This window comes from Erigeron canadensis, chromosome 6, assembly GCF_010389155.1.
Source record: "Erigeron canadensis isolate Cc75 chromosome 6, C_canadensis_v1, whole genome shotgun sequence".
Taxonomy (NCBI): domain Eukaryota; kingdom Viridiplantae; phylum Streptophyta; class Magnoliopsida; order Asterales; family Asteraceae; genus Erigeron; species Erigeron canadensis.
The window spans coordinates 5,872,986-5,995,652 of NC_057766.1; the positions used below are offsets into that span (position 1 = coordinate 5,872,986).

The following is a 122,667-nucleotide window of genomic DNA, read 5'->3' on the forward strand; positions in this document are numbered from 1 at the left end:
AAATTTGACACGATATTTGACCAAATAGCTGGCGAAATATCTAAGTTCACCAAATCGAAGGTGAAACTCAATGATTTGGACAACTAGAAGCAAAGGAAATGCGATCAAGCGTAGCCCTACAGTTTTGTGAAAACTTAATTTAAGTTGACTAACGTGTAATTGAATCGGATTTTTCACTAAGTTTTTCTCAAACATAAACATGACCATTTATGTACATGGTATATATTATATAACTTTACCTTAAGGTTAACAATTTGATACTGAAATCTCTCGTCATTCGGAACATGATAAGGGTGGTAGTTTGCAGCAATCTAAAGGTAAACATTTTTATTTCAATTATATGTCAATTTTAGAGTGTCAAATATTTAATCCTAGAGACTCGTCTTTAATGATAACGTCTCTATTGAGTCTTGGATTCGCTGACAAGACTTGCTCGCTGACGTATGTCGTCAGCAAGTGTTCAGCGAGTCCAGTGACTCTCTTCAGCGGGTTGTATGCTACCCAAATGTTTGGTAGTGGCGGGAAGATTTCAAACCATATGAAGACAAGAGTCACATGGTGGTTCTTTCAACTGTAACATACCTCATATGGCAAAGGTACATGTTGGGACCAAAACTTGGGTCTTGTCTCTCATACCCATTTTGGTAAAGAAGACAAGGGCTCTTGCATGGAAGTACAAGGAGCCAATGGGACGTCGATAACCACCATCTATCACCATCAAAGGAAGGTTGTGTTGCCCTAATTCTTCCTCTATATAAAGCAACACAGCCGCATTGTATCAAGTGTGTTTGTCACCTTTAAAGTGTGTGTCACTTGTAATTGTTCAAGTTTATAGTGTGTCTAGACTTAGCAATTACCTTGTTCATTTGTATTCTTGTAAGTCAAGTTTGTAAGATCGACCATGTATTCATCGTTTAATCAATGATACATATGATTATACTTGTATTGATTTATTACAATTGAACTTGACATTGTTCTTATTGTTTATCTTATTTACTTTCTTGGCTAGCTTAACTATAACATAAGTTGTGCATTCGTGGACTGTCAAGTGGTATCAGAGCCACCGTTCCTAAATCATAGGAACAAGATCTGTTTGCCTCCTTTGTGTTTACATTAAAATTCTGTTCTTTTTACTTTTCTTGAAAATTTTATTTTCTTTTAAACAAGAACATGTCTTCTGTTCCCATCCTTGTGAACACACGTGACTTTGGTTATGTGTGGAACCCTATTTAATGACAATATTAACTGAGGGTCCATACGTGCCGATGTACGTCCAAAGAACTCCAGGAGCTACACCTGAAGCTCCTGAGATAGTCACTGACCTGGTAAAACCAGAGGTCCAATGGACAGATGAAGAAAGGAAGTTGGTAAATCTTGATGCTAGGCTCAAAAACATGATTGTTGTCACTCTTCCTACTGAAATCATGAAGCTAGTCATCAAGTATCCCTCTTCAAAAAAAGTATGGGATAGACTGGTCAGCACCTATGAAGGATCTGCTGACCTTATTAAAATCAAGAAAATTGATTTAAAACGTGCTTATGAAAACTTCTTCTCTCTTCCTGATGAAAGTCTTGAGGGCACCTATACTCGCTTTAAAGGGTTGCTCAATGATATGACTAATGTTGGCATTACTCATGATAATTTTGAAGTATGCCACAAATTCATCGACTCTTTTCCTCTTAAGTGGCAAAACTTAAGACAAACTCTTCGTACAACGAAGAAAATTCAAGATTTTGATCTTGAAGAACTCTTTGGTACTTTTCAATTTGAAGAGAGAGCATTGGCTCAAAACATTCGAGCCTCTGGTGACGCCAGAAGACATGCTGGCACTTCTTCTCCTTCTGTCAGCATGTCCTCCCATCCTATTTCTGACCCTCTGGCTCTTGTTTCTATTGAGTCCATCGCTCTCTATGATGGTACCCGTATTTCAAATCTTCCAGCACCCATTCAAACTCTCGTGGATGAGCTGGATGACGAAGAGAAACAAGATATGTTTACTGATTTTATGGGCTTTGCCCTAGTTGCTGGTAGAAAATACTCCAGAAGGTGGAACAACCGCAAAACGGTTGCTCCCTTCAAACCTCTTGTTGATAAATCACAGGAAGAATGCTGGAGGTGTGGTAGAAAAGGCCACTACCAAAAAGAGTGCAGGGTTTCTATTACCACTCCAGCAACTCCTAAACCTAATTCTTCTAAATCTGCTGATGAATACAGTAATAAATACTATCAGTTAAAGGCAAAGGTGGCTGAAACAGAAGAGGCCAAAATTCCAGCAAAAGGACTAGTTGCTGAAGAACATGATTGGGCTGACTCAGATGAGTCATATGATGATGATTATGTTGATACCATGTGCCTTATGGCACTTGCTGACGGTGATGCTCTGACAAAGGATCAAGTCTCCTCTAGTTAGTGGGTAAACATCACTGTTAAAAAGGTACACTCTCTTCTTTCCTCTTCTTCTAATCTGGGGAAGATTGTGACCTCCTGGTCAAAGGCTTCCAAGTTTCATCATCAACGCTTGAGTGAGCAAGTTCCTGCTCAAGTACAAGTAGTGATTGGTGGCAATTTTGATGTTGCTGACTCATTTAAAGATGATGTAAAGCCTGAAATCTCTATTCCTCCACCTTCTTCAGCTTCCATCTCTCTTGAGGAGATGAAAAAGTGGTACTTTGTCAAGGGACAAAATGACTACCATGCTAAGATGGATGCTGGTGCTACTACTTCCACCAGTGTGCCCTCTTCCTCTACTGATGTTAAAAGTACTAGTCCTTTAACTAGTACTTATAACATGTTTTCTCATCTTCCCATTGTTGGCATGATGCCACATGAAGGGAGAATTCCATATTCTCCACCTAGAAATTTTAAAGGGGATATTTCAAGTGATGGATATGTACCCATTGCTCCTTAGCAACTATCTGTAAAAGGTCCCTACGACTATGGTACTCCTCAGCAAGTTAAACATCTCGTTCAGCAACATTCTAGTGCTCAATCTTCTTCTTCTCAGCAGGAACCTACTCATGCTAATCCCATGAACGATCAACATGATCGTCTAATGAATAGATGGGTTAGGTTCGCTGATGCAATACATCAGCAAGTACTTCCCACAAAGGCTGTACCTGCTGATGTTCAATCTCATATGGCATCCCAACCTATGCCTGTAAGATCCAATCTAAGGCATAACACTCAATAAAAGGGGAAGATTGCCCTCACAAAATAGGTCTACCACTCCTCAGAGAGGACACTTACCACATCAGCAAGTGAGGCCTATTACTCCTCAACGAGGAAAGTTGCCATATCAGCAAGTAAGACCTGTCACTCCACAAATAGGACAAATGCTAAATCAGCATGGTCAATCCTCTGTCTCTAACAGGGAGTACTTACCTCATTGGCAAATGAGGTCAGTTACTCTAAATTGTCAATCAAGACCCATCACTCCTAATAGAGTGAATCATTCTCAGCAGGGTCCCTCTTCTTCTTACCCTGTTGGAAGACAAGCATGGACCATGATTAGGGGACCTCAAAATCATCATGGTGAGTCCATCCTTGGTCCTGTTCCTCAGCTGCCCCCTCCTAGACTTAGACAAAGGTATAAATCCAAGTCTAAGCAAAAGAGCAAGGCTTCTTCATCCTCTTCTCCTCAAATTAATGAGCTTACTCAGCGGGTGAATGATCTTTCTTCTCAGCTGAGGGACTTTCTCATTCAAAATCAAAAAGGCAACCCCTCTGACAAAAAATGCTATCTTTGTAGCAGCAAAGGACATGTTGCCTTTGAATGTGATTCCGTTAGCTCAAGAGACGCTCCAGAGGTTGTAGTTCAACCAAACATTTCTATGTCTGCTGAAGCATCTTCTTCTTCTTCCACTAGGATTAGTGAGAATCCTACTCCTGAACCTATCATCAGTGACACCCCTTCTGTCACTGAAGCAAATGTTGCTGAGTATATCTCCTCTCAGCACATTGAATTCCTCACTCTCAAAGGGTCCTACCTGACACTTGGGGGCAACCAGCAATGCTTGTTGAATATAGTGCTCCTAATGTTGTCAGCAACTATGTATATCTCCAAAGTAATGGGACATACATAATGTCCAATGATGAGGATGATATATCCCATGAGGATGTTAATAGGGGTGACTTTCCCACTCTTGCAGATGCTCTCTCTGTAGAGCCAAATGTTATCTCTGATGAACTCTCCTCTAACCCTACTGAAAGGGTTATTGGTGAATTTGAAAGTGAAGCCTAAATCCTTCTTACATCCATGTAGGGCTTGCTGGGAAAAGAAGTGTGGTATTTGGACAACGGCTGTTCAAAACACATGACTGGCTCTAAGTCCCTGCTGGATAACTATACAGAGGCACCTGGTCCTACTGTAGTATTTGGTGATAATTCCACTGGACAAACTGAAGGATATGGTGTTCTTTCAAATGGCCTCATCAAATTTACCAAAGTTGCTTATGTAAATGGATTAAAAGATAATCTCATCAGCATAAGTCAACTTTGTGATGCTGACTACAAGGTGATCCTTGATAAGCATCAAGGCAATGTTGTGAATATTAACAAGGAAGTTGTCTTGGTAGCACCAAGAAAAAGAGATGTATATCTTGTTGGCTTCACTCCTATCAAGACTGATAGTGAGACTTGTTTCTTTGCCAAGTCAGCATTCGAGTTAAACTGGTTATGGCACAAGCGTATGTCGCATGTGAATTTCAAAACCATTAACTGACTAGCCAAAAAGAACCTTGTTCGTGGCCTTCTTCCTCTCTCTTTTAAAAAATATAGACTCTGTGGTGCTTGTTCGTGGCCTTCTACCTTTAAAACAAAACAAGCAAATTCTGTTAAAGGCTGCTTTCATCTTCTTCACATGGACCTTTTTGGTCCAGTGAATGTCCAGAGTCTAAAGGGCAGCAGATACACTTTGGTAATCGTGGATGAATACTCACGATATACTTGGACCATTTTTCTTCATTCTAAGAGTGATGTTGCTGATGAAATTATCAAATTCATTAAGAAAATGGAAAATCTGAACAACATAAGGGTTAAAGAACTCAGAAGTGAGCATTGCATTGAGTTTAGAAACCACACTCTTGAATCCTTTTGTGCTGATCAAGGGATCTCACAAAACTTCTCTTCTACTAGAACTCCTGAGCAGAATGGCATTGCTGAAAGAAGAAATAGAACTCTCATAGAGGCAGCATGTACTATGCTCAGTGAGTCCTCTCTACCCAGCAGGTTTTGGACAGAAGCAGTCAGCACTGCATGTCATACTCAAAATCGCTGTCTCATTTTCAAGAGGCATGACAAGACAGCATATGAAGTATTAAGAGGCAAGAAACCTCAAATCAAATACTTTCATGTCTTTGGCTGCCCAGTTTTCATTCTTAATAACAAGGATCATCTTGGAAAGTTTGATCTTAAAGCTAATGATGGTTATTTTGTTGGATATTCTGCCATCAGCAAGGCTTTTAGAGTATTTAATACTCGTCTTCAAAAATTTGATGAATCCATTCATGTCACTTTTGATGAAAGCTCTTCTGCTCTTAAGAATATTCAATCTTCATCTACTGAAGAAATCTTCAATGAGTTCACTAATCCTCCCAAGGAGGAGGTTGACTCATTTTTTGATGCTTCTTGCCCACTGCCTCTTGTCACTCAGCAACTCACTGAGGACAGTTTAGCAGAACCTGAACTAGAGCAAGTTGTTGCTCATATCTATACGATTGAAACCAGTTGAGCCGATTTTAAGATCAATCCATGCTGCATCAGCCAAACCTAGATCACTGGCTGGTGATGTGCAAGTTGATGACTTCACTGATGAAGAGTTTCATGATGCTTCAGCTAATGCTGAAGATATGGAGTCTGCTGATAACCCCATCATTGATGATAACTTAAATCAGTCAAATGGCTCCGGTGATCAAACCCCAATTGAACCTTCAATAACCATTGATCTCTCCTCTTATAATTCTCCTGTTGATCCCATACCAATGTCTTCCGCTGCCACTCTTCTTGGTTCATCAAGTGTCCCAGCACTTAAATGGACTTCAAGTCATCCTGCTCACCAAGTAATTGGTGATCCTCAGCAGGGCATTATGACCTGATCAGCGACTAGAAATACATGTCTTTATGTAAATTTCTTGTCAATGATCACTCCTAAGAATATTGTAGAGGCCATGGTTGACCCATCATGGGTTGCTGCTATGCAAGAAGAACTAACATAATTCCAAAGACTGCATGTCTGGTTCTTAGTTCTTCTTCCTCCTGGAAAAGAACCCATTGAAACAAAATGGGTTTATAGAAATAAAATGGATGAAGATGGTGTTATTATACGTAACAAGGCTAGGTTAATTGCTCAAGGTTATGTTCAAGAAGAAGGTGTCGACTATGATGAAACCTTTGCTCCGGTAGCCAGACTTGAAGCAATACACTTATTCTTGGCACATGTTGTTTATCGAAACTTCACTGTATATCAAATGGATGTCAAGAGTGCTTTCTTAAATGGAAAACTCGAAGAAGAAGTTTATGTGGAGCAGCCACCTGGTTTTGAAGATCTAACCAAGACAAACCATGTTTATCGTCTTTATAAGGCATTATATGGTCTTAAACAAGCTCCCAGAGCTTGGTACGACACTCTTTCTGAATTTCTTCTTTCTCATGAGTTTCAGCGAGGGTCTATAGACAGCACCCTTTTTTTTATAAAAAGGGTGCTCATGTCCTATATGTACAAATATATGTCGATGACATCTTATTTGGATCCTCAAGCAAGACTTTGTAAAAATTTTAGCTCACTAATGTCTTCTCACTTTGAAATGAGTATGATGGGTAAGCTGACTTTCTTCCTTGGTCTACAAATTCGCCAACTTCCTGATGGCATTTTTCTAAACCAAGAAAAATACATACGGGACATGCTGGCTAAGTTTGATATGACGAATACACTCCTAAGCCCACACCTATGTCTCCTCCAAATAATCTCCATGCTGAGCCAGATGGAAAGCATGTGAACCCCACTCACTATCGTGGGATGATTTGCTCGCTGATGTATCTCACAACGAGTCATCCTGACATTATGTTTGCTACTTGCCTTTGTGCAAGATATCAAACGTCCTCAAGGGAGTCTCACTTACTTGCTATCAAGAGAATTTTTAAATATCTCAAAGGGACTTCCTCACTAGGTCTTTGGTATCCCAAGGATTCTAACTTTGACTTTGTTGCATACTCTGATTCTGACTATGCTGGATGCATGTTAGACAGGAAAAGTACCAGTGGTGGATGTCAATTGTTGGGGGGAAGGCTGACTAGTTGGTCTAGTAAGAAACAGCATACAGTTTCCATCTCCACTGCGGAGGCAGAGTATGTATCAGCAACGAGTTGTTGCGCTCAAGTCCTCTGGATGAAAAATCAACTCATGGACTATGACTTAGATTTCTCTAAGATCCCCATAATGTGTGACAATACAAGCGCTATTGCCATTACACATAATTCGGTTCAGCATTCAAAAACAAAACACATAGATATTAGGTATCACTTCATTCGTGACCATGTCATGAAGGGGGATGTTGAAATCTACTTCATCCCTACTGATGATCAACTTGCTGACATTTTCACTAAAACTTTAGATGAAAAAAGATTCAAGGATCTAGTAAGCAGGTTGGGAATGTTGAATGGTGACTCTGCTACTTAGCTTACATATCTCTTGTAAGTTGACTCTTGACCCTTGTCAAGATAACCTCAGCGAGTTCAAGTGTGTCTTACTTGCTGAACAGAAATAAAATAGAGAGCTAAAAGTCCCTATCTAGTAATAGGGTGCTGAAAGTCCCTATCTAGTCCAGCAGCAAACGGCTGCTGTAAAGACATCTAAAATCCGTTGATCCCTGATGCTTTGGGAAAAAGCATAACAAAAGTAATAAGGTGCTGAAAGTCCCTATCTAGTCCAGCAGCAAACGGCTGTTGGTAAAGACATATAAAATCCATTGATGGCTGACAATTTGCCACAAATTGTATAAAGTTAGTCAGCGACCACCTCTCCATTGTGTTGTTAATTAAAAACTGGGTAACCATTTTTTAAAATAAAATAGTAACTCTTCAGTGGATACCTCTATGTATCTGAGTGTATTCCACTATGTATTCTTAATATTTTATAATATATATCTCAAATGGTTACCTCGATTTTCTCCCAAATGGGCAACTTGTACACTGTACGTGCCGTATGAACTCGAGTACAGTTGAAATCGTGGGTCATATAGTCACATCATACAACCCACATACGTACATATATACAGTGTCCCATAATTTAATATTTCATATGCCACGTATGAAAGAAAGTACATGTGACGACTCACTTTTTGCAGTTATGGGACCCATATCTATGCCATATATATACAAATCTTTTCCACTTCTCCTTCTTTTACGTTCATTTCTTTCTCTCAAACCTTCAAAATCTCTCAAACTCTCTCAAATTTTCTCTATACTCTCAAAATATTCATCTCAAATTCTCAGTCATATCATATTCTAATCTTTTCTCATCTAAAATGGCTTCTTCATCTAAGAACGTTCCTGAACAACAAAATCTCTCATATCTCAACTCCAAAGTGTATGATAATGAAGGCATTTGTTCTTCTAATCAAGTGTCCTTCCAAGCTTCTAAACAGGTCATCAAGGCCAACAATTATCTGGGATCTGAAGAGATCCCATCTAAAACCAAAGGATACTTCTCAATGCTTGATTTCATCATGGGATGTCCTGCCAGAAAGGCTATCTATAGTGATCCCAAGGAGATGTGTGTCCACCTCCTAAGGGAGTTTTGGTGGACATGTGATTATAAAGTTGCCAGTAGCACCATCACGGGCACTGTAATGAAAGGAGAACACACTATCTCCATCTAAGTAAACTCACTGAGAGATGCTCTTCGTCTTCCCAAACAATCAGAAGAGCATCCATATGTTGAGTTGGTCCCCATTGGAGTATGGAAGGAATGGTTGTTAACCATTGGGTATGGGACCAACATGGAACCAGCACAACCTGTGCACAACAATCCTCAGAAGAAGTATCTGTCAGGGGTGTGGAGGCTGTTGTTAACTTATGTGATCCAATGTCTTGGTGGCAACAGTGGCTCTTTTGATCAAGCCATTGCTGCCCAAATGCAAATGATATATGCGCTGGCAAATGGTCGCAATATTGACTTTACCAGCGTAATTTTTGAAGACCTGAAGGGGAAGGTCACAATCAAGAACAAATCAAGCTCAGTGTCCTTTGCACGTTTTCTCTCATTGATCTTCAAAAGGGAGCTAAATGATAAGTACCTCCCTGAAGGTGCTCAATTCATCCTCTCTCCAAGGGTTGCAAGCTCTGTTTATAAGATTCCTGCTTGCGACCCAGAGCTTTTTGATCCGAAGTATGTTGTGCTCACTCCAGCAATGAAACAGGTACTATACTCTGTGTACCCTGAAATTTACAAACCAAACCCTGCTGGAGCTGGTATGCTGATAATCCCCCCAGCAACCTCCAAAGCTCCCAAGAAAACCAAGAAAACACTCGTCTCAACTTCTTCCACTTCACCTCCTGCTGCTGTCCCAAAACAGCAGCAGTGAGTACCAAAGGGCCAAACTTCTAAGGTTAGGAAGTCATCACTGCCCAAGGACAATAGAGACCCAGCCAGCCCATCAGCAGTCTCAAAAAAGGCTACTGACAAGAAAAAGGGTAACCGAAAGCAGCCACCTCAATCTTCTGTAGGCGAGGTTGGTGAAGATCAAGGGCCACCCCCACTAGAGTTGAGTCAACCGAACAAATAATTCCCTCTTCTTCTCAACCCTCTGAGTCGTTGTGAGCAGCCATATCACATGTGATGCTAGAGACAACAAAATCTACGGCCGATGATGCTTTGGTGGCACAACACACTGAAGCTGAGGCACCCGGTTCCCTTACCCCTCTAAATTTCTCTGTTAAAGGATGGGTGCTGATTTTGATAATGCTGGGGATGTCTGTGGTGAAATAAGTTTGGTTGAAGGTGCTGAGGTTGTCGCACAAGAAAAGTAAATTTCAAATATTGATGTTGCTGAGGAGAGTGACCTGGAATTGGGAGATTTTATGGTTGATGACTTCCAGCTGGACTCCTTCGCCCAGGTTGATGAACAAGAAGCAAGTGACATGGAGGAGGATGCTGATGAGGAGACTGTTTCTGATGTTACTGCTGTAGTCATTGAAATTCCTGAAGAGGCTGCTGCTGATAATAATGCAACAGTCCTTACTGAAAATCTTGAAGACGCTGCTAATAATAATGCAGCAGCTACTGTGGTTGTTGAACCTGCTAGTGAAGTTGTACCAGTAGTGTGTGTTGAACAAGCAGATGTGCAAGCACTGGGCATGCCCTCCTTTGGCATGCCTTCCTCCTTTTCATGTGCTTTTGGATGCTCATCTACTGTCAAGCCTGCTAATGTCCCACTGAATGCCAAAGAGTTAGGAATCTCATTCTCTACTAACTCTGCTGACAGGCTTGCCATAATTGAAGAAAAGTTGAATGATCTCACCAAAGCTGCCACACTCGCTGTTCAAATCAAAAGTCATGAAGATGACAGTTTGGTGAAGATCTTAGAAAGCTGGTACAGCAAGCAAAATGAAAACACTACCAGCATCGAGACACTCAAAGAAAAATCTGTTTCTATGGCTGTTCATCAAGAGAAGTTGCGCACTTATACTAATGTCATCAAAAGAGATCAGCAAGCCATTCAAGGTTTCTCGCGATCGCTGCGCAAAATTAGGACTGCTGTACGGTTTTCAGCAAAGAAGACATCCAGCAGCAGTGAATCTGCTGCTGCTGAAGCAAAAAGGTTGCTGACCTAGTCTCTCCTCTCATCTCCCAGGTTGAATGCAACACCAAGGCCATAGATGCCTTGGAAACTCAAGTGGCCAGTCTTCCTCCTCATGTCTCATTCACTGAGGAAGATCGTAAGCGCCAAAAGAACTTAGTGAAAGAAGTTGGGGAAATAAAGACTATGATGTCCCAACGTCTTCAACAGCAGGCAGCCCCAACAGCAACGGTGGAGGTAGTTGTTAATGATACTACCTCCAAAGGGGAGAAAGTTGATGTTGTTGTAATGGCACTTGTCAATGAAGCTGTTAACAAAGCGGTGAGCGATATCTATGAAGCTTCTGCTGACAAGGTTGCAAATGAAGATAACGCTGTTGCGGCCACTGAAAAACAAGATGAACTGGCAAAAGTGGCTGTCAGTGAGAAAAATGTGAACACTCCCCCTGCTGGTGTTGAGGGGGAGATAAAAATGGATGTTGGAGACTGAAGATGTTAATGCTGAAGGGGAGCAGCAGATTGTTGCCAAATCTCCCCAACCAGAAAATTCTAAAGCTGAGCAGATGGAACCAGAAACCATGAAAGCTGTATAAGAAGCTAGGTTCGCTCAGGAAATGGCTGTAGACAGATCTCATGAAATGTTGCCAATCTTTCACATACGATATCTAGCAAATGCTGAGATCACTCCAATGACTGATAGTTAAAGGAGACAGCTCACGGGGTCTGGATTTTTCAAGAAACCTCTAGCTGCTGCAACCTCGCTCTCTGCTGAATCTCTGACCATCCAATCCTCAGCAGGTCATCAACATCAAATGATTGACATTCTGGCCTTGACTGCTGAGGGCAAATATCAAGAAAAAGCCATCAAGGAGCTGGACAGAATCAAAGAGAACCAAGAAAATGAAAAGAAAAACTTGGAATTCATAAGACAGCTGCCACTCCTTGAAAAAGACCAATTGGATGCTGAGCAGAAGATGATTCTACAAACAGGTGGTGTTGAAGCTCTCTACAAACATAAACATGATGAAGTAGAGAAACAGCTGAGTGAAAAGAGAGCCAAGTTTGATGTTGAAAAGGCTAAATGGTTGAAGTACATGAATGACAGGAGGAGGCCTCAAAGAATAGTGGTTGCTGAAGCCTTTCGTGCTGACATGGGCCTAAAGACTAATTTGAAGGTTTTAAGAGAAGGTGCTGACAAGCCAATCAGATATGAAGGTGTCAAGGCAACTACTCTGAGTGCATCTGAATGGGCTGAAGTGTATATGCTGATCAAAGACAAAAAGGCTCCCAGCTACGATCAATTGAAGAACATGCTGAGGGAGTACTTTGAGAAGGCAGGAGGTTTTGAAATGAAGTTCAAGTGTGATCTGCCTAAGCTGAGGCTAGTGTTCGGAGCTCCAGCAACTATCTCAATGTCTGCTGGCAAGAAAGTACAAAGAAAAAGAAAAGAAATGCATCAATCCTTGCCATCAACTCTTTCTCCTCTAGCCGGTGATGCTACTTTAAATCTTCGTTTGCCTTCCAGAAGTGTGTTTGAAGAAGGAGGAACATTGGAGTCCCCTGCTGGCATATTCTTCCAAAACTTCCAGAACGATCAACTCTTTTCAGATTGGCAGAAATAGAAAAAGCTTCCACTGGGTTTCTCATCAGCATTAGAAAGAGATTCTCCAAGTTAGCAAGTGCCACATGGTTCATCAGCAAGATTGATGAAGAGCTGTTGAAGCCTCATAGAAGAGATGATCTTTAGATGAAGAGTTGTTGCCAAGCAGGAGGACACTTGGTAAAAGCTTGATGAAGAGCTGTTGAAGCCTCAGCAAGATTGATGAAGAGTTGTTGCCAAGCAGGAGGACACTTGGGAGATTGAAGCTGCTAATCTTTAGATGTCTTACTTTGTAAAAGCTTTATGCTTCAGCTTGTAATATTCTTTGATGATATAAAAGACATCTTTCTTCCATACTTCATTCTTTTCTAAGACTTTTCTACTCAGCAAGTCTCCTCAGCGAATAGGGGGAGATTTTTGAGTCTTGGATTCGCTGACAAGACTTGCTCGCTGATGTTTGTCATCAGCAAGTGTTCAACGAGTCCAGTGACTTTCTTCAGCGGGTTGTATCTTGCCCAAATGTTTGGTAGTGGCGGGAAGATTTCAACCATATGAAGACAAGAGTCACATGGTGGTTCTTCCAACTGTAACATACCTCATATGGCAAAGGTACATGTTGGGACCAAAACTTGGGTCTTCTCTCTCATACCCATTTTGGTAAAGAAGACAAGGGCTCTTGCATGGAAGTACAAGGAGCCAATGGGACGTCGGCAACCACCATCTATCACCATCAAAGGAAGGTTGTGTTACCCTAATTCTTCCTCTATATAAAGCAACACAGCCGCATTGTATCAAGTGTGTTTGTCACCTTTAAAGTGTGTGTCACTTGTAATTGTTCAAGTTTATAGTGTGTATAGACTTAGCAATTACCTTGTTCATTTGTATTCTTGTAAGTCAAGTTTGTAAGATCGACCATGTATTCATCGTTTAATCAATGATACATATGATTATACTTGCATTGATTTATTACAATTGAACTTGACATTGTTCTTGTTGTTTATCTTATTTACTTTCTTGTCTAGCTTAACTATAACATAAGTTGTGCATTCGTGGACTGTCAATCTCAAATATGGATCTTGTTTATACATTTGGCCAAGGATGATGATTTCCTACGATGAATAGGTAAATGTAATGACTCGGATTATTATTTTGTTCTTTAACGGATAAAGTAGTTAAAATTCAAACATTCATTACATATTTACATGAAAATGCACAAAGGCTCAAAACGGGTCGAAAATTGTCCAAGTTTCAATTGAAATGCATAAAACCTCATAGAATATTCTATTATAAGTTGATGGTTATTGTAGGGATACAATTTGATAATAAAATAACAAAAAAAAAGTTGTATGCATGTCAGGCCAATCCAGTCAGTTTCTGATGATTCTAACTATTGGATTATATAACAAATTATCGTATTAAATCACAAAGCACGCAGCGGAAGATTAAAACTATGTAGTTAATTAATTAACCAAAAGAGATAGCATATACCTTTAATTGTAGATGATAAAGTAAGAAACTTTATCAAAAGGTTTAAAGTAAAACATCTTTACATTCGCACACACGACACTTGAATGTATGCGTACCAGCACTTGATCACAAACTGGCAACAATTGGCTTCTCCTTTGCTTGATTTGGTCGAACCACCAAGAACCCTAAGGGTTTATTATTTTCGGCCCTTAGAACCGAAGAGAGAGAGAGAGAGAGAGAGAGAGAGAGAGAAAGAGAGAGATTTAGGGTTTTGAAAACCTTTTTATTGTGTGTGTAAAAAACAATTAACATAGGTCTTTATTTATAGGAGTAGTAAACTTGATGACCAAGTTTAAGGTTTGGAAAACCCTTCCTCCTCCTCTTGTGGCCGTCCCCCTCTAGGAACATTCTAGAGGGTTTCTTAATTGTTTTCTTAATTACAATCTTCTCCTCCGTTAAGTCCATCAGTTAAGTACCGTTAACTATTAACATTTAACAGACGACCATTAGATTTCTGTGATCTTGATTAATCAATAAATTACATTAACTATATCAATTAGTTATAATTACATTTGTGTCGAGACGTGTGACCCCGTAGTCTTAAATACTTTCTGGACATAAAGCTCCCACTTGAGCATGTAATAATGAAGGTAATAACATTGGTTAGCATCTAGCAACACGCCAATGCTCCCGGAAAAATTTAAGTATAGTTTCTTAAAGTATATTTAAATGGTTTAAGACATTTAGTTATCCCTTTGTTTCAAATACCTTGTTAAATATGAATATGGATCAATGTCATTTCATAATTTAACGATTCTGTTTCTCATTCCATAACTAATTAATGATTACCAAATATAATCGAGAACCATCTGGATTTATTTGGGCACGGCCATGCAAACATCTTAATTAGTCCTAATGAGGGCGCCAATGGTATCATACTTCAACTTTTAAGTTGAAGGAACAAATCCTGTATTGACTACACGTGTCAGTCATCATATTTCACTACACTTTCTAAAAATAGCCCTTTATGTACTCCCTTATTCAGGAGAGTTAGAACTATATCAAGTAAGTGCAATTCATATATGCTGACCTGCTTGTATCTCAAGTCTAAGGATAGATAAAGTAACCATTTACGAATTTCACTTAATGACGCCGATCCATAAAGTGATAAACTCGTTAGTGGGGTAGTCCGATATGCATCAACTATGGATATCATGTGAGTTTGGTGGGACCATCCATTATATATTCCAAGAATAGATAAAGTAACCATTATCTAAGGATAGATAAAGTAACCAATCGCTCAGATTTGTCTTAGTTTAATTATATTCCCATATAATTAATTGACAATGGACAATTTAGAATATTTGATAATATATTCAAGGATTAAACATGCAAATATAGGATATAATTAATATTAAATGAAATCAAACATATCAAGTACTTTATTTCATTATGGAAAATATAAATTTTTTAACATCCCTTATCCAAATACCGAAACAACAGATTTACAAGAAATAACTATCTAATTTAAGTCCTATGCCCTTTGCATGCCTTTCAAGCTTGGGCCTAGAAAAATCTTTTGTGAAGGATTAGCTAAGTTAAAATCTGTGTGAACTTTGAGTAATTTGATCTCCCCTAGTTCAATCTACTCACGAACATAGTGATATCGTCTAGCATAATGTCTGGCACCTTTCTGAACTCCAGGTTCGTCGGCAATGATTAATGCACCAGTATTATCACAGTACATATCAGTTTAAGTCACTCGAGGGGATCACGTCAAGCCAGCTAATGAACTTTCTTATCCAGACTGCTTCCATTGCGGCTTCTAAGGCGGCAATGTACTCAGACTCTATTGCAGACATGGAAACTGTGGTTTGCTTCTTGCTTTTCCAGTCCACAGCACCTCCGTTAAGAACAAAGACGAATCCTGATTGAGACTTCGTGTCATCTTTATCAGTTTGAAATCCATCATCACAGTATCCAGTCACTTCGAGCTCTAAGTCTGGATTTCCACCATACACCAAAAACATATCTTTAGTAGCTCGTAGGTACTTCAGAATGTTTTTAACAGCATTCCGGTGGCTTTCACCTGGATTCTGTTGATATCGGCTAACGATGTTTTGCGCGAACGCCACATCGGGTCTAATGCATGTAACCGCATACATAATAGATCCCACAGCCGAAGCATAAGGGAATCTACGCATACGCTCCACCTCATTAGGTGTAGTAGCACCCTGTTTGACAGATAAACTAAGTCCTTCTTGCATAGGTGTAGAACGACACTTAGAATTCTCCATCTTGAGTCGCTTCAAGATCTTATCAATATAAGCACTTTGACTTAGTCCAATTAATCGCTTTGATCTATCTCGGTAGATCTTGATTCCAAGAATAAATGCCGCTTCTCCTAAATCTTTCATGGCAAAACACTTTCCAAGATGGGATTTAACATCTTGCAACATTGGAATGTGTTTTCCAATGATCAATATGTCATCATCATACAAGAGAAGGAAAGTAACATTACTCCCACTAGCTTTGCGATATACACATGGCTCATCGGGATTTTGAACGAAACCAAACTTTTTGATTTCTTCAGCAAACCGCTTGTTCCAACTTCTTGATGCTTGCTTTAGTCCATAAATGGACCTTTGAAGCTTGCATACTTTGTTGGGATGTTTTGGATCAATAAAACCTTCAGGTTGATCCATATAGACTTCTTCATCCAAATAACCATTTAAGAAGGCAGTCTTAACATCCATTTGCCATATCACAAAGTCATAGTATGTAGTTATTGCTAAGAGAATCCTAATAGCTCTAATGTCCGCAATTGGAGAAAAGGTATCATCATAGTCAACACTGAAATGTTGAGTATAACCTTTCACCACAAGACGAGCTTTATAGGTGTGTATATTTCCATCCATGTCCGTCTTCTTCTTGAAGATCCACTTATACCCAACAGTTTGAGCATTTTGTGGAAGATCAACTAAGCTCCAGACTTGATTGTCTTTCATGGATTTCATTTCCACCTTCGTAGCTTCAAGCCATTTGTCAGATTCCGGATCTGACAATGCAGCTTTGAAATTCGAAGGCTCATCGAGATCTCCTAAAACGTTTTCTTCTACCATCAGACATAATTTGTCAGTAGGACGTCTTGTCCTTTCGGACCTATGAATTAGAATCGCTTCATCATCATCGACTTGAGGTTCATCACTTTGAACATTCCCCCCCCCCCCCAAGTTGATGATTGCTAGGAGCTTCAGAAGGTGACACATCTTCATCTTCAATCTCATCAAGTTCTACAACCCTCCCACTATTCTCTTGAGCTAATTTCTTTTCAAAGAATTTAGCATATCGAGCAACGGGAACAGTGTTTTTGACAGGATCATAGAAGTCGTAACCCATCGTTTTCCTTAGGGTATCCGACAAAGATGCACTTAGTAGTTCTGGGTTCAAGTTTTCCAGGCGTATCACGCTTCACAAGTGCCTCACATCCCCAGACTCTTAAATCAGACAGATTAGGGACATCTCCATGCCGTAATTCATATGGCGTCTTGTCAACCTTCTTGGTTGGAACCATATTGAGAATGCGTACAGCAGTCTCTAGAGCATAATCCCAAAACGAAAATGGGAGAGTCGTAAGGGTCATCATAGATCTCACTATGTCTAGCAAGGTTCGATTTCTCCTTTCAGACACTCCATTATGTTGAGGAGTGTATGGAGGAGTAAGTTGTTGGACAATTCCACACGCTTTCAGATAATCCTTAAACTCTTGGCTTAAGTATTCACGACCTCGATACGAACGAAGAATTTTGATGGGTTTGCCGAGTTGATTTTCTACTTCATTTTTAAACTCTGAATGTTTCAAACACTTCATGTTTATGTTTAAGCAAGTAAACATAACCATAACGACTGAAATCATCCATAAAAGTTATGAAGTAGCTAGCTCCTTTCCTTGACACATGTCTAAATGGGCCGCAAACATCAGTATGAATGAGTCCAAGAAGATCTTTAGCCCTTTCCGGCGTATGCTTAAAAGGTTTTCTTGTCATCTTGCCGGAAACACATGACTCGCATTTATCAAATGATTCATCATTTAATTTTAAGATCCCTTCACGTTGAAGTCTTTCAATGCGATTTTTGTCAATGTGTGCAAGACGACAGTGCCAAAGATAGGTAGAGTCCAAGTCCGTCTTGGCTCTTTTGCTAACATTATACATTGAATTATTTGAATCACAACCACGCATATCAATTTCATAAATACCATCATGAGCAATAGCATCAAAATAATGAACATTGAACATTATGCACCTCTAGTAATAGATGGTGCATAATGACAATTGTCTAAAACAATAACTAAACTAGAAGGAAGAACTAAATGATATTCTCTAATAGCTTCAACAGGTGCCGGTAGACCATTGTCTACGACCCGCTGCAAAGCTCCGAGCTTCAGCTTCCTCCTTTTCCTAAGTGCCTATAATTCATTACAGATATGAGTTCCACAGCCAGTGTCATAAACCCATGATTTACGCTTAGTTAAGGAAAATAATTCAATAGTGAAGATACCTGAAGTACTAGAACCGCTAGCCTGCTTCTTCTTCACATTGAACTCGGCAATATACTTGGGACAGTTCCTTTTCCAGTGCCCGACTTCATTACAATGATGACAGGACTGGTCTTTAGCCGGATGCTCTTTTTTAGCCGGAAGGGTTTTCTTTGGTTTGGAGGGATTCGTAACTTGCTTACCCTTGCCCTTACCATCAAACTTGCCTTTAGCTAGGTGCGATTTCTTAGCTTTCTGGATCCGACCCCCTTTGATCATAAGAACATTTGGGTCATTGGCCTTATTTGGAATCGTTTTCTCATATTCAATGAGCATAGCATGGAGTTCAGTGACACTCTTTTTCATAGAGTGCATGGTATAGTTTTTCACAAACCCCTCAAATATGCCAACTTTTACATCCTTATGATAAGCATATTCCATCCAATCCATTTTGTCAAAAATGCTCTTCATCTTAAGCACATGACTACTCACCGACTTACCAGATTCAAGTTTCATCTCATGGAGTTCCACAACTAAGTCAAAAAGTTCCACTCCAGCTTGTTGTTCATACAAGGATTTAAGTTCTCTGATCATATCATATGGAGTGTAAAGTGGGTGAGCCGGTGTATCTTTTGATTTTAGGGCACCAATTTTATAAACAAAATCATTATTTCAATAGTTATTAGTCAAGTTTATTTTTCCAAAAACAATTTTGCACCCAATTTTCATAAAAAGGCAAAATTAAACTTACTAAATTTACAACTTAACAATTAAGGTAATCAACCTAATTTTGGTCACTATTGTATAATATTTGGCACCTTTTTCATATGGAAAAAGACCACATACATCAAGTTGTCTTGATTGCATAAGCCAAAAATTCTATAACAAATTATCTACCATAAATAACAAGGTGCTGATCTGGAAAATCCAGAAGCTTCACGACCAAATCTGGCCTTGAAGAAGGCCGAACTGGGCTTAGCACAAAACTTAAAAGTTGTAGCCCTATGAGTCAACCATTTACTGTAAAGATTTGAGCTTCTAACTCCTTACGGTTGATTAGTTATGATCGTTTTAGTGAACTGATGTCAAACAAGAATTTTCACAAAACATAATCACATTGTCACACAATTAGTTATTCAATTATCTAGTATAATCAACCCTAATGATCAAGATTTAATATCAATATATCTAAGTAATAATCATGAATGATTTGCATGAAAAATTCATGATTTTTACTTCTATTTAACCATTAAATAATTAAAAGTATACCATAAATACATGCAATTTATCAAATAAACATGTAATTGATCAAAACTTGGATTAAGAACTTTCAAAAAAAACAGTTTTTTTTATTTTTCTGGAATTTCGAACCATATATATAAATAATATAAATATTATTTATTTCCTTTTTAAATAATGTAATTAAATTACAAAATCAATTTAAATATATCTCTATAATAAATAAAAGACAATTGTCTTTCAAAAGTATTTTTAGAAAAAATGTGATGTGGAAAGTCTACATTTTTTCTTAAAAAATCTTTATTATAGTTATGATGTCATAAATAATTTACAATATTTTTAATTAAAGATAGCTCATTAAATGCTTATTTAAAGTTCCTAATTTTTTATTACAAACAAAGAAATCTTTTTTATGTAGTATAATATCTTTTTATATTTTGTTAATGCAATAGGTACTTTAACTTATAGAATACTGTGTTATTCAATTTACTATCTCCATATCGATTTATAATATATTTATAACAAAAATTACATGCATATTTTTTAATTTTAAAATTTTAATTAAAAGGCCCGGGTTGAACCCGGGTAAATTCGCTAGTATATATATATATATATGGAGTTTGTTCATTTGGATCCTCTTATTTGCTTAGAAACTAAAGGATAAATCCTAGCCCTTGATTTTATTTCATCCTAGCTCGTCATTTCTTCCCAGACACACACACACACATAACACACACTTTATCTCTGACCAGCGACGGGATCTTGAACCACCGCCATCTTCACCTTTATCTCTGACCGGCGACGGCGACCAACTTCTGATACAACCATCGGAAAATGCAACAACTTCGCCGGAAAACTTCAAACGCTGATAAAACCTTTGTTCCTTCGAATTAGAACATCACACTTACACCAAAACACTCACAATCACACCGCGAACAAACCCTGACTAGAAATTAATCCGATCTATACTCGCCGGAAAACTTGAAAAACTCACCGGAAAAACTAAAAACACTATAGCTTTATTGTTTCTTCGAATTAATGCATGAAACTTGTACCAATCACTTAGAAACACATTTCGCACAAACCCTAGCCAATATACATTGTTTTCGAGCTCGCCGGAAAAATCACATTCCACCATCTCTTGGATCGTCGCCCATTAAATCCATACCATTCCCATATGCGTCCCTTGACGGTCAGTTTAGAACGGATAAGGGCCTATGGCCTGTTCTGTATCCACCCGAAAACGAAATTGATTAGCCGGAGAAGTCACTGGAGAAGATTCGACGGCATTAGTGTCTTAGTGATTACCAATTAAGCTTGATTTGGCTTGACCAATCAAATATGATTAGAAAATGTTGCCGGAGTAATTCGCCAGAGTAACCAATCAAGCTTGATTGGCTTGACCAATCAAATATGATTGAACAATGTTGCCGGAGTAATTCACCGGAGTAACCAATCATGTTTGATTGGATTTTGATGATTGTTTAATGCAAGGGCTTATATTAGTCCCTTGGTTTCCACCATTTTTAAAGGATCCAAGTGAATACAACCCATATATATATATATATATTCGAAAATAAATAAAACTCAACAACCCATATATGTATATATACTAGCTATTTTACCCTGCGCGATGCGCGGCTAGTTAAAAAAGTTATTTTATGCATTAGTAAATAGTTAATCTACAGGTTTATCTTGTGGAAATCAATTATGTTATAGTTCATGCCTTCATGGTTAATTCCTGGAACATTCTGATTACTTTTTATTTTTTCTGAAATCACAATCGATATCACAGTCACTTAACCTTCTTTGGTGAACAATTAATAATTAATAACTCAATTAATCTTAAAATTACATGTTTTTGTTAAATCAATTTGAGAACTTACACAACAGTTAATTCAACCATGATAACAGTTAATAATTAATAAGTCAATTAATCTTAAAATTACATGTTTTTGTTAAATCAATATGAGAACTTACACAGCAGCTAATTTAACCATGATATACTTATAAAAAACAGTTTAAAAAAATAAATGAATGAATTAAAAACTTACAGATTTCGAGCAAAAAAGAGATACGGAAGGAGAAGATAATTTCAAAAACTCTTGATCGATATACATATAAGATGAACATTGATGTATTTTTTGCGTAAATGATATCATATTCCTAATTATGAAGATTTGAATTCCTATAATATAAGGGTTTATATAATTTGAAAGATTAGATCTTATGAAAAAAGAGGATATATATATGTGATGAATATATACGGGATATAGATCTATGAATATGTATCTATGCAATTAGAATTATATCTATTTTTTATTTTAATTTAATTTATGATTATTATTATTGGTACATTGAAAAAGAAAATAATTGCCAAAGAATATGATACAATGTATAAAAATGCTGAACTACTTTGTCGCCTATGATATACTACTTTTTCGTTGTTTTCTATTTGAACGGTTTGTTTGTCTTTTGTTTTTTTTTTAACCTTTTTTTAATATATAATCAAATTTATCACTTTTTTATCATGAAATAATGAGGAAAATGTATGAGAATCACCACATAAGTTTTAATCCTAGGTGGCATTTTATAGAATAGGTTTTATTTTTTAGACCCTTTAGAATCCTTAGGATTCCTACTGTTTTAATAATTATATAGATATATATAATTTCTTGATGATGATCCCCACCCATTACTTTTCCATCCCCCATCACTCACTGGTCAAGCAACTGGTTCCAACCTGACACTTGATCACACACCCGCTAACCCAATCCAACAGCCCGTACTACCTTCGGTGCCCCTAGTCCAGTTCCAACCAATGCTGTCTCACCCCATGACCACACGTGCAAAAGCTGGTATTACCAAACCTATTACCCGACTTAACCTTCGTACAACTACCTTCCCACCTGTTTCGCCTATTCCCAAATCATACACCAAAGCTATTGCAGATCCTAATTGGCTACGCGCCATGAACATGATATATAGTGCTTTAGAGGAAAATGATAGATGGGAACTTGTTCCACGCCCAACTGACAGTCCAGTGATTCGTTGTATGTGGCTATTTCGCCATAAATTTAAGTCGGATGGTTCGTTGGAACGTTACAAGGTGAGGTTAGTTGTTAATGGTAAGTCAAAAACTGTGGGTGTTGATTGTGATGACACATTCAGCCCCGTTGTTAAACCAAGCACCATTTGTACGGTTTTGTGTTTGTGTTTAGCAGTGTCTCGATCTTGGCCCATTCATCAACTAGATGTCAAAAACGCCTTCTTACATGGTGATTTAAAAGAGACAGTGTATATGCATCAACCGCCACATTTTGTTAACAAAGATTTTCCTCATCATGTTTGTCGGCTTAAGAAGTCCTTATATGGGTTGAAGCAGGCTCCCCGGGCTTGGTATCATAAGTTTGCTTCCTTTATCACATCACAGGGTTTTCGTAGTAGTGCTTGTGACACTTCACTCTTTATTTGTCAAGATGGATCGCAGGTTGCTTATTTACTTTTGTATGTAGATGATATTATATTAATTAACAGCTTCCAATAAGGATTTGTTACAGCAAATAATAAGGTCCTTATTATCCACTTTTGCAATGACCAATCTTGGACACTTGCATCATTTTCTGGGTATTACAGCAACTCGTGACACACATGGTCTTTTCTTGTCCCAATCTTAGTATATATGCTAAAGAAATCTTACAACGGGCTTCAATGTCTAAATGTAAGCCTTGCAGTACTCCGGTTGATACCTCAGCAAAATTAAGCGCCACTGTGGGGCTTTGCTATCGGATGGGACGTTATATAGACAGCTTGCTAGTGCCCTACAGTACCTCACATTCACTCGTCCGGATATAACCTATGTTGTTTAGCAAGTATGTTTATTTATGCATGCTCCACGAGAACTGCATTTTGCTTTTATGAAGCGGATTTTTCGTTGTATCAAAGGCACTATTGATTATGGTTTGCGCATCACGATTTCCTCATCTCAAGCTTTGACTGCTTATTGTGATGCTGATTGGGGTGGTTGTCCTGACACACGGCGCTCCACTTCTGGTTATTGTGTTTTTTTGGGAGATAATTTAATATCATGGTCATCTAAGCGACAACACGCAATCTCTCGTTCAAGTGCAGAGGCGGAATATCATGGGGTAGCTAATAGAGTGGCCGAAACAAGTTGGTTAAGAAATCTCTTACTTGAGTTACATGTCCCCATATGCAAAGCCACTGTTGTTTATTGTGATAATGTTTCGGCTGTGTATCTTTCTGAAAATCCGGTTCAACATCAACATACTAAGCATATACTAAGCATATGGAGATGGATATTCACTTTGTTCGTGAAAAGGTGCAAGTTGGCCATGTTCGTGTTCTACACGTACTGTCTTCTTCCCAGTATGCTGATATCTTTACTAAAGGGCTTCCACGCCAACTCTTTCAAAGCTTTAGGTCCAGTTTGAGTGTTCGTTCTACTACCGCTCCAACTGCGGGAGACTATTAAATAAAGATGTTGTATATCCTTTCTATAGTTGCTCAGGATCTTTGTATATTTTTTCCTAAGTATTTGTGATGTATATCGTTTCCTACATTGTAGGTCTTGTATAGCCCTATATATATAAAGGGTTATTGTATTCTACAAATATATAGAAAAACACATCAACATACATTACGTGTTTATTTTCAAGAAAGGCGAAACTTGAACGGATGAGAACTAATCAAAGGCATTAACCAAGGGGTAATGTGAGCTACATTTGGTTAATAACAAGTCAATTACGTATAACTAACAATTCAGATAAATTAAAACAGGTTAACCAGCTACAAAAGTTGCTCAGAGTATAGTATAAGCTAGAAAAGTTTCTACCCTTGAGAATTATTTTATTGAAGTTTGGATCACTGTTTATATCAATGGTTTATATATAATCAAATCTAAAATATTAATCATTTCAGTTTTAGTTAATTAAAACAAAACACCTTTGATACTGAACATGGCAGTGATCGTTAATCTTGTTCTGACAGATAGTAAAGCTCGATAGCTCTGCAAAACTTTAAGTTGAAAAAATTGAATAATTATTGAAATAATCTTATGCATGTTTATAAGACACACTAATTATTCATAATTTAAAAAAGCATTTTTGGACTAAAAGACTTTCGGGTCAAGCAAAGCAGAACTGACCCAATCCATTTCAACTCTTACAAAGAGTACCAGTTTTTATTTAAGTATAACTGGAAAAAAAAAATAGAAAGCACCTTTCGATTAATTCATGAAAATAGTAGTGACCTTTAAAAATTTTACTTTTTAGAAAGGAACTTTCATTTATTCTCAAAAATAGTAACATTTGACACGTGTACATGATGACATGGACATTTTTTGATAACGTAGCATTTTCTAATGACATGACATTGCTTTTTATTTATTTATTATGTAATTTATATCAGCCGTGTGATTTCCCTCGAAAAAATGGCATGGCTCCATTTCAATCTCGGTTTTTGCAAGTTATTTCTTTTCGTCATTTTCTCCTCAAGCTAATTTTAGCTTTATTTTATTAATTTCCTTAAAGTCTCTTCCTATTTCAAGCATTGTAAAGCTAAAAAGTTGTGTATGAAGATCTTAAAGGAGACATAAATCTAACTATTTTTCGTCTATCTCGAGATTAAAAATCTCAAAAATTAGAAACGTCGTCGTTTTAGCCGGAGGGAGATCCGGCCTGAGGATGTTTAAGGTGAGACGAGAGTTTCATAGGCCGGATTCGGACCGTTTAAGAATAGTTCATCGACATATGACATAAATCCAGATAGCGGAGGTCCAGAGCTTAACTCGAACTCGAACAGACCGTTGACGGTTTCTAAATTAATTGAAGAAATCGAAAAGAAACCATATCCACCTCGAACACCGCCTCCGTCGGTGTTGAAGTAATCCGACAATAAATGAGAGTTTATTGCTAGAAAGTAAAATCAATCGTAAATTGGTTGAAAGGTCCTTTCTATTTTCTGTAGTTATAAAGTATGCCACGTCACAAAAAGATGCCCCGTCATCAAAAATGTCCATGTTATCGTGTACACGTGTCAAATGTTACTATTTTCGGGAATAAATCAAAGTTCACTTCTAAAAATTAAAATTTTTAAAAGTCACTGCTATTTTTATGAATTGGTCAAAATGTACTTTCTATTTTCTGCGGTATCCCCTTTTATCCCCTTTTAAGTAAACCCTTTACACAAACCACCTGACTCGCCCATATGCCCCCTCATTAAATAGCATCAATCAAACATCTAGATACCAAAAGCCCATTAGCCCCAAGTGCAAAAAGGTAGAACCAAACGCCAAAAGCCCTCTCTGTGCCACTAAAGTGCAGATGGTAGACTGAAGGCCAAGGAATGGTGGATTGCAGAAACGGAGCAGGCTTTTATAATTGAAGGAACAATGGTGGTGAACTCTATAACAACATTATTATTATGATGATGACGATGAAGATGTTTTCATAAAGGAGTTCAAAGTGGCAGATCGATTAAATCTTTGACTTTTATTATTTTTTAATCTGAATGTGCAGCGGGTATGCTTTTATGAACTCTTGACCAGAATGTACATGTTTGTTAATAAAAATAAATCTAACAATCATTATAGGGTGTGAGTTTAAACGGAGAAATTTCTTAAACTGAGAAGAATTGTAAGTTATTTTAAACGCATCCATCACTAGACTCCGTGCGAACAGTAGAACGCTTCCCAACCTTTCGCCGGAATGTGGGCTGTCCATCTAAATTCATGGCCCTTTTTAATGATTTAATACGGCCACACGGGGTGTTAAGTTGTTAACTAAGGTGCATCACTATACAACTTGATAATTGAGAAAATAAAATAAAAAATTAATAAAAAAGTTATTTTAAATTAGGAAAATCTATCTATTCTATTAAAGGAGATTCAACCATGACCTAAGAATATGTTGTTGTCAAGAATTTAGATATGCCACGTTAATGACTTTAGCTTAAAGTTAATCTTTTGTGACATCACCTTTAGTTATGCATCTTAGTTAAAGACTTAGTTTGGTTCTAACTATGTTGTTAGCAACTACTTGCTTTCTTGCGGGAACAATTTGTAGGAGTTTTGGAGAGTAGAATGACAAAATTGCAGGAGGATTATACACGTTTCCCATGCAGAAAACTTGGTCAAGCCGAATTAGTCTTCCCAATAATTCAAAATTTAACTTATTTTCTTAAAGCAATACATAATTTAATCTTTGAATTGTACTAACCTTCAACTTTTGCAGGACCTTTATGTTAATTTGCAGGAGGTTTATACACCTTTCCCATGCACAAAAGTTGGGCAACCTGAATTAGTCTTCCCAATAATTCAAATATTAGCTTCTTTTCCTTAAACCAATACATAATTTAATCTTTTAGTTGTACTAACCTTCAAAAGATGGTCTATCAAATCATAAGGTCAAACAATGCACTGTAATTCTAGTGGTTTCCACTACAAATCTTGTGAAAGAAAGATTATCAGATACTCCATTGTTGTTTCCCTATAAATTGGGCCATAACCAAGAAGTTTAACAACACATCTTCTCTTCCTAATTTTTTGACAATCTTAATTTTCTCTTTAATAATGGCAAACGATGGTTTCAGTTTTGTGGAAGATCTTAGTGTGGCAAGCGACTTCTGGAACATGAAGGCCCGAATCGTACGTAAATGGGAACAAACCTTCAAGGTTGACATGGTGCTTCTCGATGAGAGGGTAAGGGGATATGTTGTTATTTTGTTTCTTTATAGCATGTATCGTTGTTAATCCCTTTTTTTGCTTAACAGCTAAACTAAAATTTATATATGATTTATTTTTTCAGGGTAACAAAATACAAGCTCAATGTAAGAACATGTTGTTTTAAGATTTTAGGCAGTATCTTAAAGAAGACTCCACCATTGTCATCCGAAGGTTCGGTGTCGCTGAGCAAAGAGATAAGTATCGTGTGCTACCTCTGAATCACAAGATAAACTTATTCAAGTGTTCCTCCATCCAAACAATAACTTCTTTCCAAGGCCATCCCTATGGCTTTGATTTTGTTCATTTTGATGAAATCAATGACAATAGGGCACGTGACAGATTTACTATTGGTTAGTAGTCTGTCGTTTATCTTGAAATTATACATCATTTTTTAAAAACATTTATGAACTGATACGTTTGCTACATAATCGGTGTTTATGTTCTGTTTTGTAGATGTAATGTAAAGGATTGCTTCGTGTGGTGACCTTGACATCTTCAAGAATAAGGAAAAGGAAAGCAAAAGGATGAACTTTGAGTTGCAAGACTTGAGGTACGTTTTCTTCTCCTAATATGTTGGTTTTCAAATGGCTGGAGCTAAAATTTTGATTAATCAATGATTAATATTGCATGTACAACACCATATGGATGGTTTATATAACATAAACTCCAAAGTGTAGACAATTTTGATTAATCAATGATTAATATTGCATGTACAACACCATATGGATGGTTTATATAACATAAACTCCAAATCACTTTTAGTGGCCAAATTATCAAGTGTACTCTATGGGGAAAGTATGCTGAACAATTGAACAAGTTCATTTGCAACAATAAGTCAACCAAGATGGTTATTGCTATCCTTCAACATGCTAAATTGAAGAGATTTAACAGTAAGTTCGGCTACTTTTTGACTTACACATACATATAACTGCAGCCTATATAGTCACCTCAATATTGTTGTATAATGTCCTTTTGTTTAGGAGAACTCACTGTCCAGTATGACATGTATGGAACTAGACTATTCCTTAATGAAGACATCCAAGAAACAAATGACTTGAGGAGGGGGTACGATCATTACTCCGTAGCTTATTTTTTAAAGGAAGTAAATGAAATGTATGAAACCACCTTTTGTTTTATAATAATTAGGTCATGTATTTATATTATTCATTGATTTTTTTTTCAGCCTCATATTGAGAGATGGTGTTGGTGCTGCCTCCTAAACCATCCTTGAGTCCCAGACTGTTTATCCTTTCCATAAAGAGTTTGTTGTAAACACTGTCAAGCTAAATGTGGATGAGATTGGGGAATGTCATGAGGTATATGTTAGTCTATTTGTGAATAAATAACCCTGATTGATTATTAAAAAATAATCCCTAAGAATAATTTAATATAATTGACTTAGGAGGCAAATTATGTTGTACTTGCTACAATAAGAATGATTGAAGAGGATGTTGGTTGGTTTTACGTTGCGTGTCGTCAACATAGTAAGAAGATATTGACTAAGGATGAATTTCTGGAACAAGCTACTGAAATCCCAAACCATTTTCTTGAAGCTCCAATACACAGTCTTTGGTGTCTTGCTTGCAACGACATTGCCACATCTTTTGTCCCAAAGTATATCTTTTTTTCACTCAAACCTTATTTAATTTTCACGCAAATATTATATGACTCTAATTATTTAATTACCAATCAATACTTTGTCTATTATATAAAGTTACAAGCTTCAATTTAGAGTCCAAGATCACATCGGTTCTGTTTCTTTGGTGATGTTCGACAAAGATGTTGCTAAACTGATTGGTTTGTCTGCAAATGATATTCGAGAGAGACAAATACGATCAGGTGAGGTTGACACTTTCCCTCATGAGCTAAATGTCTTGCTAAACAAGCTCTATGCTTTCAAGATGTAACACCCCACCGTTGGCGGAAACAAGAGGTGTCATGAAAAGTACATCACGACATGGAATTACATAGATACTGCTAAATGAAATAAAATATAATAAATATATTCCCAAAAGTATGAGTTCAAGTCATGACAGTGTTAAAATAGCTTATTACAACCAAGCTCAAAAGAAATAATTCAAGGCATGTAGCCTTAAAGTCTGACAATTAATAAGGAGCACTAATCTCCGAAGTCCAGCCTAGCATGGCAGTCTTTATCCCTGATTAGCCTGAGCACCTGAAAAGTATACTAAAACGTGTCAACATAAAGGTTAGTGAGTTCGTAGGTTTTATGTCAAAAGTCTAGTAAAAGAAATAAGTCTTTTGTCGATTCTTTTAAGTCTAAATAAGTAATAGTTCAATATATAACGAGCAGAGTTACGCCATAATAAGTCCAAATGCTTCAATGTCTCAAAGTCCGGCCTTACGGTACCTGCCTTAGTCTAAAGTCTCAAGTCTCAACTCATACAATAAGTACGTCCAAAGCACAACAAACAAACACATAATCACACACATACAAACAAGATCAAAGCACATCAAATGGCACAAGTAACTCCATACGCACAGGCTCAATATTGAACATAAAACAGAAATCGACAAAACTGTTTGAAAATAAGTATACTTTCCACCTCAAAACTTGTAAAAAGAGGTTCTACGAAACTCACCTGAAAGCAGCACAAGCACAATTATCCTAGATGAACAAACAAGGACACGAGTAGTCAAATACACCTGAAGCACGTACACTAACTGTCCAAAAGTCCTACACTGTCCACAAGTCACCCAGTAAGTACTTACTTAATTGCACACGCCCATGTCCTATACTAGTGTCTTAGGAAATGCCATTATGTCTCGTCAATGTCTTAATATATATAATAGTCTTGTTGTCCTAATAAATTGTCGAATAATTATGTCACGTCTCATGTTTATATCTCGTCAAGTATTCATTTGTAACATCACGATATAATTTGTCAAGTTCGGAAAGTCGTATGATTTGTATTGTCTTTATAAAGTCCTTGGATATATTTGTGTATAGTCATAAGTCCATATTAAATAAATCCTTGTATGTATATTATATGTCCATATCAATTTAATGCTATATATATATTTAATTAAAGTAGTTCATATATATATATATCCAATATAATTTCATTAATATAAAATTTTGGAATTCAATTTTAATTGTAGATCAATTAAATAGAATATAGTTTTATTTATTTAAAACTCAAATTTTGATTAAAATATCAACATAATATCCAAACCATAATCCTTAACAACAAGCCGTCGTTGACCAAGTTTGACCAAACCAAAAACTAAATCTAACCCCAAAATACAACCCAAATCCAATTTTTGAACCAAAACATTTTTCTGGCCAGTTTGACCGGCAAATTGACCAACTTTGACCGAACCATAAACCACAAACAAGCTTAGATCCGGTTACAATGAAGGATTACAACGCGATTTCAAGACCATCAACCTGATTTACAACTCGGATTTATACAATATCTACTCGAAATCATTCAAAAGTCATCTACTCGATTTTAATTGAATTCGTATATATTCATGAACTAATGAACCGAAATTACAAGAACACATCCAATCTTGACAAGGATGAAGATTTTGGATATAGACTTTTCGGACTAACTAGATTTCAAATACAAGTTTCCGGATTTTAAGGTATAAACACAACCACATATACGAAATATATATATAATCCATTACTTTTCGGATCTAATGAGATTTCGGGTCTATAGATCTCGGATCTATAGATTTCGGGTATGAACATGTATGTAGAACCGAAAACCATAAACTTTTACCAAAAGATTTATATTTCCATCAACATAACAACCGAAAAGTATATATATAAAGAAGAGATTTCGGATTTTTAGAGGAAAGAAGAAGAAGACCAATTTATGTATAATAATAGTAAGGATTTTTCGGATCTTCAAATATATGTACAAACATATAACGGAAAAAAAATATATATATATAAAATATGTAAAGATTTCGGTTTTGAGATGAGGAAGAAGGGCAAAAACCGATTTATATATATATATAAGCAAAGAATTTCGAATATATGTATATGTATCTAGTCATGGCCGAAAATGTATGTATATATGTAGAACATCGTGATTTACATGATGAACAAACACTTAGATGCATAAATCTTACCCAAAACTAAGAAAAGATGAATAAACAAGATGTTTGATGGTGGTTTGTAGTGGTTAGAGGTGGCTGCCGATCGGTTTTGAGAGGAAGAGGGGAAGGGGGGCGGCTGGAGTAATAGAGAGAAGAGGGAGAGTGAAAAATTTGTGTGTGAGGGAAATGAGAGGCTAGGTTTAGGATAGTTAGGGTTTTGTTATTTCCATCCCTTAGTTGACCGAAATTTGACCATCTTTGACTCCATTAAAGCTCATTTGACTCGACCATTCTAGAAGACTCGTGACCCAAAAATTCATGTTTTGTCGACATATTTGAATGTAATTTTTCAATAGCTTTCCAACGGTTATAAACATGTCTATATTTGTTTATTAAATCTTTAATTGATTTAATTTAAAGTATTTTACTTAATTTGGCATTTCCACAAGACAACTAGTATTCCTTCTATTCTCAAGTCCACGTACAACTTTTCTAAAGTCTAAATGCTCATAAAATCCGAAATAAACACAATTCCATTTATTTCATGATAAAGTCTTAACGTCCAAAGACGTACATAAACGAAACAAACTAAAAATGATCGGAAGGGTAATTCAGGAAAAACGCTCAGACGACAGTTGTCACAGCATTACCCCGTTAAAAGAATTTCGTCCCGAAATTCAACTCGAACTAGTCCCATTAAACAATTAGGGGTATTTTGTCTTGAAATGATCTTCCCATTCCCAAGTATACTCAGGCCCTCGCTTTGAATTCCATCGAACTTTGATAAGTGTATACTTGGTTTTCTTTAGTTTCCGCACCTTGCGGTCCACAATCTCTAAAGGCTCTTCAACAAAATTCAACTTATCGTCAATCCGAATTTCGTCCATAGGCACATGACGATCTTCTTCAGCTAGGCATTTTCGAAGATGAGACACACGAAATACGTTATGAACTCCCTTAAACTCTTCCGAAAGTCTCAATCGATAAGCTACTTCGCCAACTCTTTCTAGCTACTCAAAAGGTCCAATAAATCTAGGTCCAAGTTTTCCACTCTTGACAAATCTAACCACTCCTTTCCAAGGGGAAACCTTAAGAAGTACACGGTCTCCAACATTGAATTCTAAAGGTCTACGTCTGACGTCGGCATACTTCTTTTGTCGTTCACGTGCTAATCTAAGTCGCTCTTTAATCTGAATTATTTTCTTGGCAGTCTCTTCAATAAGCTTAGGCCCAACCAACTAGCTATCACCAAAGTCAGACCATGCGACAGGTGATCTACACTTCCGTCCATACAATGCCTTAAAAGGAGCCATATTAATACTCGCGTGATAACTATTGTTGTAAGAGAATTCTATCAAATGTAGATGGTCATCCCAGTTACCACCAAAATCTAAGACACAGGCTCTCAACATGTCTTCTAAAGTCTTAATAGTACGTTCGCTCTGACCATCAGTTTGTGGATGGTACGTCATACTCATGTCTATCCTAGTCCCAAAAGCCTTCTGAAACCCTCGCCAAAACTGAGAATTAAAGCGAGTATCTCTGTCTGAAATAATCGAAACTGGTACGCCATGTTTCGACACGACTTCCTTTACATATTTCCTCACCAATTTCTCTGTGGGGTCTTTTTCACGAATAGCTAGAAAATGAGCAGACTTTGTCAATCTATCGACGATCACCCATATCATATCATGACCCTCCTTCGTCCTAGGTAGTTTGGTAATGAAATCCATAGTTATGTTCTCCCACATCCATTCAGGAATTTCTGGTTGTCTGAGTAATCCCGCAGGCTTTTGATGTTCTGCTTTCACCTGTAGAGATGTTAAGCATCGACTTACAAACTCAGCAACATCTTTCTTCATGCCAGGCCACCAATATAATTCACGCAGATCATAGTATATCTTGTCGGTGCCCGGATGTACCGAATACCTTGTACTATGAGCTTCGTTCAATATCAATGTTCATAAATCACCAGTTGAAGGAACCCATAGTCTGTCCACGAAATACAAGCCATCATCGTCTCTTCTTTCCAAATGTTGTTCCATTCATCGTAGTTCCTTCTTAAGAAGATCTTTATCGCCAACAATCACCAATTGTGCTTCTATGATCTGATCACTAACACTCCTTTGCACTGTAATACTCATAACACGTACTCGTCTAGGCTTAACCCTTTCCTTACGACTTAAGGCATCAGCCACTACATTGGCTTTCCCCGGGTGATAACGAATGTCACAGTCATAATCGCTGAGTAACTCAAGCCATCTTCGTTGTCTCATATTCAAATCTTGTTGATTGAAAATATGTTGTAAACTCTTGTGATCCGTGTAGATTACACACTTGGTTCCATACAAATAATGCCTCCAACACTTTAATGCAAAAACCACTGCTCCTAATTCCAAGTCATGGGTTGTGTAATTCTTCTCATGGACCTTCAATTGTCGTGAGGCGTAAGCAATCACTTTGCCTTTTTGCATGAGCACACAACCTAATCCTTGACCCGATGCATCGCAATACACTACAAAGTCATCAGATCCTTCAGGCAGACTCAAAATCGGCGCATTACATAGCTTATCCTTCAAGATTTGAAACGCCGCCTCTTGTTTTTCACCCCAGACATACGGCCTATCCTTCTGAGTTAATTGAGTAAGCAGCAACGCAAACTTAGAGAAATTCTCGATGAACTTTCTATAGTAGCCAGCCAATCCAAGAAATTGTCTGACTTCAGTCGGTGTCTCTGGTGTTCTCCAGTTCTTGACTGAATCAATCTTGCTAGGATCCACGTGTATTCCATCCTTGCTCACGACATGTCCCAGAAAGTGTACCTCATCAAGCCAAAACTCACATTTAGAAAATTTTCCATACAGTTTTTCCTTTCTCAGTAATTCCAGTACTTTTCTCAGATGTTCAGCATGTTCTTCCTTTGTCTTTGAGTAAATTAGGATGTCGTCGATGAACACAATTACAAACTTATCCAAATACGGTCGACACACTCTATTCATCAAATCCATGAATACTGCTGGAGCGTTGGTCAATCAAAAAGGCATCACTATGAACTCAAAATGTCCATATCTTGTCCTAAAAGCAGTCATTGGTATATCGTCCTCGTGTACACGCAGTTGATGATACCCTGAACGTAAGTCAATTTTTGAGAAACACTTCACACCTTGAAGTTGATCGAACAAAGCATCAATCCTAGGAAGAGGATAACGATTCTTTAATATTAACTTATTCAACTCACGGTAGTCGATACACATGCGAAAAGAGCCATCCTTCTTTTTGACGAGTAAGACAGGTGCTCCCCACGGTGACTGGCTAGGTCTAATGAATCCTTTGTCCTGAAGTTCTTTTAATTGCGTGGCCAATTCCTGTAATTTAGTTGTTGCTAATCTATAGGGAGATTTTGCTACAGGAGCTGCATTAGGAACGAGACTAATGCGAAATCAAGTTGTCGAGACGGAGTTAAGCCAGGTAAATCATCAGGGAAAACATCCTGATAGTCCCGAACGACGGGGACATCAATCAAGCTAACCTCTTTAGCAGACACACTCATGTCACGACCCTCAAAAGAATCAGACACCTCGCCCTGAACTTCTAGTATCTCGCCATTTGGTAAGGGAATTCTAACAATTTTTGCACTACAAAGAATCGTTGCATCGACCAAGGACATCCAGTCCATACCAACAATAACGTCAAAACTTCCCATTTCAAAAGGTACTAAGTCAATAAAGAAAGCATGATTATTAAGAACTAATGTGCACGAACGGATGACTTGGTCTAATCTGACTAACCCCCCATTAGCCATTTCTACGTCAAAACATAAATACATAGGGCTCGACTTAGCACTCAATAATGGAACGAAACTAGTCGCGACAAAACTATAATCAACTCCAGAATCAAAGAGAACAGTAGCATAATGACTATTTAGAAGAAAAGTACCTGCAACAACGTTCGGGTCATTGCGAGCCTCGGCAGCATTTACAACAAAAGCACGCTCTAGCAGCTAGAGCCTGATTGCCCCTATTCTGATTGGGTCCAGTAATCTGTAGCTGGTTAGGATGAACTGCTACTTGAACATGTTGTCCAACCCACTTAGGACATGTGTTCCGATAGTGATCAGTGGCCCAACATTCATAACATCCTCCACGAACTCCGGTTGGTCTTCTTTGATTCAATGGTACAACATTTAATGATGCCCTATTCAATGGTGCCACCTGAGTCCTTGGTTCCCGGCAGTAATTTGCCAAATGCCCAGTCTTATTGCAGTTGTAGCATGTTAAGCAATTCTGATTTGCTGCATGGTGAAGATTGCACTTGGTACACTTAGGATGAGGACCCACATATTCCTTTTTGCCAGCATCAGTCACTACAAATACCTTGCCTCTGTTTTGTCTTTTCCCATCAAATCGCCAAACTTTCTTATTATTACTTGTCCCACTGCTTTCCTTCCTTTTTGTCCCAATAGCAGTAATAGTTCCACATTGAACCAACTTCTCTGTCATAGCTTCAGACCTCAATATAGCCTCCTCTAGGGTAAGTGGGTGAACAGCAGCCATAGTCGACCTAACCTGAGGAATTACCCACGAAGATACTTCTCTACACCTTTGTTCTCAGGTTCAACCAAATGCGGAACGAGCCTTGACAGTTCATTAAAACGGATAGTATATCCAGCATGATTAGCACCGACCATCTTATGTTAAAAAAACTCTCGTTCTAGCTTCACCCGTTCGGTTGCTGTGCAGAACTTTTTCATCATCAACTCTCTGAAGTTATACCAAGACATCGCCTCTGCCGCTAATCTACCTCTGATTCAGCACTGAGTGTTCCACCAAGACAAAGCATCTTTAGTGAAAGAGTTTGCCACATACTTGACCCTTTGTTCAGGAGTACATTCACTAATACCAATCACAGCTTCCATCTTCTCTAACCATTGAATAAACTTGACTGCTCCACCTCTACCATCATACTCTTGCACGACACAATCCTTAAAGTTTTTGTAAGTACAAGTCCTGACACCACTCCTAAGTCCCCTTGGCACATTCCCAATACGAATTCCTTGATCAACGTCTTCATAATATTCACCATCCTGATCATCCCCTGCGTCCTCATACTGATCATCATCACATCCTCATAATGAGCATCTTCATTCTCTGCGTTTTGCGCATTTTGAGCATTTTGTGCATTTTTTGCAAGTATAGTATTAACCACTTGGGTAATCATGGCAATCATGGATGGGTCTAGTTGCATGCCAGCTTGCTCATTAGTAGTTTCATTTTCAGCTCCACCACAACTGCGTCCACGACCACTACCCCGGCCGCCACCGCGGCCTGCACCACGACCAACACCACGACCAGTACCTCGACCTCCAACCTGTTCATTTCCATGACCAGTACCACGGCCAACACCTTGAACTACCTCAGGCCCAGTGCCACGACCAATACCACGACCTCCACATCGTCCAGTCCCTCGACCAATACCACGACCTTGACCAGAGTCTTCGTTTTCACCACGGCCTCTTCCACGACCGCCGCTAGTTCCAGCACTAGTTCTTGTTCTTGCCATTGCCCTATAACCACGCATCGTTAGTTAGGGAAGAATATACTCGACGATGTTAATATCACAAGATACTCTCAGTAAGCTCTATCGTCTTATGGTCTAAGGAATGCTATCTAGAACCTAAACTATTCATGCAATTCATGTCCATGCAATACATATATATATACTAATAATATATAACCCTAAATCCCAGCTAAAATGTGGTCTGAATCTAACACCTACATCCGTTGCACTAGTGGTGTATGTATACAGGGTGTACCAGCGGCTAACCCTCCACACCCCTAGTACATCTAATGCAAGATTCGGATCACGGTACTGGTATGCTCTCTAAGTATTGGTCGGGTATGTATACAGTGTGTACCAGCGGCTAACCCTCCACCTAACCAACACCCATTAAGCATCCCAGAATAGCTACCACACTCAAACTACAAGTGCAATCACTGATGTCAATAACCGTCGCAAGGCATGGCGATAATCATAGAACAGTTGATCAGGCTTTTCTATGATTATCGCTATGCGATACTAGTTAGCGCCATCACTTCATCTTGCTCTAATACACATAAGTAATCACAATAACACCAAAAGCACACAGTCACCAAATAATAGCCATAGTCAAAATAAACACAGGGTCAATAAGTCTAAACAAGATATGAACTCAAAATATAAATGACGTTAGCACGTCTAGAATGCATCTATGATTCCTATCGTAAATGCTATACGGGGTTCTTAGGTTATAGTCTAGGTTTTTCCACCTAATTCTCTACAACCTGGCTCTGATACCATTCTGTAACACCCCACCGTTGGCGGAAACATGAGGTGTCATGAAAAGTACATCACGACATGGAATTACATAGATACTGCTAAATGAAATAGAATATAATAAATATATTCCCAAAAGTATGAGTTCAAGTCATGACAGTGCTAAAATAGCTTATTACAACCAAGCTCAAAAGAAATAATCCAAGACATGTAGCCTTAAAGTCTGACAATTAATATGGAGCACTAATCTCCGAAGTCCAGCCTAGCATAACAGTCTTTATCCCTGATTAGCCTGAGCACCTGAAAAGTATACTAAAACGTGTCAACACAAAGGTTGGTGAGTTCGTAGGTTTTATGTCAAAAGTCTAGTAAAAGAAATAAGTCTTTTGTCGATTCTTTTAAGTCTAAACAAGTAATAGTTCAATATATAACGAGCAGAGTTACGCCATAATAAGTCCAAATGCTTCAATGTCTCAAAGTCCGGCCTTACAGTACCTGCCTTAGTCCAAAGTCTCAAGTCTCAACTCATACAATAAGTACGTCCAAAGCACAACAAACAAACACATAATCACACACATACAAACAAGATCAAAGCACGTCAAATGGCACAAGTAACTCCATACGCACAGGCTCAATATTGAACATAAAACAGAAATCGACAAAACTGTTTAAAAATAAGTATACTATCCACCCCAAAACTTGTAAAAAGAGGGGCTACGAAACTCACCTGAAAGCAGCACAAGCACAATTATCCTAGATGAACGAACAAGGACACGAGTAGTCAAATACACCTGAAGCACGTACACTAACTGTCCGAAAGTCCTACACTGTCCACAAGTCACCCAGTAAGTACTTACTTAATTGCACACGCCCATGTCCTATACTAGTGTCTTAGGTTATGCCATTATGTCTCGACAATGTCTTAATATATATAATAGTCTTGTTGTCCTAATAAATTGTCGAATAATAATGTCACGTCTCATGTTTATATCTCGTCAAGTATTCATTTGTAACATCACGATATAATTGTCAAGTTCGGAAAGTCGTATGATTTGTATTGTCTTTATAAAGTCCTTGGATATATTTGTGTATAGTCATAAGTTCATATTAAATAAATCCTTGTATGTATATTATATGTCCATATCAATTTAATGCTATATATATATTTAATTAAATTAGTTTATATATATATATATCCAATATAATTTCATTAATATAAAAGTTTGGAATTCAATTTTAATTGTAGATCAATTAAATAGAATATAGTTTTATTTATTTAAAACTCAAATTTTGATTAAAATACCAACATAATATCCAAACCATAATCCTTAACAACAAGCCGTCGTTGACCAAGTTTGACCAAACCAAAAACTAAATCTAACCCCAAAATACAACCCAAATCCAATTTTTGAACCAAAACATTTTTCCGGCCAGTTTGACCGGCGTTGACCGGCACTTTGACCGAACCATAAACCACAAACAAGCTTAGATCCGGTTACAATGAAGGATTACAACGCGATTTCAAGACCATCAACCTGATTTACAATTTGGATTTGTACAATATCTACCCGAAATCATTCAAAAGTCATCAATAAACTCGATTGTAATTGAATTCGTATATATTCATGAAGTAATGAACCGAAATTACAAGAACACATCCAATCTTGACAAGGATGAAGATTTCGGATATAGACTTTTCGGACTAACTAGATTTCAGATCCAAGTTTCCAGATTTTAAGGTATAAACACAACCACATATACGAAATATATATATATAATCCATTACTTTTCGGATCTAATGAGATTTCGGGTCTATAGATCTCGGATCTATAGATTTCGGGTATGAACATGTATGTAGAACCGAAAACCATAAACTTTTACCAAAAGATTTGTATTTCCATCAACATAACAACCGAAAAGTATATATATAAAGAAGAGATTTCGGATTTTTAGAGGAAAGAAGAAGAAAACCAATTTATGTATAATAATAGTAAGGATTTTTCGGATCTTCAAATATATGTACAAATATATAACCGAAAAAAATAAAATAAAGATATAAAATATGTAAAGATTTCGGTTTTGAGATGAGGAAGAAGGGCAAAAACCGATTTATATATATATAAGTAAAGAATTTCGGATATATGTATATATATCTAGTCATGGCCGAAAATGTATGTATATATGTAGAACATCGTGATTTACATGATGAACAAACACTTAGATGCATAAATCTTACCCAAAACTAAGAAAAGATGAAGAAACAAGATGTTTGATGGTGGTTTGTAGTGGTTATAGGTGGCTGCCGATCGGTTTTGAGAGGAAGAGGGGAAGGGGGCGGCTGGAGTAATAGAGGGAAGAGGGAGAGAGTGAAAAATTTGTGTGTGAGGGAAATGAGAGGCTAGGTTTAGGATAGTTAGGGTTTTGTTATTTCCATCCCTTAGTTGACCGAAATTTGACCATCTTTGACTCCACTAAAGCTCATTTGACTCGACCATTCTAGAAGACTTGTGACCCAAAAATTCATGTTTTGTCGACATATTTGAATGTAATTTTTCAATAGCTTTCCAACGGTTATAAACATGTCTATATTTTTTTATTAAATCTTTAATTGATTTAATTTAAAGTATTTTACTTAATTTGGCATTTCCACAAAACAACTAGTATTCATTCTATTCTCGAGTCTACGTGCAACTTTTCTAAAGTCTAAATGCTCATAAAGTCCGAAATAAACACAATTCCATTTATATCATGATAAAGTGTTAAAGTCCAAAGACGTACATAAACGAAACGAACTAAAAATGATCGAAAGGGTAATTCAGGAAAAACACTGAGACGACAGTTGTCACACAAGATCTCTGTTGCAAAGTACAATTTTGAAAAGGATTACTTGGTGTTCACTGTGGCCAAAGTTTGACGAGACCCTGAAATAATTGAGGAACTACAAAAAAAGGATGAAGATGATGAGGTACTTAACTTTTGTAAGAAAATTTTTATACCTTTAAAGTATTTTGTTTCTTTGCAAACATCTATCTATTTTCATAATCGTTTCATAGGGAAGCCGTGGTGAAGGTGCAATGATCATTGCTAAGCTTGGAGAGTCCTCCCAGTCTAAGCTTGGAGACTATTGCCAGTCTACGTTTGGAGATAGCTCACAGGGTGTTGTGGAGTCGGCTGAAGTTGTGGTCGATTCATCTCATGTTATGGTGAAATCTAAGGTTAATTGATAGTGAAAATTTGGTTTAAACAATGTATTGTTTATTCTGTTATTATCGCTTTGCATGAAATCTGAATGTAATGTATATTGCACTTACAGACTCTTTGTGATGTATGTGAAGGATGGTGTGTCCTCTTCCGCCGAATGTTTGGATACCCAGCCAGAAAATAAATCCCCCACAAGTCCTGGTGAGAAAAGGCATGTGCCACAGTTTCACGAAGGAAAAGTAGCTGATCAAGTCTCCACTTCTAAAAGGAGTAAGAAGAAGGTTGAAATTTAAATTTCTTTTGAGTACAAGCAGCAAACTTCAACAACTTTTGGTGAATCTTTTGGTTTCTTTTGGTGTTTTCCAACTTGTGTCATACAAGCATGGACATCTTAGATTGTGTTTAGTTGTTATGTATGGACATTATTAGCATGTATGCTTTACCTATGTTGCTTTGTAACTAACTTTAGAAGTTAAACTTTTAAATGCTATGGACATGTAGAAGTTAAACTTCTAATTGTACTATCTTTTGCTATGATGTATTTTAATGTAACTGCAGATGGGGATTAATTAGTTGCTCAACTACAAGTTGCAAATTATATTTTTTTAGTTTCAATCTTTAATTCAACTTTATATTTGGTAGGAGAAATTCAAATCACAACCATTATGTTGGGTACTAAATCAATAGATTGTTTCAACTTATTTTTATTTAAATGTGTAGGAGAAATTGAAATCACAACCATTATGTTGGGTACTAAATTGAAAATTACTTAAAGTTTAAAAAATTGAGACCAAATTTAACCAAAAGTGATTATTATTTCAAATATTTTAAAATGTCTTGGCTAAATTTAAGATTTGTAAAGGGACTTAAAAAAGTGAAACAACATTATGTTCAATGAAAATTTGCAAAAGTTACTTCTAAATTATTCAAAAATTTGTGTAAAATTTGAATTTATTTCCCAAGTTTAGATAGTCATTTCAATTGACCAAACATTATGTTGAATGAAAATTTTTAAACATACTTCTAAATTATTAAAAAGGCGGTGAACATTTAAAATTTAGCTCCAAAATTTAAAAAAGTGTTTTCAAATATTTTGAAATGATTTGTATAGGGACTTAAAAAATTGACCAAACATTATGTTCAATGAAAAATTTTAAAAATACTTCTAAATTATTAAAAATTTGGTGAAAATTTAAAATTTAGCTCCAAAATTTAGAAAGTGTTTTCAAATATTTTGAAATGATTTGTATAGGGACTTAAAAAATTGAACCAACATTATGTTCAATGAAAATTTCTAAATATTACTTCTAAGTTATTCAAAATTTGGTGAAAATTTTGAAGTTTACTCTCAAATTTAGATAGTGATTTGAATTGACCCAACATTATTTTCAATGAAAATTTTTAAGCTCAATTCTAAATTATTCAAAATTTGGTGAAACTTTGTAAACACACACCATATCATCAAGACTTAACACACCTCCACCCTTGACCTTTTACACCAAAATATTTGATGGATAAACAAAAACACCAATTCATGGAAGAAGATAGTGATGGTGAGCGTGTGTTATCACCGTCAACTTGTGCATCTAACCGTAAGAAGAGGAAAACTATTTTACAATGTCGTAAGCTTAGTTCAAATCGTAACTTGCGATCACAAAACAGCCCTTCAAGATCTCCACTTTCAAACATTACAAATTGTACCATAAACACTAATAATCTTACTTCTAGATCAACTCTTCTTACACCATTATCAATTAGATATACCACTTTTCAAAAAGTTCTGCGATTCTATGTACTCCTTGATCTTCAGTTATTCGAACACCTATAGCGACAAGACATGGCTCTAGAAGCACCAATATTCCAGACTGTACTCCTCCATCATCTTCCATACCATCATCCTGTGTTCTCAAAGGTAATTGTTTATCACTTTTGCTAATGTTAACCATTTATCGACAATTAATATTAACTATTGGTGGTCATGTTTCAGAATCTATATGTACAACTGATCGCAGTAGAAGTACAAGTATTCCGGCCTTTACTTCTCCATTATGTTCCATGCCATCGACCGCTCTTTTTAATGGTAATTTTGTATGACTTTTGTTAATGATAATTACTTATTACAATTAATTGTAAACATTTATCGACTTCTTTTACGCTGTAAAAAGGTTCCACAACGACAAAAATTGCATCCAGAATGGTGTAGTTAATGGTAAATTAATGTGATTAATTTAAATATGGAATGTATTTATGCAAAATATTATTTTCTTCAAATAGTTTTAACTTTTATATTTGTTTTATCCAAGACTCATCCAATCAGACACTATCAAATTCCATTCTTGGTGTTTCAAATAGCATAGAAACTCTGAATTATTTGCGCAAAGGAAAGCAAAAGGTAACTATTGGTAATCAAGAAAATAGTTTTCCATTTACAAGGCCTGGTTTAGTGTTCAATAAGCCTACTAGAAAGTCTAATTCTAGACGCAAATCCTCCAATTTGAACACGAATGACATACCTGCATTCAATTTAGAGATGTTTAATGATCCTTCAACGGAAGAACTTAGAAAGATGAAAGGCGTTTCTTCAGGTATTTTTTGTTGTAAAATTATTTGTCTATGATTTTGGTTAGATACATGTACTTAATAATTTAATTACATATCCTTTTTTAATGTTTAAAAGAATATATTGATCATGGCGATCATATACATGTTTGTGCCAATTGTCATGCCATGTTGTGGGAAGCTGAAATGCTTAGAGGGAATAAAAATGGTAAGAAGGGATCATTTTCCCTTTGTTGTAAGAATGGACAAGTTCAACTTCATGACGCAATAGAACCTCCACCTTTGTTACAGAATCTTTATAAAGGTTCCCATACAAGGAGCACCAATTTTATGAATAACATCCGTGCTTATAACACGATGTTCTCTTTCACATCGATGGGTGGTAAGGTTGACAAAAGTGTTCAAAGTGGTAGAGGTCAATATTGCTTTAGACTACAAGGTCAAAATTGCCATAGAATGGGTAGCCTATTGCCTTCTGCTGGAGAGCAACCAAAATTTTCCCAACTTTACATACACGATTCAGAGAATGAGGTTCAACATCGACTAAATACATTAAGGTTAGTGACACCGCTGTGTTTATGAAACTTTTATCAATCAGATTTGACTCTTTGTAAAATCATTATTTTTTTCTGTGGACATTCTAAATAACAGTGGGACTGGTGTAAAACGCGATGATCTTGATCCAAGCATAATCAACCTTCTTAAGAATATGTTGGACTCTTGCAATCCGCTTGTGAAGTCTTTTCGGATGGTAAGAGATTGTTTGGAAGAAAATGACTTACAAAACGTCATACTAAAACTCATTTCAACAAGAGAAAAAGATGATAGAACTTACAATTTGCCCACCGTCTCAGAAGTTGCAGCCTTAATAGTTGGTGATATTGACGGATTAGTTGATCAAAGGGACATTGTTGTTAGGACCCGGTCTGGATTTCTACAAAGAATTAGTGAGTTGCACCCTTCCTACCTTGCTTTACAGTATCCGCTTCTTTTTCCATTTGTTGAAGATGGTTTTAGGCTGGGCATTAAACACAGAGGGATTCCAGATAACTGTAATAAACTGAAAACCAACCTTACACTGAGAGAGTTTTTTTGCTACAGAATACTAGACCGAATAAAGCCTTTTTCACTGATAACATAAGCGAAAAAATTGTTTCACCAATTGTTGGTGGATGCATACACCATGGTGGAAGCTGATAGGTTGTCTTACGTCAATCTACAACAACCTAAAATAAGAATTGATACATTCATAAATTTGCGACAGAATGTGGAAAATGGTAACAATAATGGATCGAAAATAGGTAAACGTATATTGTTACCGTCATCGTTTACTGGTGGAGCCAGGTATATGATGCAAAAGCATTTGGACGCCATGGCTATATGCAAGACTGTAGGATATCCGGATCTTTTCATAACAATGACTTGCAATCCCAACTGGCCAGAGATCCATAGGTGTTTGTATAATAAAAATCTAAAGCCTGAGGACAGGCCTGATATTCTTACAAGAGTTTTCAAGATGAAGCTCGATCATCTGATAAACGAGGTTAAGAATGACCAAATTTTTGGTCCTCTAAAAGCAGGTCAGTTGCTTTCTTTATATTCCCCATTCAATTTATACATTTTATTGCTAATCATTATATAACAGAGCTTTTTATTAATTACTTGCCAATCTTCGTGAAACAGTTATTTATACAGTGGAATTTCAAAAACGTGGCCTACCTCATGCGCACCTCATGCGCATATTTGTTTGTTCTTGAGCCCTGACCACAAATTTCCAACAGCAGCACATGTAGATCAGGTAATTAGTGTTGAAATTCCCGACAAAGAAGAAGATCCTGTGTTGTATGAACTTGTGAGCCAATTTATGATTCATGGCCCTTGTGGTAAAGATAACCCTAGTTGTCCATGTATGGTTCAACAAGAATGCAGCAAAAAATTTCCAAAGAAGTATAAAGATGAAACCTCTATTCATGATGATGGATATCCCGTGTATAGGCATCGAAATACAGGCCGTACAGTGGAAAAGAATAGCGTCCCACTCGACAATAGATTTGTTGTTCCTTATAATGCTTCCCTACTTCGAAAGTACCAATGTCACATGAATGTAGAATGGTGCAACCAGTCAGGTTCAATCAAGTATTTATTTAAATATATAAACAAAGGACCTGATAGAGTGACGGCAGCAATATATGAAACCAGTCAGCAGAAAGATAAAGATTGTACGGAAAAAAAAGTTGATGAGGTCAAAAACTACCTGGACTGCAGGTAAAAACTTCTTTAAAAAAACTTTTTATGTTTACAAAACTATCAAGTAAACTCATAAAATAAACACTCCTTTATGGTGGCAGGTATGTTTCTGCTTGTGAGGCAGCTTGAAGGATTTATGGTTATGATATACACTATACATGGCCTCCTGTTGAAATACTATTGTATATGACGAGAACGCTAATCTTTGTGATGTTGTTACTAATCCCACTGTCAAACAGTCAATGTTTATTGAGTGGATGAAATTAAACAAAGTTGACCCGTTTGCCCGAACCTTGCTATATGTCGACTTTCCAAGGCATTATATTTGGATTCGTAAAGATAGGAAATGGGAAAGAAGAACGCATCCCGGTGGTAGTATTGGAAGAATTTCTTAGTATTGGAAGAATTTCTTATGTTCCACCCTCACTTGGAGATATTTACTATTTGAGGATGTTGTTGAATCATGTTAGAGGGCCTTATTCTTAGAAACAATTAAAAACTTTCAATGGGCAAACTTTTGAGACCTACAAAGAGGTTTGTGAAGCAATGGGTCTTTTGAGTGATGATAAAGAATACGTTGAAGCAATTGAAGAAGCAAGCAGTTGGGCCACTGGTGCTTTTTTGCGCCATTTCTTTGTGATGTTATTACTTTCTAATTCCATTACATCTCGAGTTCAATTATGGTCCAAAACTTGGAAGTTTTTAAGTGAAGACATTCAACACCGACAACGGTCCATTCTTAATTGTCCAGGTAACAGATTATATTTAAAAATATATATTTTATCTTTTTTATATAGAAAATAAATTCTTTAATGAAATATTAACAAGCATATACCTTTTTTATAGGTTTGGTTCTTTAAGAAGATGAATTAAAAAACCTATGTCTATCGGATATTGAAGGGTTGCTAAGAACTAACGGCAGTACACTCACAAACTTTCCCGATATGTGCCATGTCCTGACGAGGAATATGTAACATGCTTGAACAATCAATTGATACGAAGCGAACTTATGTATGATAAGGTTGCTTTACAAACTGAGCATGCGACTTATTTAAGTAACTTAACCCAAGAACAACATCATGTTTATGATACTGTTATACAAGCAGTTGACAAGAATGAGGGTGGTGTTTTTTTTGTATATGGATATGGCGGGACCGGCAAGACTTTCCTTTGGAAAACACTTACAGCTGCTATCATTCTAGAGGTAATATCGTACTAAATGTTGCATCAAGTGGCATCGCATCGCTCCTGCTAGAGGGGAGAAGAACGGCACACTCAAGATTTATTATTCCAATACATATAGTGGAAAATTCGGTATGTTCCATCGACCCCCAAAGTGATCTTGCTGGTTTAATTAAGAAAACAAAACTAATTATTTGGGATGAGGCACCCATGATACATAAACACTGTTTTGAGGCCCTTGATAGAACTATGAGAGACATCTTAGGTTCTGATACGCCAAATAGTGAAAATTTGGTGTTTGGAGGGAAGGTTGTTCTCTTTGGTGGCGACTTTAGACAAATATTACCCGTTATTCCCAAGGGCACCGGAAGCGACATCGTAAATGCATCATTGAATTCTTCTTATCTATGGAATCATTGTCGTGTACTCAAGTTAACCGTAAACATGAGGTTAAGAGTTGGGAGCCCCGATTCCGATTTAAACGAGATCAAAATGTTTGCGGAGTGGATTTTGAAGCTTGGAGATGGTCTTCTTGGCGAGGCAAATGATGGCGAAGTAGAGATTCCAATCCCTGCCGATTTACTTATTGATGACACCGATGATCCAGTGAAATCTCTAATTACGTTTACATATCCTAATATGGATTCTAACTTGCATGATCCGCTTTATTTTCAACAAAGAGCCATACTGGCTCCAACCCACAATTTAGTCAATTCTATCAATGAAAATTTGCTTGAATTGATTCCAGGTATTTTTATTTACCATTCTTTGTTCACTAAATACAGATTTTATGTTGTACTAATTTCAGTGGATACTCTCCTTTAATTGGATTGTTCCGTAGTGGTTTATATCCTTAATTGGTTATTAAATTTCATAAAATGGTTGCAAGTGAAAAAACAATTTATATTAGTTCAGATAGTATATGTGAATCTGAACAACCTACCGAGTTTGATAGTGCATTATTTTCTACTGAGATTTTAAATAGTTTGCAACTATCGGGATTACCTAACCATAGATCAATGTTGAAAGTTGGCACTCCAGTGATGTTACTTAGGAACATTAACCAATCAAATGGTTTATGCAATGGAACACGCCTGCAAGTCATGAAACTTGGGAAACATGTGATTGAAGCAAAAGTCATCACCGGGACGAACATTGGTCAATGTACTTTAATTTCAAGATTGAAGATGACACCATCAGACAAAAGAATTCCCGTTAGAATATGTCTAAGGCAGTTTCCTATTGATGTGTGCTTTGCAATGACGATAAACAAAAGCCAGGGCCAATCTCTTGATCGTGTGGGTTTGTATCTCCCTCGGCCGGTTTTCAGCCACGGTCAGTTGTATGTTGCCGTATCCCGAGTCAAAAGTAAGAAGGGACTGAAGATCTTGATTACTGATAAAGATGGCAACCTTGCGGGCACTACAACTAATGTTGTTTTTAAAGAAGTTTTGCAATATTTATGAAATGTAATTCTGTATCATAAAACTCAGATGTTGTTTTTGTTTGCTATCACTACTAATCGAAATGGTTCATCTAGCCTATTTTGTGCATTACATCTATGTTATAATGCAAGATAAAGAAAAATACACAACACACATACAAAAGAACCTACACATAATTACGATAACTAATTTAATACATACCCAACATTTGTGACATTAATACATCAAACCTCCTTAAAAGACATAATAGTAGCAAGTTTTGTTACCAAATCAACCTACAGAGAATAACCAACAAGTTCCAGCAAATAGAATGCCGATAGACAATACCACAGATAGTACCAAGTATCACACCAGATATACACTTTCATAAACCAAATATCATACATATTGAACATTACCATCAAAAGTTCTTCCACCCGCATGAAAATTCAGCAACCTCTCTTACCATATTAGGTCAAAATCAGCCACGTCTCCTTCACAACTCTCAATATTTAATTGAAGCCTAATTTCACACTCCACATCATCACGTACTATCATCCCAGTGTCCCAACGACTTTTTTCCAGTTGACTTGCAGCAAAACATGGGTGTCATCTCCTGGTCGCCTGCTGTCCCAACGGATAAAAACTTTTCCAGGATACCAAGCAGTGTGATGATGAACCTTAGCCCAAAGGTACTTCTGCATTCCATGCATTCAAACAAACTTTTTGGGAATAGTCTACAATATAAAATGGATCATATTATATTTGGGAATTGAATACAATACCACAATCTACTCTTCACCAGGTATATATATATATATATACACACATTTTTATTTCAATAATTACCAGACAACGTGTTCTTAGGTTGTGAGGACGAAGTTGAACAGTCATCCAGGTATCAACAGGTGGTGCAGCAACAGGTGGTGCAGAAGGCTGATGCATTGCATAATCGCTTCCATCACATATTGTTGCTTCATTCAATGGTTTTCCAAACTTTCTTAAGATGTGTTGTTTAACAAAATCTGCATAATCTTCATCCCAAACACTTTCACAATCTGATGAAGCACAAGAAGTCCCGACATCAATCTCCCCTATCGCACATGTATATTACACAGGTCAGTTACAACCTAATTTAAGTTACTTAATTTCACAAATATAAAGTAATTGATTTATTTTAAATAGACTTACTTTTTGCAGAAAAGTGAGCACAACGCCATTGGTCTTGAATACATCACAAACAAAGCTTCCATCTCTCAATGTTGAATTTGAAACTTTCAACGTCCTTCCTGGCCTAAAATCATTATCGATGCAGAAGTGTACCCAATCGGTCCCCTCAAATCTTGCTGCCATAGGTCCAGTTAACAATTCGTGATTAACTTTGAATTCACAATCATCATAGCACACTTCAACAGTTGCAACTTCCACAGGCCCGGTTACTTTGCAAATTTTTGCACCTTCCCTAACACCGTTACCATTCAAAGACAGCAGCAATTCATATGGTAACTTCTGCAACAACAATTTAATCAAAGATTACCACAAATTCATCAGCCATAATCTAAACTAATATTATTAATTTTTTAATAACCCGCCAATTTTGTGAAAGAGGCTACTGTCACATCCACCAAACACCTATTAAGGTATCTTTCCCCATCTGCTCCCAGCGTATACTCCAGACCGTCGACATCATAGAATTGTACTTCAAACAAATTTTCTGGTTGGATTTGTTTTAGACATATCTTAGGCCAAGGTGGGGGGACAGCAGCACAGCCAAGAAAATATTTCCAGTCCTTTCCACCAACTTTGATCAGACCATTCCCAAGGCGTTGTAGTTGAAGAGTGTATTTCCTGGTCTGGTAATGTACAAAAACAACATGGGTGGCAGTTCTTGGTATTGCATTACCAACGTTCCTTGGCAAGACCCATAGTGTATACAACAGTCATCACCTAATTCGTTGCACACTGATTAAAGTATACTAATAATGAAACTTACCATTCCTTCTGCTAACTCCGGTTTTAGAGAAAGCTCCATGAAAAATTGAAATGGTATCTCTTTTATATATCCGTTATTAAATAAATAGAAATATAAAATATATATGCTCCCAACAAATAAACAAACAATCAATTAATACCAAGATGGTGCTATTCCGAAAAAAGTAATAAATTTTACCAACATGGTCCCAACAACAAAGACATACCATATATGTATATATGATTACAAAAGGATTCTGACAACAAACTTCAAGTTATATTCTTTAACTCACTAAAAGGCTACATCGGTTGAAACACATGGGTTGAGTCCAAATTAAAGAAAAATCCATGGTCCCCTTATTAAATAAAAAATCCGATCAAGTACATCAAAATTGATTACCTTTATAAAAACACATGTTCCCATGAATTTCACCATTAATGCATATAGAAAATTTTGTAGATCTAACACAAGTCATAATCAACTTCAAATTTGAATTCTTATCATAGTTTAACACTTTACGTCCTCTTTTGCATGGGAAATATGTATAGGGTGCACAAATACCAAGCTAATTATATAGTTACAACCAAACTATGCTTCTAACTAAGCTCCTAACCAAGGCTGATGTCATCCCGAAGACACTTTATGCTAACGTGGCCTGTCTAGATGCTCGACAACACTATTTTCTTAGGTCATGCTCTAATCTCCTTTAATAGTATTAGGAGATTGAGCTTCACATATCTAAAAATTATATAATTCACATATCTCCTTTAATGTGCAACAGATTACACAACCCTTAAACTGAACTTCCTTTGAATTCTCAATGTTGTCCTGGTTCCACGATATTCTCGGTATCCAAAATGAAATCCCTGAAGAGTTCCGAAAAATAAAAATTAAGAGTAATTTAAAATAAAAATATCTGAAACAAAAATTACCCAATAATTAATCCTCTAATAGTAATTAATTAATTAGTTACCTCTAGTCTTTTGGTGATTATATAGGAGTTGATATTTTGCTCCTCTGCAAGATTAATAGAGCCTAAACTTGTTTCGATGACTTTTAACTCGGGAACAAACAAACCTCCTTTCGTAAAAATCGTTAGAGATTTGCATCCTGTAAATTCCATGCTATTCAGTGATGGCAACGAAAAATCGACATTCGCTAAGCAAAATCCCTTGAGACTTGCAAGATTTGTAAGTCTTAACTTCTTTAGACGAGGTAACATGATCATTTCATTCACTTTACCATCACCACCTTCTTCTTCCTCTTGGTCTTCCTTTACGATTACTTCCATATCCGGACACACACTTATACTTAACTCTTTTAGTTGCAATACACTACCAACCATCGAACATGTAAAAACATGTTCTAACTGTTTGCATTGATAGATAGACAGTTTTGTCAGGTTTGGAAACTCCAATATTGTCTGACCATTACTCCTCCAAATAGCCTTCAGACTATTTAGCCCCCATAAGTTCACATCTCTTAGCTTTGGAAGCTTTACAACAGTTTGTGATGAATTAGAACATCTTACTCTTGTTCCATTATCAAATACCTCGTTTACTGATTCACAATGACTTGCATCCAACTTTTGAAGATTTAGCAGTTGTGGCAGCTCATCATATGAGAAAATTACTTTGCGTTTCCAGTCATCGCTTGCATTCATTGAGATCAAACAGTGAGAACATAAAAGAAACTCTCCTGAAATATTACTCGATGAAATATTGTTTAAACTCTGGGATGGGTTCTGCATAGCCAAAGAGAAGAGAGAAACACAAGACATATGTATCAGAGGTACAATTTGTTATCTAATATGAGCAAATAAGGATATGGATATTTATGCACTTAGATGATGATGTTATTTATGCTCTTAGATCATGATGTTATCTCTTAATTAGATATTGGAATATAAAATTGAAAATGTACCTGAGGTAAAGTGGTTGTCCTCATAAAAGAACTAGAAGTATATTTTCCTCCATTTATGTGTATGTACTTAGCCTTCGGAGCTCTAAATGGAAGGGATGTGAACACCATCATTTCGGAACATCTTTCGATAATAACTTCATCCAATAACGGCAATTGGAACTCATTCATCCCAAAATAAAAACCTTTAAGGTTTGGTAGCTTGGTTAGAATTATTGATTTTAGAAAAGGAAAGATAACAACCTTTGATGTTGTTGTTTGCTCTGCATGTTCTTTCCTCACAATCACTTTTAGTTCCCTGCAATCTTGTATGCTCAACTTTTCAAGTTGCCTGAGATTTGCAAGTGTGGAAAATGTGAATATATCTACCAATCGGTGACATTTTTCGATATTCAATATCTTTAGGTTGGGCATTTTATGCATTGTAATACTTTTGAGTCTAGGAATTGCTGCAAGTGTTGTATCATCCCTACCAGTATTTCCTTGGCCATTAATAAGACCATTTTTCAACTCTTCAGTTTCAAATACCTCCATCATAGAGCTGCACTCATAAATTTCCAACACTTCAAACTTTTGCAGTTGTTCCGCTGCATAGGATGGAATCACAGTTGACAAAGCATGACAACTTCTTATCTGTATCTCTCTAGAGTATTGGCCTAAGGACCATGAAACAGAAAACTGCAACGAATTTCAAATTTACTCATAAATTATTGAATAACAAAGATATCAAATCAACAAACATTATTATGTTGAGGATAGATGCAAATGTTGCTTTCATATTAAGGGTCGGCATTGCCCACTGTATGAAGTCGTGGTATGAGTGTCTTCTGGACAATCACGGTTTCACAAGTTGTGTTTGATATGCCGCATGGATTGTGTATGTATGTATATATATACACATAGTGAGGGTTGAGTAAAGGAGTGTGGCTTGTAATGCCAGCAAAATGAGGGAATAAGGATTGAAAAACGTAAAAGTAAGGTCACATGAGAGAATTGGTTGAAAATGGGGATTGAGTGAAGTCCCAGGGTTTGCATTGCCTACACCCTTACCGATTTAATTCAGAGTTTGGTTTCATTGAATGACATGTGTTCTGTGCTGATTTCAATAGTATATCATAATAGTTATCCAGTATAACATAGTGGCAAGCCATCGGATTCAAACACATTCTAACTCCATGATTTACTAAATGTAGAATAAATGACTCATAACATGTAAATTATACATATTTTGTACATGTTATTTAGTTCATTTTACACTTATATCGGTTTTCACGATTTTTGGTACTTTCCTTAAACAGCTCAAGACTTTTTTGGTACTTAATTGTATTAAACTGTGCCTTGAGATTATTTGGGTGGATTGTGATGAAAAAAAAAAAATACGTGAAAAAGTTAAAACAAAGCAAAATATGAAAATTTGAGTTGACCGTCAAAAGTTAATACAATCTGCTGGACACTAATACGCAGCACAGTTTTTGAAAAAGACAAAGCTTGCTACGCGGGGTTCATATATCCGGTGCACGGATAAGCAAGTCAATGAAGGAATCAAAAGAAACATATACGTGACTCATGTCAAAGGCATGCGCCGTATGAAGTAAGTCGATCTAACATATCAATATACGGAAAGAAATTGCCCGACGCGAGATTATCATACGCGGCACATGTGATATATGGACTATGGTATGAGAGAAACACGCGATGCTCTTTTCATGTTCTTCCCTCACAATCACTTTTAGTTCCAACTGCCCAACTTATATTAAACTCCTCTTCAAGCTTGGAATAAACCTCACCTCTCAAAGTCCAAGTAATACTAGCTAAAGTTGTCAAATCAATATCTCTTATGTCCGTAACATCTAGTATATCATCATTCACTAGCTTAACTTTTCATACTTTAAGACTTTTCAACGTCTTACTATCCCAGATAGCATGAAACGAAGTACTTTACGACATTACGCAAGAATTTTACACTACTTTTCTATACCTACCGATCAAAGCTTGAAGGGTGTTCACTTCTATCTTTTCCATTTAGACATTGATTCCTAAATGACCAACCTCTTAACAATTCTTGCAAGTCACATCATTACGAGCCTTAGACTGGCTCCTTTTCTTGTTTCCGTTTCTACTACCTCTGTTATTACTCCTTCCTACTCTACCTACATTCAAGAAGTCACTTAATGATTCGATAAATTTTCTCGCCTGACGACTTTGCGTAGAATTAAATCTCGAATCCCTCAAAAGTGAGCTATTTGGATCCTGTTGAACTCGTAACAGTTATAGTTCCGGACCAACTGTCGATGAAGATAACAGTACCAAAGCCTTGACCTCATCCTCGTATCTTATCTGCAATAACTAAAGTCTGGACAAAAGCATGTTCATATTATTGATGTGCATTGTTACTGAACTTCCTTTCACCAAATCTCGAATCAAGAAATCTTTATTTGCTCCCGAAGGCTTCTTGTATATGTTAGACAACGCATCCATGAATTCTTTCGCTGCCTTTTCTTTCAAAATGTTGAACGAAACATCCATTGATAATGTCAGCCAAAATAACTGTCTTATCTTTCTTATCTAAAATTTTCCATTTGTCTGGTTTAATCGTCTTCAAGATTCACGCAACAATACAACTTCTAATTCCATTTGAACAACCAAATACTCTACATGCATCTTCCACCACTAAAACTTTCCCGTTAAACTTTTCAATCGTAATCTTTTCGTCTTCTGCCATTAAAATGACCATAACGAACAAACGGATCATGAAAAAAGAAAAAAAAAAGTCATCCAGAATAGAAAAGCAGCAAAGAACAGTGTTTTACGGCAAAACTATGGAAGCCTCCAAAACTGTTGCGTAACATAACCCTGGCATTCCGCTAGAGTTCAAAAAGAACCAACGGTGACTTGAAACTGGCCGCGGAGGGGGGGGTGACCTAGGCCGGAACCCTAATTTGGGCTGCTCGATGGCGGCTGTTGGGTGGTTATGTGTTCTGTATGAAACCTTAATCTTGATACCATTTTAAGAATTAAAGCTACATATATAAACACACACAAGAACAAGAAAATAACATGAATGAAAACACGAGAAGTTTACGTGGTAAAGAGGTTTTATAATTGGTTTTCCACACAATACATGTACAAAGAGACGATAATATATAGGCTACAATAAGGGTTCATTAAACTTGGTCTTTAAGTTACCTAAGCAAAACCGGGCCTAGGTGAATAGATCCATCAATTAAGGCTGGCTGCCTTAATGTCTATTTAAGGTGGTCTCCTTATAGAAGAATAAATCAATAATCTATATGTTGAGTCCTAGATTCGCTGAGGAGACTCAGCGTTGTATTGTCAGTGAACTCCTCAACGATAGTGAATATCTTAAGAGTTAAAGATACGTTTGATGACTCACCACCAAGTTATGGAACTCAAATATAGGCGGAAAAATGAAGATGTCAATTGACAGACACAAAACATGTGACTCTTGTACCAAAATGGTACCTTGGAGTTTCTCTCTCATACCCGGTTTGGAAACAAACAATAATGAAGGTAGAAAAGGCTCTATACCAGTCTTAAAAACTAATAGATGATCGACAACCTTCCTAGTGTCACCATTGTCAAAGGCAAACTTGAGATAAATAGAAGATTATTAAATGGTTGAGATTCACCTGGACACAAGCCTGACTGAGGAATTAGTGGGTATCAAATGGTACATAGGATCAAGGGGTTCCCATCCAGTTACCCTTTTTCTTAATCTATGGGTTGGCATGTGTTTCCGTCTCTCTATCATTATATAAGGCAACACATTGTCTGGCCATAAGCCGGTTGGTGTGTTCTATATTGTATTTCACTTAGTGTGTGTGTTTAGATTTACATTTGTTGTAAACAATTAAGTACTTAACAAGTAATTTTGTTTTATCTCTTGTGTGTTCAAGACAAACTTGATCATGTATTCACTATTTAATCAATGAATCGTATGATTAAACTTGTTTACAATATTGTTCTTTATCTTTAGTAATTTATATTATTTGGACAAATTACATAATATTGTAAACTTGGGACTTTCATTATAAGTATTTATGTGATTACAACTTGGTCGGTTCTAAATAAAACTAGCAATCCAAAATTTAGAATTGAATGGTTATGTAAGATTGCAACAAGGAGAGGGTGGTATCAATCATATAATTAAGCTAATCAATTAAGAGCATTAGTTAAGGTGGTTGCCCTGTATTATTTACATATAAGTGTTTTCAATTAAATAAACTTGATTTGAACTATATGTCTACATGCAAGCTAAACACTTAATGATCTAAATTAAGTCGATGAGCTTTTTAATATATTGTTGGGATTTGCTAACTAGTGCCCCTAGTACACTAGTTAAGAAGCATTTAATGAACTTGTTATTTCTTTATTAATCAAAAATTATATTTAATGTGTATTAATTTAACCTAACAATTTCTATTTATAAATGAATAATTAATACATATTTTCATATTTCTGGAAGGTTGGACTTCATTAAATGTTACTTAACTGGTGCACTAGGGGCATTAGTTAGCAAATCCCTATATTGTTTACAAGTCGAATCTAATCTACATAGGATTCTACGAAATCATAATTATTTTTTACTTAATTTAACTTTTTTTTTTTAAAAAAAATTTCTTTTACTTGCTTTTAATTAGATTAATTTAATATTTGTTTTTAAGTTGTGTAAATTTACTAGTTCATTGTGTTCAAACCTGGATTCTTACGTGCGTAAGATCGGTCGACTATACAAGTATACATGATAAGGTCTACTCATGAGGTCGACTACTTACGTGGGTAAGATCGGTTACAGATGCAATTCTTCTACAAACCTAAACTTCAAAAAAGGATAGCTAAAAAATGTTCTAAAAAAACACTTGAAAGCTAATTAAGCTGAGTAGCTTACCGTAAAATTATCTTTCCTAGCATGAGTTGTACTCTTGGGTATGCCTCCACCAATATGCTTGAGATTTTTCAGGTTATGAAGGGTGAGACAGTCAAGACGAGGGAACAAAGAGATGTTTGTGGAAGTAGATGTAGATGTGGTACCTTCTTCATCTTCATCATCTCTATTTGAGACAACTTCTTGAATTCTTTTGCATTTATGTATATCTACTTTCTTTAAGTTGGAAAGAAGTGCCGCCATGAGAGGAGAAAATAAGTACTCAATGGTTTTACAATTCTCCATGTATATGGTTGTGAGGTTCTGAAATGATGATTTTTGCTGGTAATTTTGCAACATTAAAAATTTACTCCAATTGCATTTCCACAAATGAGTCATACTATTCATATCAATCAACTTCATATTCGTAAGTCGGGGAAGTAGCAATGGTTGTTCCTCATCGTTCGGTGTTACAATGCCTACACTTGGAATCTGAATATCAAAGATTACCTCCATTTGTTTATACATACAAAACTTAATGTTAGATACGTGATGTAAAGTGTGGATGGAAAAGGATGGAACCGCAACTATAGGATGACTATCGTCCACTTCTAATATCTCATTCTGCATATATATCACAAATTTAAACAAATGTAGTTAGCAATTTTCATCCGCTAAATGTAATGAAATAAAATAGTATCCGTAAAATTAACAAATAATATTCATACATATATATATGTGTATGTGTGCATGCACTTAGGGTATCTATATTTAAAAATTGTTTTTTATTTGTTGGTGGAATATTTAATGATAATGACAAAAATAATTTGAATTTGTTACCGATGGTACGTAATATAGTAATAGCATAGTTTTTGAAAATTTCAAATATTAAGAGCCTACCTCAAATGCTTTACAACGTAGTTTATATGATCCAAGTACTCGCGCATTCACGTTCTTACCATTATCTCATTTCTTCATATAAGAATTAAAACATACCTCTTTGTCAACTGATCTATTGTATGTGCCCCATTTTTCTCCAAACATATCAACGGTGATGTCAATGATTGCTCCCATATCAAATTTGATGGTCTTAGGTGTGACTATATTTCTGAAGTTATTACACTGGTTGATTTGTATGAATTCCACGGCATGAAAATTACGAATGAGGATACCAGAGTTATCTTCATCTTTTATCCTCCACACCTCCCTTAGTTTTTGAAGTCCTGATGCCCGAATGCTTTTCAAGCTGCTATTAACTTGCCCAACACATTCCGAGTCTATGTAGAAAAACGCTTGAATAGAACCACAATTTTGAACTAGAAGCTTTTCTAAATGACTCAGTAATCGCATTGGATTGTTTGCAAAAAGATGATGGATATCATCACACTCGTCCACTTCAATCTCTTTCAATACTGGAGTTCTATCATATTCCTCCTCACACGCCCATATATCCTTCAACTTCTTCATCCCACGAATTTCCAGTTCCTCCAACTTTGGACTCACCACCTGTACAATAATTAATTATATTAACCGATCTAAACATTGAATATTAAGATCAAATAAACGTATTTAAATACCTCATTATTAAACAGTGGTCGTGTTGTTGCTGAAACATTATTGCATGAAGCAAAGATGCATGTAAAGTTGGGAAGGTAAGAAAGTCTGAGCTCCAACAGTTGTGGTAAAATCATTCCAATATTGATATTGTCACACAAACTCACAAACATTGGTAACCCTTCCAACACCAAACGCTTTAACTTATGAAATTTAATCACCTCGGCTCCGTTATTCTCATCATGTATCAAGGATCCCAGAACACGACAAGACGAAACTTTGAGTCTCTCAAGATTAGTCAAAGTACTTGCCACATCAACAGTGAAAAGGTACTTTAAGTTTGCGCAATTTTCAAAAGAAAGATGTTTTAAATTGCAAAAAGAATCTTCGGAAGGATGCATCAAAAAATCTTTAAGATGATTTATATCTTCCACTTGCAAATGAAGCTTCTCTGTTTTCCCAAACAACTCATTTATTTCAAATGCACGAACCTCTTCGCAGCTAGCAACTAGTCTCAATGTGTTTTCATATGAATACACATCATTGTCATATATAGTATCCAACTGACAACCTATAGATATTCTGAACCTTTCCAGTTTCTTAAGAGACACGTTATTCGGCCGAATCATATTCTCAAAGAATTCGATCTCTAATGCAATGAGTTCAAGCATCTCCAGTCCTTTACAGTTGTCTTCTGTGAAGCTGATAACTTTGTAGCTCAGATTTCTCATATAAAGCTCTTCAAGTTTGTCTAAGTTTTGAAAGACACCATCACCAATACAAAGCTCAACACATCCAGTCAAATCTAGTAACTTTAGCTTTCTCAAATTTCCCATAGCAGATGGTAAATTCTTGATGCGACAGTAAGCAAAGCTGAGTATTTCCAGATTACTAAGATTGCCAAGATAAGATAAATCACCCATCAATGAGCATGAACGGAGACATAGCACACGAAGGCTGGTTGAACATTGAAGTGGTATTGGAAGCTGTGGATATAGAATACTACGACATGAAATGACTTGAAGTTTTTTCATCCTAGTATAGAAATCTTCTGGAAACATGAGAGGTTCTTTCTCATTCATCATTAGCTTCAAAAGTTTAAGGTTGGGGTAATCAAAGCGTCGGGGAAATTCAGACATGCCTTTGCACTTCAATAAAATTCTTTCGCAAGACTCCCGTGTATCTTCTGTAGGCCATTCCGACAGGTCACTATGATTAACAACGGAAGCTTGCTTGAACTTTAAAATATTTGATAAGACGAAAGAACGTGCAAGATCATGCATTTTGACACATCCTATTCGATCAGTTTCAACCAACAAATTTGCACGTATGAGGTTGTGAACAGAAGTGTTAGTCCGTTGTCTTGCTTCAGCTAAAGTATACACTTTATTAAATAACTTCAATCCCCATCCATACCTCATCAAGTCTTCCAACGGAATATCAAAATCATCAGGATATAAGCCACTAAGAAGGAAAATTTCCTTATCATCATCTTTTTTGAGATAGTTGTAGCTTATCTCAAATATGTCATATACAACAGCGTAAAGGTCTTGAAGGTCATGCCGATGTAATCCTATGAGTGTAACTCTCCATGCATCCTTTACCTCACCTCTAAGAGCCAAGGCAATGGTTTTTATGGCCATCGGCAACCCACCACACCTCTTCACAATATCTTCTCCTAGCTTAATGAGCTGATGATCAACAGCACCAACTGGAAGTCCCGTGGTAACCCAGAATAATTGTTTTGCTTCTGGTTCTTCTAAACCAAGCATTCTCAATATTGAGCTAGTTTCAACACCCATCTGACTGCAAAGCCTTTCATCCCGTGATGTGAGAAATAACTTGAAGCCCTTTGGCAAAGGACTCGCTAGTCCAATATCATTGAGGTCAACAATGTTCCAAAGATCGTCCAATATGATCAAAATCTTTTTCTTGCCATCTTGGGACATCCTCAAAAATCTTTCCTTGAGACGATCAGCCCTTGCTTCTTTAGTTGATTCTAAAAGATTTCCACCAGTATACTGTGCAATAGCTTCTTGAAATGTAATTGGATCAGTGCTTTTCCCCATAACCACCCTTTGAACCCGATCAAATAGTTTCATATTCTCTACAACCTTCTTCAATTCTTCCATCATTGTAGTTTTGCCTATACCACCCATACCACATAGAGCCACCATCTGGTTCGGATTATCTGGTTCAAGCAATTGCAATGCCCTTTGAAATATCACTTGTCTAGACTTAAAAATGTTTTGGGTAACATCCTGCGGTACTTGAGGGGTGGCAGAACAAACCATACCAAGAGGCATTTGCTCATTAGTCCATTCCATGTTTGATTTTTCTCTCATAAGGCCGTCAATAACCTTGATGACATTGCGGCACTGTTTGCCAGCTTTGTATCTTCTCTTAACATGCAAATATCCATTTCCACGCGATGAAATACTATCGACTTCCCTAACTATCGCTTCAGCTTGTTCCAACCAAATTGGAACATGATGAGGTACCATTAAATTTTTCACATGATTTTCTTCCATTCTTTTCTTCATATCAATTGCGGTGGAATTCAATTCCCTTATTTTGGTACGCATGTCCCTATCATACTTTGTGGAGGAAAATATGAAACCCAAGTGTCTTTTAACGGGAATCAACAACCATTCAACAACAGGAGTGATAAATGGAGATGCAAACTCCATTCCAAAAGTTGTGGTTTTTTTTCCTTTTCTCTGCAGCCTAATTTATTTAGAAGAAATCAAATGATGTTATCATACAATAGCCAAATTAGAATTTACAAGGCTGTTGGTTGAGCAGTGTATGATAATTAGTTAACGTCATTTACTATACTAATTGACACACGACTACGTAGATCTATTTAAGCTTCCGTAAGATACACACAAGATATCTACTGTCTGACATAAACTCATGTTTTTAAGTAAGGTTTAATCACTGGAATGACAACATCCTTTTTTTATTGCACAAAATTGCAACATAAACATTTTATTCATATAAGTATATGTTCTATACCAATTGACACAAATGTAACCTAATGACCGGTTATCTCAGACTAAACGTCTTCTGTCTTCCTTTTTAATACAATTAAATGTGTTTCTCTCTCATATATCATCATCAGATTTGGATGAGAACCAGATTTATTAAAAAAATCACTTTATTCATCCATTCATTTCTTTCATATTCTCATTACACTACTTTCTTTTACTTACAAATTCAAAACTTCAAAATCTCAATAAAAAAAGAAGGCCCAGAATTCAAAACTTCAAAATTGGATCAAATGTCAAATAAAAAGACAAACTAACCGGGCCGTATACGGGTTACACCCGGGTTACAACAAGATCCGAAAAAAACACTGTTCTTCATCACCAACAACGTCATCATCATCCAAGATTTATATATTTATTATAAATTTAAACGTGGAATTGTCGACTCATTTAGTTATGATAATTCCACGGCGAGAGGTCATGGCGGAAAAGAATGAGATTCCGGCGCCACAGAGATTAAAACCCGCGGCGGCAAAGGCTTAAGGAGAAATTGAACCGGGCGGCTCAGGGTCAGGCTCCCGTTCCCTGCCGCTAAAATTTTTGTATGATCCATCTCATATCTTTTTTTTAGGTGGGTTTTTGTTTTTTGGTTAAAAACTAAAAATATAATTAAGTTTATAGCTTTGTATGATAATATTGATTAATTTATTATATTGATTATACCAATAGTCCAATACCATTTTTGATGTGGGTTGGTAGATTTGTTGTTTTGTGGATTACTGGATTAGCACTGCACCGATATTATACGGGTCATGGGTAAATGAGAAAAAAAAAAACAATATTATAAATCGAATGGATATGATTTCTGAAAAATAATTAATCTTTCTAATTATTATTATTATTATTATTATTATTATTATTATTATTATTATTATTATTATTATTATTACCTATTATATCCTAATATTGTAATCTCATTAAAGGCGACGTCAATGAACAGTGTCAAAGGTGACGCCAATGAACAGTGTCACGTGCCACGTGGCGCTGTTTTATTGGTCCACATGTACCCCACGTTTTTTCCCAGATATCGGATCCCGTTAAGGTTACTTTTTATTCGGTTTTTCTTGGTTTCCTACATAGTTTTTTTTGCTTTTGTGTTTTCTTTCTATTGGTCCACCTATAAGGCTATAACATGCGTTTTTTCAGATTTTGCTATATCGGATCCCGTTAAGGTTATTTTTCTTTCGTTTTTTGTTGGTTTATTACATAGTTTTTTTGCTTTTGTGTTTTCTTTCTATTGGTTCATCGTATACCCCCATCACTATTTAGATTTTTCCATTTTGGATTCCGTTTGGGGTTTTTTCTTGGTGTTCATCATAGTTTTTTGGCTTTTGTGTTCTGAATTAATATATTGGAAACTTTTACACAATATTTTATTTTTTCTTTGTTATTTCTATTTTCGTTAAGGTTATTTATCTTTTGGTTTTTCTTGGTTTTTTGATACCTTTTTTTTGCTTATATGATCTCTTTTATTGATTCATCATATATCCCGCATCACTATTTAGATTCTGACATTACGGATCTCATTTGGAGTTTTTTCTTTCGTTTTTTTATAGTAACCATGCTTATTAAAACTTCACATGTGGCATCAGTTATAAAGTGACACATCGCACGTTTCTTATAGTTTGGATTTTGCCACATTGCATCCTGTTCGGATTTTGTCACGTCTTTTTCTTTTTTAGCTTTGTTTTTCCTTTTCGGATTTTTTATTACGGGTTGCTTCTTTTGTTTTTTTCACACTTTTTATTACGGGCGGACTCCGTATGGCTAGGGGCGGAGCCCGTCAGGTAGATCACCCCACACCGATTACCCGTATGACCTATCACCCTTATCATTTCACCGTCGTACCACGCGGACATTTGGCTAGTAATCTTTTAATTTATTTAATCTCTTAATATTTAATACTGTATATATCTATAGCTAATTTATTTAATCTTTTTATCTTTAATATGGATAATTCGTGACTAACGTGGCTTAAAGTGTTATGTTGTTGTTTTTTTTACTCTTTTTAGTATTTTGAGATATTATTTAAAGGAGATATTTATATATAAATGATTTTTGTGTAAAGCATATATCTATATCTACATGGCATACGACGTGGTTTTCTTTTTTTAAATTAAAGGTGAAACCGGCTAATAATAGCCCACGTCATCGTTTTTTGGTCACGGCCCCTGAATAGTTAATTTAGCTGTTTTCTTTGATTCAAATTGAACTTTTTTTTGTTTGAGCCCCAGAAAAAGTATAGGTGACAAGTTGAGGGACTTTCTAGGTAATTAGCCCTATTATTTAATGATTATATGATGAATAAGAACTTTCAAATTTAAACTTATTCGTATACTTATTTAAGTTAGTATCTAGAGTAATAAATACATATTGAGTATATTGAATTACTTTTAACATTTAATTTCTTTTTGTTTTTTGAATTTTAAAAGATGTTATTTTACTTTTTAGTTATAAATAAAAAATCAATCTTTTACTCAAATTCAATAAATTATTTATTTGTCAAAATTAACTCTTTCAAATTTTACTTTATACATTGAAATTTAACATTAAAAATTTAATGTGGCAAATAATTAAAAATGTCACTTAGAGTAAAACATAAAATCTTAAAGTTCTATAAAGAATTAGAAAAATATAAATTAGCTAATAAATACACATTAAGTCGTTAAAAAAAGTTGAAAAAAAATATACATTAAATTTAGTTTAATAGTTTAAAAGATAGCAACCTTACGTTTATATCCAAAAAAAATTGTCATAGATTGAAAGATTACAAATATAATACAATCTACTACGTGAATAATTTAAGAGATTAAGATTCCACCTTTTTACTTTTTAATCTTTTTATTATTGGTTAATGATGATTAGAATAAAGAAATTTTTAAAAAAATATTTAAAATTAAGAAATTAATGTAAATATAACAAATACTGAAAAATCCTATAACATTCCCTTATAATTTCCAATTAATAAAAAATGATTCTCTCCTAGTCAAATAAAGAGAAGAACTGTATTAGAAAATTTGTATAGATGAAATTAGGAAAAGAATTGTATGTCTAAGAATTTTCAAATTTCATAGCAAGATTTATATGTTTTATTAATTTGAATAACTTAATAGTTTATATAGAGAGAAAAGATCTCATATTATTCAAACTACATTTATTATTGTTATCCGTGTTTGTCCATTCTTCTACTGCTGCTTAATTTCAATTACTGATATTATTAGTATTAGCTAATTAACTCAGGTTCAACCCGAATATACTAAACAAGTTTCGTAGATACATATCTATTATCATAATGAAGCGTAAAAAAAGACAATAAGATAAACATGTTTATAAATTTAGTGACAAGTTATTAACGTTAACAACCTTTACTACATCATAAAAATATGTTATTATACATTAAGCTTGATAGTATTAAAACTTTCAAATGAAAGGAGTAAAAATAAATTAAAAAGATGATATCATAAATCTATTAGATAAAAAATAAATAATTAATAAGAAAAAGTCTCATAATGCCAAATAAGATTTTTCTAGAAATGTAGATGTTTATATATAAGAGAAGAGATTAGTATTGCATATCTACTAATATATAAAATCAAGGTTGTGAATTATACTATATTTATTGTCATCATAATTACCTATTTTCTCATATGTTTTATATATGCTATATATTATGTTATTGATAAAGTATTAGAACGAACTCGCACAATGTGACGGTGGTGGGAGCATGTGGGTTATTGATGTAATGTGGTTTTGATGCATTATACATCACACATTATACATCACACATTATAATATGTAACATTAATAAAACCTAAAATAAATATTAAAATGTAAGTTAAATGTTGAAAATCAAAAAGAGATTTATTTTATAATATAGTATAGATAAAATAATATTTATTTATTCTAATCCATGAAACATGTTAAATTAATTAATAAATAATAACAATATATCTATGTATTATCTATTAACATAAAAAAACATGGTTTGAAATTTAAAACGACATGAATGTTTATCATCATGATATTTGATTAATCATTACCAATATGAGATGTAATGTTAAATCTTAATCATATTTTTATTAAAAATGTGTTTCGCTTTTAGTTTACTATTAGAAAACCGAAATGTATCATGATTAAATATTATTTTCTTCTATATAAAACTAATCGTATGATATATAGATAAACACAAGTCGTATATTGTATGTGTATTAGTACTAGTAGTATCATTATAAAAAAAATAAATTTAAAAGCACTTACTATCAATATCAATATTTTGTATATATATTTAACTACAAGACTAACATCTAATTATAGAATAAATGCATAGAACTAGAATACCTGTATATGTGTTTTTCTTCGGATCTACTTTCTTTGAGTATGCATATTCAAAGTATAAAATTATTGTGGATTTTGAGAGAACATAAGCTGAAATTATATCTTGCAATACAAACTTCTGTCAAGTTAAAGGGATTATAAGGGTCGATTGACGTTGCATATGGATCCATTTTTTTTAATATATGAACGGAACCAGACATGTAATTTACAAGACTTGTTTTTATCAAAGTCAGCTTAATTATCATTGTAATTTTAGTATATAGTAATATATACGTGTAACCTTTGTTTTCATCGAAAATGGTCTTTTGTATCCTTCTTAATGTAACGTAGTATCCATCACCATCATTATTTTCTTGAATTGTTCATCGTGAACAAAGCTCACCGTACTACATTAGTATATAGTAAGGGAGGTAAGGGATGTGATATTAGTACCACTTAAGTTGATTGATTTATCACACTTATGCATTAACTGTTTGTACAGTGTGTTGTAATACTTGTACAGAATGGTAAGTTAATCAAGTTTGGTGGTACGAATATCACTTCCCATATAGTAATATATACGTGTAACCTTTGTTTTCATCGAAAATGGTCTTTTGTATCCTTCTTATTGTAACGTAGTATCCATCACCATCATTATTTTCTTGAATTGTTCATCGTAAACAAAGCTCACCGTACCCTTCCTCACTCCTATTTAGATATTTACAAACTAGTGTTTAAACTTATTTACAAATATTTTAACAATTAATAATGTTCAGAAATTACAAGACATTGTATTAATTATTGTTCATAAGCAAACCCAAGAAGCCCCTCACATTTGGTTTTTTATAATCATAAAAATCATTGGGGGGTGGTGGTTTAGTGGTGTCGGTGACGGGTGGTAATCGATGACATCGACAATTGGTGCCGAGTGGTCTAACCTTGTAAGTTAATACAATGGTGATAGTGATATTTTAGAAGATAATAGTTTAAAGTGTAAATTAATTCATTAAGGGTAATTTTGGTCATATCTAATAACCTTTTCCTTAAGGGTTGTTTATGAAGGGCAATCTAATAATTTCTTATCTAATTATTTTTTAACCTTTTCCTAAAATAGGGGGTGAATAATCATTATAAAGTATCAGTAGATAATTGTAATGTACAATTTCACAAGCACGCCCATTAATCTACTTTATCAACTTCATTACTTTTTAGAGGGTCAAATTTTAAGCCTAGAGACTTATCTTTATTGATAAAATAACTTTTTTGGACTAAAAGAGTTTTGGCTTAAGCGAAACAGAGCGGACCCAACCCATTTCACACCATACAAAACAAAGAGCACTTGTTTTTATTTAACCTCTTAACGTAAACCACCTGACTCGTCCATTTGCCTCTTCAATAAATAGCATCGACCTTCAATCAAGCATCTTATCTCTCTTCATTAGCCTAAGTTGGCCACGAGGTGGAGAATTCTCAAATTGCTAATGGCACACCAAAACGCCAAAAATCCGTCTTTGTTCCACTAAACACTACTTTTTTTCCCCCCTCTAATATCGAAAGAAACATTAGTTAGTAGCTAAACCCATAACTCTTTTCCAATCCCCTTTTTCATATTCTTCTGAAAACTTTCTACATTAACCAATGACCATGTTCAGCATAGATGATACTCAACACCGTATGGTTAGCCAGCATTACCAGGTTCAAATTCTATAAACCAACGTAACAAAGTTTCGGCCATATCTAACTTTCCAAGAAACTGTAAAGTTTAGGATTAGGTTTCATAGGCATATTTCTCAATACTTCCTTAGGTAAATCAATCTTCCCCGACCTTCCAAGAAGATCAATATATCAAGCATAGCGTTCCAAGTTAACAAATATCTGACCATCTTTTACAACTTCAGAAAATAACTCACGCCCTTCTTCCCTTAGCCCGTAATGGTACATGCTGATAAAACAGAGAAAATTTTCTTTCATCTCTCTCTAAAGAGTTATAACTATTTTTCACCACACCACCCATGCCATGTGAGTTAATAAATACTCCAAGAAATACAATCTGGTAGAGATTTTAATGGAATAACTAGATGTGAATCTTCAAGAGAACCACATTTTGAATACAGTGACATTGACTAGTCTGCACTTTGTTTGTGATTCGAGCAGGCCGCGATTATAGTTATCCAAGCATAATGTCTCTCTGTGTTGACTCTTTAAATATTAGTTCTGCACGACATATTTACATGCTTTGAATATAGGTGAACTAGATATAACGATACATGTATTTAACAATTGACGGAAAGCATAGCTACTAATTTCTTCCACAAGACTAACGATGAATAATTCCACACGTGCAGGTAAAACACTAATTAATGCCTGATTCCACACGTGTTAGGCTTAATCCCCATAACCTGTATGTGTCGAAAACATTCAAGCGCCATAAGGTAATTACTGTTTCTAACATATACCACAATCATTGACATCCAAGAAACCTCATTTTTGTATCTCATTTCATCAAAATCATGAAAAGACATAACCGGATCCCCCACTGCCGGATCCACTAATGCAGTCGATAGAAGCACAGGCTCCTTATACCTCTCATCGACAATAGAAAAAAGCATGAATCATTTTCCCTGCCTGATTATCAAGAAAAAATGCTAGCAACCAACCTGGTTTTGGCCACAAACCCACATCCATACATATCTTTAAACATCTCCAACGCTTCCACACAAGACCCATTTCAAGAAAAACAATTTATTCTGGAGTTCTATGATATAGAATCTCTTTGAGGTATTTCATCGAACACCTTAGGTACAAAATGGTGGTGATATCAATAACAATATTATCGAAAGAAGTTGAACGCCAAGGTAGGTTTCACAATAGGAACAGGCTTTAATTTTTAGTAATGAAAGATCGATATATATTTAAAGGGCTCCCTATGTATATTCGGTTCCCTTTTAGGTTTTGTGAAGAAAAGGCACCATAGCCGCCCCTCATCGATTTAGCAAAAACTATAAAAACAGTAACTTTTAGTAATGAAAGATCGATCGCTAACCTATAAAAAAACACACACGTTTATATCTTTTAACTCAAAACTTTTATGAACTCAAATGAGCAGCCAATACCTGTATAATTTAGAGACTAAATTAAACAGCAAACACACACTCAAATCCCAAAATCTATATACACCAAAAAATACGCTTCAAAATAAGACACGGAACAAATATATATGTTTCAGTCTTCACTCAACTCACTCACGTGCGCACACAAAATGAAGTTCAAGTATATATATCACTCAGTTCAATCAAAGTTTGATGATATTACATAAAACATATAGATCACACACACCGTGAGGCTCCAAATTGTTAAGGAAATTTGAGATAACAAACAGATAACCTGATACAAATCAATCTTTGAAGGCACGTGATCGCTTTCGGATTGAATCAATTTGGCGGTTCACCCAAACTATTCAATCGGATACAATCAAAGATTAAGAATTTTCTGTGTGGATGTGTTTGAGAGAAAAGGAATCAGAGAAAAAGAAAAGAATGATCAGACCTTTTACATACGGGACATATTTTGATATATATATCTGTTGGCCCATAAAACTGCATAAACGGCAGTTAACAATATGGGTTTTTCGAGTTGCCACATTTGGTCCCTCAAGTTCCGAAAATTAAATTTTCGGAGGGCTTCTGCCCCTTGGACCCTGCCAGGGGCTGCCGCCCCTGGACCCCGCTCTCAGGGGCGCTGCCCCCGAACCCCCGTGCCTTAGGGGCTTCGTCCCTAAGGTCATAACAAATTCAAATAGGCGTGCACTCCGCACCACCAATCCTATATGATGTATTATTATGACGTTATTGATCAAACAAGTTAACTCAATTACACTAAAATATCCAACACAAATGGCGGTCAAGTCCTACGATTGGCAATGGTGGCTGGGCCGGGGCTTCACCCAAACCATGGTCCAAAGCCGTTGAACGCTAACATCCTTAAATTGAACTCCCAGCCAGAATTCTCAATGCTGTCCTGGTTCCACGCCTAATCTAAGCAAAATGTATTCGCATATGCAAAAAAATGATTAAGCCGCAAATGAAAATAAATTGATAGGAATTACCTTACATCATATTTATAAAAAACTGCATTAACTTACCTTTGATTTTTATTTATTTCACATTCGAATAATAATGACGTCAAAAACGAAATCCCTGGAAGTTGAAAGAAATTAAGAAAATTAGAGAATGGCTAGGGGGTTGGAGCTTTTATTTTAAAAAAGGAAACACAAAATAATTAGGATATTGTCCAGCTGATGTGTATTTTAAACTAAATAAAAGTCTGAATAGAAACAACACTTAATAATTAATAATAATAATAGTAGTAGTAGTGATTAGTTAGTTACCTCTTGTCTTTTGGTGATTATAAAGGAGTTGATGTCTTCTTTCTCTGCAACGTTAATATCGCCTAAACTTGTCCATACGACTTTCAACTCAGGAACATACAAACCTCCGTTTGTGAACATCGTTAGAGATCTGCAATTTTTGATTTCCATGCTGACTAGTGATGGAAATGAATAACCCACATTCCCCAAGCAAAATCCCTCGAGACTACCAAGACTTATCAGTATTAATTTCTTTAGACATGGTAACCTGATAACCTCATTATTATTCACTTTGCCGTCACTACCACCTTCTTCTTCTTTTTCTTCTTCCCCTTGGTCTTCCTTGACGATTACCTCCATACTCGGGCACAAACTTATATGTAGCTCTTTGAGTTGCATTAGACTTCCAACCATGGAACATGTAAAAGCATGTTCTAACTTTTCGCAATTGTAAATATAGAGTTTTGTTAGGTTTGGAAACTCCAATATTGTCGGACCATTACTGTTCCAAATATACTTCAGCCTCCTCAGAGCCCATAGGTTCACATCTCTTAGCTTTGGAAGCTTTACAACAGTTACTCCTCCTGTTCCAATATCAAATACCTCCACGACTGATTCACAAGATTTTGCGTTCAACTTTTCAAGATTTTGTAGTTGTAACAACTCATCGTATGTGAAAATTACTCGACATTTTTCCCGGTCACCATCCAGGTTCCTTTCTATCAAATTGTGAAATTTATTGTCTAAGCTTTGGGATGGGGTCTGCATATCTAAAAAGAAGGGAGAAAACACAAGACATATATATATATATATCAGAGCTGTGACATTTTGAGCATATATGGATATATATGTTGATAATGATGATTTCCTCTACTCTTAATTGAATATTGGGAAATAGATAGAAAATGAAAATGTACCTGAAGGTAAAGTGTAGCTAGGAATATATCTATCATCATTTATTTCCATGTACTTGAGGTTCGGAGCTGTAAATGGAAGGGATGTCAATTCCATCACTTGGGGACAATTCTTGATAACAACTTCATCCAATAACCGCAAATGGAGCTCATTCTTCCCACAGAAGAAACCTTTAAGGTTTGGTAGCTCGGCTAGGATTATTGATTTTAGACTATGAAATGTCACAACCTGGATTAAGTTATACAGTAGTTAGTTAATAAGAATAACTAAAATTATTAATTTCGATCAATTCCTGGATTCTAGAGAATCATAATTAGTTTATAGTCAATCTAAATTAAAAGCCACTTGTACAGTAGACGATAAGATCCACTGCCTGTATGTATGTAACAATCGGAAGATCGGTAACACACACTATTCTTCTACAAACGGAAACTTCAAATACGATAAAAGTTCAAAACGTAACCCTTGTTGTGCAAGCTTACCGTAAGTTTGTTATTTGGTGTACCCATGGGAATGTCATCTTCATCATCTCTGTTAGACACAACTTCTTGAATTCTTTCACAATTCTTTATATCTACTTTCTTTAGGTTGGAAAGAAGTGTAGCCATAAGAGGGGAAAATAAGTACTCAATGGTATCACAATTCATCATGTATATGTTTGTGAGGTTCTGAAACGATGACTTTTGCTGGGAGTTTTGTAACATTAAAAACTTCCTCCAATTGCATCTCCATAAATGAGTCATATTCTTCATATTACTTAACTTTATATCCGTAAGGCATGGAAGTAGCAATGGTTGTTCATCATCGTTGTGTGTAGGGGCTGACCCAGGATACGGCTTATTGGACTTGTTGGACGAGATTCTACTATATAAACCTCTGAAGATCTTGGATCTGGCTATCGAAAGCTCGTTGCATCTGGGTCTATTGGGGGAGGTCCCGCAACTCCCAGCCCCCACTTGTTTCTCCCCTTGGTTCGGTGCCACAATGCCTGCACTTGGAATATGTATATCAAAGATCACCTTCACTTGTTCTAACATACACAACTTCATGTTGGATACGTGATGTAATGTGTGGATGAAAGAGGACGGAACTGCAACCATACTATCGTCCAATATCTCAGTCTGCAACAAATGTATCCCAAATATAAACAGTAATTATATCACATAACTTCTATATCTATCCTCCCTTATAAAGAGTATTGAATTTCTTAAAAGTAGACATTTTTTTTCTTTACAAAATACCCTTACTTATACATAAAACCCTTATATACCCTTTTCTCACATTCTCTAATCATTACACACTCTCATCGACCTTCAATCACCCTTCGCCGCCGCCCTCCTTCTCCACCGCCTCCCTCGATCTCCACCACCGCCTCCCTCTTATATTTTCTATCACCTCATAGCCGCTGCAACGTGCGGAAACTATGCTCGTTTTTTTATATTATTCCCTCATCCCACAAGTATATATATTTTTTTTATCTATATCAATAACATATTCATAATTCACATAAATATCTAATAAATATAAAAGAAAATTACTTAAATGGTAAAGAAATACTTTGGCAACAATTCATTTTTATCCACTTATTAGTAGAAGGCGAAAATATTTTAAACCAACTTTAAGACAAAGAGTCACATGGAAACTGTAAATCTTATCTTTCTATATGCCAAAGGTTCATGTGGGAAAAGGTAGACATTCTCTTTCATGCCGGAAATGGTAGAGAAGAGAAAGGCATAGTTGCAGATTGTCGAAACAAATGGAAAATCGACAACCACCGTCATGTCAGTATTGATTGCGTTGCCCTACTTCCCCTATAAAAGGCAACACAATGCAACCCATTTATGTGTGAATGTCCACCGAAAATACTAGCGTGTTTTTTTCCATAAGTTGTAATATTGTTAATTTTTATGTGCATGAGTCAAAAACTTGACAAGTCTTTTATTTTTATGTACTTGTTTGTCAAGTGTAATTCGATTATGTATTTATTTCGATTATGTATTTATTGTTTAATCTGCTTAAAATCTTTTCTTTTATCTTAGTTATTAATTCACTTTATGTTTTAGGTTAAGCAAACCCATGTACTGTCAGAACTCATAACAGCAAAAGCACCTCCATGAACTATTATTTACCACTACTGTTAAATTCATTCAAGATTTTTGATTATGATTATTCAATTTTAATGTGGAAACAACTCAAGTACATTTAATGTTATGATTAGTCATACTTGCGAAGTTGCGAATGCTATTTCATGTGAGGATTAGTCCTTGTTCTTGTAACGTATATAATTTCAATTCTTACACAAACTCTTATGAGAATAAGTTTAAAACTACAACCTTTCAAGATATATATAATCACTTTTATGTGACAAAAAACTAAGCTTAAAATTACATTGGATCAGAATGTTGACAAATTGTTATGAATGCTATATAATCATAAGCAACAATGGAGAGCATCGACATTCCAACCAATAGTCCAAGCAATATTTAGGAAGTCCTAAAGTTGCGGAACCGTATATAAGTCGTAGAGCTTTGCTAAAAAATAAAATAATAATAATAAATAAAAAAGATAAAATATTAACAGGGGTGTTACATGTCATGATCTATGGGATAACTTTCTTTTTTTACCAAACAAGTAGTAAGAGGTGTTTGTCTAAATAGGAAAAAAATGTAGTTATCAAAATCTAAATATATACTTTTATTTTTGATCATTTTATGGATATATATATGTATATAGCTTTTAGATAAAATAAAATAAATATTAAAGTAAAATTGATAAAACAATATATCTCTCTTCACTGAAAATCATCGTGCATTATGAAAATCACCGTGTATCAATTGATTTATGATCTAAGGGTCAACATTTTGTCTTATTTGTTTTACTTTAATACTTGTTTTATAATACCCAACCCATATATATATATATATATACAATTAATACATACGCAAACAAACATCATCTCTCTCCATCATTGCCATAAACACCTTATAAAGATGAATAACTTTCATCTCATCACCCACACAAATACCTTATCCACAAACATCTTTCACCTCATCATAAATCTAATACAAACATCCACATTGTAGGTAGTCTTATTGACATCTAGTATGGAAATGACCAACAGTCTAGCTAAACCAAGAAACGGGACTAAATCGGGTTAGACACCAAAACGAATTGACCTTTGGGGATCCCTAGGTCGGTCATGAAAAAGAGAGAGAATGGGGTGATCGAAGTGAAACTTTACTCAACCCCATATTAAAACTTTCTATTATTATAAATAGAGAGCCAATAACTTTTTTTTCTAAATTGGTTGAATATTCATAATCGATTCAAGTTGTGGATAACACTTAAATCGTATTGGTGATTTGTTTGTGTGTGTGGCAAGGGACTTTTTATGTAGGCACAAGTATTGAAAATCTCTTTCGTATTTAAAAGATCAAGACATGGTTAAAAAGTAACATTCATTAAAATAGACATAATTTTTGCTACAAAGCTCTGATTTCTACGTGCGACCAATCGAAATGACAGTTGAAAAAAGGAGCATTATTAAGCTGCAAAACGACCATTTTGGGTCCGTCTTCGGGCTCAAAAACGTCATTTTTCATGAGTTATGGGCCTTTATTTAAGTTCTTCAGGTTTTTTCGGATTTTGTTTTTGTAATAACCTTCGACCTAATTATGTTTTAGGGTTCATTGGAAATTTTTTTTTTTTTTATATTATTGTAAGCATGGGAAAATTATCATACTCTAATAAATAAAAAAAATTCATTTTTTCCTTATATATATGTTTGTGTTTTAGTGTGAAAATCCGTAAGTTTCGGTATCTTTTTAGAATCAACAAACTTTAAAAGAATTGTTGGTTTAATTATCTATCCAAAAGTTCTTTGCGTCAATTTTGGAGTAGGGTTATTCTCCACGAGAATAGCTTCTTTTGGTGTTCTACTAAAGTGGTCAGCGTTTAATTTCTCCCCTTTATTTATCTATTAATCAGCTTACTATATTTGTATAAATGTAGTCTTATTTTAAGAAATTAAAGCTAATTAGATGTTTTATTAATTATCTTTTGCGTTTATAATAGACAAGAGTCGTTATAGAGCATAGAGCGAGGCTATTTTTAACAGCAAAAACATTGGTGGTTTACTGTGAGAAATCGCTTTCTTCGTCACCGGGAATTGAGTTGGACCTCCCCCGTCATTGGCGGTGGAAGATGTTCACGGTGGTGAGAAAGTACTTGTAAATGTGCAGATGTTCATTTGCAGTTGATATTTGAGTATTCACAAATAATGTAATAAAAAAAGAGTAAAAATGTAATTTTATACTCGTACTTCCTTAGCTACCTAGGAGACCCCCTCCTAGCTAACACAAGTTTTGTGCTTTGTTGTTTTATAATAATAATTAATTATATTAAGAGTAAATCACATTTTTCATTCATGAATTTGACACATTTTTTACTTTGATCTTTTAAGTGATAAATTTATCAATTTTTACCTTTAACTTAACAAAAATGTTGAATTGAAGTCCTTTTGTAAGAAGGTATTAAGCTTCGGTCGCTAATGTTAGCACGTGCAAGACATGTGAAAGCATTAATGTCTTTTCCCCTTTACACTCGAGAGACTGAAAATGCAAAATGTGACATTTTCCTCTTTACGAGTTCGCCTGAAAATCTCTCTCGGGAAACATCTCATCATGAAAAACAGCCCCTTGTTTAGTGTCGTCGCCACCAGCCACCGCAAAAAAATCCACCCGCCTTTTCCTTGTCAGTTTTTATATATGTATATATATAAACACACACATCTCAAATACAAACACATATGCAAACATACATACATCACAACCACCACCATAACATCTGCAGCTGCTCGCCACCATCAACAAAACCGTCATTGCAACGAGCCACCACGTTCATAACCACCACCACCACTACCCTAATTGCAAGGTTTTTCTAACCATTGTGTAATATTGAATATACTTTTAGTTTATATTTTATATAATTTTTTTTATTGTTTAATTTGTATATTTTCATAAGTGATTATTATTTGTAGTTAATGTAATACTGGTTTGAAAGTTTGTTTGTAAACATTTTGTATATAAATATGTAGATACATATACAAAGTATATAATTGATTATAATTTAAATATATTATTGTCGGAAATTTAACCAGAGAAGCTGACCGGAATAACAGTTCCGGTTGGATTTAGTTCAAATGAATATGATGATAAAAAAACAAAGTAAATTACAATTTTTGTCTCTGAACATGTCATTTTTTGCATTTTCAGTCCCTCGAGTGTATAGGGGAAAATATATTAATACCCTCACGTGTTTGCACGTGCGAACATTAACAACTGAAACTTAACACCGTCTGGCAAATGGACTTCGATTGTAAATTTTTGTCAAGTTTAAGGTAAAACTTGATATTTTTTACTTCTTGAATCAAAAGTAAAAAACGTGTCAACTTTAAGTACGAAAAAAAAAATTTACTCCTATATTAATTATTACTTTAACAAATTGTTGCAAAATTTTATTAAGACTAATTAAGATTAATTAAAATATTTAGAATTTTAATTAATAAGTTTAATTAAATATGTGATAAAATGTTTTTGATTATTTACATTATAACCCTTTATGTTCGAAGTGGTTATTTTAAAGAGAGATCAACATTCATTAAACTAGTTGTAAGTTTAACAAAATCCCAACATTTGTCACGTGTTTTTGAGTAAAAAATATACTTTTTCGTAAGATAAAATTTATCAATAAATCTTTTATGTACAATAATTACTTGCTCTTGTACATTTGATTGTTCGTAACTTTGTATGATAGCCATTATTGAGATCGTGCTTTAAACCGTTAGTATGTTTACCCGGTATTCGTTTTAGCTAATCAGGGACTAGGTTTTTGCTTGGTACCAAGTTGTCCTGTTATTGGGATCGTGCTTAGTACCCTTGGGATGTGTACCCGGTATTTGTCTCGATCAGTGCTTATGTGCTTATGTTGTGCTTGTTTTGTAGTTATGGTACTTGTATAAGTAATTGTATTTGCTCCCTTATATTAGTATGTGGAGAAATTATCACAAATTGTCCCTGTGGTTTGCTCGTATTGCATTTTCGTCCCTCGACCTTTTTTTATCATTAATTGTCCCTAGTCTTTTCCATTTCATTACCAGACGTTCCTGGCACTAACAGTCGTCAAAAAAAGCCCCGTTAAATCCCTCACGTGCCATATACGCGAGGGTATAATCGTCCAACCTCTTTAAAACAGAACCACATGGACAAATCTTATTTTTTGCTCATAATAAACCAGGGATTATATCAGCAGCTCTTTGACACATAAGTGGATCGACTCATCGGAAATACCCATAACCATTTACCTTGCGAGAACAACCATAGAACTTTCGACCTGGGTTACGAGGTGTCCATGATGTTCGAATTGTTGCTGGGTTACCACAAGAACAATAAACCATTGATGGTTGTTGGGTTAGAAAGAAAGAAGAGAGATGAGTTAGAAAGGAAGAAGATGGAGATTTAATTTAGTTAGGTTTTTGGAATAAAATGTTATGGGGTAAAACAATTTTTTTTGGGGGGGGGGTAAATAAGATGAGATTCGTCCTTGTGGTTCTGTTTTAAAGAGGCTGGACAATTATACCATCACGTGTATGGCACGTGAGGGATTTAACGGGGAATTTTTGACGTTTGTTAGTGTCAGGGACGTTTGGTAATGAAATGGAAAAGCCCAAGGACAATTAGTGATAAAAAAAAAGTCGAGGGACGAAAATGCGAATCGAGCAAGCCACAGGGACGATTTGTGATAATTTCTTTAGCATGTGAGATGTTTTGCATCTAGACTTATATGAAAGACAACCCCATATCACTTTCCCCAATATATGCCAATACTATTCATGTTTATGTTGAATTGATCATATAATTAAAAAATAAGTTAAAACGAACTAAGTTAACAAAAATTATACCTCATCATTTTTTTTTTGGTCATCATCAAGATCATCATCATTTTCTTCATCAATTTTGCGGTCTTTATCACCATCATCATTATCGTTATAATTTTTTACTTGTGTATTGTCATCATTTTCATCATCCAAAAAAGGTACATCATCGCCGTCGTCGTCATCATCATCATCCATATTTATATGATTTTTATCATCATCATCCACTATTTGTACTGGTAGATTAGCTTTGTTGGCAGTCTTAAGAAACTACACATCATCAACACGGGAAATGTTAAACAGTATTAAGAGTGGAAAACAATAAAACATTAACAAATTGAGTTTTCTATTCTCTGTTTTTAATAATAAAAAAGATAAAGTTGAATGAGAGAAAATAGGGTTTAATATTTTAAAGTTACATTAATTAAGTGATTTTTAAATATTTGAAGTGCAAAAATCATTTATGTAGTTAGTCAGTTTTACAACTTTTATTACTCGTGCTAATTTTTTTTTTTGCTAAAATCATCTATGTAGTTTAAAAAAAATATGTTTCCGATACATTTTTTGAATTTAAAACAAAGCGAACCAACCTTTTTAAATGAGACTTGTTGTTTGTATATATCATACCATTAGCAACTATATACCTCTATTTTTACAAGAAGGGTGAGAACTCTTAAAATATATATTGGATTACATGTTTTTCAAGTTTATTTATATGTGAAACATTAAAAAAAGTTATGTTTTACAATAAAAAAATTTCAAACTTTATATCAAGCCATTTGTTCACATGTGAACATAAACGTTAACAAATTTATTCACAAGTTCACAAAATACTTTTGAAGGTTTTGAAAAACATTTATTCTACAATATACATTTTTATCACGTTTTACATATTAATAAACTTTATAAAAACATATGAAGCAATACATAGTTTAGGACTTCTCACGGTTTATGGAAAAAAAAAATCAAAATAAGAAATGTCTATATTTATGCATATATATATATATATATATATATATATTTTAGAATTGCAGAAAGAATATAGCTTAAGAAGAAAAGAAAGAAAAGATTATTTTTGAATTTTTTTTTAGGTTGTTTTATTTGTTGTTTAATTTTTTAACATAAACTCATTAAAAAAAATCAAAATTACTTTTAAAAAATAAAAAAAGTAAAAAAAATAAAAATTACAGATGTGTAGGTATCTACACATTTGTAGACATGTGTAATGTACAAAAAGTTATACATGTGTATGGAATTTTTTTATTATTGAATTTGGTTTTCACAAAAAAAGTTAAAAAATGAAATATATAGAAAAAACATTTACCTTATTTTCTTAAACAACCTTCTCATTTGATCTCACTCCTATATATATATAGTCAATCCTTATAAATATATTGATCGTACAATATATAATGTTAGCATTAAATAAGCAAATTTAATCAATTTTATACAGGGAAGTGATGGATCCTCCTAAAATTTGACATAAAAATCCGACTAAACTTTAAAATTAGGGAAAATTTCATATATGTCATTGCTAAGTTACAAAATATCATATTTATCAAATTAAATTTTGAAATATCATATATGTCATTTTTAATTTATCAATATATCAAATATGTCATTATTGAGTAACAAAATATCATATATATCATTCATAATCTATGAATATATCAAATATGCCAATGTTAATTAATAAAAGATCAAATATCTCCAAACAAATTTTAGTCAAAGTTAAAACATTAAATATGTCATTGGCATATATCTCTAATATGTACAATTAAATTAGTTTAATCAAAATTAAAAATTTAAATTTGTTTTTAAATTATCAATAATAAATTTGAAATTCACGGTTACACCCATTTTTTCTTGTTTTTATATTCCGGTCGATGTATTTTTTTTATTTAAGTGCGTAAATTTAATTTAATATTATCGACATGATTAATATGATTGATTTAATTAAATCCGTTATTTGATAAAATCCATGATATATAATTACGTGCTTGCAATCATGGTTTGTAAATGACTCAACTATATGTGATGTTTTTATTTTTCTTTATGACATTTGATGCAATAAAAACTCATGAACTAAAAAAAGGGATAAGTGCGAATTTAAACTTTAATGATAAACTTAAGTTACTTTTTTAACGTTTAATTTATGTTAATTGACTTGTTTGAACATATATTTGATATATCATATTGACATGTTAGATATATTTTGAAAATAATGATGACATATATAATATCTATAATGAATTTGGGTATATATGATATTCTTTTAGTTAACAATGGTATATTTGATATTTCAAGGTATTAAAAATGGCATGTATGATATTTTAAAATTTAATTGGACAAATATGATATTTTGTAATTTAGTAATGGCATATATGAAATTTTCCCTTGAAATTATGACATATGGATTTCATTATTTTTCCTTTTTAATCTTATTATTTAATTTTGTCATTTGTCTTCATCTTATGATTAACAGAATCCTTAAGTTATTTAGTTAAAAAAATTAATCATTTTTTTTTATAAAAGTTAAAAATCCATACCTCTTTGTATTGGATTAATCTACTGTTTGTGCCCCATTCTTCTTCTGACAAATCAATGGTGATGTCAATGAGTGCTCCCATATCAAATTTGATGGTTGCAGGTGTGACTATATTTCTAAAGTTCTTACACCCGTTGATTTGTATGAATTCCAAGGATTGAAAATCACGAATGAGGCGAACAGAGTCATCTTCATCTCTTATACTCCAAACCTCCTTTAGTTCCGGAAGACCCAACGCTCGAATGCTTTTTAAGCAGCTATTAACTTGCCCAACACATTTCGAGTCTATGTTGAATAACGCTCGAATCGAACCACAATTTATAACTACAAGCTTTTCTAAATGACTCAGTAATCGCATTGGATTGTTTGGAAAAAGATTTTCAATTTGATCACATTCTTCCACTTCAATCTGTTTCAACATAGGAGTTCTATCATCTTCCTCCTCGCACCCCCATATCTCCTTCAAGTTCATCCCAATAATTTCCAGTTCCTCCAACTTTGGACTCATCACCTGTACAATAACCAATTAATCGATGAAACAATTGTTTGTTAGATTATAGAGAAAATATCACAAATAGTCTCTCTAGTTTGTCATATTTACATTTTGCCCCCTATATTTTTTTCGTTGTAAATGGTCACTTGACTTTTCATTTTCATTGCTAGCAGTCCATAACACTAAATTTTGTTAAATTTAACCGTTAAATTCCTCACGTGCATACCACGTAAGGGCATTTTAGTCCTTTTGCTAAACTTAAGGACTATTTGTAATAAAAAACCTCAAATTCAATCTATACATACATACACTCTGTCTATATATTTTACTTTTTATAATAATTTAAAAGGATAAAAAAATGCATCCATACCAAATCTATATAATCTTCATTTGAAAAGCAACCAAACCAAGATTATATAATCTCTAAAAAAAATATAAAGTTTGGTGGGTTTTGTATGAAATGGAAAAACAGATGTTACAAATTAAGCATTTTACCTAATTAAATCTAAAGTTAATAAAGCAATAACAGATCTAAAGAAAAGTCAACTTTCACAAATGACGGCGAGGTGGGATGACACAAATCGTCTAGTAGTGGATCACACAAATCAATTTCTTTCGACCATTTCCTTTTTGTAGTATATATATATATATATATATATATATTAGGTTGTTACTGTTGTTGGGTTGCTATTGCTGCTGGATAGATCGATCCATTTTCGTTTTATAGTATTGGGGTGTTTCATTTCCGGGTAAAAAAATTTAAGAATGCTGAATTTTTGGGGGAATATATGACAACCGATTGGTATAAAACGGTCGAACAAGATGGCTTCATGCTATTTCCTTATTAATATTTGTTTTTATAAACTGAATACTAAAACATACGTTGTTTGTATCAATCATTCAAGAAAATATATATTGTAATTTATATATATGATATGTATATGGGGGAAGGGAATATGAGGCTGTTAGGCATTTAAGTTGGGTGAAAACTCTTACATACCTTTTTTTAAACCATAAAAATCATGGGGGCCAAACATTATTCAAAATATTAAAATACTGGTATGTGAAGGGTTTTTCACCCAAGTTATCCAACAACCCCATACTCACTTTTCTATATGTATACATGGTATTATTGTTAATATATTTTGTTTGTATTTTAAAAATGGAGTGAATGTATACGACTATACGTAAATGATTATATAAGATTATATATGGGTTGTATTGTATTGGAAAAATATGATGTTTGGCCGGACTTTGGTAGTGGTGGTGGCCGGATTTTGGTAGTGGTGGTGGTGGCCAGATGAAAAAAGAAGAAGGAAGAACAAAGAAGAAGAACAAGGATGGTTTTTATGTAAATGAATAATTATACCCTCTTTAAACAGTCAAATTTAACAGAAGTTGGTGTTATGGACCGTTAACAATGAAAATGAAAAGTCAACGGACCATTTGTAACGAAAAAAACGCAAGGGGCAAATGCGAATATGACAAACTAGAGGGACCATTTGTGACATTTTCTCTAGATTATATTAACGGATGGTAACATATGATATATATTGTGAGAACTATTAAAATGTCGAGAACTGTGAGAACCAATATGAACCATTAGATTATCCAAATCAAAGGTTAATAATAACTAGTGACATTTGTGTAAATAAGGAAAGATTGAAAGAAAAAAAAGGGATATAAAATACACATTAAAGTTAATGAAAAATAAAATATATCATTAAAATCACCATTTATCCCATCCACGCCGTGAAAATCTCTTTGTTATGATTCAATCCAATCCAATATGAAAACAAAATCAGTAATTGAAGCAAAAAAATCTCCGTGCTTGTGTGATTGACTACGAATCTGGGATGTACTAAGAGGATATTTGGAGTATAAATCTTGGGTTATCATATGATGAGGATGGAAATAGGTATTGTTTAACCAATTTTTTTTCTTTTGTTTTATGATTAAGATTCATAAACCAACTGATAGGGGTTTAATTTGATGTCATCGTTGTTTTCTTTGGTAAGAATACAGGATAAGAATATTGATATGGTTTAGTAAGTTCATCAATAAGAAAGTGACGCCGGTCGATTTAACGTCTGCAAGTGAACCTGATGAAGGTAAGGATGAATGACAATGAATGGAGTTGTAAATATGTTGATTTTTTCCTAATTAGGTCATGTGTGAATACAATATGTTGGGTCTAGTGTACACATGTTATGTTTGCGTGCACATGTGTTTGCAATCTTCGTATGTGGTGATTGATTATTGTAACACTTGTGGTACGACTATGTGGGTTCGAGGTGTATATCATGAGCCTTCTGTTGCATGCTAAAAACATGACTTAAGACTTGTTATGTATGAGTTTTATCATGTGTGTTTGTGTTGTAGACTAAACATATGTGTTCCATGAATGGTAAAATTATACCTAAATGTGGTATAAATTTGTTTCCTGTTGTCTAGCATCAATCTGTATGGTCTAGATGTTAACAGGGGTTTTTGGTGATTTTATGACAATGTGAACAAGATAAAAGGGGATCATCATTATTGGGATATGGGAACATATGTGGATCGGTGTAAGCGTCTGTTTGTAAGTCGGGTCACATGTGTTTGTGTTTTGACTTTGTACGTAATAGGTGCGTAATTTTAGTGTACACTGGTGACAGAGGGTGCACACATTTGTCTGTCCAAGCATATCACATGTGTTTGTGTGGTACAGCAAGAATAGTTTAAGTAATTCAGTCTGGCATGCTACCCAACCCAACCCGTTTGTTTTTTTCAGTTTTATCGAATGCTCTTGATAAACTTACACGGTGATATATTTCAGGTCATGCAGAAGAACTTTTTGAGAAGCCCTTTTTTGAGTCTGTTGCGAAAGCACTTCGTACAGGTGGAGTTATGTTTACTCAGGCCGAGAGCATACGAAGTAAATGAAACCAAGTGAATGAGTGGATTAAAATAGAGTAAAGGAGTTAAAAAGAAATTAACAAAAATGTTAAGAATAAAGCTGTCATCCGTAAAAAGGGAGGACCATGAAGATGCTGTTATTCAAGAATAGAAGAAACAAAATGGGAGTAAAGAAATTATTGTTGTCGAAATAAATGACATAATTGTTAGCTCAGATGTAGGCTGGAATTTTAAAATCAACTTCATAGTATTGTTTGCAAGATTAATGGCGCCAGGTGGTATTCACGGATAGTTACCGGTTTACCACTTAATATTGTTGATGTATCGTAGTTCACGGAATTTGTGTAATTAAAAGAGTATTGTTATTCTGTAATTCGCATGAGCTATTCATGGGGATATTTAACTTTAATTGATAATTAATTATATTGTATTTACAAAATTACAATACTAACCCTATTGATTTTAATTAAATATTATTTCTCATATTTCTCGACATTTTTTTGGTTCTGGTTTATCTTTAGATTATATATAGATTGAGGTTAGGGTTTATGTGGCCGTTAGACATCCAAACTTGGGTGTAGAATCCCTTACATCTTTTTTTTTTTAATTTATAAAAAGCATGGGGGCCAAACATTTATAAATATATTAAAAAGTTAGTATGTGATGGATTTTACACCCAAGCTTGAGTGTCTAACATCCACATACTCCATTTTCCCATATAGGTTTTAGGTAAAATACAAGTATTAAAGTAAAACAAATAAAATAATAGGTTTTCCTTCACTCAAAATCACCGTGAATCATGAAAATTATTGTGCATCAATTGCTTCGTGAATTTTCGTGCATCAATTCAACCATGATCTAAGGGTTAAGATGTTATCCTATTTGTTTTACTTTAAACCTTGTTTTACAATATATACCCAACCCTATATATTTATTATATAATATAAATAGACTTCCCTTATTTTAAGAATTTTTTTTCATGAACAGTGAGAAACTATATATGGAATCACATGTTTTTAAGTTTATTAACATGTGAAACATTATAAATATGTATGTTGTAAAAGAAATTTATAATATAGAGAAATGAGAATATGTGATTGTTAGACACCTAAGCTAATTAGGTGTAAAATCACTCACATCTTAATTTTTTAATCCATAAAGAACATGAGGGGGCAATCATTATTTTGTTTGCTTGCCAACTCAGTTTATTGCTTATTTTATGGTATTTTTGATATATTTTTTATTATATATTTTTGATATATCTTTTATTGCTTATGTGGCACTTCATTCACCACGTCATCGTTCATGCTTTTATAAATTTTAAATAGCAAATTAAAAAGACAAAGACAAGATTAGAATTCATGACCTCTAACTGATAATATTATTCGCAAACCACTTGATTTAAATATTTGCTTTTTTTTGTTGCAAAATACAAAGAATACAAAAACTGATTAATAGACATCGATAATGTATTTTTTGATCTTTGTAACTCATCTCTTTATATTTATATTTGTATTTATCTTCGTACAATGATATTAATATATCTTAATATGATATAAAACTAGATTATATTGATATTTATTTCTAATATTTTACTTATTGGTTTATATTTTTCCTAATTTTAATCTACTTTTGTTTAATATCAATGTTAAACTGATAATTGCTTTTATATTCGATTTACATTTTCACTTTTCTCTTTTATGCCTTCTTTTTCTTCTTTTGATTTTATCTTATAATCTATTTTATGTTCTTTTCAGATTTTACATACACAATATATGTATATATCATTAAGAACCCTTACCCTTATTGTAAAATTTATAGATAAATAATACAATCAACTTTTTTAATGTATTAATTCATGATATCTTTTATTACGTATGTATTTACTTGGTCTTACATACTATTGGATTTATCCTTTCATAAAATAACACTTATAAATAATAGTACGTAATTATTTTATACTTAGGGGTTGTGTATTATAAAACAAATATTAAAGTAAAACAAATAAGACGAGATCTTAACCCTTAGATCATGGTTAAATTGATGCAAAAAGATTCACGAAACAATTGATGCACGATGATTTTCATGATACATGGTGATCGTTAGTGAAGAGAAACTTATTGTTTTATTTGTTTTGCTTTAATACTTGTTTTATTTTACCTGAAAACCATATATATATATATATATGGGAAAAATTAGATAAAGCATGCAGTTTCTATCTTAGGTAAAGCAGAGAGGATTATGTAAAAATTAGGGGGGGGGGGGGAAGGTTATGTTATCAAATTCAAATGTTTAATTTGTAACATTTTTTACAGTGGAAGTACCTAAACTTAGGTAAAGTCTGCAGTACAGATCATTTTCCCATATATATATAGAGAAAAATGAATATGTAACTCTTAGATACCTGAATTACATATTTATTTATTGCTATTTTTTTAATATTTATTGTATAATATATAAATATAAATAATTGGGTCACGTGTTTTTTATGGATTATATTAACTATTAAGATTTGAGATTTTCTACATCCAAGTTTAGATATTTAACACCCATGTATACTCCATCCTTTATATATATATATATATATATGAAAAAGAGAATATAAGCTTGTCCGACACCTAAGCTTAGGTGTGAAACCCCTTACATACTTATATTTTATTATTTATTGTTTAATGAATAAATGCATGGGCCTCATGATTTGTAAGGATTAAAAAAACAATATGTGAGTGTTTCACACCTAAGCTTAGATACCCGACAACCTTATATTCCCATCCCCCATATATATATATATATACACATTAAGAAAAAAATAATTACCTTTTTATTCAGTAGGGGTATTATTGTTGTTGCGGAAATATTCTTACTCGAAGAAAAGATGCAAGTAAATTTGGGAAGGTAAGCAAGTCTCAGCTCCACAAGTTGTGGTAACTCCATCACAATATTGATGTTGTCGCACAAACCTACAAACATTGATAACTCTTCCAATACCAAACGCTTTAACTTGTGAAATTTAATCACCTCGGCTCTATTTTTCTCATCATATATCAGGGATTCCAGTACACCACAAGACTTAACTGTGAGTCTCTCAAGATTAGTCAAAGTACTTGCCACATTAACAGTGAAGAGGTAACTCAAGTTTGCGCACTTTTCAAAAGAAAGATGTTTTAAATTGCAAAAAGAATATTGAGAAGGATGCATCAAAACATCTTCAATGTGTTTTATATCTTCCACTTGCAGATGCAGCTTCTCTGTTTTCCCAAACAACTCTTCTATTTCAAATGCACGCACCTCTTTGTAGCTACCAACAAGTCTCAATGTATTTTCATATGAAACAACATCATTGTCATATATGTGATCCAAATGACAACCTATAGAGATCCTGAACCTTTCAAGTTTCTTAAAAGACACTCTATCCGGCCGAATATTATTCTTAAAGAATTCGACCTCCAATGCAGTGAGTTTCTTCGAGACCCTCTCCAATCCTTTACAGTTGTCTTCTGTGAAGCTAATAACTTTCTCATTCGAGTTTCTTAAATAAAGCTCTTCAAGGTTGTTTAACTTTTGAAAGACACCATCATCAATACAAAGCTTATCGCTTCCTGTCAAATCTAGTAACTTTAACTTTGTCAATTTTTCCATGGTAGATGGCAAGTATTTTATGCGACAGTAAGCAAGGCTGAGTATTTCCAAATTAGTGAGATGGCCCAGAAAAGACAAATCACCCGTCAATGAGCATGAACGGAGACATAGCATACGAAGGCTGGTGGAACACTGAAGGGATATTGGAAGTGATGGATATAGGATACTACGATATGAAATGACTTGGAGTTTTTTCATTTCGGTGTAAAAATCATCTGGAAACATGAGAGGCTCTTTCTCATTCATCATTAGCTTCAAAAGTTTAAGATCGGGGTAATCAAATTGTTGGGGAAATTCAGACATGCCTTTGCACTTCACTAAGATTCTTTCGCAAGAATGCCGTATATCTTGTTTAGGCCATTCTGACATGTCACCATGGTTAACAATGGAAGCTTGCTTAAATTTTGAAATATTAGATAAGACGAAAGAACGTGCAAGATCATGCATTTTGACACATCCTTTTCGATCACTTTCAATCAGCAAATTTGCACGTATGAGGTTGTGAACAGAAGTGTTAGTCCGCTGTCTTGCTTCAACTAAACTATACACATTAACAAACAACTTCAAGCCCCATCCATACCTCATCAAGTCCTCCAACGGAATATCAAAGTCATTGGGAAATAAGCCACTTAAAATAAAAATTTCCTTATCATCATTATTTTTAAGAAAGTCATAGCTTATCTCAAATATGTCCTGTACAACAGCATAAAGACTTTGAAGGTTAGGAAACTGATTATGCCGCTTTAAACGTGTAAGTGTAAGGTTCCATTCATCCACTCTTTCAGTTCTAAGAGCGCGGGCAATGATGTCTATGGCTATCGGCAACCCACCACATCTCTTTACAATATCTTCTCCTAGTTTAACTTTTTGATGATCAACAGCACCCTCTGGAAGTTTCATAATTTCCCAGAACAATTTTTTTGCTTCTGATAGTTTTAAAGGATCCATTTTTAAAATTGAGCTACTTCCATCACCAATCGGATCGCAAAGCTTTTCATAACGTGATGTGAGCAATAACTTGAAGCACTTCGGCAAAGGACTCTTCAGTCCAATATCTTTTAGTTCAAAGGGGTTCCAAAGATTGTCCAATATAATCAAAATCTTTTTCTTGCCATGTTCGGACATCCCCAAAAATCTTTGCTTAAGACGTTCAGCCCTTGTTTCTTTAGCTGACTCTGACAGCTTTCCGCCTACCTCCTGTGCAACAGCATCTTGGAATGCAATTGGACCAGTGATATTCCCGATAACCACCGGTACAACCCTATCAAACACTTTCCTATCCGTTACAACCTCCTTCAGTTGTTCCATCATTGTAGTCTTGCCTATACCACCCATACCACATAGAGCCACGATCTGGGTCGGATTATCTGGTTCAAGCAATTGCAATGCCTTTTCAAATATCGCTTGTCTAGACTTAAGGTTTTGGGGAACATCTTGGAATACTGCATGAGGGGTAGCAGACCTAGCCACAGTAAGAAGTATTTCCTTATCAGTCCATTTCATGTTTGATCTTTGTATCATAAGGCGCTCGATATCCTTGATGACCTTGTAGCACCGTTTGCCCACTTTGTACCTTCTGATGTTCATATGTAAACATCCATTTCCATCCCGTGAAAAACTACTATTGCTTTCCTTATCCTTGTCGATGATCTCTTCAGCTTTCCTAATGATCGCTTCAGCTTCTAACAGCCAATTTGGAACAAGCTTAGGCACCATTACATTTTTCACATCATTTTCTACCTTTTCATTATTCATATCAGTTGCTGTGGCATCCAATTCAATTTTTTTGGCACGCATGTCTCTATCATACTTTGTGGAGTAAAAGAAGTAACCAAAGCGTCTCCTAATGGGAAGTAGTGTCAAGATTGAAACAAGGGGACTAATTGCAGATAATACAATAGCAAGCACCATTCCAAAAGCTGAATTATTTTTTTCTCTGTCACCAAAATTAGAAGAAATCAAATGGTTATTAACATCATATCACGATAGCAAAAATACAGGCTGTGATCGATTGAGCAGTGTGAGATAAAAATTTTTTACTTATGCATCCGTACAATACACACAAGAGTCACTACATCTAATGACGTAGAACTTTTATTTTTATCCATCAAACTTTTATCTTTTGAATCTTTTAAGGACAGAATATTAAAAAGATTAAATACTCTTATAATAAATCGAATTAATTATTAAATACTACGTAATATGTATTGTGATGTAAACTATTCTTAATATTATTTATACGGGCTTTATATAGCCAAATACAATTGTTGTTTAATGAAATAAATAACTTAATAAACAAGAATGATAATTAACTTTATAAAAGCAATATAATTAACTAAATTAAATGGTTTCCTTAATTCGCCCCTGCAAAATGGCTGGCCCGTCAGGAAAACCCATCTTAAATTTGAACTCAAAATCTTGGACTTGAACTTGTAGATAGACGATTGACCATACCTTGTACATGAACTTGAGACATTGATTTTTGACTACCAGTTTTATTTTTTAGGTAGCGAAGAACCCGATTGAGGTACCAAAAGTTTGATGGATAAATATGTTGCTCGTTGGAGCAAAAAGAAAATAAATGTACGAATTAAAACCTGCCACCATGGTATGGGCTTATGAATAAAATTGCTCGTTGGAACTTTGATTGTTGACTCGTTGGAAAAAGTTGTAAAGTGAAGTTGTTGCACATTATTGGAAGACAACAAACTGAAGAACCCGACCACTACAGTTTGGGCTTATGAATGAGATTACTCGTGGAGCAACATGAATTGAAACCGGCTATTACGGTATGGACTGTGAGAGGGACTGCGCATTATTGGAAGACAGTAAGCTGGAGAAACCGACCATTGCAGTATGACCTGAAAGAGACTATTGCGCAATGTTTGAAGGAAACAAACTGAAGAAACCGACCATTACGGTATGGGCTCGAGAGAGACGGTTGCACATTTCGGTATAGGCACACTAATATGACTATCAACTATGAAATTAAAGAAAGAGTATAGTGTCTGCTACGAATATGATGGTGGGTTTTGAATTCGTAAAAACAGGGATGAGTTGTCGGTTGCACAGAGTAGTAAATTTAGAGTGATGATGATGATTGGAGAGCACGTGGGGAATATGAAACAAAAAGAGGAAAAAGATCACACAAAAGAGAATTAGTAGCTGCTTTGATCACGTGGGGTTACAGAAAAGAATAACGAAAAACGGGTTATTATTGTTATTGTTTTGTTTACGAATGGGAAGCTTGGAATTCGAACCGAAGATTGCGAAAAAGAAGACGTTGGGTACAATCTTGATTATTAGTTGGTTTCAAGTCATGTTTAATATTAGTTTTATTAGTATGTTTCTTTAGTAATTTATTTGGTAGAAAAGGTCATTGTTTTTAGACGTTAGAAGTACTAAAATGGTGAAAGAGTGGTCCATGTTTTTAGGAAGTTGGAAGTTTTGTTTTGTAGTGTAGTTATGTGTTTGCAAGTTGTCTTTGTATGACTATATATAACCTCTTTAGTTTAATGAATGAGTAAGCTCTTCTCCCATATTCATTTTACTTTTCATATTCACATTTTACATATACATATATATAGTTTGTGAGTGTATTAATTAGGGCCTCAACCTACACGTGGTATCAGAGCAAGGGGCGAGAATAGGGCCGGTTTGAGCGTCTATGGCAAAACAGCCCATGGTTGTGGGGCAACAGCAACAGCAGAAGCAAGAAGTACGTTGGGTATTGTTTGAATCCATGAAGCAAGAAACAACCAGCATGACAGCAAGAGCAGAAGGTTAGGATCCAACCAAAAGTAAGAGGCAAGTATAGCAAGAGCAAGTAGCAAAAGACGCGTCATAGCAAGAGCAAGGAGTAAGAAGCAAGATATCGGGCTGCAGCGGTATGAATAGCAAGTAGCAAGACCAAAGTAAGATTTGGTTGAGGAATCGTTTGATAGTTTGGCATGGTGAATGAGGAAGAGTGAAATCAGTTTTTTTGATATGTGAAAGTGAAATGTTTGTGGTCACAAAGAAACTGAAAATGGAGAGCAAAAGTAGGTGTGAAGATGGTGTGGTTGTTTGGGTTGAGTGACGACCATATGAGGGTTGTTGATCAAATTTTCGTATGGACGCAAGTTACCGAATTTGAAAGCTTCGGTTTTAGGCGATCAAATGAGTTGAAGGCGAGCCATGATTCTGGCCAAATCATTGGACTTGTTGATTAACGTTGTTTGTTGATTGAGGAACGAAGAAATTATCAAGTAACTGGAAGCACGTGAAATAGAATCCTACTATAAGAATCCTACTATAAGAATAGTCATGGAAGGGCAGAAAGATGAGAAAGGTTATCTTGCTGTGAGACATGCAAATGCAAGAGAGGTGGTGTGTCAGAATCATTGCAAGCATGGAACCAATATGTTCGTCTCCTTCTTCATGTGTTTATTGAAAAAGATTGGCTAAATGAGGAAGATGCATGAGTTGTATTGTTTGTTCACTATAATGAGAAGTACATATGACATGGGTTGACATAGCTTTGAAATGAAAAATATAGCCTTTCTGTCATTTGAAGTTTATGTATGAAAGATATTTAAGATTCAAAGAAAGCAATGAGTATGAATCAAGGAGTAAGTGGCAAGTTTGGCAAGACAAATGATTCCGGGTTTTGTACGAAAAGCAAGAACGAACTCAAAGAAAAATGAAGTGAAGATCGATATCAAGATTAAGGGGGTGAATGTTGGGTATAATCTTGATTATTAGTTGGTTTTAAGTCATGTTTAATATTAGTTTTATTAGTATGTTTGTTTAGTAGTTTATTTGGTAGAAAAGGTCATTGTTTTGACCCATTATAGTGGAAAATGTGGATGTTAGAAGTACTAAGATGGTGAAAGAGTGGTCCATGTTTGTAGGAAGTTGGCAGTTTTATTTTGTAGTGTAGTTATGTGTTTGCAAGTTATCTTTGTATGACTATATATAACCTCTTTAGTTTAATGAATGAGTAAGTTTTTCTCCCATATTATATTCACATTTTACATATACATTTATATAGTTTGTGAGTGTATTAATTGGGGCCTGAACCTACAAAAGATTAGGGTGTTTGAACGGATGATTATCGGAAGGAGTTTTGTTTTTGTTTTTATCTTTTTTTTAAGAACAATTTGCTTGTTGGAGCGGATTTGGCTCTGCATACCATACTAATTGTTATGTGAATTGTTTAATATTATTGATACAATGAATGACTTTATATAGTTAGTTACAATTGTTAAATAAAGAAATAAATAACTTAATAAACAAGAATACTAATTAACTTTATATACAAGCATTATAATTAACTAAATTAAATGGTTTCCTTAATAATATCAATATTGGATATCATTATGGGTTTTGGGTTTAAACCCACGCATGCGCGGTTCTCGCTTCCCATACTGTCCAATTGTATATCATTGTGATGTCTAAAATCTTAACTCCGAACTACTAACTCGCTGGCTAAGAAAAACTTGTTATTTTGTATAATTAACTCTTATTTTATTAAAACACTCTTTTAAGTATGTTACCTCAAATTCAAAGGTGAACTTTAGAACAATTTGGATTTTGAAAGACGTGCATCTCTCTATGATCGAGTTTTTAGAAGGTTAAGCTTTATGATGTGATTCGTGTTTCATCTATTGGGTTAATCGGGTTTATTCAAGTGGGTAGGTAATAGAAAATAGGTCATCAATGCCAGTGTTAAATATAGGTCATATTGAAGTTTTTTGGAAGTGTCAACTTAAGATTGAATAAGCTAATTATGGATAGGCTGCAATGGTGGGGCCCACATTCTTCAATGAGCTTGCTGATCCTTCATCTGAGGATGCTGACTCATTTGTTGATGCTTCTTGCTTTCTGCCTGAGACAAATCAACATATTCCACAGGACAAATCAGCAAATGCTGATGATGACCAAGTAGATGCTCATATTTACTCAAGTGAGCCAATTGAGCCTATCTTAAGATCCATCCATGCTGCCTTAGTCAAACCTAGATCGCTGACAGAGAACGAGCATGCTGATGACTCTACTAAGGATGAGTTTCATGATGCTTCAGCGAACGTTGAAGATATGGAGTCAGTTGATGACTCTAACATCAATGATAACTCAACTCAGTCGAATGACTCGGCTGAGCATACGCCTGAACCTATTATTACCATTGATCTCTCTTCTTATAATAATCTCTCTGCTAATTCCATCCCCCCGTCTTCCGTTGACACTCAACTAGGTTCATCAAGTCTTCTCGCACTTAAATGGACATCTAGTCATCTAGCTCACCAAATCATTGGTGACCCTCAGTGAGGGATTATCACTCGATCAGCGACAAGAAACACATGTCTTTATGTTAACTTCTTGTCTATGATCACTCTCAAAAACATAGGAGAAGCAATGGTTGATCCTTCATGGGTTACTTCCATGCAAGAGGAACTTACCCAATTTTAAAGACAATATGTCTGGTTTCTAGTTCCTCAACCTCCAGGTAAGGAACCCATTGGAACAAAATGGGTTTATAGGAATAAATGGACGAAGATGGTGTTGTTACACGTGACAAAGGCTAGGTTGGTAGCACAAGGATACAGTCAGGAAGAAGGTGTTGATTATGATGAAACATTTGCACCAGTGGCACGCCTTGAAGGCATTTGCTTATTCTTAGCCCATGTTGCTTATAGACACTTCACAGTATATCAAATGGAAGTGAAGAGTGCCTTCCTAAATGGAAAACTCAATGAGGAGGTTCATGTTAAGCAGCCACCTGGTTTTAAAGATGTAACCAAGCCACACCATGTCTATCGTCTTTATAAGGAATTATATGGTCTTAAACAGGCTCCCAGAGCCTGGTATGACACACTCTCTGAGTTCCTTCTCTCCAAAAAGTTTCAGCGAGGATCCATCGACAACACTCTCTTCATTTATAGAAAGGCTGCCGATGTACTCTATGTTCAAATATATGTCGATGACATTATCTTTGGATCCTCCAACAAGAAACTTTGTACCAAGTTCAATTCATTAATGTCATCTCACTTTGAGATGAGCATGATGGGTGAGTTGACCTTCTTTCTTGGTCTTCAAATTCGCAAACTCTCTAATGGCATTTTCATTAATTAGAAAAAGTATATTAGAGACATCTTGGCTAAGTTTGACATGTCAAATATCACTCCTAAGCCAACTCCCATGTCTCCTCCAAACAATCTCCATGCTGATCCTGATGGTAAGCATGTGAACCCACTCACTACCGGGGAATGATTGGCTCGCTGATGTATCTCACAGCGAGTCGTCCTAACATTATGTTTAATTTGCCACTTGTCTTTGCGCAGGATATCAAGCATCTACAAGGGAATCTCATCTTCTCGCTGTCAAGCGAATCTTCAAGTATCTGAAAGGTACCTCATCATTGGGTCTCTAGTATCCCAAAGGCTTTAGTTTTGATGTAGTTGCCTATTCTAGCTCTGACTATGCTGGCTGCATGTTAGACAAGAAAAGCACCAGTGGGGGATGTAACCTGTTGGGGGGGGGGCTGATTAGTTGGTCTAGTCAGAAATAACATATAGTGTCCATCTCCACTGCTGAAGCAGAATATGTATTAGCAGTGAGTTGTTGTGCACAAGTCCTCTGGATGAAAAACCAACTCGCTGACTATGACATAGACTTCTCTAAGATTCCCATAATGTGTAACAATACAAGTGCAATCACTATCACACACATTCCTTTTCAGCATTCCAAGATCAAACACATAGATATTAGGTATGATTTCATTCGTGACCATGTCATAGAAAAGGGATGTTGAAATTTACTTCATCCCCACTGATGATCAGCTCGCTGATATATTCACTAAACCCATATATGAAACTAGATTCAAATATCTGGTTAGCAAGTTGGGAATGTTGAATGGTGAATCAGCGACATGACATGTCATGTCTGCTGAACTTCAACTTATCTCTCTTTTATAAGTTGAAAAGTGACCTTTGTCGTCAAAATTTCTATCAGCGAGTTCAGGTGTGTCTTACTTGCTGAACGAAAAAGCAATGGAGAGCGAAAAGTCTCCTTCTAGTCCAGCAGGAAACGGCTCTGGTAAAGGCTTACCAAATCCGTTAGTCCCTGTTGCCTTGGGGAAAAGCAAGTAAAAGTAATAGAGAGCTAAAAGTCTCTATTTAGTCCAGCAGTAAACGGCTTTGGTAAAGACTTACCAAATCCGTTAGTCCCTGTTGCTTTGTGAAAAACCGAGCAAAAGTAATAAAGAGCTAAAAGTCTCTATCTTGTCGAGTAGCAAATGGCTCTGGTAAAGACTTACCAAATCCGTTAGTCCCTATTGCTTTGGGAAAAAGAAAACAAGAGTAATAGAAAACTAAAATTTTCTATCTAGTCCAACAGCAAATGGCTATGGTAAAGACAAATTAAATCCATTGATAGCTGGCCGTTTGCTAAAAGTTATATTCAATATTTATCAGCGACCAACATTTGTTGTGAAGTCGTTGACTGAAATCTCTTTGTATAAAAGGTAACCAGATTTTCTAAACATTTCAGGGGATATACTTCCTTTCTAACTAATTTTATATGGAAGCATATCCACCAAGCATTATTTGTGTTATTTTTTTTGGATTTCAAAAAGGTTACCTCGATTTTCGCCCTAATGGGCAACTTGTACTATACATACGCCGTAAACAATTGAGTAATATTGAAAAATGGTACAAGTTGTCACATCAAATCTTTTTATACGTTACACTCATACGAATATATATATATATATAGTTTTTCATATAAATATCTTGATACTTTATATTTGTTTTCTTTAAATAAAAATTTTTTTGTCCTCTTACCGTTATTAAAATTAATATTTGAAATGCCACGTAAGAGAGAGAAAATGCATTGATGGTTCACTTTTGTAGAAGTAGGGTCCCACAACTTACCATATATATCCTTAATATCATCTTCTCCAACCCTTACGTTTTCATTTCACTTTCAATATCATTTCCTCCAATATCTAAAAATCAACTAAACTCACCCACTTATGTTGAGTTGCCTGCCAATGCATTTACAAACACTGAAGAGCCTCTCATTCCTGTTCAAATTCCTTTATCAGCTAGTAAAAGATTGGAAAAGGTTGAAACAGGAATGGTTGACTTCACCAAGGTTGTTGAACAACTGATGAGCCTTAAAGAAAAAGAAGAAGATCAGCTGGTACAAACCTTGACTAGCTGGTACAATAAGCAATCAACAAACAGTCAAGACATTGAGCAAATCAAGGAAAACTTTGTAACTTTGGCCAGGAATCAAACTCGAGCATATTTGTTTGCTCACAATGTTCTCCAGAAAGATCAGCAGATTTTCAAGGCTAAAGCTACCACAATTTAAAGGACGGTCAATTCCTCCACATATGTTGCACGAAGAGTTGCTTCATCAAGCCTGGCAGGTGCTATTGATATTCAAAAGGAGCATGAACTGATTGCCCTACTAAAAGCCCAGATTGAAAACCAAGCCACTGCCATTACCTCTCTTGAGAAGAAAATTGTTGAACTTCCAAAGCCCTATGCCTCCTTCACTGAGCTTGATAGGCAATCACATGAAAGAATGGAAGTTGAAATGGGCAACATCAAAGCCTTGCTTCAGCAGCTAGTTGGTCGAGCTGCTGACAAGGAAACACAAAAAGTGGAAGTTGCTACATATGATGCAACTCCTAAGGGGGGGGGGGATTGGCTAAACTGGTTGATGAGGTCGTTGGAAAAGCAATTGATAAAATCTTTGAAGAAGTTGTTGAAGAAGTACTTGAGACTGCTGATGTTGATGACACTACTACTACCAATGCTACTCAAACTGCTGGCATGATAGTAGTGGTCGAAACTGCTGGAAAAGAAAGTAATGTGCCTCCTATGGGAGAAAACGAGACTTTAAATAAAGACACATGGGAGGGCCACATTATCAATGAAGAAGAAGAGGAAGTCCCTGTTGGTTCTGAGGGGGAGAGACAAGCTCAAGGGGTGCTGACCATTGTTCAAGGGGAGCATGAAGAACAAGACATTGATCCTAATGACCCCAAAGCCATAAAAGCTGCATGGGAAGTTGGCATGGCAAGAGAAATGACCACTGATAGGTCGAAGTAAATGTTATCAATTTTACATAGACGGTATCTTACTAATGGTGAAATCACTCCTCTCACTTATACTCAACGAGAACAGTTCATCAGATCTCAAAAGAAACCCTCATCTTTTCATCAGATGAGTCAAGTGGAGTCTTCATTAGCCATCGCTTCCACTCATGCTGGTTATGTGTGGGAAGCTGATGTGAAGTTACAAGAAGCTCTTGCTGATGAACAAAGGAAGAAAGAAAATGAGAGAAAGAATCTTGAGTACATCAGCCATATGGCCATTCATGACAAAAAGAATTTTGATGCAGAAGAACTTTTTTTGCTTGAATCCTATGGTCACTTAGCTATATAAGCAGACTGATGTAGAGGCTAGAGTAAAAGAACATAAAGTGAAGATGGAATAGTTCTTGTGGGCGTAAAACTGGGAAAGTCTGGTACTGTGACAAACTTGAGGGTGAATAGAAGAAGATGGTCATGTCTCTCACTTCAAGGAAGTACAAAGACCAAATCTGGGTGCCACTTAATGGTTTGAAGTGCATGAACTGATCAAAGAAAAGACTGCCCACAACTAATCTCCTCTGAAGGATCTCATCCATGGGTACTTCACTAAGGCCAGAGAAATGGAAAAGAGATTAAAAGTTGATGTGCCTGTGTTGAGAAGATACTTTGGAAACTTCCCAGCAAGACAACCCTCGGCAACACCATCCTCATCAGCATCCAAGAAAAGAGTTGTGATGAAAAGAAAAAGAGACGATCATATGGTATATGTAGATCTCCCTCCCATCTCTGTCTGAAGATGCTACGCTGGACACAAGATTGCCAGCAAGGGTTGTATTTGAAGAAGGGCTGGTAATTGAAGATCCATTCGGCATGTTCTATACGAACTATCAAGATCATTAACTCTTCTTCAGAGAGAGTGATATCAAGAAGGCCTCCGTGGGTTTCTTGATAGGAATAAAAAGATGTGTTGCCACAACCAACAACAAGGCCTTCATTGTCATTATTGACCATGAACTGTTGCTGCCACATTGTCTAGCTGATCCTATGTTGAGGATTGTAAAGAATGAAGATGTCTGGGATGACTTAGCTAGACGTCAAGTCTAATAGAGTTGTACGTATATATGCTTGTTTGTCAGCAAATGTAACTCTCTTTTGTTTTAATATAAGACATCTCTTTCAAAATTTATGTACATCTTTGCAAGTAGTGATTACTCAACAATTGTCTTCTCAGCGAATAGGGGGAGATTGTTGAGTCAAGGATTCGCTGACGAGACTTGGTCACTGACGTATGTCGTCAGCAATCATCAGCGAGTCCATTGACTCTTCGTCAGCGGATGTCTTCCCTTTCAAATTACAAGTTAAGGCGAGAAGAATTCAAATCACAAGAAGACAAGAGTCACATTGCGGTTACCCCAACTGTCTTGTGCCTTTTTTATTAAAGAAACAGTTGGACGTTTTCTCTCTCATTCCTGTTTTGGTAAAGAAGACAAAGGCTTCTTGCGTAAGTACTTCTAACCAATAGGATTCCGACAACCACCATCAATCACTATCAAGGCAAGGCTGTGTTTCCCTAACTCCTCCTCTATATAAAGCAATACAGCCTCAACATAAACACTTTGTGTTTGTCACCATAAAAAGTGTGAGTCACTTATTTCCTTTGTAATTGCTTAAGTTTTTTAGTTTGTCTAGACTTAGCAATTGTAATTTTCTTTTACTATCTTGTAATACTGTAGAATACTATTTTCCCTCAATCAATCATAATGTTACATTATGGAGAATATATACATTTACATTATGGGCTACGATGGACTATTCCAATAGAGCTAACGGGCTAAACTTATAATACTACTCTATACAATTATATACTATACTAACATCCCCCCGCATTTTTATCTAGAAGAGAAACCCGAACGTTCAAACTGGATCGAAACTCATTGAATAGGAAAGTAGGAAATACTTTCATGAATATATCAGCGTATTGTGACTGAGAAGGGACATGTAGAACCCGAATATGACCCAAACCAACCTGATCACAAACAAGATAAATGTAAATCTCAATGTGCTTAGTTCGTTGATGTTGTATTGGGTTCGATGTCATGTAGACCGAGCTGATGTTATCACAGTAGACAAGTGTAGACTTAGTAGGTGATGTGTGCAGTTCCACAAGAAGTTACGTAGCTAACATGTCTCAGCCATTGCATTGGCTACACCCCGATATTCGGGTTCTGCACTCGAACGGGAGATAACATGTTGTCGCTTTGAAGACCATGAATGAAGATTATCACCAAGGAATACACAATATCCGGAGGTGGAATGGCGTGTAGTCGGGCAACCACCCCAATCAGCATCGAGTATGCGACAAGGCCGTCTGTAGAAGAAACATGAATCTGAATGCCATGGTCAAGAGTTCCATGAAGATAGCGCAAGATACGCTTAAGTGCGTTAAAATGTGGCTCTCGAGGATCATGCATGAAAAGACATATCTGTTGTACAACATAAGAAATGTCAGGGCAAGTGAATGTAAGATACTAAAGAGCACCTGCAAGACTCCTGTAAAGAGTGGGGTCGGGAGCGGGAGAGCCCGAAGCATCCAACTTGGATTGTGTGTCGGCTGGTGTGCGTCAGGGCTTGCAATTTAACATGTTAGCGTGCTTTATGATGTCTATAGCGTACTTTTCCTGAGATAAAAACAAACCAGTTCTACTATGGGTGGCAGATATACCGAGATAGTAGTTAAGTGTACCCAAGTCTGTCATAAAAAACTATCGACCCAGCTGGCTAATAATGTCCTGAAGCAAGGACGTTGATGAGGCTTTAAGGATGATATCATCAACCTATAGAAGATGGTAGGAAATGGAGGGCCCATGATGATAAACAAATAAAGATGTGTCTAATCTACTGCGATGAAAACCCTGTTGTTGCATAAAATCAGCAAAGCGCTGGTACGAAGCACATGGTGCCTGTTTAAGGCCATATAAAGAGCGTTGCAAGTGGCACACATGATCAGGAAATCTAGAATCACGGTATCCTGGTGGCTGATGCATGTAAACAGTCTCATGTAAATCACCATGGAGAAATGCATTCTTAAAGTCTAGCTGATGAATGGGCCAGTGACGTGAGACTGCGAGACTCAAGACAGTACGGATGGTGGCCGGTTTAACAACCGGACTAAAGGTCTCATCACAATCAATGCCAAGCTGCTGACTTTTACCATTAACGACTAATCTGACTTTGTAACAGGGCAGAGAACCATCAGCATTAAACTTCTGCTTAAAGAGCCACATCTAAGGAACCACATTAGCTCCCGGTGGCCGGGGAACAAGTACCCAAGTACCATTTTTAATAAAAGCCTGATATTCCTCATTAATAGGTTTAAGCCAGTGAGGGTCCTTAATAGCTTGTAAATATGACCGGGGCACTGGTGATGTAGTAGCGGTGTGTAGATTAAGGTGGTCTACGGGTTTGCTAATCCCGCTTTTACCACACCTGATCATAAGAGGGCGGGGCGGGTTGGGGTGATGGAGGGGTGGGGGTCGTGGGTAAGTTGTTTGGGTGACGGTCGGTGTGTCTTGGGTGTTAGGTGTAAGGGAGGGCATGAGTGATCCAGGTGATATGGGGAAGTCTGAACCCGAGGACAGCGATGGTTGTCGTGGCTGGAATGCTGGACAAAATAGGGGAGACAAGGAGTCGAGGAACTCATATGAGGGTGAGTGAGTGGGGGTGACAGAGCCAAAGGGAAAGACAGTCTCGTCGAAAACAACGTGATAAGAGATGATGATTTTTTGAGTTGAAAGATCAAGGCAACGAAAACCACGATGGTCAAATGGGTATCCGAGAAATATGCATGGTGTGGATAGAGGTGAAAGTTTGTGAAGAAAGCACAAACACCCAAACACGCAAAGATGCATGTATGTGGGATGTTGTTTAAAGAGGCGGAAGTGTGGAGTGTCATTTTGGATTGTGGATGATGGAAGAATGTTTAGAAGATGAGCAGACATATTAAGAGCTTCCACCCAATATGTAGGGGGAAGGTGTGCATGAAACAAGAGGTTGTGAATGGTATCATTAATGGTACGAAGCATACGTCCAGATTTTCCATTCTATTGTGAGGGTATGTGGACAAGAAAAGCGAAAACGGATTCCATGGGTGGCAAAGAAATGATGAAATTATTTGTTATTGTATTCACCACCATTATCACATTGAAATGACTTAATTGTACATTTAAATTGATTGTTAACATTTGCGATAAAATGTAAAAACTTTTGAAATACATCAGATTTACGACGAAGTGGATAGACCCATAGATAATGAGTAAAATGATCTAAGAAAATAACATAATATTTCAAACCACTAAAACTAGTAACAGGTGATGTCCATATATCAGAATGTATAATATCAAATGGAGAACTAACAACAGAAGTAGAATGATCAAACGGAAGTTTGACATGTTTGCCAAGTTGACATGGTTGACAAAGCACGTTAGACTTCACTTTATTACATGAAATAAGATTATGAGAAATTAAATGATGAAGAACTTGGTCACTAGGGTGACCAAGACGTTGGTGCCAAATGGATGGAGTGGTAGCAACAAAGACCTGAGGTGGGGTCTTAGTGACTGGGTAGAGGGGTCCAGTGCTGTCACATCGGATCAGAGGCTGATGGGTGTGATAGTCCTTCACAGTAAAACCAAAAGGGTCAAATTCAGTTATACACCGGTTATTAGTTGTAAATTTACGAATTGAAATGAGGTTGTTAATAATTGTTGGTGAGATAAGGATATTATATATTTAAATGAAATGTGCGATATGGGTTTGGTATGGTTGCGTGCCCGGTGGTCAAAATAGGAACTAAGGAACCATTACCAAAAAAAAGAGAACGAGTATCAATATTATTAGAAACGGATTCGAGTATACCTGCTTTTGAGTGAACATGATCAGTAGCCCCGCTATCCATCATCCAACCAGATTGTCCCGGGTCCTACAAGGTCATAGTATTAAATAAATGAGGCAGGGTTGTCGGTTCGTCGGCAGCCCATATCCGATGATGGGCCTAGAATGATTTGGAGATATTGGGCCCTGACCAGAAACAGCAACAGTAATGGTTGGGCCAGCAGAAAAGCTTATTGGGCCAGTTGCATAGGCTTGGGCCTGAGAAGAGTATTGTTGAGCATGCTGGACATATGGTTGAGATGTTGGGCTGTAAGGATAAGGACCAAGAATACTTCCTTATGAGTTAGCCCAAGATACATGATTGGATGGAACTGCAGTACTTACACGTGTGAAACCACGAAAACTATTATTGTTATTATTATGTTGTCGAGAACCATTGTTATTATTAGTACTTCTCGGTGGTGGTATGTAAACCCAACCCTGTTGTTGGTTGTATCCCATTTGTTGTTGTCGATCATTCCTCCTTCCATTATTACGACGATCGTTGCGTCTCCCAGACCCGCGGTTGCTAGTCGAGGACGTACCGGTGAACAACACATTAGGTGATTAGGCGGTATCCGTAGTAACAGGATTGTCATCCAACTTAGGTTCCTCGCCAAGTAAGAAGGCCCGTGTTTCCAGCTAAGTAGGGAGTTTTTCTAAAAGGCGAAAAGTACGGGTAACCACGTTCCATTTACGGGGTAGACCATTGAGGGTGTAAGCCACGAGACTTTTATCTTGGACAGGAGAACCGATGTTTTTTAGTAGATCAGTCATGGTCTTGATTTTCGTGCAATAGTCTGTGATGGACAAATTGCCGAGTGATATGTTACGGAGATCGTTATCGAGCTGGAGAGCCCTGGCTTCTTTGTTTGTATGAAAGAGATTTTCAATGGCTAACCAAGTTACACGAGCGGTGGACTTTCTTTCATGGACGTTGGCTAGAACATCTGGAGTGATGGTATTATAGATCCAGTTGCGAACAATCATTACAAGAAAGTTGGTTTTTGGGGACGACTCTTTTAGGGACAACACAAATGTCGTCACCAAAAAGCCACTAAACGACAAAAAGTTCAAGACTATGACTAAAAAGTCAAAAAAAGATTTGGGGACGACATTGTCGTCACAAAAGTCGTCCCTAAATATTTTCGGAAATTTTTTTTGAATTAAATTTTTGTTGAAACCGAAAAAGATTGAAGACTTTGACTAAAAAAGTCAAAAAAAGATTTGGGGATGACTTTGTCGTCACAAAAGTCGCCCCCAAATGTATTTTGCACGAGATAAATAATTTTATATATTGTAAATACATTATATATAAACATAAATACAATGTATAAACATTGTATTTTTTTTATTACAGAAAATAGTTTTGGGGGCGACAATGTTGTCACAAAAGTCGTCACGAAATAATTTTTGATTTTCTTTTCCTTTTTTCCTTTCAATAGGTGGGCCCACTTTTGTCGTCGCTAATTGTCGTCGTGAAACACTTTAGGAGACGACGTTTTAGGGACCATGACGTGTCGTCATAAATGTCGTCGCTAAAAGTCTTTGGGGATGACTTATGTGACATTTGTCGTCCCTAAAAGCCAAATTTCTTGTAGTGAATGGAGTCAAGCTTGATCCATTCGCATCAGTGGGAGGTGTGTTATCGGGATTAATGGTTGTGGCATCGTACGTTCACGCTATCGATGTGATCAATGACGTCGAAAGCACTACAATGGGTTTCAAAGAGATCGGTCCAAGCTAGTGTCATAGTTAAAGATGATTGAGATCAAGGGTAAGAGGAATATGGGATTTAATATTGGTGATACTATATGTCTTGTGAAGCGGAGTCGTCGCTGGTGTTGAAGAACTTGTCGTCATGGTTGATAGGTATGATAATATATATGGTGGCTATTAAAATATGGTATTGATCGAGATATTCGTTGAAGGGAGATCAAAGACACAAGCCAACAAAAAAAAAAAGAAAAAGAAGAGATGTCGGCTAGGAAGGGAAGAAAAAAAGTGCAGAACCCTAAACAAAATTTAGTGGATATTGATGGGAGAAAAGAGAAAGGTCCAGGATTTATTAAATGGTTGATACCATGTAGAATACTATTTTCCCTCAATCAATCATAATGTTACATTTCCAGGTGTTCATTATTCGGATTAATCGAATAACCCATCCAATCCATTTCATTTGTGTCCTATTTGAATTGGGTTATTCGGATTTGGTTTGGTGTTTGGATGAAACCGATGAAGAAAGTTGTTAAATGGTTCGGTTTTGGTTTAGAAAAATTTTAATTGGGGCCCAACTGAAACTCGATTAAGCATTTATTAATAAAACTATAATAACCTAAATTAAATGATATAAATATGACTTCAATTATTTTAATAACTTAATCCAAAAAAATCTTAATATACATAGTTATTTGAATAACCTTATGATGAATAAACAAAATGGTGTACATTAACATTCGGATTGCATTATTATTCAAATATAGTAAATTAATTTGGGAAAATTTCATATATGTCATTACTAAATTACAAAATATCATATTTGTCCAATTAAATTTTAAAATAACTTGAAAACTTTTTTTATTTGGGTAATCTAAAACCCAACCATATAACCCAAACTTTATTTGGGTGGTTTGGATTGGGTGGCCACATATATGGATTGGGAAATGGGCGATTTATTAATTTTTAAAAAACCGAATAACCCAAACCGAATAACTTTATTCCCCCAAAACCCGACCAATTCGTTTGAATGGCTTATTTGTTCTTTAAACCTGTTTGTTATATGATGTGATCTTATTGGGTCTTTACATTCGTTTGTTATGTCAGATGGGCCCATATTGCTTGAATGAGCTTACCGGGTCTTTAAACTTGTTTCTTATATAATTAATCGATAATATATGCCAAATGAACGTCTGAATGTATATTTGAATGTCTATTTTTAACTCGTATTTTGTTTGTTTGTTTTGTTTCGCCTATCCACGTTCGCCTAAATTTAATTTCACAATTAATATTTCTTTTATATTTAAATAACACTATTTTTTGAAAGTTTTTAATTAGGAGGGAAAAAGGAAAAATTAAAATGGTCAAAAATAAGTTTTTTTTAAAAAAAATATTTTTAGGGACGACAAAGTCGTCACAAAACTCGTCCCTAAAACAATAGCGGGAACTTTTCATTTAGGTGGGAAACGAAAAAATGAAAATGAAAAACAAAAACATTTTTTGTCGGAAGAAAAAGATTTGGGGACGACAAAGTCGTCACAAAACTCGTCCCTAGATCAATGGCGGGAACATTTCATTTAGGTGGGAAACGAAAAAATTAAAATGAAAAACAAAAACATTTTTTTCGGAGGAAAAGGATTTGGGGACGACAAAGTCGTCACAAATGTCGTGCCGAAAACTATGGCGGGAATTTATTTTTCTGGAGGGAAAAATATGAAAATAAAAATGGAAAATAAATATATTTCGCAACGACATAAAGCGCCACAAATATTTTTCATTTTTTGTCATAGAAAAAAATCAAAAAGAAAAAGCAAAATTATTTTGTGACGACTTTTGTGACGACGGTGTTGTCCCCAAAACCTTTGTTTGACTTTTTTAGTCAAAATCGTTGAATTTTTTGTCGTTTAGTGGGCTTTTGGGGACGACTTTTGCGTCGTCCCTAGAGCCATCGTCCCTAAAAGCCAATTTTCTTGTAGTGTATCACAATAAAGCTAATGGGCGAAACTTATAATATGACTCTATACAATTATATATACTATACTAACAAATACAAGTTGTAATATCGACCATATATTCGTTGTTAAATCAATAATACATATTATTAGACTTGCATAGATTTGTGTAATCGAATTCTACAGATGTTCTTATAATTTACTTTATTGTCTTTACTTTCTTGTTTAAGTTTAATTAATATAAGTTAGCATCTCGTGGACCGTCATATCTTAATAGCCAAATATTCTTGGAGTCTGCCTCAAATGCATATGAATTGGTTTTTGTATTATCTACAGGGAGTTTGCCTCAAACTGTTAATCATTATTTCTTAGATCCACTTAATGATTTAATTTTTGTGCTATAATGGGTGGCTAGTAACGAGCTAATCAAATCAAAGGTTAGTTATATCATCGAACTAATGGTTTATATATAGATTATACATCCTCGAACTAATAATGGTTATAGGTACTTATAGATATGCTATGAACTGATCAAATCAAAGGTTAGTTATATCATCATCCCACTTATCCACCAAAGTCATTTTTATTTTTATTTGCATGGAAATTTAGATCAGGTCCTACAAAAAGGAATGACTGCTCTGTCTCATATTAGTAACATGAATTTCAGAATTATAGTACAAACCGAGTACCGAACCGGTACTTAAATTATCCCTCCATTTCATTTTGTCTTATTTTGACTGGTAAATCTTTTTCTTCCAATATTAACCGTAAATATAATTGTTTGTGTTATATATTAGGTGATAAAAGTTAAATCAATGAAAAATATATTTAAAATTCAGTCAATTTGTATAGGTTATATAAAGTGTTATAGAAGACAAACAAAAATATTTACGTTCAAAGTTTAAAGAAAAAGACTTAAAAAATCAAACACTTAATATGGGACAAAAGGGGTTTTGGATTTGGTACGGTGGTTGTTGATAAATAAGGATTCGGTATTTCTTGGTTTTGGTAGCATATTTCATCTCTTTTCTTTGTAAATATTTCATCTCTTTTCTTTTTCTTTTCTAAAAAGGTATTTTGATATACATAAAACATGATTCATCTTTATTCATAGATTTTGATTATCTCTACTTAATATATACTTATAATGAAATTAATTTAACATCATTCACTGACTCCCACATGTTATTCAACCTCTTTTGCATAACCTACACTAGTAGCCGCTGTCACCACCACACCATCGCTTTATTACGCCCGCTTCATCATACGGGTGTCCATCTTGTATGTTAGTACTTCTGTTGTTTATCAGTCAATTTTTTTCCTCAGGGGTGAGTACAGTTTGATTTGGGTTGGTTTTCGACTAAAACGAAAAATGAAACCGTTATAATTCTGTTTTTGAAATCTAAGATAATTAGGTGTTAGTTTTTTTGGTTTGGGGCTGTTTCGGTGCAATTTTAAGTTTTAGTCGGTTAAAACCACTTGTGGGTTTGAATGAATTTGAGCTAAACTTTTTTTAAAGTTTATACCCTATGATATACTACAACTTTAATAACTTATCCAGTATCAAAAATAATACAACAATCACGATAAGTTTATCATAATAAGTTGAACAAACTTCAAATATTTAGTTCAAATAACCTCCGTATAGTGTATTACTATTTATAATTTTTACACGGTGTTTCAATATATTATTGATTAAACTGAATCGATATTGTTGTTTATTTTCACATAAAACATATATAATATATTTTTTTAGGACATATATTATATTGTTTTGTAACCTAACAACATCAAATTTATCATATTTAATGAGAATGGGTTTTAAAAGGATATATATATATATAAAATAACATAACATAAACAATATATATTTTTGGTTTGCTTTGATTTTATTGTTTACTTTTTCATATGAAACAGAAATCGAACCAAAACGTTCGATTTTTTAAAATCAAAACCAGAAACCATTGATTTTTCGGTTTTGGGTTTTTTTGGTATTGATTTTTTTATTTTTATGGTTTTTTCGGTTTTGATTCGGTTTTTCTCACCCCTAGTATATATGGTGTTCAAGCATAGCAAATAACACCCCTCCAAACAATATTACATAGGTTTTAGGTAAAATAAAACAAATATTAAAGTAAAATAAATAAAACAATAGGTTTGTCTTCACTGAGAATCGTGTATCATGAAAATCATTATGCATCAATTGCTTCGTCAATATTCGTGCATCAATTTAACCATGATATAAGTGTCAATATGTTGTTTTATTTATTTTACTTTAATACTTGTTTTATAATAACCAACCCCATATTACATATTATATTATATATATTATAAGTATAAGATAAATAACATATATTTCAAATCTTATAGCTAAATAATTTTAATTATAGTAGCAATCTTAGATGAAAAATTTTATAGTATACCTCAAACGGAAGACCACCGGCCGGTTGCAAATTCTGTATAAGAAAAGAGAGATGTTGGACTTTTTTTTTGTTTTTTTGTTTTTTAGTTTTTAAAGGCAGAAAAGATTGGACTTCAACCTAATTGGGGTTTGCTTTGTAAATTGAATGATTGGGTGTAATTTGAATCGGAGGAAACTTTATATATATCAAAACTGTTTATGGTGTGTTTAAATGAAAGAAGAAGTTAATTAACTGGACCAGGGAGTGTATACGAGGGGGAGTGGTGTATGATGTAGATCGCTCGGCCAAGTTGGTTATGCGTATTCGTAGTATAAATTTACTGGGAATTGTGAGAGAAAATAAGCTCAAGTTTATATCTTCCAATACACAAGTTTTTTGTTAGGTTTTAAGGCTTTAAAGGTTGACTTTTATTTAGTAGCTACACTGGAATTTCACATCGATATACATTTTTAATGTATATTCTCGATACCAAACATGTGGAACAGTGGAAGTACAAGATTTTTCCATATTCCGAGGTTTTTTATTATCCATTATGAAGGTTATAAATATGATTTTCTGCATTTCACTATTCCAACATTATTTAAATCTCACTTCAAAATTTGTTAGTTATTGTTTATGTGACATGCTTAAAAATGCTAGAAAGCCCAAAAATCATTACAATATTGCTCCTTGTAAGTTCTACAGATTAGTTACTTTTATAAGAAGTTCAAATTTTCGAAAACGGATTAGTTATACTTTCAAGAAGTTCAAATTTTCGAAAATTTGAATATGTAACCGTTCGTGTATTGCTTGTGGCGGTTATTTCCTTGCATGTCTATGTCTATATAAGGCTACTTCCATTCAGTTTTAAGGCATTTCAAAACGTAAACACATAATAGATCAATTTTAGCATGGCTTCACTAAACCATGTTTCAATTAGAAATTTGCGTCCAAATAATAAGCCATGTACGATAACGGTTAGAATTTGCGTCTATGGAAGCATCCTCTATATGGAGATGTTAATAACATAGGTAGTATTGAGATGATCCTGATGGACGAACATGTAACTATTCATTGTTTGTGAATTTTTCTTTTTTGATTAGATTACTTTTTAACATAACTTTCTTTCGAATTTATAACTAGCTTTTTAACATTCTAATGTATAAACATTTTCATTTTGACAGTTTGATAAAGTGGTTGTTGTTGCAACAATTGGTTTTATTCCAACCGACCAGTTATGGTATTCAATGGAATGTGTGAATTGTTCTCAAGAGGTTAAGTTGACCGATCTCTACATGAATGCAGTCGACATTATTGATGCTTTAAGGGACAACAAAATGTGGATTTGTTGTTCATGTAACAAGGAAGAAGTTCTCATCAATCCTAGGTATATATTTATATTTCATATTAAAACTCTATAATCATTAAGTTGTGTGGAAAAATTGTATCTCTGTTTTTTTTCTTTTTGGTAGGTTTAATGTGCAAGTTAGGATTGTAGTTGCCACTGGTGCTATTGGAGTTAAAATGAATGATCAACAAATTTCAAATCTTATAAAAAGAACAACCTATCAAATTTGTGATAAAAAATATGAGGTATATTTGGTTTATTTTAGTGATAAATAAGACTTTTCTATGCATTTTAAGTCATTAATTTTTTTATAAATGGTCATTAGTTGTAATAGGAGTACATTTACTTCGCTACATGCATGCTTGAACTGGTGTTAAAGAAATTATTTAAAGTTATAGCGCATCCACGTGGGTCTATATATCAAAGTGGGGGAAAATTCATAATACCTATCACATCCAGATAACCAACATAATCCTTCTTATATGCGCCTACTATGGGCAATCCATTTTATAATTTCTCTCCGGCGTGCAATGTATGCGTTTTAAGCCCTCGTGTATCATTAATAAATCTCAAGGTATATCTAGCATTCTTCTTCTTTAAATTAATCAACTCATAAGAATATTTTTATTATGTCCAACTCAGTTATATTTATTCATTGATATAATCTTAAAATAAAGTTTAAGAAAAATTATTTAGGGTTGTCCGTGCATCGCACGGGGTCTAAGCACTAGTTTTTATATATATCTCGTTTAGACAAGATTTGATAGCGGTATTGTTGCCGTTTATTTCGACGGCTTATCTATACCCTTTATAATATTTATTATTAACCCCTAATTTTAAGAAAGTGTTAAAAATGGTTGGTTGCAAAAGTATTAAATTGCCATAATAAACACTCTATGAAAAAGGTTATTAGAAATTACTGAATTTACCCTTATTGAATTAATTTACATTTTATAACCTTATCTTTCTAATTTACATTCTAAGTCTTTATCTTTTAGAATATTTTCACTATCACAATTACATCAACTTACACGGTTACACCACTCAACACCAATTGTCGATGTCATCACCACACGTCACCGACATCACTAAACCACCGTCGACATCATTGTCGCCGCATTGTGCGGATATCATGCTAATTAATTAATATGATTCTTGGTAATAAACTAATAATTGTGGTATCTCTAATCTTTAAGATATAATAATAAAAAAGAATTTACTTTTTTAAGAAAAAAGTTATCCCGGTTAATTTGACAAATGAGTTTGACCGTTAGGGGGCGTTTGGTTCGTCGAATGTTTTTAAAAGAATTGTAATATGTCAAAAGAATTGGAATTCATGGGAATTGGAATCTTAAAGTTTCAAAATATGTCTTTTATTTGGTTTATAGAATTTAATGTAATTCAAGAATTCAGATATAGATAATGTCAAATGACAAAATTAACCTTATGTAACACTTTTATAAAATAAATCAAATTTCAGTTTTAAAATATTTTATGCCAAATGGTCCCGTCGACCCTTCATTGACCACCTCTTCGATGAGGAAGGGGTTGGCAGCGAGCTCTTCCAAGGGCTCTTCCTCAAAGCCCATCGTTGGAACGAAGTGTGAAGACGGGGAAAAGTGGGTCCATTTTTGCATAAATTATATGTATGTGTATGTGGCTTATATATATATATATTTGAGGAAGATGTGAGGAAGGGGTAAGGTTGGTAGTGAGTGAGGACGAGGTGATTTTAAAAAGAAAAAAGCTGATGTGCAGTGTAGAAGAGAGAGGACGGTGTCTTGAGTTGCTAGAGGCCTTATACATATCACGGAGTATATATAACTAAAAAGGTGATATTAGAAATTCTCAAATAAATAATCATAAAATAATTACTCGTAATTCATAGCACACACATGCCAAACGGTCTTTGTTCACATACCATCCCTCACCTTTCTTTTATTTTTATTTTTATATAAATATAAATAACATATATAAATAATATAAATAAATAACATATTACATCAAACATTTTATTTAAAATAAAAAGACACACATTACACACATTTTATTTAACATAAAACTGCTACTCGTTATCACTAACATAGTGATTTAGGTTGTCCTCGCCATTGTCGTCAGGCTGTGCAGCGAAACGTGTCCTTTTGGGCCCACACATGATCAACCAAATCCACTTTCAGCATATTGTGTACTTCTCTGTCTCGAACCGCTGCCCCATTTGCAATACGTTGTTCAATCGGCGTTTGTTGCATCTAATATGTCGGGTCCAACGTAGGGTCGTTCGGGTTGTAGTGTTGTCAGAAAACTTTGTCTTCATCCTGTAAGATCATGTTATGCAAGATTATACAACCATATACCGCATCCATCATAGTTTCTTTTTTCCAATATTGTGTCGGATATTTTATAACATGCCATCTCTTTTTCAGTACATGAAACACCATCTCAATAGACTTGATCGCCGACTCCTGCTTACGCTTAAACAATTGCCTTTTTTCATCAAATGGGTCGGTGAAAGTCTCGACAAACATCGTGTATTCAGGATAGATACCGTCTGTCATGTAGTATCTACTCTTGTAAAAGTTCTCGTTTGCGTAAAAGAAACCTAACTATAAATAAAAATAAGTTATAAATAACCATAAGTTATAATTAAAAACATATTAACCAAAAACACAAGTAATTTTAATAAAAACACAAGTTATATAATTAAAAACATACTTGTAGGCGCCAATCCGGAAATGATTTCCTCTAGAACGGGTGATGATTCGAATACATTGATGTCGTTGTGTGATCCTTGCTTTCCAAAGTAGGCGTTCTAAATTCATAAATCATAAGACGCAACCGCTTCAAGCATCAACGATGGGTGGCCGACATCACCTCATGTGTGGGTACCCCGCCACGCTGTTGGACACATTTCCCACTGATGAGCATCCATTTTGTGATAAAAACCCCTAAATAAAGGCTTTATGTCTATGCTTAAATGAGTTATTATTCCGGAACTATTGGTACTTAATGAATGATGTGATTATGCAGGTTCCCGGAAGATGCGAGAGAGGGTAAATGACATCATGTGACTCAAGAAATGAGCCTATGAAGTTACAAGACACAAGGAAGTGGTTCGGGAGCTAAACGAAGACACGAGTGCAAGACAGCAGCCACCAGCGGCCGGTGGCCATCTCACCAGCGCCGCTGGTACTCACCAGCATCCGCTCCCCAGCCAACCAGCGCCGCTACTCGTTCACCAGCGGCCGCTCCTCGACCAACCAGCGCCGCTAGCCCAAGAAAGCCCAGGACCAGCGCCGCTAGTCGGCCCAGATCTAAAACCGACTTAAACCCCTATTTAAGTCGAACTAACCCTCAAAACCCTAAGAGAAAGCCAATTCAGCAGCCCTAGCCACCCAAGAATAACCCTAGATCGAAATTGCAGATTCCAAGAAGGTTTTGGAGCATCTAAACACCTTCTGATCTTCACTATTGGTCTAGATCTTTCATCTTTATTTACTCTTTGTTATTGAACTATGTCTTTTATCTTCTCAGACTTTGTTATTCCTTTAATAATGTTAGGCTAGTAGGCTGAATACTTGTTTGGATTAATGTGATCATGTAGACGCTTATTGTTTTACTGTGTCTGTTTAGATTCTGTTTGAGTGTGCTTTATTGTTTATCATAGATCCATATTTATTAGTAATTCATGTTGCTATTGGTTTTATATCTGAACATATTAGTTTAATTTTAATGGTTGTCAATAATCATGCACTAGGACTAATATGCTAGGACAAAAAACAACTAGTCGGTCTATAACTAGAAGTAAAAAGTGATTCACTTGTAACCGAGGGATCCAGAACCATAGTAACTAGGATGAATTGAACATGAAGCTTAACAATACCAGACGGGATCCTTTGACTTGGAGACGAGCACTATGGTTACCGGAGGGAATTATATCTGGTCATGGCTTAAGAGCCAAGTAATTAAAAGATGAATTAGTAACACAAACTTTAGGTCATAATGCTTAAAACAATGAATCTAGCGAGAATTTGTTTTAATGGGTAGTGTGAGTCTAGCGACAACACTACTAACTAGGTAAAGTGAATCTAACGAGAATCTGAACCGTGATTAAGTTTCCAACAGGTTAACAAACCAGTAAGATAGTATTTGGTCGTACCATGAGATCGAAGACGCCAAACAAGTATTTTAATTTAATTACTGTTATGTGCTTTTTCTAAACTATTTTCAGATAAGTCTCTCGCTGCAAAGTGCATGGTTAGATTTTATTTATTTTACTGTCAAAAGTATTTGTTTATTAGGAGTTAGTGACAAACCCCCAAACAAACTAGAATTACACGTACTACTAGATTAGGTAACGCAACGCATCCCTGCGAACGATCCTGTAAATTAGCACTAGGCTATATTGCATTCACCGGGTTCTCTTCTTGTTAAAGTGTGTGTTAGTTTAGGTAGTTACTTGTACAACATAAATTTAAAGACTAGAATACAACACCACCATCAGGTCTTTTAGCGTCGTTGCCGGGGACACGACGCATTCTTAGTTTAGTAGTGTAGTTCGACCCTACTTTGTGTTTCGGCACAAAGTAGTTACTTTTCAATATTTCATTTTAGGTCAAATTAGGTTAAATAGGAAATTAGGTCAAATTAGGGTTAGCTTAATTAGTTTGCATTTTCATTTTTCTTTAAATTTAAAAATCCAAAAATATTTTGTTTTTACTGTTTGCTAGAAGTAAGACTAGATTGTTTGCATTTAAGTTAATTAAGATTTCATTTTTGTTTTAGAAGTTACTAATCGTTTTCATGTTTCTTTGTTCTTTTTCATTCCTGTTTCTCTTTCTTTAGTTTTTGTTTAGTTATTTCAGTCAAGATGGGTATTATGCATTGGAAGAAATCTGAAGAAGGTGACTCGGAGATGGAAGATTAAGTGAAAAGGGAGAAAAACCTGAGAATCCTATGTGTAGCACAAGCTAGCGCCGTTAGGGTCAGACCAGTGCCGCTGGACACTCAGACCAGCGCCACTGGTGACATGCTAGCGCCACTGGAACGGTACGAATTGTCTGAAAACCCTAAATTCGACTTTGTTGTTTCTTTTAGGTCAGCTGATTTCAGGTCTGGAACTAAGAACTACGATCAGGACGCCTCTATACGTTTCATTCCGGGAGAAAAAAGGGCAAAAAGGAACTGGAGAGATCCAACTAGCGCCACCGGAATCACACCAGCACCGCCAATGGAGCCCCCTAACTTTGAAGATGTTCCTAGTCTTCATCTGAAGCAGAAAGCAAAACTTCCAGAAATATTAATACGTCAAGAAAAACTGATGGAAGAGATTGAGGATTTCAATCAGAAGGATTACACAGGATGGGAAAAGGCATGGGAAGAGTGCATGAAACTCCATTGGATATTTATCAACTCAATGAACGAAATTGTGGATCACATCAGAGTAGGGTCGTTCAAGGAAAGAAGTTACGAGAAGTTTACATATGATCTCTATGTTGCGAAAGCTGAAGATGTTCAGAGCTTACTGCAAAAGAAGGCAGACATAGTATGGAAAAGGATCGAAGGGAAATTGAAAGAGTTGGTCGAAAAATTGACAAATATGAGGTTAAATGGAGAAGATCAGGCTAAATGGATACCGGAAGAAGCGGAATTACATTCTACCCTCAGTCAGGTTAAGTGGTCAATGGAAAGTTTCAGGAGACTTAAGAAGAGAGTTTATGAGGTTAGAAAGTCGATTCGCGAAGTCATCATGTTACATCAGCGTCGCTGATAGCCTTCTAGGTGAACACCAGCGCCGTTGGATGTCAACCAGCGCTGCTGGGCATTCGAGACATAAAACCAGGGAGCCAGTTTTGATCGGAATGAGAGGAAAAATGGTCCGCTTCTCAAAACCAGAACCAAACAAAGAATGGAATGATTATAATCAAGAACTACTGGGAAAATTGATGGTCAAATGTCAAGTGGACATGACTGGAAGTGTACTAGCCATGCTCGATTCAGGATCCAACGTCAACATCATGCCAAGAACTTTACACGACCAATTGAATCTCAAAGTTGGAAACCAAAGAGAGATGAAGCTGGAAAGTATTAGTGATGCCTCGCTGTGTAAAGGAATAGAACAGGAAGGGGTCAAAATTATGATAGAGGGAATAAGCTTCGAAGTTACATTCATAGTCTTAGAGCTTCCTCGTCATCACGGACTAAGCTTGATTTTGGGAAGACCATTTTTACGTTCAGCAAAGGCAACAATGGATTTTGATAGAGGAGAAATTATTTCAAGAAAGAGGACAGAGAGCATTTTGTTGAAAGGAGATACGGGAGAAGAAGGAGTAGGCATTAAATGCTATCGTATTGAGGTAAAAGAAGATGATTTGGAAGAATTTATGACAAGGAGTGTTTGGACACCAGACGCTGAAAGCGAAGATGAATTATCACCATTAGAGGAAGAAGAAGAGTCTGCCGAATCAACTGTGGACACTTCCATTGTTTTCTTATTCAAGCAAGAGAGAAATGAAACCCTGGAAGACGCTTGGCAACGTATGATTAGATTGTTGGGGGAGTTTCCTCCTGGCACGTTTTGGACAGATGACGTAATTGATTGTTTTTACATCGGGGTAGGAGAATTGGAACAATACTTCTTAGACGAGGTAGCGGGAGGAGATTTCCTAAACATGTCGGTAGAGGAACAATTAGATATCTTAAACGAAGAAAGATATAGGAAAATAGGTTTAGAAGAAAGGGAAGAAGTTGACAAGGAACTCCAACCCATATTTGCCATAAAGAAATTCGAGCAAAGAGAAGAAGAAAGGATGGGCGAAGCATGGAAGAGGATGGAAAAACTTGTCGAAAGGTGTCCGCCGGGAGTAATAGATAATGTTACAAAAGTAGAGGCTTTTTACATCGGACTATTCTTGGAGGAAAAGGAAGAATTAGAAAAAGCTCAAATAAATGTGTACGACTCGTCTCCCGAAGAATTCATCGCAACAATAGAAAAATTGACATTAAAAGAAAAAGCCGAATTGTACAAGAAGGCGAAGACCGAAACTGAAACAGAGCAACCAGCGCCGTTGGGGACGCAGACCAGCACCGCTGGTCACCTACCTGGAGACAACCAGCGCCACTGGCACGCCTACAGGCGAAAACCAGCGCCGCTGGTAACCCACAGAACAGCAACCAGTGCCGCTCGGACACCGCCAGCGCCGCTGATACCCCCTGCAACTCCGATTTTTGCGAAACTAAGCCCGTCTTCAACCTAACCAACCCTGGACTTGATACATAGATCGATGTGGAGGTAAATGAAGCTACTGAAGTGAGAAGGAACTCAGAAAACTCGGAAGAGAAGAAAGGAACCAACGTTAAGGAAACTATAAGTCACTTCGAATGTTCACCAATGGGTACTGGCCCTAGGCCTAACCCGCACTCCTCAACCTAGTTCCTAGACCGAGTCCGACTGAAGACTCGTTAAACTTAGCGCTTCTTGGGAGGCAACCAAATCAGTAAATTTTATTTTTATTTTTCATTTTTAGGAAATTGTGACTAATTGCAACCAAGTGATTGTTTTAAATTTTTATCATTTGTGATATTTTATGAGTATCATAGATGCAAGCTTTCAAGGATTGAAGAAACAAGTAACTTATTGAAATCGTATTTTATGTTTTTACTTTTCGCTTTTGTTTTAGCTCGTATTTTTCTATTTTGATAAACTGATCGAAGTATGCAGAAGTATATTGCTTTGTAGTCTGAAGGAAACCATGCACTTGGCCAAAAGCTAAGTGTGGGGGAGTTCGAGCATCAAATCGCTGAAGAAATCAAATTTCGGAACATGTACAGGAGCCACGAGCATCGCTAGTCAAGAACCAGCACCGCTGGGACTGCATCAGGGCAACCCAGCGCCGCTGGCATCACCACTAGCGCCGCTGGACCTGCACCTGTACAGATCCAGCACCGCTACTCACCACCCAGCGCCGCTGCATGCTCAGCAACAACCACCAGCGCCGCTGGCGTCACCAACAGTACCACTTTTCACCCAATCAGTGTCGTTTACAACTCCGTTTTGCACACCAGATCGCCAAAAATACAAAAAAAAAATCAGAAAACCCAAAAATCCAAAAAAAATTAAAAATCAGAAAATATCAAAAAGAAAAGAAGATTGAGAAGCAACTATGGATTACCATCAAATGGAGACGATTGAAGTTATCAGAAGCTCATCATGTTCAAGTCGCTCCACAAAATTCCATCTTCAAACAATAATCATACAATTTCAGACCCAGGAAGTTTCGTTAATCCTTTTACTCCTAATTTTTTACGTGTTTTTCCTATTACCCTTTCTTATGTATGTCTAGTACAACGAGGGCGTTGTATAATTTAAGTGTGGGGGGATGGAATAGGAAAAACCCTTGGTCAAATTGTTTGAATTTAAACAAGTTTTCTACTACTTATTTCATGCAAATTTTAAGTTTTAAGTGTTTGAAAACTATTTTGAGAATATAAGCTTTGTAAGTAGACAAAAGATGATGATAATTAAGCAACATTAGCTTGGTAGGGTGAATGGTTAGTTAGAATTGGTAGCTTAACTATAGATTTGTGGTTGTTCATGCTTCCAACTGGATTAGAGCTTAGACTGAAACTGTATGCGATTATGTTTGCCATAGCACACCTAACCGGACTTTAATATACCTAGCAATTTAGAGTTTTCTAGTCATTAGCATAGGTATATTAATTGGACTTAATATACGTGCTTGTGTAGGAACTAATTTAGATGTATGGTTTACCTTGAATCTTACACTATTTAATGTGAACTAGTTGCATGCGGAGTAGGAGTATGAGTCATCTAGGATCTCTGATAATATCTATTGCATGAATAATGTAGTAAATCTAAAGAAAAGGCAATCAGTAGATTTAATAAAAGTTCAAAGAACTATTAACGAGTAAAATCCATATAAATGCATCAAGTTATGTCGCTATGCGCGTGGGGAACCACCGACCTGTCACCGTTGTCTTGATGTAAAACTTTTAGTTGAGTTATGTCGCTCTGCGCGTAAGGAATCACCGACCTGTCACCGCTGTCTCAACTATTAAAGATGATAATATTGTATGATTGCTTTTGTATCTAGCTAGCAAACATGACTGTAGTGTAGGAGTATATCTAAGTAGTAACTCACGAGTACACACACTTTTGAAATATAAATGCCTTGCTAGTAGCTAGTAGTTCTGATTGCTATACAAACTTGAATTAAGTGTTTAACTAGTCTGCAAAAGGTAGTAAGATTGAGTTGTAAGACATGTGGAAGTATAGAATTGTTTTAGAGGTATTAAGACAAGTAAAAAGTTAGCTTTTTGTTTTAATTGACTGATTATCTAGCTTCTAGCTATAGTTTACTGATTTTGTCTAAAGCTTTCTCAAATCATTTTGCATGACTATACTTTCAAATGAATTAGATATAGTAGAATACTTTAACACTTAAATTATCCACTCATCAATTGTTTTATTTTTCTTGAACTATTTGCTTGAGGACAAGAAAAAGCTTAAGTGTGGGGGTATATGATGAGTGTCCATTTTGTGATAAAAACCCCTAAAGAAACGCTTCATTTCTATGCTTAAATGAGTTATTATTCCGGAACTATTGGTACTTAATGAATGATGTGATTATGCAGGTTCCCGGAAGATGCGAGAGAGGGTAAATGACATCATGTGACTCAAGAAATGAGCCTATGAAGTTACAAGACACAAGGAAGTGGTTCGGGAGCCAAACGAAGACACAAGTGCAACACAGCAGCCACCAGCGGCCGCTGGCCACCTAACCAGCGTCCGCTCCCCAGCCAACCAGCGCTGCTACTCGTTCACCAGCGGCTGCTCCTCGACCAACCAGCGCCGCTAGCCCAAGAAAGCCCAGTACCAACGCCGCTGGTCAGCCCACCACCGCTGCTGGTCGGCCCAGATCTGAAACCAACTTAAACCCCTATTTAAGTCGAACTAACCCTCAAAACCCTAAGAGAAAGCCGATTCAACAGCCCTAGCCGCGTAGGAATAACCCTAGATCGAAATTGCAGATTCCAAGAAGGTTTTGGAGCATCTAAACACCTTCCGATCTTCACTCTTGGTCTAGATCTTTCATCTTTATTTAGTCTTTGTTATTGAACTATGTCTTTTATCTTCTCAGACTTTGTTATTCCTTTAATAATGCTAGGCTAGTAGGCTGAATACTTGTTTGAATCAATGTGATCATGTAGACGCTTATTGTTTTACTGTGTCTGTTTAGATTCTGTTTGAGTGTGCTTTATTGTTTATCATAGATCCATATTTATTAGTAATTCATGTTGCTATTGGTTTTATATCTGAACATATTAGTTTAATTTTAATGGTTGTCAATGATCATGCACTAGGACTAATATGCTAGGACACAAAACAACTAGTCGGTCTATAACTAGAAGTAAAAAGTGATTCACTTGTAACCGTGGTCATGGCTTAAGAGCCAGGTAATTAAAAGATGAATTAGTAACACAAACTTTAGGTCATAATGCTTAAAACAATGAATCTAGCGAGAATTTGTTTTAATGGGTAGTGTGAGTCTAGCGACAGTACTACTAACTAGGTAAAGTGAATCTAACGAGAATCTGAACCGTGATTAAGTTTCTAACAGGCTAACAAACTAGTAAGATAGTATTTGGTCATACCATGAGATCCGAGATGCCAAACAAGTATTTTAATTTAATTCCTGTTATTTGCTTTTTCCAAAGTATTTTCAGATTAGCCTCTCACTGCAAAGCGCGTGGTTAGATTTAATTTATGTTACTGTCAAAAGTATTAGTTTATTAGGAGTTAGTGACAAACCCCCAAACAAACTAGAATTACACGTACTACTAGATTAAGTAACGCAACGCGTCCCTGCAAACGATCCTATAACTTACCACTAGGCTATATTGCATTGACTGGGTTCTCTGCTCGTTAAAGTGTGTGTTAGTTTAGATAGTTACTTATACAACAATAATTTAAAGACTAGAATAAAACACCACCGTCACCTACGCCAAATGCATGCAGTCAATACTACCTATCATGCTGGGGAATCCATGAATTTCTTCGTGAACTTCATACAGAAGTTGGAGATCACTCCAACCAGGTCTTCGTAAGTATACGTCTTCATACAATTCGAGCATACCTTTTAAATACAATTTAAATATATTAATATATATATATACATTTATATATATATACTTTTCTTTTGAACGGAGGGTGGAAAGGTCGGTCCATCGAGCTGAGTAGTGACATCCAAACGGGCAGTATGCTCAAGGTTTGAGGCGCCTTACACCTCTCATAACGCCAAAGGGAGCCCATTTTACACTAAAGAGATAAATATCCGAGGTTAATGGGAATACAAGATTTGATCCCCTGTCCTCGAAGCCAACATCCCCTCTCACCAAGATACTCAGAAGGTACCCCGGTTGGCCACAGCATGAGAAGCTAGGTGGATTTATATATATATATATAGAGAGAGAGAGAGAGAGAGAGAAATAGAGAGGGAAAGGAAAATTATTTGTAATACATATACTTTTTATAGTACATGTGTAAGTTAACTTACACATTTCTTCTTCCCTTTTCCTTCGATCTCCTACCACCACCACCACCACCATGATTCTCCGGCGACGGCGACCATCTCCGACGAGACTTACACATGTGTAAGTACAACTTTTTTAGCATTTTAGGGTTTAAAATTTCTAGGTTTTTTCCTTGGCGAGACAATCACCACCAACCACCATCATCTCCGACCACCCCAACCACGGCATCGATGCCGGCAGCAAGGGCTTCGCCCGTACCGTAGTAAAGCGTCACCATCTCTTGGATCGTCGCCCATCAAATCCATACGATTCCCCTATGCGTCCCTTGACGGTCAGTTTAGAACGGATAAGGGCCTCTAGCCCGTACTGTATCCACCCGAAAACCAACCTGATTCTCGCCGGAAAAGTAACTTACACAACTTATACATGTGTAAGTCTCGTCGGAGATCGTCGTCGTCGCTGGATGATCATGGTGGTGGTCGGAGATGATCATGGTGGTGGTCAGAGATAGAAGGAAGAATAAGTGTGTAAGTTAACTTACACATGTACTATAAAAAGTACACGTACTACAAATAACCCACCCTTGTATATATATATATATATACACAAACACTAAGGGATAGTTTAGATTATATATATGTACATATATAAATAGAAGTTAAATACATATATAATTATATCTCTACAAAACTTTTCAAGTGCCTCCGAGAAGTCCTCTTCGACATTTCCAAGTACTCATCGAACATGTCATAAGTCTACCCGGTTGTTAGCGCTCGAAGGGCGGATGTACACTTTTGTATGAGACTGAAACCCAACTTT

At 35.5% G+C, this 122,667-nt stretch overlaps 4 protein-coding genes and 1 pseudogene across 4 annotated transcripts; 2 read left to right on the forward strand and 3 right to left on the reverse strand.

Annotated features, from left to right (window-relative positions):
* The first annotated feature begins 47,204 nt into the window (after positions 1–47,204).
* LOC122604207 lies at positions 47,205–47,780 on the forward strand. Its single transcript, XM_043777102.1, has 2 exons — positions 47,205–47,703; positions 47,764–47,780. Exons 1-2 carry the CDS (start codon positions 47,205–47,207, stop codon positions 47,778–47,780), a joined length of 516 nt encoding a protein of 171 aa, XP_043633037.1.
* A 53-nt stretch (positions 47,781–47,833) lies between these two features.
* LOC122604208 (ATP-dependent DNA helicase PIF1-like) lies at positions 47,834–48,421 on the forward strand. The gene has a single exon (XM_043777103.1). It carries the CDS (start codon positions 47,834–47,836, stop codon positions 48,419–48,421), a length of 588 nt encoding a protein of 195 aa, XP_043633038.1.
* Positions 48,422–51,133: 2,712 nt separating this feature from the next.
* On the reverse strand, positions 51,134–61,400 carry LOC122604209. The gene is made up of 7 exons (XM_043777104.1): positions 58,734–61,400; positions 58,153–58,662; positions 57,706–57,780; positions 57,181–57,498; positions 52,275–52,949; positions 51,325–52,095; positions 51,134–51,217 (listed from the first exon to the last, which is right to left on the reverse strand). Exons 1-7 carry the CDS (start codon positions 61,398–61,400, stop codon positions 51,134–51,136), a joined length of 5,100 nt encoding a protein of 1,699 aa, XP_043633039.1.
* Positions 61,401–67,308: 5,908 nt separating this feature from the next.
* Positions 67,309–69,676, reverse strand: LOC122604210 (annotated as a pseudogene).
* A 294-nt stretch (positions 69,677–69,970) lies between these two features.
* LOC122604211 (disease resistance protein At4g27190-like) lies at positions 69,971–89,775 on the reverse strand. Its single transcript, XM_043777105.1, has 7 exons — positions 87,043–89,775; positions 80,836–81,345; positions 71,838–72,476; positions 71,358–71,583; positions 70,462–71,210; positions 70,216–70,270; positions 69,971–70,108 (listed from the first exon to the last, which is right to left on the reverse strand). Exons 1-6 carry the CDS (start codon positions 89,773–89,775, stop codon positions 70,256–70,258), a joined length of 4,872 nt encoding a protein of 1,623 aa, XP_043633040.1. The 3' UTR covers positions 69,971–70,108; positions 70,216–70,255.
* Positions 89,776–122,667: the final 32,892 nt, after the last annotated feature.

Excerpts from the sequence above, each read along its gene's own strand:
- LOC122604211 (XM_043777105.1), bottom strand. The coding sequence starts at position 89,775 with ATGGTGCTTGCTATTGTATTATCTGCAATTAGTCCCCTTGTTTCAATC. Across the intron at positions 72,477-80,835 it reads GATTAATCCAATACAAAGAG|ACTGAGATATTGGACGATAG; the intron begins GTATGGATTTTT and ends CATTTGTTGCAG. Across the intron at positions 71,584-71,837 it reads CACCAAATAACAAACTTACG|GTTGTGACATTTCATAGTCT; the intron begins GTAAGCTTGCAC and ends AACTTAATCCAG.
- LOC122604208 (XM_043777103.1), top strand. The coding sequence starts at position 47,834 with ATGGTTGCAAGTGAAAAAACAATTTATATTAGTTCAGATAGTATATGT.
- LOC122604207 (XM_043777102.1), top strand. The coding sequence starts at position 47,205 with ATGAGAGACATCTTAGGTTCTGATACGCCAAATAGTGAAAATTTGGTG.
- LOC122604209 (XM_043777104.1), bottom strand. The coding sequence starts at position 61,400 with ATGGAGTTTGCATCTCCATTTATCACTCCTGTTGTTGAATGGTTGTTG. Across the intron at positions 57,781-58,152 it reads ATAGATCAGTTGACAAAGAG|AATGAGATATTAGAAGTGGA; the intron begins GTATGTTTTAAT and ends ATATATATGCAG. Across the intron at positions 52,096-52,274 it reads GGACAACCACTTTACCTCAG|AACCCATCCCAGAGTTTAAA; the intron begins GTACATTTTCAA and ends TTGGCTATGCAG.